Source organism: Argiope bruennichi, chromosome 5, assembly GCF_947563725.1.
Source record: "Argiope bruennichi chromosome 5, qqArgBrue1.1, whole genome shotgun sequence".
NCBI classification, from domain to species: domain Eukaryota; kingdom Metazoa; phylum Arthropoda; class Arachnida; order Araneae; family Araneidae; genus Argiope; species Argiope bruennichi.
In genome coordinates this window covers 101,055,053-101,199,231 of record NC_079155.1, presented here as the reverse complement: position 1 = coordinate 101,199,231, position 144,179 = coordinate 101,055,053, and the positions used below count along the sequence as shown (strand labels likewise).

Genomic DNA, 144,179 nt, shown 5'->3' with positions numbered 1-144,179 from the left:
CTTTTCGATTTTCTGTCAGAATGACTGCATCGAAAAAAATTACAGAATGCTTTTACGGTGATGCTGTATTACTTTATTTCGGAAACTAAAAAAAAATTGGAGGCAAATACGGCACTTCGCTAATTAGGTTTGAAGGCTGAGGAAATTTCAGTTTTCGAAATTTCACTTTCAAGATTCGGGCACATGTCCCTATAGACGAAACACCAAAGCTTTCTGGCTTAAAACTTATTTACCAGAGTAAGTTTTATTAAATTGTAAGGTGCTCGCGTGGCTTTTATAGAATGGATAAAACAATTTAGGGTAAAGCTACGGATCCATTTCTAGGTGATTCCACCACAGAAAAGCATTTTCATTGCAAAATTCAAACTAGCTTTTCTTTTAGTAACAAAACAGGCATTTTATTTTAAAACGTGAAACATTTGTTCATTTTGAAGTATTAATTCAGTAAAAATAATAATAAAAAGACACCGAGTAAGTATACAAATGTATGATAAAAAAATAGATTTTCCTTTGTTTATTAAAATGTTATATTTAGTTAGTGGAAAAATAATTGAAACAATGAATAAACATATGGTGTAATAATTTTAGAACAATGGAAAAACCTATATCAATGACATATTTTCAGTTTTTTTTTATTAGCATTTTTCTATCTGTTAAAGATTTTTTCATCCCATATTGACAGAACTTCTGGTACTTATTACTTATCAACATAAAATTGAGCTAAATGTTTTCTGACTGCACCATTATCATTTTTTTACCAGTCAAATAAAAAATATCAAAAAAGGAAGATTTGATGGTGTTAAGTACGGGCTTTTTGACGAATCAAAAAATCATTTTTCATCTCAATTCCAATTATTTTTTGAGAATTGGCAAAGATAAGTATGATTTTCCATTAGCATTGAAAAATGTGTTTTTTTTCAAATAATGTACTAATGTTTAAAAGATTTTTCTTTTCTTATTTTATCTAATTTAACTAATTTTCAATAAATAACACACACCGGAAGCAACTAAAATATACAATACCTTTACAATTCCACAAAATAATAGGAAAATCTTCTTGAAGAATTTCAACTTTCGATTTGGGTTGTTACATCACATTTTCTCCAGGATATTTTCAATTGAAATTATAGCAAACAATCTGCTTTTTATTTGTTTGAAAATGCAACAAATTTCAATACTTTGAAATATTAACTGCAGATCTGATAGGCTGACTACATTGAATTTCTTTCATTTAATGAGGAACTGAAAGACAACCAACATATTTAAAATTTACAGTTTTCTCAAATACCCAGTTGGAAAATTAATTGCTAGCCTATCTCTAATCTCATACACAGGATTAGTAAAAAAAAAAAAAAAAAAAAAAAAAAAAGTCTTACTTAAGACGACTACAGATAATTCAAATATAATTTAAATGATTATGCTGGTTTTGGCAGAATAATATTACCAGTAGCACTTTTTATTGGAATATAGGTAGAATGTGTAGAGTAGTAATTAATGGTAGTACAGAATAGGCCTTCGTTTTATCCAAAGATAATGTTAATAAGCATTCGCTGTAATGCAAATGATGTTCTACATTTTCAATGTATACAAATAAATACCATTGGTATCATAGCGCTACCTGTTGGTAAATTTTGGTATTAAAAGTTTTTAATTAATAAATGTCATGTGCATTATTTAAATTATCCGTAGTTTAAATTTTATCTCATCTAGATCAAAAGAATGCATTCCTAATCCTTCTGAAGTGAGAACACTTTTCCTTTATACTGTATTTAAATACTAGCCGCCTTTGACTATAATCTATAGTTTGCCTGGGTTAGTGATCACTAAAATTTTCAATTCAATGTTTTATCTAATTTGCATTTGATAACTGCCTCAGTGAAGCATTGGTAAAATCTGATAGATACATAACACGCTATTTTAAAAATCTTCCATCGTTTAATTCATTATGTGACGCATTTCTCAAAGTTTCTATCAGAAAAAAAATTAAAAAATGGAGATGTTTAAAACTAATACAGAAACATCATTGATCAAATATCACATTTGTATTTCAAATTTAAGTATAGAAAATAGAGTTTTTCAGCGTCAACGCTTTATGTTTAATACAGAATATTTTCCATAATTTGTATAATAGTTCAGAATATTATTTAATAAAAATTTCTCTGGTTCAAATAATAATATTAATAATAACAATAATAAGAGATTTTGAACTAAAAAGCAATTTTCAAACGATAAAAAAGAGGATTTTATGTATCTAATTTTATTGCTTTAAGGAATAGCACTGTTTGAAAATGCAAAATGATATGAACAAAATTTCGTCATTGCTTTCTTATGAAACTGAATCTTAATTGTAAGTATAACACATTTCAAAAAGTATATTAAAAGTATATTTTAAATTGAAACCTACTCATTATGGAAAAATGAACAGTAACTTATACGTTCATCTTCAATAATTCGAGAAACATTCTATTTTAAATATTAGTAGCAATAATGAAAACGATTGGAATTTTATTCACAACATTGAAAACATTATTGTAAAATAAAATCTTTTTCTATATCCTTTAAAATGAATTAAATCTAGACTAAAGAATTATATTAAAATTTAATTTTAGTAGGTGTAAGACAAACGGTCTGGCCTGTAAAGATCAATACACGCCCATTGCCAATCAAATTTCATTTACCTAAATTGTTACGTTTTTGAGTTATCATGTCTATATCTAACATCTTAAATGTTTATTTTTGCAACATTTAAGATTGATAAACGATCAATGTTCTGAAGGATTTTGTTCCAAATTCGATATATATGCATATTTTAGATGCTAAATATGTGCACCAAATGTTATACATCTAGCTCTCCTTGTTTTGTAGTTATCGTATTAACTTATATTTGAACAGCTGGGCACACAGACATATTTCGAATGAGACATTTTTTCTCTCGAATTTTCTTTCTTCTTTCTTTACAGCCTTCTTCCGAATTTACTAAGTTGTAGAAGAAACCATGTACCGAATTTCACTCGTCAAATTATTCAAAGCGTTTTTGGATTACCGTGTTCTCAGAGAGACAGACATAATTCAAACAGTGCATTTTTCGAACTCAGGGAGTTCTGAAACGAAGTGAAATATGAATCCAATTCTATGTGCACAGAAGAATATTTTTTTTTAAGAATATCCAATAAAAATTCCTCTGACTAAACACAAAAATTCAGTGTTCAAATTCAAATACAAGAAGAATTTAATTTTCAACTGTAATATATCTTTATATATCCAATTACATTACTTTAAAGAACAATAATCCCATTACTTACAAGTTTTTTTGCCTCATTGTTTTCTTGAGAAGTTAAACCACAATTGTAAGTACAAGAACTCTCAAAAGGTATGTATTAAAAGCACATTTTAAATGAAAGCCTACTCACTATGGAAAAATTAGCCATACTCGCTATGGAAAGCCTACTCACTAACAAAAATTATAACTTCATACTTTCATTAACAACAATGAAAAAAAAATTCCCGGAATGAAGTATTCCTAACAGTAATGAAAATGATTTGAATTTCTAATAGAGTGAAATGCATTCTTGTCAAATAAATATTTTCAAAAATATATTTTAAATAGAAAAAAAATATATAATAATAAAATCGGCATCACTGAAAAAGTCAATTTTTGAATTTTAAGAAATTGTATAGTTTTTTTAGCTGTTATATTTTAAAAAGCTATCCAGGAAATACTCCAAAATTTCGTTTAATTTTTAATTAATTATAATTATAATTAAAATTTTAGAAAAATTGCTCTGAAGTGTGTAATTCCATTTTCCTAATTTATATTTGTTAGTTCTAGATCTAACTTCTTGTCCTATAGAGCTCCAGCACACATTCACACATCTTTATTAATAGTAGCTAGCCGCCTTTGGTGATCAGCTGGTTCGTCGACTGTGGCTGAGTTTACTTTCAATTAACTATCTTATACATGAATTCCTATTTATTATTCCATCAATTAAAACTTTTTAAGCAACAAATTATCACTGACTTTTAAAAGTGGTAATTTAATAATCTTGCACCTGCTCTGCTCAACGTGTACGCAACTTATCTTAACGGAGTACGGCCTCTTAATGTCATAGTGATATGTTTATGTGCCAAATTTGGTAGTTCTAATCCAAACGGTCTGATCTATATAGCGCCAAAACAAATACTCACAAAAAGAGACGAACGGATCAACACATATTTATTCATTTTATCTTAAGTACAGAAACTAGAGGTTCTTTGTATACATGCATTTATATTGTATTTCATGTCTTGGTTCTAAGAAATCAATTAAAGTTTGAGCGCAAGGAAAAGTGTTATTAAATTTGAAAATGTTCAAATAAAAAAGAAATTACGAAGAAATATCTCTTTATTTTTGAAAGTTATTAGGTGCAGATATTTTGTAGAAATCCAATTAGTATCAAGAATATATCTGCATAAAATACAACTCAAATTTAACTAAAGAAGAAAATTCTGATATAGCGAATTAATATGTCAAATACAAAGTATATTAATTTTTGATTAAGAAAAAAAAGCATGATTTAGAGAAAAATATATTAATCCTATTCTATTTCGTTATAGAATTTTCTTTTTAAGTTGTTTTTAAAGTTTATATTATTTTCTTTATTTTATTTCCATAGGCTAGTTAAATATACTTAATTCGGAGTATGTTGTATATTTGAAATTTTTTATTTCCGCATTTTGAAAAATAAAGTCATGGGAGCGTATAAAATCACACTTCATAAAAGTATTTTTTAAAAAAATCATACATTTTGTAATTTTATGACAGTAAAACAGCACTTTAAAAAATGATGTATTCAAGTGTTACTATTTGCAAAATTGTATTATTATTCTACTTTTATTATTTGAGTTACTACAAGTATTTCATACGTGCAGGAGTTTGAAATGAACTGGCCTAATTTGACCAAACGTGTTGCATTTGGAAGCTTAAACTTTTTTGATTGACAGATAAGAACAACTGTTTTAATTTGTGATTAGTTCATATTTGTTTCCTTTAAACGTGATCGATGAACAAAAATATTAATCCATTTTAAAAATAATAAATCATTTAAAATGATTCATGCGCAAAAAGTAAAATCTAAAGTATTTCTGAATTAAGATCATACATAGAAAAAACTACGTTCCTGACCTAAAAATCTTATACTCAATAAATTTCTATTATTTGATTAAAGAATTTTCCCAAGAATATTCCTTAATGAAATAACAGAAATTGAAAAAAAAAAAAAAAAAAAAAAAAAAACGGAACTAACTTATTTCTTAAAGGATAGCTATTTTTATTCAATTAAACATCTATAAAGGGCAAACTTTCCTCATTAAATAAATTGGGTCAAAGGATTTTTGAAGTCATTATAGTTTCTTCGTTGCCGACTGTGTTTAGAATTTCGAATAAAAAATTTGGCTTTTAAATTAATTAACGTCTCTAAAGTTGATTTTTTCCAAGTCTTGAAACAAACAAATGCACAGAATTTTTAATGTTTTTCTTTTAATTTTTCCCAGTTTACAACATTGATTATCAAGAGGAGATCCGTTTGGAGGTGATTCATGCTGACGTGTTACACGTGAAATATTGTACGCCAATTTCATTTTGTAATCCATTACGCTTGCAAGAAAGATAAATGGAATGCCTTTCCAGTATAGATTAAGATTCTGTTTACATTGAAACACTCAATAAAAGAGAAGGCTATGAGACATAAAAAAGAACACAAAATTAGATGTAGTTTTAAATTAAATACAAAATGAAACGCATGTGTAGAACGGAAGGTGTAAAATGGAACGCGGAAAGTCATTGCCTTATCGACATTTTCATTGTATCAAAAGTCATGATATTTTGAAGGAAATCATGGATCATCTATCTAATATTTAGAATCAAATGTATTCATGTTTCCTTGTCTCTAAGGGGTAAAGAGATTATAAAACACATACTGTAAAACAAATGGAAGAAAGAAATGGATTTATTTGAGATATATTTACAAGAAGAGAGAGAGTTTGCATCAAAATCCGTCTATCAGAATATTCTTTTTCAAGCAGAAAACGTGCTGCCTTTGCAATGCTAATGACAGGCGTTGCCATTTCATTATATAAAAGTTTGGAAAATCTTATTACTGCACAACTGAGTTTTTTTTTTTAATTCCCATTAATTGTCGCAGTGCAAGCACAACTTAAGAGAGCATGTAGTTAGATAAAATGCACAACTACGTTTGTCATATGACTGCGTCCGTTTCAGTTAATTTCATTTGAAATCGAATGATTTCTTTGTTATTTTTATTATCTGGATATTTTTCAATAAATAAAAGTAAAATTTAAAGCAGTCGTTGATTGGTATTCTTTGGTTAATGCCTAGGTTTTCTGTACTAGATAGGTTGAAAGAGGAGCACAGCTTCATTGGGGGATGGGGAGAGGATAAATTTCTAGACAAGAACTTCTTCAACATTTTTGGATATATATATATATATATATATATATATATATATATATATATATATATATATATATATATATATATATATATATATATATATATATATATATATATATATATATATATATATATATATATATATATATATATATATATATATATATATACACGTGTGTGTGTGTCTTAATTTTATATAACAAAAACTTTAAAAAAAAGTTGAGTTTTAGAAAGAAACTCGAAATGCATAGAATTATAGAATTATAGTTGGGTTTTTATAATTGAATAACTACATCCAATTCCTTCCTCTAGTAGAAGTAAGGAAGAATTATTTAAATAAACAAGTAGTTAATTGGAAGTTATGAAAATAAATAAATAAATTCCTTTAAAAGAAATGTTCGAAATGTTTTTAATTTCCAAAAATGTTCTTTAACATTTTAATGGTTCATTAATCCTAGCAGACAACGTAGCCAGTAGCCGGAAATATTTTGAAGAATTAATTTATCCACACTTGTTGTTTACGTTCATCAATTATCACTTTGAGAGTGTAGTATCGGCCAATGACCTTCGGCGGTAACATCACACACATGAGTACAATTAAGAGTTTTTAATTTTACATTGTAACAGGATAATCTCTCAACTACGTTGGCGTTAAGAAAATTTGTCAAATAATTTGCAATTCTAATGACATTTTCTCATTCTGTAACTATAATTTATAATTTATAAAAATACTAATTTAAAATTGAGAAAAGAGTAAGTAAATTAATTGCTCTTTTCCGCATTTAACTCTTTTTTAATAAATTTTAAAAGTTGAAAAAGATAATTAAAAATGCTTAAAAATTTGAGTTGAACTCTGTTTGAACTTTCTAATTAATCGCTCTTTGATCTTTCTTCAGTTAAATATTCGATAAATTTGGAGCACCATTATAGATATTGTATGAATTCGTGAATAAGGTAAATGCTATTTGCTATCCATAAAGTTCATTAATAGGCAGTAAAAATGATGACATTACAATGTAAAATTTTAAAACTGAAATCCCAGTTATTTCTGAAATTCAAAAACTAAGAATAACATCTCGCGATAAATAATATTACCTAATAAGAAATTGTAGCATATATTTACTACAAATAATAAAAGAATGCAAAATAATCTAAATTTTCTGATTTTATCCTCAGGGGGAAAAAACTAGAGTTAAATCTCTATTTTTAAAAAACAGGGAAGAAAAATAATCATTTGTTGCTTAAGAGCTTTTTCACTTTTGTTAAAATATAGGCATAATTATTTCGGGATAAAATTGAAATAATTTTAATAAACTAGTATTATATTACATTTACAGATGTTTATATCGTAAGCATAATACCGTCATAATTTTTCAAAAACATTTATCGTTTTAAAATATTTAAAAACTCGAACTGTTTCTGCTGCCTTCCGATTTCATAATGATATCTAATGCTTCCAAGAATAATCTCGTGGTGAGTATTCTTGTAACTTGTGTTGGTGTTTATCCTTTATTCCATATAAGATTTATTTTCAAATTGGTTGTAGTGCTCATTAAATCTTATATTTATGTGTTAGCTATAAATAATTTCCATTTTTGCTAATACAATAACTTTTTATCCAATTCCACTTATTTTTTACCGAAAAAAATTTAGCAGAAGTATTTTCTCCACGACTTTTTCTATTTTCGGAAATGTAATAATTTATTTTCGGTTCTCCTTGTGAAACTCTACACTCTTTGAAAATATCATGGAAGTAAGGATGGGGACTGTTGAGTAAACTTCCCACGATCAAGGCAAGTTAGCAAAGTAGTTAAGCGAGCCCCCTCCCTCCCCCCCGCCAAGTGTCTTCCGCTTGCTGTAATTTCACATTATTACGAATATATAATATCGCTTTCATGCGCATGATGTCTCTTGACAAAAAAGATAATTTTACAGATATAGAATGTCTTTTGAAACAATACAAAGTCAATGACCCCTTGCTTTGATGACAAGATTTAAGATTTAAAACCATTTAGTAACTTGTCGACTTTTTCTACAAAAATGATGGATTCAGAATATTCAAGGATATTGACTGCAGCACCATTAGGATTCGAGCTTCGCGTATATTCTGGAACTTCCGATGTCTTGACACAGGAGCTATAAAAAGACATAATGAAATCAGCAATAGCATGGAGGGAGAAGTCGAGCTCAGATAAGTAGTGAAGCGAGTCTATCTGTTGATCTCCAACGAGCTCTCTTTAAGCATATTATGCGACTGCAGTTGTTTAATAGTGATTTACTTCTAGCGTATTACTTTCTGGGAATAATGTTTTGTGCCGCCAGTGCTTTGTTACTAGTTTCGTATTTTTGGGCAGAATAAAGCGCTGTTGTTCTTTATGAGGTCATTGGACTTTATATCTCAAAATCCTTGAGTGGAGTTTTGATTTTTCCATAATAATACATAGTTTATACAAGTTTTGTGTTTCATAATGTAATGAAAAAACCGAATACAGATTTTGGGTGATTTCTTTTCGAATAAATTTAAATTTTAAATTGGAATTGCAATTTTGGTCGCAAAACATTATACCAAATTTCATTTATAATGGACTCTGTGTTTTTCCTTTATCGTGTTTCATATGTCTACGGATGAACAAGCAAACAAATAATCAACGTTTTGAAGGTTTTGTTTCAAAAATTAATTCCTATTCACATTTCTTATTATAAAATTATGTACCAAATTTCCCACATCCTTTGTGTTTTTGTGTCATCATGTTCCACATGCACAGATAAATTTCCCTTCTATGGATTTCCTGCAAAATTTGATAGAAATTTACAAATGTGCTCAAATCATATACCAAATTTCACCCCTGTAGTCCAATGTACCTTTTGAATTATCATGTTCTTATATAAATAAGATAGACATTCCAAAAATGTGTTATTTAACCTCAGCTAATGATGATTAATCAAATTTTTGAGGTTGAATGTTTTTGATGTTTACAAAATCTTTTATATATATATAGTATAATTCTTTAACAAGAAATATAAAAAAGGTAATCTTTTGGTCTCCCCAAATTTACTCACATATTCTCCCTAAAAAAAAAAAAGAAGTATTTTCTAATTCTCCTCGCATAAAATTTTGGACGTTTGGGAATAACGTTTTTTCGTAACTCTCTAATCAATGAACTTTAATTAACAATTAACGCATTTTGAAAGGCGAATAATAGTTATGAAAGAGCCTAATTGCGAGCGATATTTGACGATTAATCATTGGGATACGGTTACAGTCCACAAGTACCAGGAACTGAATATGTACTTTGGGACGCACGCAAAATTTCATTAATTTTAAATCATTGAAATTTTGAATTACCACGTTACATGCATTACAGACAGACAGATGGTCTGTTTGTAAAACGGAGAATACAAATTTGGAATATAGTCATATACGAAATTTATTTGTACACTTAAAGCGTTTTTGAGTTATCATGTTCATGACTACATAGGCATAATGTAAAAAACGCGTTTTTAGAACTTAGGGAGGTCTAAAACTTGTAGATACGTCCAGATCTGGGGATGGAATATTTTGACGGTTAGAATACTTTCTTTCTGTGTATTTCGTATATGAGAAAATAAAAACGCAATTGAATTAGATGGATCAATTGTAATAAGTTGTCTTCTAACCAAAATTGTAGGTCAATGCCAAATTTTAATTGAAACTATATAAAAGGAAGAGATACTACTCTAAAATTGCATACTCGAAATTCTTCATTTTACGACGAAGCTAAAATGCAAAATGAACCATATTGTAGATGTATGCTAGAAAGTTGAAGGAAAGGCACAATGGCAGGACCAAATTATAACATGTGAATGATTTTTTGGAGAAATGCTGTTAAGTTGATTATTTACTTCCAAATCAAAATATATTTATGAGATGTTCCATTTATTATTTTAAGTAAAAACTCAGCAATTTGTTTCGTCCAGTTTTCCTTTCTAATGTTTCAGAGAAACTAAATATCTATATCTATTCTGAAAGGATATAAATAATTTTGAAATTCTAAACCTTTGAAAGCAGTTCCTTGTGTTCAACCTGAATGCTTAGCATGCGTTTGAAATAATTGGTGAAAGGTTAATGCATTATTCGTATATTGAAATTCAATGTGATGAATCATATCCTCTTTCGTATCATCAAAACTTTCACATAAAAAAGCCACTTTGTGTTATTAGAAGCTACAAAACAAAGTAATGAAGTTACTCCTCATTAATATCATTTTATGTCGCAAGTGGTGCCAGTAATAATATATTGCTAATTTATGTTATATCTGATACTTTGTTATTGCCGTTATGTTTCTAGAAGAGGGTAGAAAATTCTAGTTTTAGGTTTCTTCAAAACAGTTAAATTTTTTGTTATGTTTTTGAATAAGATTTCTGGTTACCTGAAGACCAAGAATTTTGTATAAGATTTTTATTTTGTCTTCTTTGAATGATCTTAATGTTGTTTTCGTTTTAAATGTTACTTTGCAGTTTGTGTTGCTATTTTTCACGATCAATTATTGTTTTAATTAGACGCAAGAAATGACGGAGGTAAACATCGGGCCATCTTTCATTCTAAATGAAAAAAATAGAAATATGGATTTAACTTTTTAAAAATAACTTATTTGAATAAAATTTTAGATAAATTTGAAACAATTTTTATTGCAGATTTATAATTACATTTCGATGTCCCAAGATCTAGATATTGTTAAATAATATATGTTTTGTTCAAAAACAAATGGACTCTTAAAACCATATTCAGAAGATACCATGTAACAAAAATTGAAATAAATGTAATTCCATATCTAAAAGACTCACTTAAACAAATCATGAAATAACAAATATAAAGCAAATGTGTCCAATATAAAGGAGAATCAACGCGACATCTCTTCGTGATATTCGATTAACAGATTAATTATCGATGGTCAGTTTTAAAGATTCAAGCAATTTAGTTACTACCTATAAGAATATGACTTCACAGCAAGCACAGTTGACCTGACTCGACTTGAAGAATGGGCAACAGGTCCTTTTCTTTCACTCTAATCAAAGCTTGCCTTCATTTTCTCAATGTTCTGATTTCCTTCTTTCTCTTTTTTTCTTTCAACGACTATTTTTGAATTTCGATTTTGCTTCGCCATCAGAAACATATTTAGTTTAGTGACTATTCATTTTCTTTTATTAGCGGGTGCTCTTCGAGAAAAAGACAAGTAAATAAATAATTTCCTAAAATGTTATTCAGATAATGAATTGTATTGATAGATTAATTGCTATTTATTATTGCATCTAAAAATACATGTTTGCAAATCTTCAAAAAATTATATTTGCAACTTCCACTAAGCGAAAAATTGAATATAAGAAATGTAGATCGCTGTATACTAAATTTGAAAGTTTTTCAACTGTCTTCAAACAGGAAAACCCTGCAGCAATTAAAATTCTAGAACAAAAATTATTTTGATTGGTTTCTATATGTCTATAATGAAAAAATGCATTATTATGTTTCCTGTATTTACCTTATAGTGGAGATGATGCAGGAATTATTTATGATATGGAAAATTTACATGATCTTTCTGAAAATATAAAAAAAGCCTCGAAAATTCTGAAAAAAAACCATTTAAGAAATGTAATGGATATAGCGATGCTTAGTAATAACAAATTTCACACCTGGTTTTAAAAATTTTTTTAAAAAAATTGGCTACTTATGGGAAAAATAATATTTTTTTAATTGCAAATTTTCTGATAAATATTTTTCTACATTGCTAATTTATGAGACGACAAGCTACCACTGTTTTCCAATCGGACTAAGATCCCACAACCTCATTTCAGATAGATCTTCCTTTTTCCTCTGATAGTTTCTATAGACTCTAAGACAACTGAAGGACAGCTACATCCTTGTCCCTATCACCGTCTCTAATTTAATAAATCATTTTTTCAAAGCGCAGGGAGTCCATTTGATTCCTCGTATCCATCCTGCATTATGAAAGAGGGATCAATTTGATTCCTTGTCTCCATTCTAAGCGTATGGATCTTGGTTCGGATTATTTAATTTATCGATTGCACTTTATTAGAAAAATAATGTAATGTATATTATAGAAAGTTTTGATTCTCTCTAAGAGAAATTTTGTCGAAAAAGAAAATGTATTCTTTACAATCTTTATAGATGTTATCTTGAGACTGAATCGTATGCTTGATTAATGACTGACAGAATTACACTAAATTTTAATAATTAATTTATTGAAATTTTTTCTTGACGATTGACTTGAATCAATAACTTTTTAATAGATAATCTTTCTATAGAAGCTTATATAATGTCTGTTTGTTCCCTTTTCTTTTTTTCTCTCTCTTAAACTACGAGTTTCTAAAAATAATTTTACAAAATTTAATATTTGAGCGTATCATTTTATTAAAAAAAATAGCTTTTTCTGAATCTAGAATATGTTCATTTTTTTAATTTGTAATATTGTGATTTTTTATAAAGTTTTGTACATGACCTTATTAAAGGATGGGGTACATTTTACACACTGGGAATTTTTTTTTTGTACGTGGTCCTTATAAAAATTTAAATTTTGTATTTTTTGAAGTTTAATGCCTTGAAAATTTTAATTGATTTCATAACATTTTGCACCCTTTTTTACACAAATTTGTAATTACAGTATATGTCTATGATCAATATTTAAGGAATAAAAGCCGCGGTTAAGGTTTTTGAGAACGCTGTATATTTGTTACTGTTTCTAAAGTGACTACTTCAGCAATCCGTGCTATATCTATTGTTTCATAACTGAACATGTCATTCTTTGAGATCTAGTAATTAAAAAAATTGCAATACACAATTAACCTCAAATTTCGAAAGGAATTCTGTAACATTTGATTGTATTTTAATGACTAACTGTACTTTTTGTTTAAATAAATACATGAACACTTCAAAAAAACTAATCTTAAATTAAGAGTCAAAATAATCCAATGTTTCCAATGAAATGCTCTACGAATGTTATTCTCATTCTATGATTAAGAATCGAATGTTAGTTACTAACGAACATTCCCATTATATCCCAGTTATGCTACTAAAATGACCCCGTTTTATTTTTATATGATAAACAAATTTACTTAATCTTCGAAATCTTATTTTTCTTAGCATGTTTAAGGAAAATAACCTTATCAAATTCATATGATATTTATATACTCTGACATGGCCATTTCATACAACATTTTTAGGTAAAATGTTTAATGGATGAAAATATTCTTAAACAAACATCTCTCAAATAATGTTGGAACAAAATTATATTAAATATTAAAGCTGTAAATATTGTCTGTATCTTTTTCGACATGTCCCTGTTAACCGAAGCATTGAAGCCTCTTTCAGACGATAATTTATATTTATACAAAGTTTTTACTCAGAAACATTTCGTTTGTCAAAAAAATAAGTAATTTAAAAAAATCTTGCCCATTGCAACAACTTACCGACTCGAATAAAACACACTTTAAAAGATTTATAAAACACTCAGTTCATTTTTAATACATAAATAAAAAATAAATAAAATAAAGGAGGATGGTAGCTTTTAAGCAAACTAGTAGTCATCGACCCACACAGATAAGAAGCACAAATCAATTTCGTGAGTGCTAAGATTAGACGATTTACGATAAGAGAATCAATTTTATTAAATAACGGGACATTTTTTGACAATATTTCAATAATAAATGATTTATTTCCCAATCGACTTTAAAATACTGCAATATGCTTTTCCATATTTATGATGCATAAAAAAAGATCTACGCTTCTTTCTGTAGAGCTTCAACTCCCTATTCTCAATATGCTACCAATGATTTTATTTTATAAACTTTGACACAAAACTATGATTTGGCGATATTTCAAGCAATGTGATTAAATTTGCTTCTGATTTTTTTTTTGAAATAAGCGATTAGACCATCAATTTCATGAGTTTTTGATCATTTCTTCATGTTAATCAACTATTGTACAAGTCACATTTCCGAGATGATGATGAAAATTCCTACCATTAGCACAATATGACACCTCGGTGTAAAAGAAAATCTATAAATTTGGTGAATCTTCTGCAGTGTTTTCATAGCAAAGTTATTTGTGGTCATTGTTATGACGTTTATGAAATCTCATAAAAAATATATAGCGGAAAATTTCTGAAAAAGCATACTAGTAAAAACGATAAAAAAATTTTAAGATTTCAGGTGTCAAATAAATTAAACTTAAAAAATACAAATTTTATGAATTATAAAATATTAGGACAATATTATAACGTTTATTGAATATAATTATGCAGGTTTCTAAATGCTTCACTATAAGCACTTAATTACTTGAATATTTATAAACAGGGAGCCTTTGCTTCAATCATACTGTGTACTGTCTAGAGACATAGTAAATAAATTAAATAACTACATTTCACAAAGTTAACAAAATAAATAAGGTCAAATCTTAAATTATTATTACGTAAAAAATAAGATGAAACGTGAAATTAAATTGTCCTATTTGATAAAAATGGGTCTTAGTAATATGACACTGCCTAGGGCCGCAAAGTACTTAACTCTGCCTCTATATAAAATGAAAACATCCTTTTTCATTTTGATTTTGAGTAGTATTTCTTATTTATAGATACACTAATCACTACATTAAAATAATTCATTAATAATCAGCGATGGATTATCGACTAAGCTCCTGTCTAAGGCCACTGGACTGAAGAAACTGTAGGCAAGATATAAATTATAAAAGAACAGGATTACACGCTGAATTATTGAATTCATTATTAATTTAATTAATGCATAATCAATTACATATGTTATATTGAAATATTAACTAATCATTTAACTGGTTACCACAAACTTCAAGTTAGCTACTCCTGCCTCAACACTCTACATACAGAACACTTGAATGATCTGAACATCTGACAACATTGGTCGGAATTATGGTTGAGTCATAAGGATCACCACCAGCCACGATACAACACATCCCGTAGGATACATATTCCATCATCGATAAAAGTTAGGCAATACAGCCTCATTACAATACCCACCATGACAGCGAAAACCAATCACTATACAAGAAGTTTTTGAGAAAATAGGTAGCGGTAGGATTCATTTAACTGGCTATGTTATATTCCACTTGATACGCTTTGTAAAATGATAATTTTTAATATTATATATGTTTGGAGTTTATTACTTCCTTATACTCATAAGAATCAAATACATTTATTTGCAAGTAAGAAAATCAGTGAATAATGATTATTCTTTATTTTTCGTAAATGTTATTTCTTATTATTTTTCCTGCTATATATATATATATATATATATATATATATATATATATATATATATATATATATATATATATATATATATATATATATATATATATATATATATATATATATGTGTGTGTGTGTGTGTGTGTGTGTGTGTGTGTGTGTGTGTGTGTGTGTGTGTATCATTTACTAAAACTCAAAAATTATATGTTAAAATAAGATATTAAATAAATTATAACACGTTGATTAAGTTAAAAATGTATTGAAATGTGAAATAAATTGATAAATTATTAAAAGAGGGGACTTCCTGGGACCACAAAAGGCCTAAATTCACTGCTTTCAATTATCATTATTATTTCTGAAAAGGTGCAGTGTTTACTTGGATTTAATAAATTTGAAATATTTCACAAAGAGGATTACATAAGAATCTACAAATAAGGATTAACAATCAAGCGACAAAATGTTTCTTAACAATCAAGAGATATTCACGACTTTTCTGTCGAGTATTTTCAAAGAGTGTTTGTATTCTCGTAAAAGGAATTATTCGCTGGAAAGACACCTGAGTTCCGGGTTAAGTTTTGAGTAAAAATAAAGAAGTTCACTGACTTTAAGGTTTATGTTTATGTTTATGTTTAAAACAACTATATTGATTCGACTTCTGTGCGTCACTTTCAATTCTATAAGATTCTTCTGCTAAAACTTTTCTGTCCGAATATAAATGAGTACGAAATAATCGGAATATAAATAAGTCAATAACAAAGCAATTAAAATTAAAACTATAAGAAAATCTGTAGAAAAATGATGAATCAAAATATTCATTTTAATCATAATTAATGTTGTATCATGTTAGAAATTAGGTGTTTTAAATTCCTATGTAAGTTCTTTTATTTTCAATTAATATAAAACAATTAATTATTTGCCAAATTAATGAAAATGTTTAAATAACAATGATATTAAGATTTAATTGCTAAATAGGATTTATTATTTATGGTTTTCTGTCATTCATCTTCTTTAAGATCATTAAAGCGTCTTAAATTTTGTTTTGAAAATTGTACTGGATATATAGATTATTTTATGTATTACTATTATTCTAATTTAACATAATTGCAATTCCATAATAGTTGTCAAAATAATAATCCATAATAGCTCAGAAGGATAATTCGCCACATTCAAACTGGAATTCAAGTTTAAAATGAATTCATTTTCGGGTACGTTTTTTTCTTAAGATAAGAAGATTCTTAAGATCTGAGAGATGTTTAAATGCAGTATTGTTATTTTAATTTTAAATTGATTTAAATCGAATTTAATAAATCTATATAATGAATTAATCAATTTAACTTTAATTAATTTATTTTTTTGATTTAATTGAACTTTTTTATTAGTCTTTGCAAAGAATATTTTATAAAAATGTGTACAACGCATTTGCATAAAACTAATATAATTTTCCTTAGATTGTGGGAAATTGTTTAAGTTATTAAAGCCTATTTGGAAAAGTTTTATCTTACTTTCAGCAGTATCAAATGAAATTATAAGTAAAAAAGGACTAAAAAAACATTAAAATTTATTTATTGATTATCTCTAAGTATTAATAATTATCAATATTAGTATAAACGAATTGGGAAACGTGATTTATTCTTAGTGAGATGTAATAAGAAGTTATAGACTGACTGCAACTTCAACATACAATAGATTCAATTAATGATAGAATACTAACTAACGCATTTTTTGCATTTTGCTTAAGATACATTTACGGGAAACAGATATATGAATAGGGAAATCGTTTTAGAATAAATAAGTAGATATTAAGATTATTTTCAAAGCTTTCTATTACTCCGTCAGATACTCGAAAGAAATCTAAACCTATTAGCGCATTTACGCGAAGTTGCAATTTGATATGAACCCTTAAGGGCTTCATCAAGATAGCCAGTTGAGAGTACGCACCAATGTTACTTGTTTTTTAAATCTTAATTATGGCTTCGAGTCACATTTTGGATATCAGGTATCTCGTTAAATCATTAAATGCTCTGATCTTTCTGGACTTTTCTAATGTGGTCAAATTTACCGCCTACTAAAAGCAGAAATGCAATTGAGAAAACAAATTACTTAAAGATGTGTGAAACAAAAGCATGGTGAAGAAATAATCTCGATGAATCTTAATTTGCACAAAGAATTCTGCTCTTTAAATTATTTGAAAATACATTTTTTTCAATGAGAATAAACACATCTCTGGATAACTAAGTAGTTCATCTTGATAAGTCTTTATAAATCACAAAAAATTTTAATTTGGAATATCATTCTATTATTGTGTAATATAATGATTTGACAGTAAATATTTTTTCATCCAATAACAACATTATAATTTCCCTTTTTCTCTAGTATAACTAACCTGGTTTATGAAATCAAGAGGAAAGTAGAACTAATGACAGATTTAGAACCATCATGAGATGTAGATTGCTTTATTAAAGGACTTTCAAGCAAACAATTTGCCCAATAGTCAGTCCACCCTTCGCAATATGAGATACCGCAAGCTTAACCTTAAAAAAAAACCGCTGACGAAGAATAAATCAGAAAGTACAATCAATAAACTTCATCCTCGTCATGCCGTTTCTTAATACATTTAGCCCTGGGAGTGCAATTTTTTTTTCATATATCAAAAATTAGCATAACACTCAAAATTTTAAATACAAGCCACTTTTGGCTATCTACAGTTGGCTCGAAGGACTCATGGGTGCGAAAGATTTCGATTTAATATTTTGTGTAATATTGTCTTGATTCCTTTCTCAACAAAATATTTTTAAACTTCAAATTTTGATAAATATATCTCAAACTATTTTAGAAGCTTTATACCATTCTGTTCATTTCACTATACATTTTCTTTAACAATATATTTATACATCGAATAATATCACAAGAAGATGCTGAAGTATTTGAGAAAAAGCACAGTTTAAAAGATTTTCACAGTTGTTTAATTTTGAAGTAAATAGATTAAATTCAGTTGAAAGAACAACAAAATTTCAAAAAGAAAATTATTAAAAGGATGCCTATATCAAAATTTACTCAACAACAACAATAAAATAAGTCGAATTCTATGTTATAATCAAGAATGGAAAAAAGTTCAAGACGCGACATTTATACCAACAGTGATAACGATTTGAGTTTTTCGTCAAATATGAAATATATTGTTGTAAAATACGCTTTAAATATTTTTGATAATTAATTAAAATCTGAAAATAAATAATATGGGAACAATTGGTATAATTGAAAAGATAATTTTTTGAATATTAAAAAAAATATAAAAATCATTTTTGTGTTGCAATATTTTCGAATAATAACTTGTATAATATTTCGAATATATTTTTGAAGTTATTTAAAATTCTGATTAAAGTAAAAAATAATCGTTCAATGGTCACATTAGAGCTCACCGAAGTATATATGCGACAAGTATGGTAGCTGTAATATGGAGCGTAAACACACACACACACACACACACACACACACACACACACACACACACACACACACACACACACACACACACACACACACACACACACACACACACACACACACACACACACACACACACACACACACTTGTTTACAAATTATTAGTAATTCATTGAAAAACGAAAAACGTAGTAATATAAGAAGACATGATCAGAACTGAAAATCTGAATTCGTATTAGATTTCAAGTTACTATTGGTGGAAATAATAATTAATGGCTGGAAAATAATACTATTCCTTCAGCAAACAATAACTTCTCTTGTTATGTTGCCATAAATACTTTTTTTTATCAAAAAATAACAGCAGGTGGGAGAAATAATCTTTTTTTCTCTTCCCATTTTCATCACCTAATTCTTAGAAGTATCTGTTTTTGACATTTCTCAACAGTCTTAAATTTTCTTTGGTAACAACAAAGTAATGAATAAAAATAAGTGAAAAAATTAGGCGGCCAGTTCAGAGAAAATTAATCTTTTCTGGAAAATAAAAACACATAATTAATATTTTAATTTCGAAATATCTGCATAATAAATTTCAATTTCAAATTTATAGTGTGATTTTTTGTGAATTTCCTTTTCCTGAATTATTTGAGATCAATATCAGGGGTTATTTTTGTAATTCTTGTTAAATTTCCTTATCAAGTTGCAAGAAATTTATATAACTATAGAATTTATTCTAATTTCGTGCCGGTTACGAAGCATGATTACTGTAATACCATATGTAATTTTATATTTAAATATACATTGTCTTTGACTATACTGGAAATTCTGTCTTCCTCTTGCACAAGTCGTTCCTTTTCGATTCCATATTAATATTGGAGCGGTGCATTCGACATTTCATGAGGATTTACATATCACGATTTTTACGGGTTTTTTTCATAATGAATATGATTTACATAATTTTTTCTATCACTATTACATATGAGTTAATTTATATCGGAAATTTCTTAGGAGTATGTCATACATAAGAACAAATATAATTAATTACCGAGTTTCGCGTTTCATAAAATAATTTCTAACTACCACTAAGTTTTAAAAAAATTATCATGCATCTTTTTTAATTATTTAAGGTTCGACCTACATTAGAAAATTTTAATATTAGCGAATAAACATAACAATTTATTTTTAAAAATTTATTTAAATTATTGTGTTTTTTTTTTAAATCTTAGGACGATTCTTTTTCATTTCTATAATAATTAGAAATGAAATTAGATAGTTTAACATCTGAAAATACAGCTGTAAACAGGACTATAAGTAAACATTTTTCATTATTTTGATTTAGTATATAAAAGTTATTGTCTTCTACCATTTCATCTACTTTATCGTATCCAAGCTATTACTTTGGAATAATATCAGAATGAAATCCTTTGTTTTTGATAGCATTAATGGAAATAATCATATAATTATTTTTATTTGTAAATAAAAAAAATGTCTTGATGCTTTGCTAAAGTATCGATTTTACATTAATGTTGTTATTTCAGGCGATAAGAGCATAAAAAGCAAGTAAATAAGCGTATGGGAAGCAATTAAATGTTATTTATGAAAAATATCAATTGATAACAAAATCTGAAGATTATTTAATCATTTAATATTAAAAATCTTATAATTTGCAAAGATATTGAGTTATTCCTAAACTTTTGCTTCAGTTTGTAGTCAATACATCTACGCTTATATATATTGTTACGAATTTGCAATGATATTTCTCATATAATTATTCTTTTGAAAAGAAAACACTTTTACATACAGTTTTTATAGATACTGGATGGATGCATGATCAATGACTTCAGTTTTGGTAACAAATTCGGCGACTTCACGTTGAATTAGCAATTTTGGTGGCGAAATGGAAGATTCTAAAATTAACAGGAATTTTGGAGGTAAGACCATTAGAAAGCGAATAATTTTGATCCTTTCTGAAGTTTCTGTGCCCTTTTTTGGAAACTATATATATATATGTATAAAAAAAAAACTAGGAAATCGTTCTGGAGTTGGTCAGTTGAGAGGAGTTCAAGTGATTAATCAGTTGCGAGTCGAATATCATGTCTTGTGCTGAATCCCGCATTTCTGAGGTAGCATTGAGTCTTGTATTGAGCAGTCAGGTATTTTTGAGCCTGGAATTGCGTTTGTAGCGAGTCGGCAAAAGAATATATCTTAAGTGAGTAGACAGTAGGGGATTGCAGACGTTAGAGGGATACGAATAATTTTGTGTAGTCTCTTATCCTGCAGAATTTTTTCTGAGTGCTTTATGCTGTTGTGGCTGTTTACATCCCATTTACTATTTGTAAGCAGCTATTTGCTGTAATTTGCTTTTGTATACCCTTTGTTATATATATATATATATATATATATATATATATATATATATATATATATATATATATATATATATATATATATATATATATATATATATATGGAGGCATGATTTATTTACAAGAGGCGCGGACAAGACACGTTCGTTCACAGTACGGCACAAAAGCAGAAGGTAAACAGTGAGAAATTAATTATCCCTGGTCTTACGTACTATGAGATTTTGATAGGGATTTCTCTACACGAGTCGAATTAGGTAAGGGAATCAAAGGGATCTTTTAGAAGAATTTGCTTAGCTGGACAGTTTTTATCCCTTCACTCGCAGTGTGGAAACATGTCTACTTTTAGCCAATTCAGCAATTTTAGAACTCGTTTTGAATTAATTAAATAGAAAAAGTGGAATGGTATCAAGAAATAAGAGAGTATTTTAGAATGAAATTGATATGGGCTAAATTAAACTGAAAATTAGGAAATTAATTAAGTTTAAATGAGATTTTAAAATATTATATATAATAAATAGTATAATAATATTAAAATATAATAATAATTAATATATAAAATATAATAGTAATTTAATATAATATTAAAATAATATATATTTGTGGAATTATTTCATATATCTGTCTATGAATATGATAAACCATAAACGATCCGACCAAGACGGTGGAAATTTGGTATATACACTGAACACCGTTTATGAATTTCTAATAAAGTTAAAACAAAATCTAATCAGAAGAAATCTGCCCGGTGTCTGATTATATATGAACACGCTGAATATAAAACATCAAGAGCTAGATAAATAAAATTTAGTACATAGGTTTAGCATCTAAAGTGCAAATTCTTACATAATTTTGAATCAATTCTGCCAAAATGATCGTTTGTGGATTGTTACTTTCGCATGCATGTAAGAACAATAACTCATAAACGCAAGGACTTAAATAAAGAAAATTTGGTATGTGATCTTGTGGCTGTAGAAATAGTATTATGTCTAATTTGGATTCAATTGGTGAAAAAAAAAAGGCTTCGAAGCTCATACATAATTTTCGGGTACATCCATAATAATGATGAATATCCATAATAATAATTTTGAAAGGCGGATAGAACACGCGGGAATTAAATGACACCCCAGAATTAGAAAAAGTATAAAATCATTCCTGAAACGTAGAGGATATTACAGTTTTACTGCATTTATGCAATGTATTGGGAAATAAAGAGCAATATTATCAGATTTTGTACGAGGAAAATATTTTTAAGAAGGGAAAATACAGTAGATCCAAGTGCAATTTATGAAAAAAGAATTAAATGTTCAATTTTCATTCTTGCTATGAAACATGATACATTCGTGTCAACAAGGAAAATAAATATAAATGCAATTCTAAGTTAATACATAGATTAATACATTATTATTTTGTATAAAAATTTATTTCTCTAAATTAAAGCATAAAGCAGGCAGAATGCAAAAAGATGCTCAAACAAAACTCTATATAAGACATAATTAAAATCAGCAGAAACAGTATACTCAAAACAGGAAAGACGACCAAAAATGATATTTTTCTGAGAAATAAGAAATTAATGAGAGATTTTCATATTCTTCGTTTTTGTTTGAATTTTTTGGTTTATTCTTGGCGTTATCTTGCACAAAATTTTGTTATCATGAATAATCTGTTGTATTCTGTATATTTTATATATTGAATTCCCGAAAGTAATTTGGATATTGTTTTTTAAATCTATTTTTAATTATTATCTTACTTTCTTAATTTTGTGCTTATCAATTTTCACCCACAAAATGCCTGCAAATTTGATGTTTTTTTCTTGATACATTTTATTTAGTTATAAAATTTATCAAAGATAAAGGTTTTCAACCTCTCATAATAAGTAATTTTTCAGAATAAAATTTTGATACAGTAGATTTGTACGAAATTACATTTAGAAAAAGTTACCCAGATTTGGATTTACTCTTTTTTGAAACTTTGTTAAATCATCCAACTTATCCATATTCTATCGAATATTTAAAATAAAATTAAACTACAAATCTACTTTAGACTACAATTTAAAATGATGTCAGAAATTAAATAAATTAAAAGTGAAGAAAACGTGAAAACAACTATCATGAAAATATTTTATGCCATCTCAAAAACACAAGAATCAAATCATTAGTAGATCTAAATAAATAAGTTTTTAATTTGAAAATAAAAGCATTTCTTAAGCAAATTATATCCCTTTAAATAAGACTGGTTTTCTTAACTTTTTTGAAAATGACAGTTTGCAGAAAAACAGAAGGAGGATAATTTTTTTGCCTCGAATCGTACTGCTTATCATATATTGAGATTTGTGTGAAATGCGATGTTTTTGAATAGTGCATCATTTCCGATGCCTGTTTCAAAATACATACATATGCAAATCAGAACAAATTGAAACCACCGTATTATTCTTAGGTCAATAACTAATCTTTTTAAAATAAACATCTGAATGTAATACATGACATAATATGTGACAGAAGACATCTGTTTTGGAGTCGAGAATCCAGAATTAAATAAAACAAGAAAGCACCCATTGATTAGAAAAAAATACCTCCCCAATATTATTAGAAGTATCAAATATGCATACAAATTGATTTTGTAAGTACAGATGTAAAAAAGGGGGATATCCTACAACAAATTTTTTTCTTTAAATGTAAAATTTTGCATTAAAAGTTTAGTTAAATTAATTTTACATCTTCATATTTTTTCGAAGTCATTGCTATGATATAAAATTGTAATTTGAATTGGAGAATTGACTTCTAAAATATATACAATTTATAACTCATTCGTGTAACTGTGTTTATTAGTTGGATATTGAAACTTTTTTAATATCGGGTATGAGATATTAAAAATATATATAAACTGATTTTTATTTGCTAAATTTTAATAAATACTGTTATCATACTATAAACTATTTTCCTGATTACAAAAAAATTATTGAAAAAAAAACTATTACAGAATATAATGGTTCTTTTATAGAATATAATTATCGCAAAGGAATCATTATAGAATAAAAAATATTGAATACAATACTGTAGCCCTTTTACTATGGTACTGACGTGTTGTTAATTTTTTAAAAATCAAATTGACAGCGCAACGCAGCGAATTTGCATTTACATTCGATTGTTATCGAAAAAACATCAAAGAATGATCAATTTATTATTCAGTTCCAAGATTTCAAATCTGTCATTATGTTCTATTTCAAATTTTAGAGTTATAAATAGAAAAAAGTGTTTGCAACACTAGTTGACGATACGATAAATGCAAAGTTAGGATCACAGAAACTATGTCTAGTGCGATAGCAGAAAAATTGGGAAAGGGAAAGATTTTGTGAACACCCAGTACTTTTTTAAACAGGTTGCCCACTCCAATTATTGTCCAATAGTTTATCTATAAAGTGTTAAAGATAGGCATATATGATACTTCCAACTGGAAAAAAATACGTTTAATGACGTATGATTAATGACGTAAGTGTCCTCTTTCAGTTATTTTTGGAATCATTTTTTTTTATAAAAAAGCAGAAGAATCCTATGCCAATCCAATCTAATCATATTTGTACAAACCGAAATCTTTTTCTAGCATTACTTTTTTAATCATGGATTTTTGAAGTTTGCACGAATTTATGCGCACCATACATTAATTCTGCTTCATACAATGGATTTTATTTACATAATTATTGTTTCCATAAAATTTTTTACAAAACTCTAAATTTGTATAAATTGTTTATAAATATCTATTTACAAAACCTGCAATTTTTTTTGTCCACTTGTACAAAATATTTTGAGAAACAATTCATGTTTTAAGGTTACGAGACTTTAATCAAAATAATAAGATTTGCATGAAGCAATTTATAATAAATTTATAATAAAGCAATTTATAATAAAGTCCTTTTTTCCGATTGAAAACAAAATGTATTGATGAATGAAACTGGATATTTAAATCTATTTTCGAAAAACATTTTGCTGGAATATAATTTTTATCTCTTCTAATAATTTTTTTTGCCTTCTGTTTTATATATCAAAATCAGCAAAATAACATTTCATTTAATTCTTCTTTTCAAAATTATTATTGTATTTCATTCAATAAAGTATTGCATTTCATTCAAGATCTAGAATATGTTTTAAATGATTGAAAACAAGAAAATATTGTATTTGATTATCATAAATAACATGAGAACAACATATTCTCTAGCTTGACAAATTTAATGGAAATAGTAAATGTTCGAATTTTTTAAGTACTAGTTATTTTTAATTAATTAAGTAGTGAATTTCAAATACTGCCTTGTAAATCTGAAATCACATACATATAGGAATAAGTTTTTCTTTTACATTATTTCTGTAACTGTTGCCACCAAAATAAAACAAAATTTGTTCGGGGAAGTAAAACCGATATAGTCAATTCAGGCTCAAGTGATGTCCATTAAGTGCTCTGAGACAATATAATTTTTGAATCCACTTTTCATATACCTGAAGTAAAAGGAATAGATTGCCACAGTGCAGCATAAGACAGCTGGCAATGAGTATTAGATGATATACACAATTACTTTTGTTATCTGATTGTGAAGTCACAGTAGTTCACCCCTATGGTTTGCATTCTCCACAATTTCTACCACAAAAAATCATTGCTGTAATTATGAAAGGGAGTACTTTTGTGAGGCTGCAATAATTTTCTGTCACATCTAACTCCAAAATTTGAGTATAATTTTGATATGGAAAGAGAATTATATTTCAATTACTTCAATAGGTTTTTTGCTTAAACGAAATCTGATTTTCCCCATTTATAATAAAGATAAATATGTGTCGCATTAACGCTCTACAGACCAATCCATTTGATCTAGAACTATCAAAGGGACATATGTATTATGGAGAATGAAATGTGCCCCCTAAGGAAGATTTTTTAAAATTTTAATTAAATAAAAGTAAAACTAGATTTTGACATTTTCCCTCGTTTACTTTCGAAAATATTACAGAACAAAAATCATTTTACACCATTGTAAATTTCAAAAAAATTATCTTTTCATGATATCATTTATTTGGCGATTGCACTTTTTACTTTTTTAAAATTATTTTTAAAAATATTTAAGAAGAATTTCTTATATAAATAAAAGTGAATCTGTACCACTATGTTACTCAAAATCTTCTATCAATATATACGCTGGGAAAAGTTCAAATTAAAAGATGCACTAACTCTCACTACAAACTAAAAAAAATTATAATTTTCAGCGCATGCCAGTATGAAATGAGATAAATATGAAACATGATATTTGCTAGAAAAATAAATGCAAATAAAATTTTTGGGTCCTTTCAAATAATCTATATTATTAATTAGATAAATATGATGTAGATGAAAATGATGTCGAGGAAAGAGATGACAAAATTACGATCATGGAGGAAGATGACTGGTATTTCTTGTGATCAGAGATCAATTTCAATGAGTATGTGAACTGTAATACCGATATTATGACTTCTGAATTACTCATATTTGATGAACTGATTGAAAATAAGTTATCTACTGCTAATTTAAGTGCAGATGTTGAAGAAAAATTTGAAGAATTTATTTTAATTTTTTTAAGGAAGCAATAAACTCCATGTAATTAGTTAATGAAAACATTAGTGAAAAACATCGAATGAAGTTAATTTTGCTTAAAATACTATAATTAAAACTCGCAGATAAATAAACTGTCGTACGAAATTATCTTTAAATATTAAAGAATTGCCGCCTTTAGCGAACAATTGCTTCACCGGGATTAATGATTATTTATTATTAAATTTCTCTTAAATATTTCTGCAATTTGATTTTAATGGATTCCTCAGAAAATATTTTTAAACTTATAGTTTTGATAGATATATAATTAATATTATTTTAGAAACCTTACATAGCTTCTAAAATAATATTAGTTGTGAATATTATTTTACAAGCAATAAGTTCAATGCGCAATGAATTTTTTTCAATTTTCTATCAATATCTTTATGTAACCAATTATATTCCAGGTAATAACAGCAGTGTTTAAAAATGGATGTACTTTAAAAAAAAATTTCACCAGTCCTTGAGTTTGAAGTTATCTTAATTGTAAATCCAACAAAATTTCTGGGTATTTATTAAAATGAAACCTTAAACTAAATATATTCCATATAGAAAAATATGCCTAACCTTCATAGCTTGATCAGCAATAATGGAAAAAAATTCAACGAAACCTTATTCTTCTCCGCAAGCTTTGAATTATTTGAAAAAAGGTGATATTAATAAAATAAACAATATTTAGGGTACAGCCAATTACATTATAGGAAAGAATAGTAAAGTTTGAAATGTTCAAACTGATTTTTTTATCATTGCTTGCATCTGAAGTTACATAAACGTAATCATCGCAAAATTAAATAAACGCTCAAAATTTTTTTAAAACATACTTTCAAAACGAAGCTTTCACAATATCTAAAAAATAGCCAAGCCTTTATGCCAAGTAATCCAAATCCAAGTAGTTCTCAAAAACGGAAGAAAACACTTAAGGAAACATTTTATAGCAACATTCAAAATGATTTGAGCTTTATAACAAAAATAAAAAAAATTACTGCTGTAAAATAAACTAAAAATTGTAAAAATTAGAAAAAGAAATATACTTTAATTAAATTGGTATTATTGAAAGAAAAATATTTCAAATTTTCAATTGGTGCAAAATTTATTTTTATGTAACAATATTTTTGAAAATTATCTTGGAAAAAAAATCTCTTTTTTATTATTTAAATTTTAAAAAACTTCAATATATAAATTTTATTATTTGCTTATTCCAAATTTGTTGGTTTTTCTTTCTATATTCTGCTCCGTAGAATGTCAACAAGTAGGCATTCAGAAGCATTCATTCACATTTGTCGTAGTAGAGAAAATGAAATCGATGTTTATCCTAGGAAAGATCGTCATGATCTTTAATACCGTGTCATTTAGTTTAATCGAGTTGTCATGAAAATTATCAAAACATGGAAAATGCCTATCAGCCATTTAATTGCTTTAAGTTGTTGGTTCGGCCATCTAAAACAGATCATTATATTTGCTTCCGGATATCGAACTGAAAAAGGGGGCAAGGAGAAATGAAAGAGGCAATTTAGATTTTTCATGTTTATATAAAAGGCTATGAATCTGAAAGCGAAGGTTTGCATAAGAAAATAATATGCATTGTAAATCTTATAAAATAAACCATTAAATGATAAGACAGGTAATGAGATAAGGCAGGTAAATGCTAATAAGACGGGTAATGAGTAAATTCTAGAAAAATAGTAATTTAGAAAAATATTTTTTTTGGAATAAATAAACTTTTTGAAACAGCATTACCCGTGATTATGTTGGTGAAAATTTTAAATGGAAAATTGCTTTCCTCTCTAAAATATTCAAGTTAAAAACTAATGTAAAGTCGAGTAACTAAAGTATTCAAGTAAGTAAAAACATTATCGAAAAATAAAAATTATAATATCATTGGAAATCACAGAATAGCAAGCATTTTAGGAAAAGAGCTTTTCTCCTCTCTTCCTGAATTCGGACAGATAGAAAAGTACTTACAGGTATTTTTGGATGACCTTGTTTTTCTCTAAGATGAAAATTAAAAAAAAAATAACGCAGACATTAATCTGAAATTTTTTACCAGATATTTCCTTTTATGTAACACATACTCGTTCCAATTCTAAAAATTTGAATAAATTAAAAAAAAAAATAAAATATTTTACAATTTTATTTACGATTTTTTTAAAAGTTACTCATGATCTAATGGATCTCTTTTCATTCGGTGGGTCATTTTAAGAGCGTTTTAAATATTTTTTATTTAAAATTTTTATCTCAGATTAATAACGTTTTATTTAAGAATTAGAAAGCAAAGTTTTATCTCCTACCTACTTATCCTACTCATTACATGTCTGTTTGTTTCTTATGGCACTTGCCACTGACAAGCCCACTGTTACGAAGACAGCGATTTAAGCCTGAGGGGGAACGTCTCTTATTTTTTATAGCAGCGCCAACTAGGGCCAAGAGTACGACTTTGCCACTCACGCATCACTCATTCGCTTGCACAACCCCTTTTTACAGGAGGACACATTCACACATCTCACAGATAGAACAACAGAAGAACAACCATGCCCAAACCGGGACTCGAACCCGGGACGCCCAGATCACGGGGAAGACGCGCTACCCCTATGCCAGGACGCCGGCATTACATGTCTTAGTTCTCTGTCTAATGATCTATGAGCTTTATAATGCATATTATTTTCCTATGCAAGCTTTCCTTCTTAAATTCATAACCTCTTTATATAAACGCACGAATTAAAGTCCTAACTCTCATTTTCTCATCTCCCCCCCCACCCACCTTTTCAGGGAGGAAATATAGTGAACTTTTTTGGATCATCAACTCAACAACATAAGGCTAATAAAATTATTACTATGCATTTTTTCCACGTCAAGATATAATTCAACTGTATTAATTTAAAAACCTCAGTGTTTAATATTTAGATCTTTATCATTTGGCAACAACAAGGATTTTCAAAAAGTTCCAATCTTATAGTTTTAAAAATTAGCTTTATCTCAAAAAAAAAAAAAAATTAAATAATGAATAGTTTTAAAAATTGCTTTATTCCAGTGTTCTTTTTTATTGATAAAATTATAGGAAATCAGAATATAATCCTTTAAACTAAAAAATCACTTTTACGGGAATATTTCGATGAATATCGAATTTTCCAAAATCCTTTGGATCTAAAAACGTTTTTAACACATGGTCATTAGGACTTGCACAAAAAAAAATTAATAGAAATTTCAAGGTCAACCTCAACTAAAATGTGCCATATTTACAAAGGTCTTTTTATTATGTACAATGCCATTTACAATGAATAAATGAATAAAAATATTAGATGTATTTTTAATTATTATATTTATTTATGTAAACGATGGCATCTACTTCCGTATCAAACTTTTACTTATTTAATTTATTAAAATTTGCGCAATAATTTTTATCAGCTGGAAACATTAAATGTATGAATAGCAAATAATTGTAAAAATTAAATACTGTGACTATAATTAATAATAAAATGTTAACTATTTGTGGAATCCACATTGAAATAACATAATACAACATCACTAAAAAGATCCTTGCTTTAATCATAACATGATTAAAACATCATTTTTTTCGAATAATATGTTTCAAAATCTATTCCAGTAAACCTCAAATTCATGGTATTAAAAAGAATGATGACAAAAATTCACCAAAATAATTCTTTTGGGTGTTTTTAAAGTGTTATATTGATCCTAATTGAGATAATTTGATTGCTTAATTCTTAGGTACGATATATATCAAGTGCTATAGGTGGAATTCTTATGTGTGAGTAGAAAAGAAATTCAAATGAAAAACAATCCCAATTTTAAAAAAAAATCAGATATGATTTAAAAGTTTTCAACCCACAAATAACAAATATACGCATGCGTCTTTGGTTGCTGACATTTTATTGGAAGAGAGTTTCCCCTGTCACCATTGAGAGCGGAGGTGAAAGCTAAATAAACTTCCGTTTACCTTCAATTACCGACATGGAACCAACCAGAAAGTTTTACTTGGCGAATCTTGTCGCTTTTTGCAGTTTAATAATTGTTTGTATTTGCAAGGAGGATAAATATCAAGTCAGTTTTGGCGAAAATTCATCTCAAATTTCACAGGTTAGTCAGATTCTACAGTTTTCACACACTTTATTTGAAACTCGATTGAATGGAAAATACAGTATACATTATATATTCTAACTTAATTGTTTTAATATTATATTTGTACTTTTTTATATATAGATAGTTCTATCTCATATTTAAAAATCATTGAATTTTTATTTCTTTATTCTAAGACAGAAATAATTATATTTTTTTGGATACTTATAAATATTAATCTGAATTTAATGTGAAATAGAAATAATAAAATTCTGCTTTCGCTTTTAATAAAATACTGTGCAAAATATAGGAATAATCAATATTTTACTTTTAACGCTCTATAATAGGAAGCATATATTTTAAATAAAGGAAATCATTTTTATTAGCCTGAAATTTTAAAAGATTGCAATCTCCGAAATATGATTTCAGAAAATTTAGTTTCAGCGATATAATTTTAACTAATTATCTATCGATTAATTGGTTGTATAAATGCATACACTTTAATTCTTCAAAATATTCTAGGTAATGAAGTAATTGTATGTATTGTAAACTCTTTGTGTATGAAGAAATTGGGCGACGTTTGCTAATTTTTTAATTAAAATTTATAGACTTTTTTTACTACTTATTTGTACGTGATTTATATAAAGAGAAAATATTTTAATTTCTAAAAGATACAATTTTAAGAATTTAATGAATCTCCATATTTCATTCTATCTCAATTCTAAAAGCACATTTTTGGAATCACATTTGTTTATCTGTCTGGCTTAAATGATTGAAAAGCACAAGTAAGAATTCTGTATGTAATAAAAGTAAGCATGGTATGAGCAAAATCCACTGGGATAAAATACTTTCCACTAATTGTAGCACTAAAACTTATAATCGGCTTAGAAATCGTTTTTCATCATCTAACCACGGTTCAATTTACAATTCGCCCCAAATTAACACTCTCAGTAAGTAAGTATGATTACACTAAACTAAACATTTGATCAAATAAAAAAGGTTGATTTACAGTATAATCTAATTTGAAATCTAATCTTTGTTAAGTTTATTAATCGATTTGAAAGACATTTACGCTTTTTACATTAGAGAAAAGAATTTAAAGAGCGTACAACAATGAATATGTCGAATATATATATATATATATATATATATATATATATATATATATATATATATATATATATATATTATAAATACACATATTAAGATTTCTTCCATTTTATTATTTAATTAAAAAAATTTATTTGTTAGTTTGGGTTTAAAAGTTTCCAGAGTATTTTAAGACTCTTTTTTTATAGATATTTTCCAGAACAATTTTTTAATGATTATTAAAAATTTCCTTCCTTAGAAATATCGAAACTAAGAAAAAGGATGACAATTTCCTATCCAAACTTTTATGACACACCAATTAGGAGATTGCATTTCGTTGACTGTATCAGCCGCATTTGGTTCGGAATAATTGCAAGTTTATTTACTGATCATAACTCATATTATTTTAGCTTTCTGACTTATGAAAATACAAATAAAAATTTTTTAGTCGTCAAAGAATTCGGCTTGGAGATTTTGATGATTCTCCATATTTTTTAATAAAAAAAAACCTTTGAAGTTATATCTCTCAGCTTATTTGTGAACATGATAGTTTAAAAACTAAAGGAGATGGAAAAAAATTTGGTATATAGCATTTAAACTACAAATATAGATGTCGATCAAAATTTCGATGAAAACCGTTGAAAGGAAGTCTTTTTGTCCGTTCATGTTCATGTACACACAATTAATCGAAAGTGTAACGAGTTAGATGGATGAAATTTGGCATATAGTTTTCCTGTTAGGATTTAGATAAATTTGGAACTAAAACCATCATTGAATGTCCGACGGTATGCATATTAATGAGTCTGTGAACGAGGTGGTTGGGTCCAAGTTGTTAAAAAGAAGTGCAAATTCGAAAACGCAACAGGTTAGATGCATAAATTTTTCATAAAACAGTATCACGCATTTTACAATACAACAGGTTTATAGTATTGTGAATAATAAAGATTGAATATAACAGGTCAGCTTGTTGTTTAGATAGTTACTCGATCCTCTTTTTTATACGAAGATACGAAACACAAAACGCGCTTTATTTTGTAAAAAGTTTACAAAATGGAAGGAAAAACATTGTTGCTAGTTCTTTTTTATAAAGTCTTGATTGACTTATCACCACTACAAAAACATAGACATCATAAGTGTATTGATTTGTAAATTTCGTGTGAATTTCTTATTGTTATTTTTGATTATATATTCAATCTTCGAAAAATACCTGTTTAGAGCATAAGATATTTCTGAAACAATTGTGCTTTTATAGACGATTCTATTCTATACTTAAGTTTCTTAAAAGTTCTTATAATCAAAGTTGTGTGAAAAATAGATCTCAATACTTTTTTATATCGATCGACTTATAGAAATAATTTTTAAATATTACATAGTTTTTTTATTAATTTCTTTTTTGATACAAAATATCAATCCTTTTTTGTGTGCAATAATCTATCAACATATCCTTTGTAATATGTTGATAGATTAAAGAATTCATATTTCTAGAATAGGTGACCTATTTCTGAATTTTCAGTCATATGGTAGTCAGTATGGTTTAATGTCAATATTTTTTAAAACAATCTCAGCGTTATCCGAAAACATAATATCCTTATTTTACAGCAGAATTTGAAGGTGAAATTTTCCAACTAATTAAAGTCGTAATTTTTATTCTATAATATTATGTTTAAAAACAAGAAAAATATTTTTAAGTTCTTAACTCCTACTTATAATTAGGATTTAGAAAGTGTATTTTACATGGTGCATCCGAATATTTTAAATAATATTACTAAACTTTCAAAATAATTGTTTATAGTAAAATAATTTTAATCTAAATATTTTTTTTAAAAAAATCGCTTTATGTTTCTTGTAACGATTTGAGAAATCTAATCGAAAAATGTTCTGAAAAACATAAAAATGCCCTATAAGAAAAATTATTTTGCAATAATTCTTTGTAGCGAAAAAAAAATTATTTTATGAGATATGAAAATATTGTTTATAAATAAAGATAATTACACTAAGTTAATTGCAAAATTTAGGCTAATTCGTAAAGTGATCATATTTTTCGTTTATTACTTGTTATACATTATTTTTTTTCTTACTGGTGTCAGTTGACTTTAGAATTTTATTTTTAACTCTAAATTCAACTAATATCAGTTAAAAAGTAAACTAATTTCATTTGAAGCTGTTATAGCTTCTGTATCATGCACACACGTTTTCTTATAAATGAATATATGATTAGTGAATATAAATACGAGCAAAATATGAATTTATAAATTCATATTTTGCTTTGAGTATCTTGATATCTTCAATTCAAACGCCTGATCCTCTTTGATTATAGTGACAGGCAGTTTTTCCCTTTTATTCTTACTTAAGTTTGTCCACTCTCAGAATATTTTGGTATATAAAAATAAACTTCGACATTGATGCTTGTGCACCTCACTTCCACAAATGAAAAATATACAAATAGAAAATCATAATAAAATGTTTGAATTTTTATAAATCTTCCAATTTTAGACTTTGTTGAATATAAAAAAATCATTTTTGGGCATATATACATGTCTGTTTGAATGTAAACATGATAACTCTAAAGAAAACAGACGAAGGAAATTTCTATCTACAACAAAATTGTAAATTTCTAACAAATTTTAAAAATAAATCTCATAGAGAAGATCTGTTTGTCCACACAATGGCACAAAAATGCAACGAAATAGAAGGATAAAATTTGGTATGCAAGTTTTTTTTAAATCTAAGATAGAGATCGTTACTAAATTTTGGACTATACTTGTTTCTGGAATGATTATCTGCCAATCAATCATATGCTTATAAACACCTTAACTAAAAAAAACAAAAAAAACAAAGATCTAGATAAATGAAATTTATTGCATGCACTCAACATTACAATTGTCGATCAATTCCTAATTTTAACTAAATAGATCGAAAAAAAAGATAAAAAAAGGCAAATTTGCTTTTATTCTCTATAACTACGAAACACTAAATATGCCTTTTTATACAAGTATACGAGAAAACCAAGAGAGGAATTCTCCCATTGGTCAAAGATAACTGTAAACAAACCTTTTCTCAATATTCTGACACCATGGTTTTCGAATAACTTGCTTCAAACGAATACAATAGTCCTGATAAAGCAAGTAAATTTTTTCAGTTCTGGTTTTTGTATGACTTTAACTTAAAAAGAACTACACATAGCAATATTGAAGAAAATTTGTATGTTTTTTTTTTTATTTGCTTCATTCTTCAATAATTAGACTGATTAATCTGTTGTATTGCAAATTAGAAAGGTTTTAAGAATTGCTGTTTTATAATTTTGTTACAATTTTTAAATCCTTTTCAAATTTTTATGAAATCTGACGCAGCCGATATCATTTATCAACGCATTTTTAATAAACAAAGGCAACAATATAATGATTTCATTTTAATATAAACATCAATGACTGAAAAACCAAATGATCATTTTCATTTCCTGTTATTTTTCCAGACAAAGGTTTTTCATTTAAACTTCATTCTTCACGAACAGTTTTCAGAGCAGGGATAACACTGTTTTTTATGCATTGGAAGATATTTCTAATTGCTTGTAAAAAGTTTGCCTTTTTTAAGAATTCATTAAGTCTTTGGAATAATTTTATATTCATTCTCATAACCGTCCTCTGATTTTAACTTTAATGAATGTAATTGTTTTAGATCTTTTAAATAGACCTTTGTTTCGTGGTTTTAATATTTTACTATGCTGAATACCAGCTCATGTTAAGAGAGTGGGCAGTGAGAAAGCGGACAAGTCCGTTAAATTGGCGACTGCTTAATTTTGATTGACTGACTTGAAAAAGTAAACAACATTCTTTGTTTTCAAAGTAGCAAAGTCAGTGAGGAATTGAAACGGAAAACGAACTACGTTCCATTAAATCTCATTTACAACCTTGGCCTTCTAAAACGAACAGAAAAAATAGGCTTTTAACTAAACTATGAGCTAGTCATACTAGGTACACACTTTGCTATCTCTGCTCGGAGAATAGGCACCAATCTGTAATTAGTGGGAAATGCGTCATATCAGTTTATCAAATTTTATCTGAATGCCCAAATTCTAACTTGAAACTTTTATAATGGTTTTTTTTAAAAAACTAACTTTGTCTCTGTGCCTATTTCAACTCTCCCACCAGAGGCTACATCAGACATGCGGAAGCTTCTGGTATGATAATTGTTCCTCTCCACCCTGATGGGTATAGATACAGTGTGGTGTCAATTACCTCCCTATCGATGATGGGACATGCCCCCTACGGATGGGTTGTACCGAGACCGGTGATTTCTCTTAGGACTCAAACTTTTTTCTTGCTAATGTGTCTGATCATTCAGATTTATCCGCATGCCTTTGAGTGAGTTGGAATTGCTGGCTGGTTATGCAGTTTAATTGGGAAAACACCATATCCTCATCTTTTTTGTTTTTTTGAAATCCATTTGTTTTTACTCATACATTTCAATAGTGTGTTTTAATTGGATTTTCTTAGCTTTTTAAAAATATTTTTCATTCTTTTAGAAGGTATTTCTTTAGAAGGTTTGGCGCAGCATGGTCAAATCTAAGGCTTTTGTACCAAGAAACCAAACCAAGAAAAAATTTTCTTAATTAATTAATTAATTAATATTTTTCTTTTACTTAATTAAATCCTGGTCATTTTTATCATTTCCTTTCCATACATTCCAATCCTTTCTATATTTATTAATTATTTAAGAATTTTTCACATAGATTTTTGTTTAAAAAGTTTTTTTTTAAAAAATGTGTTTGATTTTTAAGCTGATCAAAATTGTATACATTCGGAACATATTTTCAAGTAAGAAAAACAATAGTATTTCTCGAGAAAAAAAGGTAAAAACATAAAAGTGAAAAAAAATCTATCTAAAAGAGAGAATACTGCTTTTTTTATTCAATGAAATTTCTTTCCATCATTCAAATTATGATTATTTGAATTGTCTTCACAAATCAAAACAAATTACTAAACTCAAAAAACTTTTTTTCCCCACGATTTATAGCAGAAAAAATACATTGTTTGCTTTCATAAGAATTTCTTTTTCTTATTTTGAAACTACGAAATTGATGAAATAGAATTTTTGCATTTACTAAGATCCAATAACTTTATTTCTTGAAGTATTCCTTTATTATTTATACATCAAATATTTTTCAATGCATTTGAAATATATTTGTTTTCACATATAAAATGTGGAAATCTCACAATATGTTCTCAGAAAATTTTCAAATTATTAATAATTATTCTTTAAGAATTCAATTAAAATAATTATTGCATATTTTATTTTATTTTTAAAACTGTTTCTTTGCTCTTCCAGAAGAAAAATTAATGATTTAATGCTCTACTTTCTGCTGTGCAGTTAACATGATTTTATTATGTTTTATAGTTGACCTAATTATTAAATATTTTCAAATCATTCTTATGCGCATAACTGGTGAAAATTATATTTTCACGGATCATATGCCTTGATTCTAAATAATTATTACGTTAAAGAGAAAAAAATATTTCCATAACCTAATATAAATTGATCTACTTAATTTAGTGACTAATGATAACAATAATAGTCTTTTATGCAGCAATTATAATATTAACTCTAATTTTTTATATTTCCTTAAATATTAATTCTTACTATAAATTCTCCATCAATCAGAATTACGTGCATGAAAATGGAAAGTGACATATGATTTATCTTTTTTTGTGACCTATATAATTTGCATTTCAAATTTTAATTGGAGCTTTCATATAGGTAAGAATCAACTGCTTAAATTTATTATGGGTCTTTTAATAACACACACAATTATGAATTTTGTTTAAATACTGTTGCAAGAAATGAGTTTTAATATTTAAAGTTACCGAAGCTATAAAAAATATTATTGTTCTGTTTCACATATTCCGGTTGATAAATTCTGCATTATTTCGATAGTTAAATTACAATTTTAATTTATTTAAAAAAAATTCTACAACTTTCCCTTTTAGTTTATTTAAAAATATATGCCATATCAAGAGAAAAAATCATAATTTTCCCTTCTGCACATGATATTCGTAATTCATTGTTTATCTGCATTTTAAATTTTGGGTTTAAATTAAACTTAATCTTTTCATCAATTTTGCTTAAATGTTGCTGTTATTTTTAAATTTTTATTTGAGATTATTAATATCATTTTTTTGCTAATTTTATTTATTTATCATTTTTCCTATCGACATTTTCCTGTTACTCTGTACGTTACTTTGACTATCAGGATATAAAAAAATATAACGCATCAGAAATTTTTTATAAAAAAATTCTGCGCATTTCTGCTTAGTGACAGAGATATTCTTTTGCCCAGCATCTTTTATTTATTTCAAAAATAGAGACATAATATGTTACAAATACGCAACGATTCACCACATTTGAGTATGTAAAGTGTCTCTCAGCTTGAGAATTTTTCAATGTGCTTTCCTTTTTCAAGATCACACGGTAACTAAATAAAGCTCAATATGTATAAAATCTCTGTCTTTGAGACAACATTAGACCTTTTTAATGTGCCTTTCTTTGTGAGATTGCGCAAAACCTCAGTAAAATCTTTCTTGGTTGATATAACATCTTCTACTTTTTTTATTTTAGAGTGTAAATTGTGCTGATTGTAATCGCCAAAAAAAAAAAAAAATGCTATGCGATTTTGATATATTTCCACGTTTCAGATCACCCTGTATCCAAAATGAAGCAAATTCACCAAACAGAATACTTTTTTATCGAATCGGGTGTATATGTTCGATAAATAAAGAATACAAATATCCGGATTAAAAAAAATATTTGTCATGGGGGCCTTACGTCAAATTTGCAGATCTCTATCAAAGTTTGGATCAAATCTATAAAAGATTTAAGCTATCTGTCTGCTTGAGTGCAACTGAACACAGCTCAAAACTGCAAACATCAACACGAATAAAAAAATTCAAGTAGCATACTAATATCAAAATCGTAATTATGTTTCTAATTAAGTCGGCACAAAAGGAAGAAGCATTGCTCAAAATACCTATTCAATTTTCTTCATTTCAACGAAGATAGTAAATGCAAAGCAATATATATTTAAAGAAATAATAGTATTTAGAAAAGGAAAGATACCCCCCCTCTAAAGAAGGGGTGATCCTTTAATTTACACATTGATTCTATGACTTTTCCGCACAGGACATTTCCGTACCGTTCATAAACATGTCAATCAAAGGTCTTTTGAAAGCCGGATGAGTTACTGATAGGAATTACTTCAGGAAGAGGTTACAACCTTTTAAATATTATCTACAAGATTGAGATCTGGTGAAATTTGACCTGATTTTTAATACATTTTTGAATATTTAATGGCATGACTTTTAATAGAATCTGAATAATTTCCACATTGTATATTGTTACAGATGAATTGTTTTTCAATTAATTTATACAAAAATGTATTAAGAAAATCAAGAACGAATATTTCTTATCGTAAAATAACATAAAAATAATATACCTATGTTGAAACAATAATCATCGTATCATCTATATATTAGATAACTGACATTTCAACTATCAGTTAATTACTTTATTGAAATATAACAACTTTCATTAATCGAAAGCTATTGAATTTAATCAGTTTTCGTCATATATCTTCTTGACTCGTTCGCTTAATTCAATAACTTCGAGCACAAAAATATATTGTTTTTACTAAAGTCACTAAAAAAAATTAAGAATTGTTTCTTAAGCTTAAAATACAGTTAAGTGAGGTGAGTGGTGTTAAAATGACTTATATGAGAAGATAACTGCAAAAGGAATAGTTTTGAAATGTTATACATAACTTAAAGAAAACCCAAATTACGGAAATTATGCTTTTATCAGATGGCGTGCTATATCTCCTTCAAAACATCAATTTGAAAAATTTCAGTATTATAAAAAAATTACATCTTTCTGATTCTTTTTATAGGCATAATTTCAATGCTGTTGCATCTTTTCTTAATCTGCACTCTAATAGGGATAAATTATTTATTGCTTATATAACTTCTCGTTCTGTATAAACAAATAATATTCACAAAGGCATAACAATCTCCTTATTGGATAGATAAAATGCTGTATATGAATAAAATTTCATCTAATATTTTAAAAATGCACTATTTCCAAACGGATTATCATTACATAAATATATAGGTTTATTTTTTAGATAGTATTTTGATTGAAATATATGCCAAATTGTAGGTAGATTTTTAAATAAAATTTTAATTACCCATTTAAAAAATAAAAGTGTGTGAAAAAAAAACCATTTTAATAAAATAAGTTTTAAGTTTTTAATTGACGTTTCAAAATAAAAAAGATATTTCTCCAATGTTCTCCAGATTTCTATCTATCTTTTATTTTTTTCCAGATTTATTCAGTCTCTCTTTTTTAATTTTTAACTTCAGGAATATTTTTCTTTGTTGTTTACTTGACTAATCAATCTTCATTACGATTTGCTGTTCAATCGGCAACAATATATTTCTTCAGTCAACCAACTTGAACACCCATTTTAATTGACCTTATAGCAGTTGCATTATTTTATCTTCTCTTTTGGACAATAGATGGCGATGCCTGATTAGGTGCTCATCCCATAGTGCATTGCAATTGTAATAAGAATGAATTGATATGCGGTTCTGTTAAGCTGCGCTCATGAATATCTTGTCTTGTCTTTGTGTTTGTTTAGAGTGAAATGTGATTATTAAAGAAATTTTCCCAAAAACATACGTCCTGGTGCTTTTACTGCACGGATCTTAATAATCTATATTCCATCACAACCTGAATATACTTTCAACGATTGATACTTATCACAAGTATCCTTTATATTCTTTCCATTCATTTATTGTCAAAAAATATAGCATCAATGGAAAATTAAGACAATATGGGATTTCAAAATTATCTAAATTTGTAATAATATCGCGAAAGACAAAGAAAGTCATATGGAAAATATTCCAAATAATAGTCGATATTTTGCAAAAATTACAAAAGAAATAAGGATATAAGAAGGAAATAATAGGAAGGAAATAAGGATATAAGAAGGAATAAAGAAATAAGGAATAAATAAGGAAATAAGGATGATAAGAAGATCAGTAAAAATAAAGAAAATGCTTTTTAAAATTCTATTTTTAATTATTAGATTCTATTTAAATGCTTCGAATTTTAATTTCAATTATCGTAAAATAAAAGAAAAACAGTTTTTAGAACTAATATAATAATTTTTCAGGTAAAACACAAAAAGAAATGATTAAAATCAGACAGGAAACTTCATATTTTTCTCTTAAAATTACTGAGCTACTTTAAAAATGACAAAAAAAAAAAAGGGTTTATATGCGTTTTTTAGAAATTTTATCCGTTTTTTTTTTTTTTTTTTTTGCAAAATAGAAATTGATACGGCTTATGAGAAGGAAGCAAAATAACATTACCATGAATTTCATTAATATAAGTTTTTAAAAAGGCTGAACATAAATATTTGTTTTAAATTTTGAAGATAAATGTAATATTTTAATTCTTTGTAATTTTTAGTTTTAATTCTAAAATTCATTTTTATGAACATAATGGAATTTTAATATACATATACTTTTAAATTCATTCATGATGGTGCAATGTAAAGTCAAACTTTAATTTATTTAATCTATTTATTAATAAATTAAGTTTTGTAGATATGAAAATAATGTTTGAACTCAAGAATGCTTTAGGGCACAAAATTTCAAACTCTAGCACATCAGGAAATAAAAAAAAATTGATTATATAACTCCATCTTTCCAAACATAAAACAACTAAGATTATTAAGAGTGCTTAAAAAGAAAATGTTATAATGTATTTTAGTAAAAATAAATAATATAAAAATAATCTGATTCTGTATTGCTACACAATTTTGTGATGTGCATAAATTATCGTTTTTATAAGTAATCTCTACTTATGGCGTTTTTAAAATATTCTTAGAAGCGCTTAAAATAAAAAGAAATGAAAAACTCTTAATTATGTTGAAACCAAAGTTCTTTCAGATTTTTAGGAGATAAAGAAGAAAGAAAAATTACTAAAGCAACCTTTTTTTAAATTGTAGCTATATTTTTATTGTCAAAAACTTCAATCAATTAATTATATGAAAATAAACGGAAACGATGAGTAAAAAGAAATAATAATAATAAAAAGCTAAAGCCAAAGCAAAAAGATGCCATTGCTTATAGTAATATTATGATTAATTAATTAATTTTCTCAATATTTAATTTTAGATAATTGCGGATTTCCGATTAGGCACTGAAGGCAGCTACCTAGGATTGTTATCCTGAGAAGAATCTCAAGAACTTTATTTAACTTTCACGAACCAAATACATACGTTTGTTTGTTTGTTTCTTATGGCACTTGCCACTGACAAGCCCACTGTTACGAAGACAGCGATTTAAGCCTGAGGGGGAACGTCTCTTATTTTTTATAGCAGCGCCAACTAGGGCCAAGAGTACGACTTTGCCACTCACGCATCACTCATTCGCTTGCACAACCCCTTTTTACAGGAGGGCACATTCACACATCTCACAGATAGAACAACAGAAGAACAACCCAAACCGAGACTCGAACCCGGGACGCCCAGATCACGGGGAAGACGCGCTACACCTATGCCAGGACGCCGGCAAATACATACGTAAAAATATAAATTGTATAAATTATAAAATATTACTATAATAACAATGTTTTATCAAATATAATTGATTAGGTTCTTATATATTTCATTACGTTCAAACTGTTATTAAAATATTTATAAACATCGACAAATCTGTTTCAATAATATTGCATACAAAGGTGGATGCCGGAATCATGATTGGCAAATAAAAGTAAATATATTTTTACAAAGTTAATAAAAAATAATGTAACACAAAATATAAGACATTAAAGAAGCTTTGAAATGTAAAATCAAATTGGCAAGTTTATAAAATAAAAAAAATAACGTAACACAAAACATAACACATTAAAGAAGCGTTGAAATGTAAAATCAAATGGACAAGTTTATTAAACTAACTTCATTTTGTTGTGCACTTAGCACTTTATAGCACTTTCATGTCCGCTGACAGTTATCTGCCGGCGATTTAAGCCGAGTGAGCGTCTCTTGTTCTTGCAGCAATGCCAACTAGAGCCAAGAGTTCGACTTAGCTACTTCACGCGTCACATTCGATTGTACAACCCCTTTTTATAAGGAGCACATTCACACACAGAAGAAGAACAACCATGCCCGAAGTGGGACTTGAACCCTGGAAGCCCAGATTGCGAGGAAGACGTGCAACCCCTATACCAGGACCTCATAATGTGCACTACATACCACAATTTCTAAATCCGTCGCTAATTTTAAACAACTTTATTCCTCGTTTTTAAAGTTATTCTGGTGCTGTTTGATAGAAAAGTTCATAAATATGAAACGTGATAAGATGACGGAAATAATGCCCGAAAAAGCGACAGTAATATAAATTTTCTATGACCTTGTAGCGTTAGAACCGTTGATTGCGACATTTTTTTTGAGGTAGTGTACGCTGTAAGTTTTGGAGGGAATCGGAACTGGAACTCAGATATTTCTGTTTCAGAAATAAAGGCTCCACCGAGGTCAAGCACAGTTCAAAACCGAAATCAGAATCTTTTTTCCTAAATATCCACATCATAATGTAGCAATTAATTTGAATATCAATTTAATACTCAGTCCGAATATGCAGTAAACCACTGGTAAAATCATAGGGAAGGAGGCGGAAAACAGACGTTCACGGCAATTCAGAAGTACGAGTGTACCCCCTCTCTAATTTCTGCATGTAGTGACGCAATTAGGTTGTTTTATGCTTCATAATGGAATCAAGAAAATTGAGCATATATTTTGGATGCTTTCCTTGGCATTGACTGGGTCCAACAATTAACATAGATTTACAATTTCGGCCACCAGATTACAATCGAAATTTAATATATCTGTTGCTGTATTTTTGAATTACAATGTTCACATATATATCGACAAATGGTTAGGCTCTTTCGAAATTTGATCTAAAATTTAATTCAAATTTATATTGCTGATGATATATCTCTACATCTAATTCCATCCATATAGATCTATCCGTTTTTGAGATGTATTGATGTGTGCTGACGTATTTCCCTTAACGGATTTCATCTCAATTTCGACAGAAATCTACAAATTTAGTGTTCATATAGCATTCAAAATTTTATTATTTTACATCAATAGATTTTGAGCTATAATATTCACAAATAAGCATAATTAATTTTTGCTATTCAAGGAGGCAAAAAAAAACTACAAGTTCATCAAAATTTTGAGTTTGAATTTTTTTGACAATTACTGTATATCCTTTTTATATATTTCGAGTACGAGAAAGCAGAAACAATGTAGACTATATATTTTTTGGTTTTTACTAAGCTGAAACCGAGCAGCATGGTTAAATTTTTTTATTTGTATAGTAAATTTTTTTTTTATTTTAAGAGAGAAATTTTTTTTTTACTTTTTATTTTAATTTAACTTTCTTTTTTTAAACATCTTATCAAAATATTCGTAGAAATTCACTACTTTTTTTGGATATGTGCGCAGAATTCTGTTTTTTTCAGCAGACAGACAATTTTTACGGATATTTTTTATTAATAGTCATATAATGTTTTAATATAATGTAATAATTTAATAATCTTTTATAATTTTTTTTCAAAAATAGATTAAGAATATTTCTTTTTGGAAAGAAAGTAAATATAGTTTTCTCCCGATCGTTTGTTAATAACCGCTATTTTGCAATCAAGGAAACTTTATAGTAACTCATAATAATTTGAAGTCTGAACAAAAAATTATTATAAAAATAAAATTTATATAAATCAAAAGATATTTTTTTTATGTTCTATTAAAAACTTTCCAAAATTGTGTGAAAAGTCTCTGTATGCTTAATGTAAAGCCTCTTTCATATTTAGATAGCTGAAACGCAACAAGAAAACAAGCAAGAAAGGTTTTTTGTATTGATCAACAGGTTCAATCATTTCATTGAGCAACGACGCCTGCAACATGCCAATTAAAATTTATGGAATTGTATTGAAGTTTCTTTCTTTTTTACCATTATCCATCAATCATTTCCTCGCTCAAATTCTAGATAATCGTAGATCGATACAAAGGAATTCCAAGAAAATTCAATAAAACCGCGTAGATGCCAAATAAGATAAGTGATTATGACTATGATGCTCTCTTTTACTTTACAGCAAAACACTCGTTCATCACTGAACAAAAGCAGCAGGAACAATACATTCAGGCCTTCTGGTGTATAATCTTTATTTATTTATTTTTGTAATATCTGTTAAATTAAAAATAGAAAAGAGTTACATATGTAAAGATATGAATTAAAGTTTATGATGTTAGGTTTGTTTTGCATTGAAAAACTCCATAAAGAATAGAATCACATATATTGCTTTAAACGATTCAGTTAAACTCAAAATACATACTAATAATAGACAAACTGGACTAAAGTGAAAATGAGATTTTAAATATACAATATTTTTTTAAATTACATTGTCCACATGCATAAAGACATATATATATATATATATAGTCTTCAGTCTTATCGTATCTAAAAGCTCATTTCTAAACCTTTAGAAATAAACATATAATTCCAGCTGAAGAAATGCTTTAAACGATGAGAAGAACTATATTTTAGATAGTTTGAGTCAATAGTTGAGTACTTTAGAAAAAGTTATGCATTCTAACTTATTAGATCGCTCTCGGTCTTATTAGTCATATTTAATAAAAAAAATTTTGACATCCTAAAGAGATTTGATAAAAAAGTTCCCAGTATTTTATAACTAAAACCAATGGAGTTATATAGACATTTAAATTAAATAGGAATTGTAAGCAAATTTATTAAAAAAAACAATTTAAAAAATAGAATGTTTGAAGAAATTAAAAATATAATTATTTTTTACTAGTTTATATATTCAATAAAAAAAAGTATAGAATAAACATTCAATTTGTACATAAATAATAAGAGAAATGTAATTTGTTTACTTAGATAAAATAATATGGCAAAAAAAACTATACCATTTTTAAATATAGCAAAATAAAGCAATATTTAAAATTCAATTACAATTAATGTTTCTAAAAACTTGAAATAATTATCATTTCACCCCTACCCATTAAAAGTTACTAACATTCAAAACGATGTAAGTTGCCAAGTGTACAAACACACAGACAAAGTAAAGCAACAAAATTGTTACATCGCAGATGCCTTTTTAATTCCAAAGTAATCACTCAAATAGTAAATAGTTTTCCATATAAATAAAGATTTAAAAATAATATATTGTTATAAGAGCTGAAATTTTGCATTATAGAAGAAGGATTTAAATTTTCATTTGTCTGTTGACAACAGGTTTTCGATTTCTTAAACATAATTTTTTCCATTTAGAAATAGATATTTTCGTTTCTTTTCTTTCTTTTTTTTCTTTTGAGAGTAATTCCTTAATTTTCTTTCTTTTTTCCTTTTATGAGTAATTCCCTTATTTTCTTTCTCATATCAAACGTTTTATAATCTCAAACATAAAGTGTTTGTGAAATTTAGCATAAAAAGTATTTATAGTACTATGAAATGCAAATACTGCTAATTAGAAGTGGTTCTTTGAAATAAAACAGAGTCAAAAATGTGACTTAAAATAGTATTGAAGGACAGATTATTTAAAACAATTATAAATTAAGCAATATTTTCATATCTGTAATAATATTTTCTCCATGTAAGATATTCGAGAAAATCTAAGTTTATTCGTAATAATGCATTCTAAGTTTAAGTAACAATGTATAATTTCAGTTTACAAGCAATCGCTTAAGGTCTCTCTTGAGACCGTGAATTTAACTACAAAATTGTCTAAAATAGAAATTTTCAAAGCTTTATAATTGGATCATCAGTTTTAGATGCAGAATAATAGCTTTTTAAAAGGATTTTTTTGTTTTAGTTTACACTCGAAACATTTTACTAAATATAATTTTTATAATTAGAACCAGGAATTGTATAAAAAAATATAATTACGTAATATCTTGACGTATCCAATTGTTGATTGAAACAATATTAAAAACTTCCCGTCATTTAAAATTATTTTTTACAATTAGAACTATTTATCTTTCTCTCATTGTTTAGTAACTAGATACTGTGCCATGATAAGAATAGCCATCCACATGCTGCTATACTTAAAAGTAACTTATTAAAAATAATATAATGACAAGCGAATCGAGTCTAAAACTTTATCATGCTATGTGATATTTCAAACTAGATGTTAGAACTAACTTTAATTGTTTGATGAAGACTATTCTATAATGGTTATAAGATTTCATTGTGTTATTCTGTAAATTTTGCTAAAAAAACTGCTTACAAAAATGACTGGCAATCATAAAAATTTTTTGCACCGCATTTCATCCCCTCCTCTCTAAAAGTTAAAAAAATGAAAAAATAGAAAGGGTCAAGAATCTATTAAGTTGAAACTAGTTAGTCATTTTACATAAATTCGAAAGCTGAGAAATGTTTTAAAATACATTTTAGATGAAACAAAATACTTACAAATACATTTTACTTTATTTAATTTTTACTATGTCTTAACTTAGAAAAAGACAAGCTTAAATATAAATAAAAAAAAATTTCGAAACAATTAAAGTCCTAAATCCAATAATGGCAATAGTTTAACTATTTTAATTCTTTTTTTCTTATTACTTTAAGATTATTCATTTCTTTAACTTCATTTTAAATATGTTTTAGAACCATAGCTCTTTGCAAAAAGGAAATAAATTAACGTGGCACTACAGTCATATGAACACTGTCAAGTTATCTAGATATATGTATAGTGTGAAATTCCTTTTTTTCCACCAGCAAGATTTGCAGCAGTGGATTCGAAACTTGAAAATTGGCATAACAATTATAACATATATCAAGCGAGCAGGAATAACTTCATTTTCACAAAATATTCAACATTAAAACATAATGCATTTTCAAATATTTCATCTCATTTGCTTTGTATCCAAATGATTATTATTTCTTTTCTTTTTTTTATATCTAAAAGGAAATTGTGCCATTTCTATTTTTGCGTACTTCTTCAATAAGTATTCAAACATTTTTCTCAGAAACTATGCATTTTTACTGCCAGATAAACTGCTTTATAGTTGATCGATAAAAAAGAGTTGCCAAGAGTTAGAGCGCGAGCCCGTATCTGACATATACTCCGCCTTCATTCATTTAGTATATCGTGGTCTTCCATTGTAACGAACCTTTCAATGTAATGAATTATTCTCATATAATGAAGCTTACATTAATTTATTCCACGTATTTTGCATCTAAATAGAATTGTTATGTTCTTACTTTTGTGCTACACGTTTTTGTTTTTATTACAGTGTTGTATTTGTCAGTTCCAAGAAAAGAAATTGTTTTGAAGGTCGACATTATTCTATCATATCTACGAAATCACGTTGGCAAATAAGTTTCCTTTTAGTAACACTGAATATTATTCCAGTGTCAATTGGTAATTTCACCAAAACTTTCTCGCCCACGCCTTAATAAAGGTGATATCCCCCTCCCACCTCCCCCACATAAAGGTTCTGGACCTTTGTCAAGGCTGCAAAAGCCACAGTTGTTCAATATTTATTTTTCAGTATTCATTTATCTTTATTTACAGAAGCTCATAAATGTGAAATTCTCTGAGTTTGTGCATCGTAGTAAAGAAAACAAACTATGCATTTTGGGCGCTGTTTTTGATCAATTAAAACTAAATGCATAGCTACAATTTTTATAGTAAAATTGCATACCAAATTTTGTTCATCTAAATCACCGTAATTTTTAATTACTTGCACTTACATGCATGCAAATATATAGATCGACAGACAGTCAACTATTTGAAGGATTTGATTCAGAATTTGATATGGATCTACATTTTGGATACTAAAAGTATGTACCAAATGTTATACATTTAGTATTTTACTTTTTTTAGTCACCTTATTCACTTGTTCTCCGACAGACATGTTAACTGTGAATGTATTTCGTTGAAAATTTAAAGGAAATGTACCAATATGATGTTATAACTACATCCATAATTCATCCATAATAACATACCATATTTCATCAATCTAAATCAAAGCATTTATGAATTATCGTGTTCATAAATAAATTCCAAAAAACTGTTTTGGGGACTCAAGGAGGTTTGAATCGTAGAGAACATCAAAATCTCGAGATCGATTTTTTTCTTTTGATGATTGCAATACCTTTTTTTAATGCATGGTGCATCAGAAACTAAGAATCATGTTTATAACTTGGGTATAAAAAAAATTAGCATTTAATTTAGTTTACTAACACACTGTAGCAAAAATAAAAAAATACAAGAGAATTAGCAATTTAATTAAACTTTATATCTCAACAAAATCGCTAGAAACCAATTACTCAAAAATTTCATGAATCCTCAGTGGGTACTGAGAGCTTTCATACTGTATCAATTGTTCCAACTATAATATCTCTGTAGTGGGATATAAAAAATCTTTTACACAGTTATATAATATCAAATAAGCCTTTGTAATTCCCAAAATAATTTATCTTGAAGGAAAAAATAAGAAATTCGGAATAAAAATTAATTAACCGTGCAACACGTTAATGCTAAACTTTGACTAATTTCTTATATTTAATAAAATACAGAAACAGCTAACAATTCTGCCAAAAAATCTTCGTAAGCTAAATGTAATATCAGTGTCGTAAAATTATTAATGTTACTAAGAGTTTAAAAAAATCTATTAATATAGCATCATACCTTTAAAATTTTCTTCCTTGGCAGCGAATAGCTAATTCAGTTTTCTCAATAATTTCATTTATTTCTTACACACTTACTAAATCATTCGTTTCGAAATGCAGTTTTCACTTTTCAATATAAAAAAAAACATTTACCAATTACAGCATCACTATATAATAACAAGACAAAACTAAAAAAATTATCAAATTCATCAAACCCGAACAGAAAACTTCCACGATAAAAATTCCTACGTATAAATAAGATTTTGGCAAGAACATTTGTTATTAATTCTGAATTATTATAGGCAAAATATTTCGAGTTGAGAGGAAAATATCCTGATTCCAAAGATATTTAAAATAAGTAATATTTCGAATTAACAAGCAAACGATTTATTTATTTAGAAATTTTATACAATTCAGTAATTATTTGAGCAAACTGAGGAATTTTCAGTATCAAGGAATGAAACAATGCAAACGATTTGGATTTTAAATTATTATAGAGATTTTAAAAAATCTTGAGTGTAAAAAATGTAATGGAAAATCAGAAGTACTGAATATTTTAACTAGAATATCTTGAGAACTTTTCAACTGATATGATAGAATGCAGAAATGAAATAAAGAATTTTGTTGAAAAGTGATCAAAATACTAAGTTCCTGCTCAGATTGCGAAAATCAGATCATGACAGCCAAATAAAGAATGATCCGAAGAGAGTAAATTTTAATTAGTTAAAGCAACAGAAACTATGATTTGAAGATGGCGAACGAAAAAAATAAGCCTGTTACATTCTGGTAAAACTATTGCCAAAATGTATCATTTTCAAGGGTAAGGAAATATCTGAGAAAAAAAAACCTATGAGTTAAAACAAGAAATATCTATCTCTACTAATAATAAAGATGAATGCGTATGTGTTTCAGTGAGCATGTGTTTCTGCTGGCGATCTACGGATCAGACAGTTAGATAAGAGAACCATCAGACTTGCTATATACAGAGATTCTGTACACATATAATATTTAATACATACTGTTCTATTCATTACTAAAATTTAATATTCCAGAATGATAATTGTTTTATAATATCTATAACTGTTTTAGAGTAAAATTTCATTCAATATTTTAAGGATATGTGATTTTTTTTAAAGCAATAAGCAAACTATCTCAGAATAGTCTTCATATACTTAAAAATCTATAACTTTTATACTTGAAACCTATTTATTTGCTGTTTGAGAAATTAAGATAATATTAACCTTAACCGGCTGCTCTGACCCCCTTCTAAGGCACACGAATAAATCTGATTGACGGGACCACCTCGACAGCAACACTGACGGGAATTATGTTTGAGTCCTATGAGTCATTACTTTCCTCGGTACAACCCTATCGATAGTAGGTAGCCGACCCCCACCATTTCTGTACCTACCCGGGTGGCAAGAATCAAACACCACACCGAAAGCTTCTGACCCTCATCTCTGAGGGGCCTTCCAGTGAGAATAAAAAGTTAAGATAGATAAAGGTAATAATATAATATATGAATAGAAATTTAACCATAACATTACTTGTTGTTTGTTTTAAAACGCACATAAATAGGTAGATCTAGCAATTATTTAAATTGAAATGTGCCATGCGTTTTATACAATCATTTACATTATGTTAAATCTGTGAAAAAAGATTTTATCTCTGCTTGCTTACGGTAATGATTGTGACATAATTTTCTAATTATATAAAATTACCATTCTTCAATGCAAACAGAGATATTTACTTAACAGGCTACATTTTGACAAGTTATTTGGTCGAGAAACTAGCAGTTCGACGAGTGGTTGTCCTGACTGACTAGTTCATTAGACCGTTTGGAGCAATTTCATTGCCGCTTCAATTATTCTGAAATACTTAAAGGCAAAGCTTATAAGAGCAAAATGTAACAAATAATTATTAATCTATCTAGAATATTTTTAGTTATCTAAATTAGTTGTCTTAATGCAGTTACTTATCTTAAATGTAGTAGTTATTTTAGTTTATTTATCTTAAATGTAATATGCAATTAAATAAAAATTTACCATACATTAAGAAAAATGCAAACATCTATATCAAAGTCTTGTAATTATAACATTTCATGAAAATTTAATTTGAATAAAAAAAATATCTTTACAAGTCACAAACAGATGCAAAATTCATTTTAAATAACATTATCTATGTTTGTTGCGATTTGCAACATTTCGTCGTTTTTGTTAAAGAATTGAAAAGTATTTGAAACAGATGAAAAGCAATCTACCTTTCCTTCCAGCTTGTCAAGAGAAATTTAACAGACTTCGTAGCTTGTGTATCAAAAGTAATTAAATCCATATTTATTATTTATTATTTAGGGGATATACAATTATTAAAATTGGAACAAAACTGTTGTTTGATGTCTTATAACTTTAAAATAATACACATTAGAAATTCACATTTTTCTCCAGAAAACTATCTGTTTTTTATCTTATTGTACTCATATTTTCAAACCTTAATACTGATATATATTTATTTCAGAAAATAATAAATATGGGTAAAAATTTTTGAGAAATAGTGAATTAGTCACCTTGCGCGTAAGATTGCTGAAAAAATACCCGTCTAAACTCAATATTTCGAGTTTCTAAGTATTCTAAATAGTCAGTTTAAGAAACTGAACCACACATTATTTATATTTAAATTTAATTTCTATTTTACATACTAACTTAAATCAAAATGCTAAAATGAGTTAAAATTTGAACTTTTCAAAACCCCAATTTTTTTTCAAGAAAAAATATAAAGAGATTCAGGTTTAGGTTGTAGAGCATAGCATAATATATTTCTTTATAAATTTCGTGTGAAAATATTTAGTAATTTTTTTAAATATTGTGCGCTCAAAATCAAGAAAAAAAAATCCACATATTTTAATATAAAGTGCATTGAAATTATTTTTTACTATAAATTAAAATATTTTGAATTCTAACTGTTTTAAAGAGGCTCAGTTTAAATATAGTGACATAATACATATTTCATACATATTTTATTACATATTTAGATTAACAAGATTTAAATGTCACCAATAAATATTAACGCAACTAGATTATTTCATCAATCATCTTAAAAATCAAATAGCAGTTATTGCTAATCATATTAAAATTAAGAATTTTCACGAGTTCCCAGGCATAAAAATTCTTTATTTGAGTTTGAAAATTAGTAGATTTTAAAGATCTGTAAATCTTTCCCATGAAATGGTGATAATGAAAAAATTAAATATGGAAAAAAGTCATAGCCGACCAATCCTTATTATCTGGCTTGAAAATTCGAACTCATTTAAAAAAACATTTAAATGATTTTTATTCTAAATCTATCTTGCGAAATAAATTTCATTATCTAATGAAATTTAAATCCAGCGAATATTAATATAAAATAAAAACAATGAATACTGACCACAACTATTAATTTCATTTTAGAAATGAATCCATTTAATATATATTGCTACAGAAAGTAAAAGAAAGCTTTAGAAAGAAGAACGAATGATTCTGTTTTAAAAGACGAAATTCTTCATTTCTAATTCAATGGCCAACTAAGGAGACGAATGAAAATGCAGAGCAGTTTACGCATGCCCAGCAATTTGGCTACTTTATTGAAAGGGAGTTTATTCAGTTCGGCGGCAGTTGTCAGCGAAGGGCTGTTCTGACGTTGCGCTGCAAAAATGAAAATTCAGGCAAAAAAGTTGTGTTACTTGGTCGTCATTGTACTCTCATTTATGAACCTATGCTTTGCATTTCAAATAGAATTCGATGATGATGATTATGATTATAAAGATGATTATACTTTAAACAAATCCCAGGTAAATATTTTCTATTTATTCGTAAGTTTAAGAATAAAGGCTCAATCTAAATGATGTGCAAGTTTTGCTCTTTATTAAAATAATGTTACATTTTATTTTTATCTTCTCTCTTAAAAGAATGTTTCGCTTTTTTTAGCTATCGTTTGTATTTAAAATATTTTTATAAGGTGAATTTTCTTGTATTAATAGATTTCATATACTTAGATCGCAATTCAGATGAAAAAAGGATATTTATATAAACCTCTCATTCCACTTTTGGAAACAATCTGAAATTTAACAAAGCATTTCCTTGTATTTTTTCAACTTTTTTCTTTTCATATTGTTTTATTATTAATAAAAAATTGAATATATGAGATTGTAGTATATTCGTAATTTGCATTAAAATTCAACTTTTATCTATTTTTTAATGAAGTATAGAGATTTTATTTAGCAATGGCCATTCTAATTTTTTTAATGAAACTAATTCGCATCTGCAGTTGATTGTGTACTGAAGTGCCGGGTTAATCCTTCTGTTTGTCTTCAGTGGATTATTGATCATCGTTTACCGTAGTTAGTTTTGTTTTACTTGAAATGAGAGTTATTTTCCAAATGTTCTTATGCTAACGTTCTTCGGAGCAATTGTTTGTTTCATATTGATATTATAACATCATTGATATGCATATTCAAACAAAAAATAAATGCATAGTTTGAAAGAAAGCTAAATACTGTGGTTGTTATTCTGCGATGGAAGTCTCAGATCAAACACAGTTGAAGTGGCTTTTCCTTAATATTGTGCCTTTGAAATTCTTGTATCTTTTTCATTCTAACTCATGGATTAGTGAATTCGATTGTCAGATTATTTTTGATTCGAATTTTTACATTAATTAAATCGATATTTTTTGACAAATTTCAGCAATTTTCCCTATTTTTTTTTTACCTCTTTGATAGATGAGTGAAAAACTGTTATTGAATTGTTTTGAACAAAAAGGTATTTATTATATTTATTACCTATTTAACTTAATGTTCATTTAAATTTTCATGACCTTTATAGTTTAATTTATTGTTCACAAAATTTATTTGGGAATGTATTTTTATTGCTTATAAGTATACAAAAACCGCTGTTGTGATAAAATATATTTCATGAATCATTTAAAGCAGTCAAAATACATCAATTATTTAATAAAATAGATTAATAAAATGTTCCTGTTGTCATAATCTATCTTTTAGATTTTTCTTATAATGAGAAATTAAACTTAAAAAATATTATGAATAATAGTTCAATGCTTGGTTTCTATCTGACTATTAATATTTATTGTTAACAGCAGACAAATAGGAAAATTACAATGATTAAATTACATATATTGAAATAAAAGTTTTGAAAATTCTCCAAGTAATCCTTTCCATGAAATATGACCCCTTTATTCTTTCCATGAATTATGTCCCAGTAGTATTTCTGCATAGGAAATTGTATGCTAAAATACTTTCAATCAAAAATGAGTAAATTTTGCTATCACTTAGAAAATAATAAATGATTTTATGTATTATATTATAATTATTTCTAAGATAGGTCAAATATTTAAAACTTGAAATTTTCCTTTATAGATCCGTTCGCTTCGGAATCGAATGTTTCACAAATAGTTAAAAACAGTGTGGTTAATTGTTGACTGCAAGGTTCAAGAATTCTTAATTTTTTTCCACTTATTTATTATTGAAACGCTTTAACGTAGTGTCGTTAAAACATTTTTCAATGATTCACACTGCAAATATGCTTCTGGTTTTGATTTCAAATTCTTTGATAAAACTCACCACCCTTCCCCAATGGTTTTCAGCGCCAATATTTTCTATCAGTAAAATATGTTTCAATAAAATGCCCGAATTCTAGACTACAGACTTGACTGGTAGCAATAATGCTACTTTAAAAATTTGATTAGAGTCAATTTTATCTTTTTTTATGTGAATAATTCGTAGAAACTCTTAAAACAAGTATGAATGGTACTTGTAATATATCTTCAGTTCTGAATACGTAAGCAATATCAAGTAATCCAAATATAATTAGAACTTAACTTTGACAATCATTCAAAGATAAGACATTAGCTATTACCTTACAATTTCTATTTCATTTATATTCCTCATGAATCTGTCCTTTATAGAGCAATTTTTCTCTTATAAATTTTTACAACCTTATCATTATGAAAGGCCAAATCAAGATAAAAAAGAGATTTTATATAGTAATTCAATTTTTATAAAACTTTGTTTATAAACGCGCTAATGGATTTAATTGCATCAATTAATTTCTTTTTATTTTTAATACATTTTTATGTGCAGATGAGCTTCATTTCCATCCAAAATTAGCTTCATTTAGAAATTCTTAGATCTTCCAATAGTATAACTTTATTTAGCATCTGAAATTCTTTCGGTAATTGTATTTTAGATCAAGATTGGTTACGTTTTGTGAGTGCAATTTTTATTTTTATAAATTTCATTCAGAAATTACCAATAAATGTTTTGTTCCCACTTATTTAACTCTTCATTTTTATATGTTATTGCCATGCATCTTTGTGCAATCAAATTTGCTTATTTACTTTTGTGAACATCTTATTTTCAATCAGAAATAAAAAAAAATTACAAAGACACAAAAATTTAGTTTGTACATGTGTCTATTAAATTCTTTAAGTGAAATAAATAAAAAAAAATGTCAGTACAATTTAGAAAAATAATTGAAATTTATTGAATAATATACCCAATTCATAATTTATTTAAAATTATATGTAAGTAAGATAATAATAGTTAATTTTCATACTGTATACAAATTCTTCCATCAGCATCTTTAAAAAAAGTCGATTGAAAAATGGAACTTTTTTCTAGAGGCCTCGTGAAAAGAATTTTTTAAATGCATTAGTGCTCAAAGATTTTAAAACTCTAAATGTAATGTAATTTATTCCAAATGCTTTTTTTATTAATAATATTTTTTCAGTTGGAACAAAATTGAATACAACAAAATTTACATAATATAATATGATTTGAGCTTAAGAAGGGGCAGAGACTATAATACCTCTGATATGGTTTTTCCTTTTATTATATAAATAAAAATCTACGATTTAATTTTTATTTTAGCTATAGGCATCCTATATTTAACATTTATTTAATCTTTGTTTTAATTGCCAATACACAATAAGATAAAGGAAGTTAAATTTGAAAAGTTCAAAATTATAATTGCATGCGAAGTGATCCATAGTTGGATCATACTACTGTCTGTACGGTTGCTACTCTTGTTTCGTCATGATTACTGATACGATAAGAGGGTATGTCTCGTACCGTATGTTTTAATGTTTTACCTTCTACCGTATGTTTTTAAGGTTTTTACAGAAACAAAACGCCATCTTGTACCCCCGTATCCGTTACCAGTCTGATTACTAAACGGTTTGATGGGCATGTCACGGGAATTTTATTAAATATCACAGTATTTACAGAAGATAAAACAAAAATAAATATTTACAGAATTTACAAATATATAAGAAATGATAATAATATGAGACCGTTTGCTGTGGTTTTTTTACTTTGAAATATTATCGAAAAATTATCTGGAGTAATAATTTGCAGAATGATATTATGTGTATTAAAAAGCCCACATGAGTTCAGTGATTATTGCACTTGTTATCATAGTATAATAGATGAGGATGCAGTTAAAACATCTAATATAAAATAATTTAATTAAAGGTTACAAAAATAATCTCTTTTAGAAACATATTTATGAGTGCATATGAATGTGAAGAATCAGTGGTGCTTTTTTCCCCTTATCAAGATTTTTACAGCTGTGACCACTGATAAATTCGTCTTTTCCGTTTTTCTGTCGCATAATTTTGCAGTGTGTCTTGTCATAAATAATATCCATCATTCATGTTGATATGCTGTTTGAAAATAGCATATGAACATGCCTTCTTCCAATATATCGAATTTTATTATTGGTCACTCAAACTTATTAATTAGACACATAACTCTTTTCTTGGTCAGTCCGTAGTTTTTTTTTTTTTTTTTTGCCACTTTGTTTATACACTCTTCCAAACGAAGATCCACTTTTTCGAAAAGTGCATTTTTTTTAATGTTGTATCGAACATTATGTTTGAATTTTCTTTTCTTAAAAGCTTCTTAAAGCTATCAAAGACCGAGATAATGTAAATTTAATGTAAAGAAATCTTAATTGAAATTTTCTTTTAGGATACAATATACAACTCATAAAATGTTTTTCACATCTTCAGAATCAATATTTTCTTATTTTTCTCCACATTGTTCAGTAGCATTGTATTACATGTATTAAAACATGAAAAAGACCACTATAATTAATATCATCTATCTTGAATCAATTTTCTATAATACAGATTGCATTTGCGATCTATACAGATTCTATTAAGTACTGTTTGTAATGTAATACCGAGTGTAGAATTGGATGATGGATACTTTTCTTGGATTGATGTCAAGATCATTGTTAGTGATCCAAAATGTTCTATGTCCAAAGTACAATTGCCTCCCCAATTCTAAAAATCGTTGTAAATATGGGTTTATTTTAAGATTAATTTTTTTTGCACTTTGAATAATTAAATTAATTTGTTTTCTTTGATGCGTGTGAAACCTGATAAAATCGTTTGAAACCAAAATCGGAAGTGTGATAAAACTTTCGATATTCGAATTGAAAATCTTATAATTTTTTTAAAAAATTATTCTCGTATGAAGTAAATTCTTATAATCTTGAAAAATATTTTAAATCTGAAAATTTCGTAATTTTAATTAGAAAACTATCATCGTTTTGAAGCTAAAGAAATTCTGGACAGACAAAATTTTCTACTTTCAAAAGTTTCTAAATCCTTCTATTGAAACTTCTTTATGGAATAATCAGTAATCTTAATATATATATATATATATATATATATATATATATATATATATATATATATATATATATATATATATATATATATATATATATATATATACACCATTCCATATATTTAAAAATCAAGCTATCCGTCTGTTAAAGGTAGAGTATAGTTTTTAATACTCATTAGACTAAAATTGCATGATGTCCAAATGCTTTAACGTGAGAACGATCGATAGAGAATCATTGTCTTAATAATGAGAGTGCAGTCCATAATTTAGAAAGCTTTCGAAATACTAGATAGGTTCTATTAGCAAACCACAATGTTTAAAGCAACTCATGGTATCAAGAATTAGTATTGTATGACGGTCGAATATGCGATGCTCATTTTCAATAAACTGTACTTTTTTTCGGAAAAAATTGAGGTTGGCTGTAGCTATGATAGCTTGCACATTTTATTTCCATTAAAAACCAGCAATGATATTTATTCGTGGTTTTATTCAATACAAAATCACTCCATGATGTGACCTTTAATAGTTAGAATTCTATTTGAAAACTAAATTTTCTGTACTCAAAAATTTCGGTGAACATTATTGGTTACAGTGAAATTATTAGTGGCAACACTTACTTTCACGTAACCGCAATAGATTCTATTTTTTTTACCGTAATATCAGCATACATCGTCCATTTGAAAGAAATGTTTGAAAGTTTATCCACATTTATCTCATTTTGAATCACCAATGGGTACTGTTTCTTTTAAAGAAATATTGGATGTTTTGTTTCTATTCATTAAAATTATTTGGAGTTAGAAAATTTCCACTTCTTATTTAGCCTTGCAAATTTCATTCAGAATTTATTCGTGGAAGGGATAGTTTAAAGTTTAGAAAGAAATACAAAGCAAGAAAAAAGAATCTTCTCCAAAAATACGACATGATAGACGGACAAAATAAAAAAAAAATAAGATGAAACAAATTTATGCCTTCAAAATATTGAGCAATGAAATATCAATATGTTGAAATTTTTAAGATTTAATCTTGGTATGGTAAAAGCTAATAAAGTTGTTTGATTTTTTAAAAATTCTTTCTGTTTATGTGTCTGTAAGAAGTTTCTGTACATGTATGAGATTTATATTTTTAATGCACATGCGCATAATCTATCCCGTGGTTGCCAATAATGGCATATTCATGTCAAAATAAATAGACAGGAACCTGTCATTATTTGCAAGCAGAGGCAAACGTACAAAATGACCTACAGACAGCAATTGTAAAAAAAAAAAAAAAAAAAAAAAAAAAGGGCGTTAGTTTTTTTTTAAGTCGAAACTGCATGCAAAAACATAGAATATTTGTTTCATATTTTTGCTTTCAAATTTCGAATTCAACGTAATTTTCATTCACTGCATAAAAAGTAAAAGATCAAATTACGGAAAAGAAACTTATTCAGAAGAAATTATTGAAAATTTAACTTCAATATCAAAGCATGAAGTAAATCTTGGAATTGCAGATTAATTGGTGGAATCTAACAAGAATCAGATGCTGCCTTGCTGCGTTAAATATATGTTAAAAGTGAAAACTGATTATTAAAAATACCATGACATAGAAACAATTAAGCAAATTTTGTTTACAGTTTTGTTCAAGGAATAAAAGCATTCGCGAATCCATGACAATAGATAACATAAAATGAAAAAAAAAAGAGAAGTCCGCAATGATTGTTATTATTTTGTCCAGAGAATCATAACAAGAAGTTTTACAAATACCTACCTCATTAGAGTTAAAAAAAGTCACTTTATCGTAGCTTAGACATTTTTCTTTTACGCAAAAAGCGCCCACATTTTTTTAAGAGAACAAAAGAAGCTTCAAACTTTAAATATAAGTTTTTTATTTCTAAAATACATTTGTCCTTATCATAAAATGAATTCAAATTAAAATAAAATCGAACAATTACAAATATAAATAAGTAAATAAAAAACTTGTTTTAGAAAGAAATTTATCCTGTTTTTTTCATGCTCATATTTCGTTTTAATAATATACCAGTTCAATTAGGATTGTTTCTATTTAGAAGTAAAAGAAATCAGCATTGTTGTTTTCCATATCTTAAAAAGTTATTTACGAATAAAAGCCATTATTTTCGAACACACGTATTAATTTATATTATCTTCTTTAGTTTCTCATCTAATAATTAGGTAAATTTGTAGTTCTTTTCTCTGGAAATTATTTTATTAGGCAGATTATCTTTTGTACCAATAATAAAAATAATAATTTCAGATATTATTTTTTAATTTAGATTAAAAACAAAAACAAATTAAAAAATACTTGTTGTAAATATTTGTTTAATATGAATTAATATAGCTGAAGTTTCATGCTTCTCTATAAATTGTATTGAATTGTATTTATAATTCAACTGTTGCATGAATAGCAGTTTGTCTATAGTAACTATTTTGAGTAATATGGCTTATAATACATAGCACAATGATGTTTTGCTCCTTAATTTGATTTTTTTTCTTTCTGATTTCTTTTTGAATAATTTATACACGGAACATATTGGGATGCTACAATCACGTTCCACTCAATACGCAAGTCCCATTTTTGTCTTTGTCTTTAAAATAATATATCATAATATCAGAAGTATTTCAAAATCTGTATAGAAATTTCAAGAGGAAATAAAAGTATAAAGGAAAAAATCTTGTTAAAATTACGCTTCAAATAATGTTCTAAATAATAAGAAAATGATTTTTTAATCAAAATTATGGATGTACTAGAAATACTATTATTTTAATCACATTCATAATAGATTTTAAATTTAATTTTTAAATGTTTAAGAATGTTCGTTCTTATTATATTCCTTGCTGTTTGATTTTCTCATACTATTATTTTCAGAGACTCGTTCTAGATATTTGATTTTACTTTACTTTAAGTGTAGTAAATCGTTCATTACTCCTTTAGTGCATTAAAAAAATGTGTTACTTTTTAAAAAAGTGTCTCTATTTTTTGTACATTAATATATTTGTCTATATAATATTTATGGAATCTGTTAATCACTTTATTCCCAAATTCACCAATAGATGGCGCCATTTTTCTGGAATAGAAATTGGAATTTATTATGTTCTAAAAATATTATAGAAATATTAACAGAAATGTGCAAAATTTCAGAACTCCAGCATCTTAGGATAAGAGAGATAAATCGATAACTAATTTCCATTTCTATAAAAATGTAAGTTAAATAAAATCATGTTATAAATCTCATTCACTTACAGTCTGATGAACAGAAACAATATGCAAGTGTTTAGATCACAAAAAGCTTTTTTTTAATTACCTTAGAACTATTGTGGATGGAAATTCGTGATAAAGCTACAGTCAATTTGGAAGGACGGCGCTCGATCCAGCGTCCCACTTTGTGAGATTCCAATAAACCGTAATGGTTGATCCACAATAACAGATTTAGTGAATATGACTTACCTATAAATAAAGGATCTTATATGGTATGGAGTCACAAACATTCGACAATCTCTGTGTAAAAAAATGAATCTTCAAAGTATTGCTTCTCAACCATATCTTTCTTAATACGGACAACAAAAAATTAATTAATAGAATCAATATATGCACAGATAAACTGTTATTCAAAAAAGAGGTAAATTTGCATCAGTAACAGGAATTTCTATGCTTATTATTTAAAATCACAAAATCCTTTAAAAGAAAGCAAAATTCATCAGAAATGTTAAAAAAAGGAGAGTTAAAACCCATGAGGAAAATTGTATCAGAAAAGTTAAATTGTTGCGAACCAGTACTCTAGGGAAAATATTAACGGTGAAAAAATTTGTATCAGATCCACCAACGACCACGCAATACATTTAATGCTGATTAAATGACGTAATTATGGACGGATTAATGAGGTACAAGATACTGTTCTATTTTGAAATTGATCTTTTCGCATTAATCACTGTTAAGTTTAAATCGGTGATGGGCCGGATGTTCTCGAACATATTTGTTTATCAATGTTTCTCGGCCATCACGTAGGCATGACGTTAATGATAGTAACTTAAGCACCTTTGGTAAATAATAATGTTATTTTTCAGATTTAAATTAAAATTTTAAGTTACATTTACTTTTGCCTTATTGAAGTCAAGTTTCTCCTTGTATTTGATTAAAATTTAATCGAATAAATAGGTTTAAAACAATGGGAGTGGTCTTCAAGAAATCTTCTCGCCTACTCTCTGATAAATGTACTTATGTATTATTAACTGAATGACATTGGCGAACATTAGTTACGAAGCAGCCTATTTGCGATTTTAGGCGATATTTTTGATGATTCGTCGCTGAGATGCGGTTAATACAAAAGTAAGAGGAAACCTAATGCACATTTGGACTTTTTTTTAAAACCAAAACTTAACTTAAAGCCAAAATATCACATTGAATAACATTTGTTGTCAAAAAGTCCCAAACCAGATTTCATATATTTAAGACATTGCGGTTTTGAAAGATCAGGTTTGCAATCTTGTAAAAGTACAGACTAACAGACCATCAAGCTCTAGATGGACTTCATTCTAAATTAAATACCTCTCTACACTTCTTACAACTAAATTGAATATTTCTCTTTTAAATCTATAAATCAAATTTCATACATTTGGTTCTCTGCGTTCTCTAGTTATTGTTTTAATTTGTATTTGGTCAGCCGGGCAGACAGACAGGACTTGTAAACATCTTAAAAGAAAAAAAGAAAAATGAAAGTTTTAGTAATTGTTCTAAAACGGAAGTTGGAACGATTTTTAGTGATGTCTGACGATTATTTGTCTCTCATTTTATATTTGGTAAAAATTGGTATTTCATAGGGGGAGTATTTAAGGGATTAAAGTAATTTTGCTCTGTTGATTTTGTAAAATGCAAATTCATAATAATGCTTCAGATGCGTCACAACAATTTAATTTGAAGTCTAACGAAATTTTGAAATAGGAAGAAATAAATGATGCAATGCTACATTGTAGACAATATGGGGTTGAATATTTAATCTAATGCACAGTTGCGTTTACCATATAACTGCGACGTCATACTAATTGACTCCGCAGTGAACAGAACATGTATTTACACGTCATTTTCATTATAGAATATTAGCTACATTAGCAGTTAAATATATCTAAAAGCATTCGAGTAATCATATTTTATTTTTAAAAAACAATCGTTTGGGAAGGTATAAAATATTTGAAGAATGCAAAGAATACTATCTGTAATTTTATAGAATATATAGTTTATAGATTTCAATCTAATTTTATAAATTGTACAGATTTCAAATAGTATATAAATCTCATAATTTTGAGAATCCATTTATACAAAAATTTCTTTAATTAGATAGCTCATGTACTTTGCCTTATGGCAATGTACTATCTCGAAATTATCTTTGCTGCTGAAACTTGGCTATAAAATTAAACAATCAATTCCTTCTAGTTATCTAATATTGCATTGTTAATTTTTATGAATTGCCATTTTTAAGAATCATCACTTTTATTTATTTTACTTAATTGTATCAAAATAATAAAAAGAAATTCGATAATACCATATATTAATATATTCATAAGAACGAATTCAAAATATATTTTGACGACTGGAATTATTTGGAATAAAAATCTTGCAATAAGAGATGACAATTTAAAAAATATATAATGAAAATAAGCTAATATATTAGCTCGTTTAGCAGAGAATAGTTCTTAATGCGTTTGATCATTGTAGTACATCTCTTAGAAAGAAGCACTTTTTAATCTATTAAACAAATAATTAGCTTTTTTTGTTCCATTAAGCAAGATAATTAGTATAATTAAGCATAATTCCTTGCAATTAATTTTAAATATAGAATAAAAAATATAACGGCTGAAAAATATTTTAAGGATCTTATTGCTTCCGTAAGTACGCGAACTCAAACTATAAACTGATTCTGTTTACATATTCAACTATGCAGATAATGCAAAACTCAATAAATATTGAGAGAAATCACTTATTATGACATTAAATAAGAATTCATTCACGATAACGAAGTACAAAATATGTGCATCATAGAAAAAAAACAGTTTCTTAAAAAATTTCGTTTTTGTTAATCAGAATGTAGAATAGAATGTAGGAATAGAAAAATGTATATTGATTCTGATATTGCTCAAAATTTTATAATTGCAATGTTTGTATAATTAGGAAGGGTGTTCTAAAAAGTACACACATTTTGAACAATAAGTGGGAGTCAAGAATTAGTTGTAAAATGAAAATGACAAAGTTAATAAAATTGAACACAAGAATAGAGGAAAGGGTTAAAGAAAGAACCAAAAAAAGAAAACAAAGAGGAAAAAAACACATGAAGAACAAGAGTCTAAACTAGCATACAAATTTTGAAAAAATAAAATAAAATGGTTCTCCTTTAGCTTTTGGACACGCATACAGATAGATAGATAGATAGATAGAGAGAGAGAGAGAGAGAGAGGTGGATAGATAAATAGATATGGTGCTAAAAATCGATGAAATTATTGAATGCATTTTTTGGGACTATAACAAATGAATTGTTAAACTATAAAAAGAAGTAGTTACAATCAAGGTATTGCAAACACGTTTTAAAATCTAATTTTTCCAAAAATTGTTACAAATAGCAAAATAAACTTATATGTAGAGTCAATTTAAGAATTATAAGAAATTTCATGTTTCAAATGAATTAAAGTAATTACTTTTTGTTAACAATTTTAATACGATTTTTTACATTAAAAAGATCTATTAATAATATTTCATTAATAGTAACCCAATCCATCATCATAATCAGATCTGCATAGTAAATAATATTCGTGTTTGACAGCCAAAATAAAGAGAGACTTAACAAGTGTTTTATTTAGGGTAGTACATAAGTAATAAGATAAATATGAATTAATTGGTCTACCTTTTCTTTGGCTGATGGTATTAATCTGTGGAACGGCGATATTAAAATACATTGTGTTACGAATTGAAGTTTGAAAAAAAAAAGTACTTGTAGCACAATGCGATAGAACGATGAAATGCACTGCTATACGATGAGTCAATATTATTTTCGATAAATGAAATCCCATTTTGATAGAAATGCAATGAACATAAGGTTAAGAAATAGAATTTAATATCTTAACTGTCTGTTGGATCTCAACTTGACAATTTTTGTCTCATTAGAATACACATAACATGATGCATTAGCTCAAGTCCAGGTACAATCAGCAAGTTGAGTTGAGTTGTAAAATAGAATACCAGAAGTGCGAGCTTTTGAGAAATTTGCTATTAGGTTAATTGATTCTATCGGCAACATATAGATAATAACAGTCAACAATCCACTTACAAAATTCTATATTTGTTTAAATTAGTTTAAATTATTTAATTTAAATATGCATTATCAACTATATATGCAATAGTGATTCAAATGGTTTATGATATTTTGGGAAATCTTATATACTTACTTAAATCTTTATTGCTGCAATACGAAAATGGCCTTTCATAACCTTTTGAGAATTTTTTTTCAAACTCATAAAATTTTCAGTAATAATATTTCCCATAGAAAATTAATTATTAATAAAATTTTTAACGATGTACATTCATGCAATATTAAAAATTAAAAAAAATTTCGTCCAGAAAAAAATTATGGCCTGTCACTTTTCCATTTTGCGCTTAATTCAATTTGCTTTCAGTGGCTATTTTTGCAGCAACAAGTAATGACATTTGTCTGTTAAAAATGCGATATAAAATCCACTTTATTCATATTTTTTTATGAAATCGTCGGTAGACCATTGAATAAAATCCGGAAATACTTTTAATCATAGTTCTTTCAACACTTTTTTTCCACGACAGCTTATATTACTGTTATTGCAATTTAGCGTCTTTAAACAAAACAATTTTGTACGGAAGATGCGTCACGCGAAAAAAACTTGCTTACTTAAACGCTAATTAGAAGTTCTAATTGTCAGAATAAATAGAAAACATTCTCTGTAATGCGGTGCTGGAAATGAAGAAAAGAAATTTTAACAGACCATTTCTCATGGCATTTATTCTATTTTTTCTTGATTATTTATTTGAAAACTTGTTTTTGTATCTTTTCTAAAGGTTTACATTTTGTTATTCCGCTAATGAATTAATTTGATAAAAAAGGAAAAATCAAAGAAAAGTGTTATAGATAATCTTCTTATTCTTTTTCCAAGTGATAAATTTATTCTGTTTAAGACTTTTCGGAGTTTTAGAAAAGCAAATGGTCTCTTAAAGTGGTTTTTGAACGATTGTAATTACTTCCGATTTCCATCTTTTAATGTTTATTTTTAGTTGCAGTTTATTTTGAGTTGTTCGTTAAGATTGTAATTTTCATTAAGATTGTAAATAATTTACTCAACAAATGAAATTTTTTAGTCATTAGAGCAAGATTTCTGAGGCAAAATATAAATATGAACATTGTGTAAGTATAAATTAAATGCGCAGATTTGATAATTTTAAAAAGTAAGGATATATGTTGAAAATCATAATTTTATTTTACTTACGAGATATGATCTCCATATTTCATATAAATTATGTTATGCAACTAAAAATACTTTTCAGAAATGGCAATATAATAAATTAGCAAGCAATTTTTAAATATTTGCTATTGACTGTCACATTTTTTTTATCTCCCTTCCTTAGTATTATAATTATAGAAAATAAACTATTAAAAGCCTAATTAAATTTGAGCTTGAGATTTGAATAAATTCAATGGTTTTATATGAAACAAAATAATCTTAGAGTAATATTTTAGAGGCAATCTGTCCGTGCGTGTGTGGGAACACAACAATAACTCTTAGTCACAATGAGGCAGCAGGGAGAAATTCGGCGTCAAACAGTTCTTACAAAAAATTCTTACAGTCAAAATATAAGTTTGAATAAATCATTTATCAAAATCTTCAAAGAATAATGATAATTTTTCTTAGCTAAAAGATATAACATATATAAAAAAAAAACTTAATAATATACCATATATAAAGAAACATAAAATTATGTTATAATTAACATGTATAAAGAAATTTCTTAACAAATGTCAAAAAATAATATCAATATAGGTATACTATATAAAAAAGCAGGAATATTTATTGTTAAATTTTCCGTAACATTTTCTGATAAAAATATTATTTAGCTCAAACTTTAAAATAGTTTTTCTTGAGTTTGAGTTTCTTGAAAAAAATATACAATTTTCATTAAAATCGACTTTTTAATTAGTGTCTATTGGTTTTGATGCCGGGTTTATACTCGGCCAGATATAAGACTTCAAGTTGGCAGCGCATGCGTAGAAAGAGACTGATTTATGTTTGCCACAACTTCATAAGAAAGTTTCAGGCATTGCATGCTTAGCTATAAATTGTCATTTTAGCGTCCCCTTGAATTTTCCTTTTTCACTGCGTATCGTATTAAAAGTATGGATATTTACACAAAAAAGGATGGTAAACTAAAAAAAAAAAAGTCAACATACATAAATTAAAAAAAATAGAAAATAAATGGCAAATAAAATTTTTTAAAAATCGCATCAGAAAGAACAAAGAGCAAAAAATGGCGGAATTAATCTATGATTTCCATTTTTTCATGCCAAAAAACTTCGCCAAATTCAATAAACGCATGCGCAGTACGAAAAACTACAATACAGCGGCTTATAGTTGTCCCATCGGTACAATTACTTGCCATCGACCGACCAACATTTTTCAGCCTTTCTACGCACGCGCTGCTTACTTGCCGTCTTATAACTGGCCGAGTGTAAACCGTCATGACTCCCAAATTTTGATGATAATCTCTTTGAGAACTGTTATACTGAGAAAACGACTTTTATACCAATTTAAATTTCAGAAAATTGTGTACTTGATAATATCTGTTTGAATATTATTTTCTCTTGTTACTTCACCAGTTACAAAAAAAAAAAAAAAAAAAAAATAAATAAATAAATAAATAAATAAAAATTCTTGCAGATAATTAAGTGCATTTATTTTTATTGTGAGAAGGGAAAACCCACATTTCAATAATCGCAATAACTAAAGATATACTGAATATTTTCTTTGGTAGAAAGCACAGATGAGAGTACTTAGAATAAATACATAGATGAATAAATGAATTATTTAAAAATTAAAGAAATATCTACAAATAATAAAAGAGAATGTGTGTGATCTGGCGCTCTATGAATCAGACTATTTGGGCTAGAGTCACCAAATTCGGCATAGATATATTTTTGAGAGTGAGAATGTGCACTTCAGAGGGAATTTCTTGAAATTTTAATGAATTAAAAATTAAGCAAGATTTTGTCCGCAAACTATAACTGTACAAAACTGATTTTTATACCGATTTAAAATCTTAGAAACTGCCTTTTTGATTATACCGATTTGCCATTTGTCTTTACATTTTTTTGGGGTTTAGGCAATTTAAAAAAAAAAAATGTATGACTTTTAACAATTGATTTTATTATAATGATGAAATTCAAACTATTTTCATTATTTCATCAAATATTTCATATACTTTTTTCCATTATTGAAAGCTGAGGAAAAATAATTCTCTTAACCATTTCTGCAGTTTATAAGAGCAATCATGAGGAAAAATTACCTTATCTCAAAAGATAACGCGCAGTTTGAAATATCATAGAATACTCATGTTTTTTTTTTTGTTGTTGTTGCTGTGGTCTTATTGTTGAATGCTTTTAATAGCACGATAATATCATGGGACTTCATTAGAAAGATTTATAATAAAACGGTGACCAGGGTTAGTTCTAACAATTTTTGGAAATGTATTTGCTACTCCTTGATTATAACGGCTTTCTTTTATATCTTAATTATTCATTCTTGATATCATTCTTTATATTACACTTAATATTTTTTTTTAATTTGTCAGCTGTTTACAACTTATTTCGAATATGCGGCAAGTTGTAATAAATGGGAAGCAAGTTAAGACAATATTTAAAAAAATTATTTTCCCTTTTTTTTTACTCTTTTACCAAATGAAGAATATAAGGTGTTTGGTAGTTACTGTTATTTAGCTTAGTACTAATAAAAGATATCAAATGTTTTATGAAGAAATAGCAATAAAAATTATTTAAAATTAAAAAAGCAAATGATAGACTGCTTCCTATCTCAAATATTTTGTAACCACGTTTTGAAAATTAAGTATTGACGCATTCTTAATTGTGGACCGCCATAGCCTGTTTGTAATGTCTTGGTCTCGGTTGCAGAGTGTTTTCGCTTCAGACTTGTTTTCATTGAAAAACCACCCTGTAAGTAGATTTGATGAACGCTAAATCTGACAACGCTGAAAGAGACTTCCACCTGATGTAGCGAGATGCCAGTTCAGGATCTATCCTCGTCATCTGTCCAAAATTACCTGGTCTGTCCCAAAATGCCCTTAACCTTGGCGTTGTTTCATTACAAGATATCAATGTAACATATGATACTATAATATATCATCAGAATTGCTCAAAGCTTCTGCAGAATCAAAACCATTCTTCTTTTTTCAGAATCTGCATTTTAATTCAAATTCTTCCTCTTAACCTTTTTTTCACTTTGTTTTAATCTTTGTATTTTTTAAAAATTAAACTTTTCTCTTCCTTTTCTCTTTTCACTTTTTTTTATTTTTTCCATATATTATTAATTATGCCATTATCCTTTTTTATTACTTCTTTATCAGATAAGTGAGATAGGATTTTAATTTTTTTTTAAATTTTTATTCTTATTAAATGAGCCCTTTATGGATTATTTGAGAGGTATATCTTTAAGGAAAATCTGAACTTTGAGCATGTATGTTGATATTTAAAGCAGAATAAATTGAATCAGAAGTGAAAATAATTCTCGAAAATTGTAGAAAGATACAATTTGCCCCATTGCATTGTTCAGGACATTTTCGATGATTTAAAAAATATTGTGATTAGTAAAAAAATTTAAATAGACATCTTAAAACTTAATACATCAATACAGTAAATAAGTGAAATTAAAAAAAAACCAAATAACTTTTATTAAAATTCACGAAATATTTTTTCCTTCGTTTACAAACTGAAACAAAGCAGTGTTCATAACTTCTCACTATCCGTTTTGACTGGGCACTGATTGTGCTGACATGATAATCAGAATCGTATTTAGTGAAAATTCAAATTGAAAGTTTAAAAATCATTATATAATGTGCATGTTATAATTTAATCCTATTACAACTAGTTTCCTATAAAAAGCAAGAAACATTACGCTTAAAATATCAAGACTTTGATGTCTATTATAATTATATATTTAAAAACACTCAATTGAAAGAATTACTAACATCAAATAATATATAAGAGATTTAACTGAAAATAAACTTAACCAATATTCAGAAAACTTTTTGATCAATAATAAATTTCTAATATATGTTTGTCAGCCACTTTAAATTTATTATGAAATAGCCTCTAAAAGATGGATTAGTTATCAAATTCTAAACGTTGAGCCAATTCTATCCCACTTCTAGGAATTCAACTTACGAAAAACATCGATCACTTTCTTTCTGTTTTATACTAAGCTTAGGATTTCGAAAGTACACACAATAAAACAATTTTTTCTGGGAGTTTATGATACTTATAGAGAAATTTATAGGAAAATTCTAAGAACATCTGATTGTTTTATAAAGTTCTAAGAATTTAAAGGAAAATTCTAAGAATATTTCTGATTGTTTTATAATGTTTAGGTAAGTTTTTCGACTGGTTTAAATGTTGCATCAAAGAGACCAAGGAGTACGTTTTACTATTCTTGCGTTTACTTACTATTATTAAGGTTTTATAGACAGTTAAATTTGAGATTTGTATTTGATATTCTTTTTAGCCCTAGGATAATTTCTTTTAAACTCATCCAGTGTCTTACTTTGCGCAAATTTGTTCGTCTATATAAATTGTTTTTTCCATTTCAATGTACATTTTGTGAACTGTATTAGAATTAACGAGTACGTTTTGTGAACTACTCTTAGTAATGAATGTCAGTCTGATTTTTAATTAAATCTTTGATTTTGCATTCCCACTTGAGACACTGGAGAATTCTTCTTTATAATCCAATAAAGAATACAAAATAATATGTTCATAAGAAATAATTCTCAACAAAATATTATTTAAAATAGATAAGCAAAAAAAAAAAATACAAAGCAAGCAAATACAAATATAAGCAAAAAAATACAAAGCAAAAAAAAACAAAAACCCCGCAATATATTGCCATATATATTTTTATTTCTGTACAATAATTAAAGTGATTGTGTTCCTGTTCACGACCGGCCAGTTGTCGCTGTACAGGACGAACCGTGTGATCTCAGCTACCAAATTTTGCTTGGTTATATTTTGGAGAAGGAAAGAATGCGCACATCACGGTACTTTAGAAATTTTAACACAAATTTTATATCGTAAAAATTAAATTAAATTTAGCGTTTTTCAATAACTTATAAAAATATCATCACACAAAAATTATTCTTGCGTCATTTTAAAATTCAAAAAGATTATCTTTTTAATGACACTATTTTAATTGACTTAAAATATTTTTCTTAATTTAATATTTTCTTATTTTCGATAAGCGAAATTTGCAACTATAATTTTCATTATTGAAAAGAAATTCGAACCTTTTTCATCGTTTCAACAAATATTGATTCGCATATTTTTCTTCTGTTGAAAGGGGAAAATGGAAAGTGTTTTTTTTTCCTTCATATTGTTTGACACAGTCGATATGAATTATTATCGCATATATATATATATATATATATATATATATATATATATATATATATATATATATATATATATATATATATATATATATATATGCAAAGAGTGCAGAGGTGGTTGCTATCAGAGGAAATATAGATGAGCTTCTTTGTCAGCATTCAAGTTGATTTCTATTCCGGTTCTGGATACCATCAAGTATCAAAGATCTTACATAAATTCAGTTGAGATAAATCAAACTTTTTATTTGTGTTATTATTAAGATTAGAATCATGATCAAGACGATTTGTATATTGGATTTTGAGACATTTAATTAAACAACAGAGTCTCGTCTGTTTGTCCTTCAATGCAACCAAGGACAGTTCAATTTATTTATATTAACGTGCCGTTTTGAAGCTACACTAAGGCTAATTTGAGATAGATTTAGTAATTTTAAACCGTGGTCAGATGACGTGGACTACACCTGAGCCTGTACCTCCTTCTCCAAACGTCCACACCTCACCTGCGGAAGGACACTTGGACCCGACGGATATAATGTGCAACAGACGCGCTTATTCGACGACTCTTCAGTAGAAAAATGTCTCAAACCTGAAGCCCTCCGGATCCGAAACTGAGAAAGTACCACCTGGCCACCGTGACCTGCTCAACGCAACAAAGAAGCAATCAAAATTAGAGAATTCAATTCATATATTTTAGGGGATATAAGCAAAAAATATTTTTTAAGTTAGTATTCTTCTCCATAATGTAAATAAAATGTTCATTTTCTAACAGATTTCAAAAGTTATTTATCAAATTGTGCCAGTACTAGAACAACTCAAGTAGAAAAAAGAAAGGTGAGAAATGTGTAAGAGTATTTAGAATTTATAACTTTTTGAGAAGATGGTTTTATTGAAATTTAACTGAGCAAGCATTCATGTTAGCTATTTGGTTTTCAGTGATACTGTAGTTTCATATTGTACTTCTTCTTGCGTACAGCCGACAACCCCGCCACCACTGAACGTAGCAGTATCGACAGGATTTGTTGTGGCCGACTGCTATCTTGAGTATGGTCCATCCTTTCATTGACCGATTTGTCAAACTGACATTCTCCTCTAGGTAATTGGCCACAAAGTGGTCAATTATTGTCCTTCTGCCTTATCTACAAACTCTCAAATAGTTGGTAAAAAACTGACAATTTTTGACATCATGTCCTTCAGAGTTTTAAGATTACCTGGTACCATCAGTACTGTACTTAAGTCATTATTTATAATTTTCAGATTTTTTCTTAACTCCGAAATTTCAATACATTCCTTTAAATAGTGGTAAACAGTACCGATTCCTCCATAAATGCATTTATTGTCCAGCATTCTTCCAAATCTTTGGAAATATGCTGGAAATCTCCCATGTCCTGATATAATTTGAATTATCAGTGGATGGTATCTTCTTATTTTTATTTCTGGATTAGGAATAAAATCGAAAGTTACTTTTCCGGTTTTGGACATATACCATCTGTCAAACCATTGCAGCTTTATTTCTTCTCTTAATTCCCATTTTAAGACACCATTTGATTTGGGGACAACCATATCAACACCCTCTTTCTGTGCCGCCAACTTTGCATATTGATCCGCCTTTTCATTACCATAGATCCCAATATGGGCCTTAACCCAATTCAACTCTATCCACTTGTTAGTTTTTACACTTTTTATCTTTTCTTTTATCGTCCATATTTCCTTATTACAATTGTGAGAAGATTGTATGGCTTGTAGGACTGAGAGAGAATCTGAAAAAATTGAGCACTTCTGTCCGTCCTCCACCCTTTCACAAAATTCAATGGCCATCTTTAAAGCTTGCACTTCTGCCTGGAAACTTGTGGCATGGTTCGATAATTTCACAAGACTTTTATCGATCTCTTTCCCATAGTAGTATACTACTATTGCAGCTCCTACTTTATTTTCATCTTTTGAACCATCTGTAAAAATTTCTATTCCATCCATATCTGGGATTTTAATTTGAAAACCGTGAATAAACCATTCTGCAGGATGTTGTTCGAATTTGTCAAAATACATCTCATAATCATTTTTGCTGAAGCATTTGTTTCCTATTTTAACTTTATTACTAGAAGTTCTTATTTGAAATTTAGTGAAAATTTCCGTTGCTCTGAGGTCCATTGGCAAAATTCCCGTTATCACTTGAAGGGCTTCTGTAGAAATGGTTCTATAAGCCCCAGACATAATGATGAGAGGGCGCCGTTGGATTGAATTTAATGTTTCTCTGATTTTCTTTAGATTTAGCCGATGTCCCCATGCTCCGTGCCCGAAAAGAACAAATGGCTCAATGGCCCCAGTGTAGATTCTTCTTAGATGGTATTTCCTTTTTCCATAAAATTTATCCGCAACTGTCACTAGTTTATATGTTAATACATCCACTTTTTTCTTGACCTTATTGAAATGTGACGTAAATGTTAATTTACTGTCCTATGTAACTCCCAAGTACTTAATTTGATTTGACACATTTATGTTGTTATTGCCTATTTTTATGTTAGGCGGATCTGTTAATTTTAAACGTTCTCCAAATGTAATAGGCATTTGAATTGTTTTCCTTTCATTAAACTCAAGTTTATGAATTTTGCCCCATTTTACTAGCCTATGAATTATTTGTTTTCCTTTAATTTCCAGTTCATCTTTTGTTCTTCCCGAGATTATTAGTAGCACATCATCGGCATACGCCTGCATAAAGCAGTTCACTGGAAGATTGATTTTAAATGCAGAATTCATAACCAAGTTCCAGAATAACGGTCCGCTGCACGAGCCCTGTGGCACTCCTCTATCCATTATAAATTCCCAATTATTCTCTCCATCTTGGTAAATACATTTCCTTTCATTTAAGTAATCTTTAATCAATTCAAAAAGATTGCTCGGGCAATTCATTTTTATAAGGGCATATAAAATGCTTTTCCTCCATACGGAATCAAATGCTCCAGCTACATCCAAAGATATAACTGTTGTTTTTAGTTTTTGATTCATCGCACCTTTTATTTTACTCCACAGTGCATTTTGTGCTGTTTCACAAGAGTGGTTATATCTAAAACCATGTTGATCATGATGCAGTCTATTTTGTGTCGTTAATAAGTGCTGTACTCTTTGAGTTATCAGTTTATCCAAAATTTTACTTGCTGTGGTTAGCAAACAAATTGGTCTATAGGATTTAGGATCCTCTAAGTCTCTATTAGTTTTAGGAATTAAAATCAGTTTTGCTACCTTCCACTGATTAGGGAACGCACCTAATTCTAGGCACTTGTTGTATAACTGAAAGTATGAATGGATTCTTTCTGTTAATTTCAGCAAGCATCTCCATTGGGATGTTGTCTAATCCAGGTGTTTTCTTTTTGGCCATTTTATTAATCGTTGTTCTTATTTCATTTATTGTAAATATTTTATCTTTTTCTTTTGTTTTATATAACTCAATACTTTTCCTCATTTTCTTCTGCTTTTTACTTTCTTGTTGGGATTGTTCCTCTTTGAAAAGGCATCTCACAATAGTTTCTATAGTTTCTTTTGTATTATTGGTTTTTGTACCATCCTGTTTTTTGACACCGTGCAAAACTGTTTTCCTTTTCATTTTATCTGCCGCTAATTTATAAGGTAGCTCAAAAGGGTTCATTCTCGTTATTTCGCTACATAACTTTTCAAAGCATTCAATACTTTTCTTTCTTAACATCCCTCTGTATATTGATTCATTCTTTTTATAAATTTGTCTTCTCTTCATTCTCTCTTCAGTGTTTTTACATCGTTGGTATCTATGCCGCAAGGCTCTTGTCAGTTTTCTTTGTTTCTCCAGTTCAGTGTCCCACCAGGGGACCCTGAGATGATTTGTCTCTTTACTGTTCGATCTTTGGCTAATTCCTTGAATGAATTCTGTAAATTCTTCTACCCATACTTCTAAACCTTTTTTAGTCTTTATCCTTTGCATTGTTTCTCTTATATCAGCATATTTTTCAGCCACTTGAAAACTAATTTTTCGAATTTTCCACTTGCTTAATTTAAATCTTTCTGCTGAAACAACTTTGTCACCCATATTAATTTGAAAATCCAAAAAGCCATGGTCACTCAAAGTACTTTGGATTACCTTCCAGCCCATCACTTTGTCATGCAGGTCTTTAGTTGATAAGGTGACATCAATCCAGCTTCTTCCACGTGCAGATTGAAACGTTGGCAATGAGTTTGGATCATTCCAAATAACAAGGTTCTTCTTAAAAATGAATTCTATAAACGAGCCGGCTTCATCTTGTGGTCTATGATCGGGAATTTCATTTCCCCACAGTCGACTATGAAGATTGAAATCTCCTCCAATAAGTATGGATGATGTCCCCAACTGTTCAAACAGATTTCCAAGTTCTCTGCAGATTTCTTCTTTATTGTGAGTCGGTGGGAAGTATGCCGATACCATAGTAATTTCACTATTTCCCACTGATAAATTGGCTGCTATTATGTTTTCGCTAGTAAATCTTGTCAAAACAGAAATATCTTGGTTTCTTACTGCTATAATCGCCTTCCCGTAAGGGTGAGAAATTATTCTCCATCCTAGGGGAAGTCCTATTATTTTTCCTTTCATTGTATATGGTTCTTGTAACAAGTAAACATCTGGAATATTGTCCCCAAACAAATTTGGGAGTTCTTTTGTTGCATATTTACCCCGACCTATATTATGTTGAATAACACGCCAAGAGTAATCATTGAAAGGCATATTATACATAGTTCGTCTGTTTAATCAACTGATCTCTCTCCCTGATAAATACAGGGCAATGCTCCGATGTTGCAATATGATCCGTTCGAATCATAATTTTTGTTCTTTTGCGATATTCTTTACAGTTTCTGCATTCTGGATTTTGCTTTGTGCAATTTCTATAGTTATGCATTTCCAAGCACTTGGAGCAGCTATCTTCTTTTTGCATACATTTAGATCGAACATGCCCAAATTTGAGACATTTGAAACATCTAAGGGGTTCCACAAATTCTCTAAATCTATACGATCCGAAACCACACTGTAATCTTGCTTTATCTTTAATTATTCAGAACGCTTTGGGGTCCAAACTTATAACCCAGTGAGACGAGCTGCCTCTTCCTTTTTTCCTAAATAGAACCCGCATATTCCCTACTATGTCATTGCTTAGCTTGATTTGATTGAGAAAATCCAATTCCTCCTCCTCCCTGGGTCTCTCACTCTTTTCCACATCATATATAATTATTTGAGGCATTCTTATCTGTGGAGTAGTAGCCTTGCATACATTTTGCAAATTTGTATGACTGTTAATAGCATCTTTTAACTTTGTTACCATTTCCGGTGTTTCAACTTGAATCAGAACTCCATTTCCCATTGCTGGCTTCAAACCCATAATTTTAATTTCCATCCCCTTTGGGCTGATATTCGCTTCTAACGTCTTTCTCATTTTAATCGATGTGTCAATTTCCTCTGTAATTGGTCTAACCACCAGTGTAGGCAGGTTTGCTTTAGGTCTTAGCAATGGTGTTGTTTTATTATCGTTTTCATTCGCGTTAATTATTTGAATTGTTGAATTTGATTCCTTTCTTCCCCCAACAGCTTTTTAGATGCTTCGATCCTTCTAATAAACGTTAAACCTGGTTTTAATGGAATTTTTTTTTCCCGCTATACCATCACTGTTAAGATTTTTCACCACATTTGCGAATGTTGGTCCATGATTATCATCTGTTGAATTCATTTTGGTTGCTGAAGAATTTGACAAAACTTTCAAAAATAAGTCTCTCAATTCTTCAGCCGCGTTACCTTCAATCCTATATTTACTGATAATATTTTCAAATGTTTCCAATATTCCCAGTGGTCCAAAGGGTTGCTTATTTTTCTCTGGTATTTCGTTTTCACTTGCATCCACATTCTTTGCTTTTTTAGCATTTGCAATACCATCATTTCTTTCTTTCTCTTTGCCTTTACGAGGAATGCACGGTCTTTTATCTTTAGGGAGATTTTCCCCTGTTTTCATTTTTACATTTTTCTTTTTCCGTTTTGTGGCCATTTGCATTTTGCTGTCCGTCTGCATTGACGGTTCAATTATCTCATTTGAATCAGAATCCGATGATTTTTTAAAGTCTTTATATGTCAATCCTTTAAATCCTTTAATTGGAGTTGGTGTATCGGGGATTATCATTCCCGCTCCTTTTGGCGAGTAAAATAAATTCTCATCATCAGTTAGAATATCGCTATCATCAGCAAAGTGTTCCCTATCCGTCTTGTTTATGTCTGATTCCATTTTTTTCCCCACAAAGTCTAAATTTCTAGTGCAACAGAGAGTAAAGCTTAAGCAAGCTTTTAACGAAATGTTTGGAAAGCTTTCCCAATTTTAAATTTGAATTATTAGAAAATAATGTAAAAAAACTGTCCAAATAAAATCAATAATTTTTTTTTGCACCAAAAAACTATCAAAAGTGTAACAAGAATTTCTTCTAATTAGATGCACTAAAGAGAACTGATATTTTCCAAACAATTTTGTTGTCAACTAATAATCAACACATTTACTTTCCATAAATTGGAATTTAAAATGGGTAAAAAAAAATCACAAAATAAGAGTCTGCAAAATAAAGAAATCTTTCGATACAGAAGAACAATATCCGAGTCCTGCAAATAGTTCATGCACTGAACGGAGATATCGATAGCAGTTTCTAAAATGGTAAACAAACAACAAAATGGCTACCCAAACAAGTGGGCGTTTTTGCCATAACTACACTTCAGAAAGTCAAAAACTTCTAAGATGCTAAGGAATTTTGGAATAAAATTCAAAAACCTGTTACTCCAGGGTTTCAGCTACACTTGATCATCACATTCAACAGAAATTATCCATCATTTTTCATTTTATAGCCATATTTTGAAGAGCACAAGAAAATATCAACCACGCCGATCACTGCGGATCCGAATTCACGAGTTTCATATTGTACTGACTGTTAAATGTTACACAAATTAGACCTTGAGACGCATGATAAAGCTTGAATGCTCCTGCCACTCAAGAAAGTAAGAATTCAAGTGATTAGGAAATAATTAATTTTGAGAATGCGGATAATTTGAAATTCATTGCACACATATGATGGTATTCGATGGTTGGAGATGCAGAGTTAGTTTTATTGCAAATATTACATTTAAAGTAATAAAAGAAACTTAACGGTTTAAGTAATTAAGTGATCATTCTCATTAAAGTTATAATGTTTAGTTTCCGAAAGTTTCAGGAAAGACCAAAAGTCAACACGACTCAAAAGTTAGTGAAAATGTGTTTGCAGCTTCAAATTTAAGTAAAAGAATTAATCCAAAAATCACGGAAAAATCCTATTATAAATATATGATTTTGATTTAACTAAGTTTCTTTATTATTAGTATGGATTTTGAGTTACTTAAATCATTGGAATAAATATATGTTACATCTATTTTTTGTAGAGATTTTTCAATGCGCAATAAATCCAATGTAACAACATCTAATTTATAACTTTACAAATGTAACTTTTTTCCATTTTTAATTTAACATATTCTGCATAAAAAAAATGCACAAGAAGGCCTGAATGCATTGCTTCCACTGCTTTTGTTCAGTGATGAACGAAATATAATGAGTCATGTTTTGCTGTAAAGTAAAAGAGAGCATCGTAGACATAATCACTTATACTTAATCGGCATCTGCACAGTTTTATTGAATTTTCTTGGAATTCCTTCGTATCGATCTACGATTATCTAGACTTTGAGGGAGAAAATGATTGATGGATAATGGTAAAAAAGAAAGAAACTATTGATTCTACGAATTTTAATCGGCATGAGTAGGCGTTGTTGTTCGCTGTTGATCTATAAAAATTGTGTGTTTCTTGTTGTAATTCAGTTTTATAGCTCAAACGTGAGTGGTATTTTACACTGGGACTTTTCACACTTTTACTTTTTAATGGAACATACAAAGAGTATAAAGAAAACTTACTTGTAAAGTATGTTTGGTTTCTTCAGGTTTCCATATAATGGAAAATTTAAAACAAGGAGCGGAACATAAAAATATAATTTCCCCATATTATCAAAATAGCATTTTGCTGCCAACATTTAAGGAAAAAATATTCTCTTTTCTCAAATACCCAACGTGAGAAATCAAACAATTATACTTCTAAATTCACAATAAAATTCTAAGAATAAATGGAAAATGAAACAGTTTAAAATTCAAAATATTTTACAAAGATTCCTGTTAAATCACCAAATATGTATACTCATGGACATTTGAATAATGGGATTGCTGAAAAGAGTAATTAACAATTATATAAATCCAAAACTATAAGCTGATTGGGAAAAGATATACCAAAAACGATCTAATTCAACCTTTATCGATTCTATGTGAGAATTTGTTACAGAAATCCAAAGTTCTTGTTTAATTTTGATGAAATTTGCTACATGGAAGAGAAAAATGATTTTCAATTTTTAGAATTGCAAAATTTAACTATTACATGTTAGAGAAATAATATCTGTCAAAAATGCTTTTATACCATCCGATAATTTAAAAATAAATGAGGAATGTTTCCTACAATTTTAATACATTTCTCATGATGAATTTTATATATAATTAACAATGATATTTTTAATTGTAAAATATTTAGGCTAAATTCTTTGTTTCATCAAATCACTCAGTGACACGCTTTTGTCAATTTTTTTAACAAATTCGCTTCTTTTAAGCATTAACTGTAAAGTAGAAATTTAACTTCATAGTATACGCACTTTTTAATATGCAGCGGAAATTGCTCACTTTTAAGAACTCTTATTTTTGTAATACCAATTTTAATGAACTTAGTTGGTTTAAGTCCTTTTATACCCGTTTTTGAGCTGAAGCTCAAAGAATACAGTTTTATTTTGTTTGAAAAATTTTTTAATCCTTTTTTAATTGCACTATATTTTTCACCAACCTCTTCTAAGATATATTATTGTCTCTCTATCATTTTATTCTAACGAGAAGCTATAGGATTACTTTTTAATGTATAACTATCTATAACTTTGAATTACATATACTTATTCCAGTTGTAATGTTAAAAGTTTTTAATAAACATTGTCAGTATAAGTCTTTATATCGGTTTTTAAGCTAAAACTCATTGAGTACTATTTTATTTCGTCTGAAATTTTGTTTTAATCCCTTTTGAATTGTACTATATTTTCTCAAACCAGCTTCTAAGACATACTTTTAAAAATGGACGTTTCTTTCTATCTTTTCTATTCTAACGACATAATATAAGATTACTTTTTGATTTATAGCTATCTATAACGCTGAATTAAATATGCGTATTCTAATTATAATGCTAATAATTTCAAATATTCATCGTAATTTTTATATTTTTCTTAAAGAATTTAATTACATATTTAGCTTACGTTTTTTTAAAAATCAGTATAATAAAATTTGACGAATTTTTAACTTTAAAATAACTTCTGTTATGATTTAATCTGATAATAGTAAGTCATAGACTGACTACTCCGACCCACCCGAAGTCGCACAGAAAAACTTGAATGACCGGGTCGCAGCGACAGCAACTCTGGCGGGAACTGTGGTTGAGTCCCAAGGGCTATCACCAGCCACGGTACAACCCTTCCCTAAGGAAATTCACCGTAATGGCAAGTCAATCATCTGACTCTCCTACCCGCCACGAAGGCACATGGATTTAAACCAAAAAAAAAACCCAAAAAAAACTGAATGACCGGACCGCCGCAACAGCAACATTGACGGGAACTGTGGTTGAGTCCTAAGGGCCATCATGGGCCACGATACAACCCTCCCCGAAGGAAGTACGGGAAGTACGAAAGGAAGGATGGGAGGAGTCAGATCCCCCACCTATTTGTGTACCCTCCAGGGTGGCGAGATCCAACCACCATGCCGGAAGCATCTCATCCTCATTTCGAGGTGCCGACCCTTAAATAATTAAAAGTATAATTTAGGAGAGTAACTTATAACTAATAAACTGAAAAAAGAGAAGATAGATTTTACATGAATGTTTTTCGTGCTTTTATTCCTCCATCTTTACTATTAGCACACAGCAGTTTTTTGTGTTCTCTCATCTTTTATGCGAATGTTGGTCAGATAAAAAAATGTTCAAGTTAAAACATGTTTCATTGTAAATTAAAATTTTCTTATTTAATTACTTAAGAATTCGATATTTTTATTAGCTATTGTTTATTGGAGAAATTAAATTTTCTTGCTTTCGTATCCGTAAAAAAGAAAGTCTGTAATGTATTTGTCACTCCCTTAATGATGCACTAGAACTCACAAATTTTGCATTCTTGTATAGTGACTTTGATAATAAAATATTTTGATATTTTTAAAACTTTATTAACCAATTAATTCAAATAAAGTTAATTTCATCAGAATAACGCTATTTATTAGTGAATTTCAAAATTCTGTAATATTTATAATAATAAATTATAATTTAAAGACGAAAAATGTTAAATTATATAAAAAAAAAATTTAAAATTATTTTTTAGCACACTAATAAAAATTTGTCTTTTTATAAATCTTATTTTGTTAAATTTAGCTTACTTTCTAAATAAATTTCTGAATAATTAAAGAATGAATAATTCTAAATAATTAATTTTAATCTCAAAGTTAAAAACATTATAAAAATGAAAGGCTTCATTGATTTTTGTAGTTTCAATAAAATATATATTTAGTTTTTTTTTCTTTTTATATCATATATTATTATACAAATAAAATAACTTGTGGAATTTAATATTTTCCTCCTTTTAAAGTAAGTTTTCTGACAACCAAATCATTGAAATGCATTTGAATTTTTATAGCCCTCCAAGACTCTTACATCGGTTATTCGTGGCTCTAAATTTCATTTAAGATTCTTTTATGTAATTAAATTTATTACAGTTTTACGGACTACTGACTCACATTTTTATTCTGTGGCATTAAAAGTATTATTGTTTGTTTGTTTTTGCAATTTTAATCAGCTTTAGAATTTTTATAATTATTTTGTAATTTTAATCATAGTTAATTCTAAAAAATGCAGCAATTAATATTTTTTTAAATTCCAAAATTTTATTTTCTTTAAATTCTAAAAAAAAAAGTATTAAGATTTCAAAATGCCTACACAGCTGCTGGTTCCAATCTCATGGCTATGTTCATTTAATGTTTACATTTGCATATTATCTTCGTGTTGATCAAATTATTTTTCAAAAATTTGTCTACACTACAGCGACTCATTAGAATTTATAATAAAATTAACTAATTAGCATTACAGTTTATTCATAATGCAAGCTACAGGAAGTAATTATTTTGACTGTTAACGCTCCAATAAAGTTTCGAAGCAAATGACAGCAAATAGGCCTCTCTAATTAGACTTCATTTCTGATTATACGAAAATGTAAAATAAACCAAAATGCAAATAAACCTTGATAGATAGTGATGGAAATATTCATAAAAAAAGTCTTTTTTAAAAATTTAAAATTAAAGTTCTGGATTTTTGTTTGTTTGTTTAAATGCTAATATATGCTAAAAGTTTACACAGCGACATTTTTTTGGAAAGCCAATATTATTTCATGCATTTCTTTAAAAGCAGTTTTAAATAGCTTTTTATCATTATATCACTTCTAAATATATTTATTTAATAAAATAAAATATTTATCAAATATTTTCACATACAAAAACCAAATATATTTTTCATAAATTATTCTTTTCAATTTCGAACATATTTACTGTTATTTCTTAACAATCAAGAGCATATACTTTCGGGTTTACTATCTAATCATATATTTGTATGCTCATAATATACTCTTTTATTTTAAATAATTTTAATGAATTTCTTTAATTTAACTTATTATTTTGGAAGGATACATTTATATTAATAATTTTGCTTTGGAGCGAAACATAAAGGCATAACTGAAATGGCAATTCCCTAGATCCAATGAAAAAAAAAACCCTCAAAATTGTTCCGTATAAGTAGCTTGGTAAATTAAAAAAAAACTGAAGTGCATTAATTAGATTAAAAAGGATATCTGTTCTATCTTCTGAATAGAATCTTAACATACATTATTCAAAAGCTGATTCACCGATGAGCAAACACTTTAGCTGTATATTGTTCGCTGCAGTCGAGTTATCGAGATTTCTTTCCGTTTTTTTTTTTTTTTTTTTCCCCCAAGCGAAACGCAAAATAATTCCTTTACTATGAAAGTCCTGCAGGAAAGTAACCTCCTCCAAATTACATGAGTTGTCAAGAGTCCAACCGAAATTGTTTGGGCAAACATAAAATCTACATTTTTCTCCTTTCTGGAATTCTTGATTCGTGGACTTGATTAGATATGATACATCATGTAAGATTAGAATCAGCACTTGGTACGCAACATATTTCATCAAAATACCTCCAGAACAAATATTTTCAAATTCAAAGCACATTTATTTGCTTTGTGAAACCTATACTTATATATTTCCTTTCACTCTCTGTCCCTAAAATGAGCAAATCTTTTTAATAATAGCAAGATTTGCACTTAAAAAAAATCGAAAAAGATTTTTTCCACAATTTTTTGCTTTCTGCTTGAGTGGATGATTTTCGAGTTTTTACGGTTTTCCATTTTATGTCTTTTATTATGTATCATAACCAGATTTGATAACTTCCTTTTCTTATATTTTGAATACTAGATTCGTCATCATTATTCTAGTGGCTCATAAAATATGTTTTGGTATTCTTCATTCTTATTAATTTCCCATTTTATCTTTATATCCATGTGCTTTTTTACAATTTTTACTTTCTATTATATGAATATATAAAGAGAAACTATTGTAATTGTCAAAATATTCGAACTCGAGAATTGAATACTGTAAGGTTTTTTGAGAGCAGATATCTTATAGGAAGACTACTTGTTACAGTGGTTCTTATAATATGACTTCTTCACTGGCCATTTTCTATTGAATCTCAAAACAACCTTCGTTCAAAAGTTTATAAATATAATGCTTTACATATATTATATTGTTAACACGAATAGCTAGAGTAATTTGATAGGCTTTTTATTAGCTTCGAATATGTTATAAGGAATGTACAAATCTTGGATCAGTTGTTAGCTAATCATCTGGCACAAAGAGTGTGTAAATGGAGGATTTAAGGACATAATGAGGAATCTTCATTTCCTCATTATGTCCTGAAGAATGAAGATAGAAAAATTAAATTAAATTAGTCAAATTATCGTCTCATCAAAACAAATAACTTTTGTATAATTATTTTTCGGTACTTATTAATTAACGGTGAAGAATTGAAGATTTGCTGGCGATAATTTCGTTGGCAAAAACAAACAAGCAAACAAAATGCTTATTAGTTTGTTTGTTTTTTGTTAGTGTTTTGCGTTCATAAGTTTGTAATGCCAAATTGGTTTTGGTGCTTCGTTTGGCGAGTTTTAGTACTTTCACCGTTAATTAACAAGTATCTTTTTTTCAATAGTTGTGATTGCTTGGAAATTAGGGGCTAAAAGGAGATTTCAACTTGATTAATCTTACCAGTTTAAAAAGAATCTGCTATCCTTTTTCTCCTTTTTTTTACTTTGATATGGTTTAAATGCATTTGGAAATTAAGTTTAATTGTTTCAAGAAAACTAATTAAATAAAAAATAAAGCAATAGAAATGTTTAATCAGAAACTTTATGTAAAAATGAATAACATAAAAAATTCAGAAACAGTGCGTATTTTAGTTTTTTTTTATTTAAAATGTATTTTATAACAATCTTTATCTTTGAAATGGAAGTTTGGATGTGTGTGTTTTTTTCGTTTTCGATATATATAAAAGTGGAAATCTCCTTTACTATCAGGAAATCTATACCATTAAAGATTAATATTATCGTATTCAAAGAAAATGTGATAAAATTTAAGATTAGGATCTATTTTCTTGCCAAGTACGACAAAAATCGTACCAATCTTTCAAAAATTCGCCAAAAGCCTGAAATATTGAGAGGCCACAAGATAAAGTAATGGTTTTTAAAGTTGCAATGAAAAATTATCAAGACTTTAATTGGCAAAAGGACATTAATCTCAAGTCTAGTAAAAATTAGTTATCATAAACTGACTTTTATAGTGGTTAACAACCAATTTACTAAACACATCACAATCACTTTCTCAAGACATAAAATTAGCTACTGATCAGATTTTATATTTTGTAATATTTATTACACATATAGAGTAATTTTTTGATATAATTTTGTATGTTTTGTGCAATAACTCATTTATGTGATGACTCGTTTCCTAGCTCTTTCTAATACGTATAATATTATAAATTAAACTTTTCCTCTCAAATTAATCGCTTTTCATATAAACATGAAAAACTGATGTTTCAATCCCCCCCCCAAACCACCGCTTGAAATCCGAATATCCGGAACAAATGTAAAACGTTTTCGGCTAGCCAATGCAACAATTTAAAAAACACTAAACTAGCAGTTATGTATTTTTTAGAGTTCCAATGGAGATTATCAGTAAAGTTAAGAAAACCAGGTGTATGTTCAAGAAACGAATTAAAAGACTTGCTCACTTAAAATTGATAAAAATATTTTTCCAAAATACGAATAAAATCCCAAATTTTGATGCGGAGATAAATTTCTCAAGCGATACTCAGCAAAGCAAATACTACTGCCTTTACCGAAAATATTGTTGTATTATATTTAGATGTACAATTGTGAAGGAAAAAAATTTAATGCAAGTAATTTCGTATCAGGATCTCAGAACTATCAATTTTTGACGCCTGCTCTTCGCTAAGGAGTGAATAGATAACGGTTATTACGAAAGATAAACGGTTATTACGCTTCCTAATTCATCGAATAACTGAACACCCTATTTTTAAATGCAAACGTTTCCTCCATTCATCGTCCTTTCACCCCTTTATTAAAAATAAATATTTCCTGACGCATGCGCAAAAACGCGGAAGGTTTCAGAATCCGTGAATGAACAGTATTTGATTATCGGTTATCATACTACAAAAAAACAATTAACAATGCAAGATGTAGACAAATGTAGTTTTTGTGGAAAACCGAGTTTACATTAAAATAAATACAATGTGATTCCTGTATACGGAATCCCTTATAATGTGATTGTATAATAAGAAATTACATTATACGAGACGTACATTATTGAATTAATTTATGTATGGTCAGTCATGTCTGTGCTATGCAACTGACCATATTACACGTAAAATTACTTTTATATTATTATACTTTATGAAATTTTCATTTTCTTTATTCATAAACAAATTAATACTACTTTTTGTACAAGCTTATACTTATTTTTCCGAGAAACAAAGGAATATTAAAATATTACATTCCTTTTTGGTTTAATTTATTACTGTGTATGAGAACTAATCCCAATTTTTTCGAAGTGGCATACGAATTCATACAACCGGGAGAGCGTTATGCAAAATCCACCTTTACTTAAGAAATTTTCATTAAAAAAATTATTCCACAAATCTTCATTTCAAAATGAATACTTCAAATTAAAAGTGTTTCTCTACCTTACCTCTTTATTTCTTCTATTATTTGGCAAACCGCGAGCTTCTAAAAGGCCTGAAGTTTATTTAACTAGCAGAGTTTTAAAATAATAGAAATAGTTTAGAGAGATTTATTCAGTTCTGTTCTGTCGACGTAAGTACCGCAAAATCGCTCAGCAGTTAACAAATAAAAAAAAATTCTGAAAGATTAAAGAGCTGGTTTTTATATCATTGAAACACTTACCAAGGTGAACTAGCTTTTAGCAGCTACTTCAAACTTCGCACTTATAGTACTCACACACTCAGACGAGAAGAAAAATTAATTAAATATTGATTTTTATTTTAAAAGGGAGGATCACCTGCTACGACAGCAATTACATAGTCCACAAACATCAAATATAATCTATTTCAAAATAAGAGCATTTCAGTTTTCTTTCAACTAAAAGCTCCTAATTAATTCCTGAATCGATGCACTTTTTTCTTCTTTTGTAAGCTCAAGGACTGTTCCACTTTCTCCAATTACGCAGGATCTTCCTTTTCCTCGGGTCCAAGGCTCGAAAAAATTAGATTGTTTTTCTAATAATCATATCGTTTGAACTTAGCTGCCAAATCATCCTTCCAGTGGATAACTTGAAACCCACGCTTGAACCGGCAAATAATTTTTAATAAACTAGGTTAAATTAAAATTAACTTATATCTTGTTTCTTTCTTTGCAGAAGCTAAGAAATTGGTTTGAATATGATAGCAATTTAAAATTCTTATGGGATTTAGTCATTTCTGTAGTTTACATTTTGAAAAAAGTTTGTTTTAATTTTGCTAGTGATGTAATCTAGAAAGACCTTGTCAAAAGGTAATATTAATAATTTCACGTTAATTTTAGGCTTCAAAATTTATTCGATTTGATATTTAAAAGTCATACTCATATTATTTATCGTTAAAATTTATTATACAAATCAGGGGGCGTGATCTTCCCAAAACTGTCTAGCATACTCTTTAATAAATATATTTGCATATTATTAACCGCATGCCATTGGTAAAGAGTAGTTACGAAAAGGCGTGCCATCTTCTGCGATTTATCGGTTGTGTGGTTATAATATAGGGATACAGTTAATAGACAAGTACCAAAAACTCTAATATGTATTTCGTACATCTTTTTTCCTACCGATTGAAACCAATATGTCATAGAACTACAAAAGTAATCGCATGCCAAATTCCCTATATTTATGAAATTTGGCATGTGATTGGCAAAGGGTTGAACCATGTCTGTGTTTTTTTTAATTGCTATCTTTAGATGCATATGAAATTACAGAAAGACAAATAGATGGTCAACCCTTTGACAAATAGATGGTCAACATTTTGACATACATGGTTCAGAATTTGATAAAAATTTAAACTTTAAATGCTAAAAATGTGAACCAAATTTCATTTATTTAAATTATTACATTTTTTAGCTATCACATTTATATGTATTCAAAAAGAATAAACACATACATGGTTAACACATTGACGGATTTGGTTACAATTTGAAGAATATCTACACTTTAGATGTCAAATCTGTATACGAAATTCCATCTATCTAGCTCTCTTGGGTTTGTTTTATCGTGTTAACTTATATTCCAACTAACAGACTTCCTTTAAATAAATTTCGAATTTGATAGAAAATAAATTTAAATCAAATTCAAAATTTGACAGAAATCTACACATTTAGTGTGAAGACTATATACCAAATTTTATGCATATAGCACGAATTTTTTTTTCAGTGTTATCGTTTTAAACAAACGGACAGACAGATAGACAAAATCCCAAGCAACGGCAATGGTTTCTTATTATCTAGTATAAAGGTGACTTTGCAATGGCAAACAAAAGTTACGAAATATATATCTTTAGCACAAATGTATCATTTTTACTGAATATATCGTGAGTATACTTATTTTGGAAGCCATTTTTCAGACCGATTGAAACAAAAATTTCACACAGTATATAATACAGCAGTAGTCGCAGTATCCCATACCAAATTTTATTGATTTAAGTAACTTCTTAAGTCGTAGGACATACGCAAAATTTTATCAGTCTAAATCAATGCGTTTTACGAATTATCGTATTAAAAGGCAGATAGACAACAGAAGACAGACTTAGTATCAAGAAATGCGGTTTTTGGATTTAGGGCGTGGAACTTAGAGATTCCTCAAGTTTAGTTTAGTTATATTAGCGTTTTAAAGCAGCACTAGAGCTATTTTGGGATAGACCTCATAATCTTGAACATCGATCAGATGACGAAGACGACACTTGAGCTGGCACCCCCTTCTCCACACCAGTGGGAGAACGTTTGGCCCGGGTGGTTTAACGTACAACAGGCCCGCTTACACGACGGTTCTTCGGGGGAAACGGGTTTCGAACCTGAAACCCTCCAGTTCTAAAGCCGAGACCTTTCCACCGCAACCTCTGGAGATTCCTCAAAATCTAGAGCTAGAATATTTTTGATAAATCTATCGTGAGAAAAAGTATTTTGGAAACCGTTTTTCAGACCGATTGAAATGAAAATCTCACACATGAATGACAGTACATTAGTAGTCGCAGTATCCCATACCGAATTTTATTGATTTGAGTCACTGTTTAAGTCATAGGCCCTATACACATTTTTATCTGTCTATATCAACGCGTTTTATGAATTATCGTATTAAAAGACAGATAGATTAACAAAAGATAGACTTAATACAAAAAATGCGGCTTTCAGTATCAGGTAGAACTGAATCTTGGATATTCATTAAAATATCGAGTTAAATTTATTTATTTCTTTTTTGGCAATTACATTACTTTTTCTTTGCATACGAGAAAGAAAAAACAATTTTTTAGTATCTCATTTAACACCAAAAAAAATTACATGCAGTTATTTTTGTTGACAATTGTCAATCCATCAGCGATATTATTGTGAATGGGAAAAAAATACCGCATTAAAAGTCACAAATAAGGAAAATGTTTGGTACTATCAAACTTTAAACAGGCAAATATAGATGCGTAATGATAGTAAAGTGGATTGTTCTAATTTTTTGACTTGTTAAGCAAACACCAGTCCACATTGCATTTGATATACAGGGTGTTCATTAATTATTGTCGGGGTTTCCGTACCTCATAACTTTCGAATAAAAAATATTGCGCAAAAACCGATTACGTATTCGTAAATTACAACTCAAAGAATTTTATTAATGATATTAAAGTGTAAAGCTTGCACAATTTGCACTTTGTAGGCATTCAGCTGAAGGCGATTATGTATTCGTAAATTCGCTGAACAAATTTTGACTCGAATTGAGGATGATGAAAATTACTTTCAGAAATGGTTCTTCAGTGACGAATCCACTTTTCATGTGTCAGAAATAGTGATTAAACATAACTGTAGAATATGGGGCTCGGAGAACTCGCACGATTATCAAAAGTCAAAATTTGTTCAGCGAATTTACGAATACATAATCGCCTTCAGCTGAATGCCTACAAAGTGCAAATTGTGCAAGCTTTATACTTTAATATCATTAATAAAATTCTTTGAGTTGTAATTTACGAATACGTAATCGGTTTTTGCACAATATTTTTTATTCGAAAGTTATGAGGTATGGAAACCCCGACAATAATTAATGAACACCCTATATTTGCATTATATTCATATTGATTTTCATTATCAGCGAATCCATTTATTTTGTTTAGTTTTATCATGAAAAAAAAATCTAGAAATCTTAATAGATTTTTCCCAGTCGACAAAATGGGTAGAGATTTTGTAGATTTGAAGAAATTTTAATGAAATTACGAATGACATTTTACTTATATAGACAGTTATTTTTATTTACCGAGTTTAAATTAAGCGTAAGTAGACAATTCACCAAACAGTGAACGTTTTAACGTATTTAATCCAAAATTTGATTCAAATTTATAATTTTAGTAATGAAAACATATGTTGCTTTTCTTCTGTCTGAGTTGTTCTGTTTTTGAGTTACCATGTTCAGATGCACACTGCAGCAACAATTGTTCGCACATTGTTAAACATCGGGTTATAGTAATGATCTTTCTTTATGAAAACAGCCTACATCTTGATGTTAATCTTCTAAATTTACTTTGCTTAAAACTTAAATTTTAGAATAAGTTGAGAGTTTATAGAGTCTCTGATATTCAAAAAGTAAAAGGAAGATAACATATTTTTTTTATATGAAAGTTGACATTTTCGAAATATCTAATATATTGAGACTGCTCTTATCTAACCTAAAATCTCAGCTGCGTCAGTTTGAAATAAACTTTTGAGAAAACCCTTATGAATAATACTGATGCACCATTTTTTTTCTGCCTAGAAACCCAAGCTACTGAATAGATTTTCTTGAAACTGTAAAGGAAAGGAAGATTTTAATTAAGGTTTCGTGAAAATTAATTAAATAATTGATTTTTCATTTCTTGGAAACAATTCTCCATTGCTCCAGAAAACAATATGATGTCATATAAAATCTTAGTAACAAATTTAATTTAAAACAATAAAAGCTTGTTATAACTTTCTTTAAAAAAAGGTTTTAAATAAAGCTTTAAATAAAGTTTCTCTACTTAATTCATATCAAAAAATGCCTCTTTAACTGGAAAATTGTTTTTAGATTTCCGGTTACTTAAAATCTCATTCAAAATTTTAGAAGAAATTTCCTATTCAAAAAGCTGCCTTTATATTTAATTCTAGAAACACCTATTTAGATTGCCATTCACAATGTTTAATTACATTTTATACTATTCTTTGAAAATTATTAATAATTTAAGGATAAAGCATCCCGTAATTGTTTTTAAATCGTTTGAAATTATTATCCGTAATTTTTTGAGAAACAATGGGACTTTAAAATTCTTGGTGCAATATTGATTGTTTCATTTCAATCAAGAGTAAAAATTCATGGAGTTATATATAATAATAATTGATATAAAGAAGTCATTAATACTAAAAATATTGTATTTATTTTTACAAATCTGTGATATAGCTTTCTCGCATTATTAGTATTATCGCTGAAAAGAAAGGTTTATAGATAGTCTTAATAAATGCTGAATGAATACCAAATCAATGACCTGGACTTTACCATTTGGTGACTTTTCTACGAATTTAGTAATAAAAATGGGGTCTCATAGAGATATCGTCATAGTTCTTGTATTTTACAGAGACAAGAATTATAACGATTATAATTCTTGTATTTTAAGTCTTGCTGTATTCCGAGAACTATTCCTGTTTTTTTTTGTGTGTGTGTTTATTTTCTACATATGCTGTTCTTTGTGTATAATTGTAGTGTGTTTGTAAGTGCGTATATAAAATATGTTGTGAGTTTCTTGTGTAAAACTTTTGCACCAACATTGCATCCAACAATTGATTTTATATATGACAATATTCAACTTTTGCTATTAATACTTTTTATATTATAAGTACTTTAAATTTTGCTCATAAATACTGAAATTTTATAAAATGTTTTGTGACAATTAATTAAAAAAATAATTTTTTATTAGTAGATATCCAAAAAGTACATATATATGCAACGCTGGATATATCAGTTGATACCAAAGATTTCCTTTTTATATTCTGACATTTTGACATAGAAGAAACACATCATCCCAAATTATCTTTTCATGAGAATTGTTGCCATTTTTCCTGCAGTAATAAAGAGCACAAAAGAGAATGGTCAAGCAGAAAACACAGGGTGTTGTCTAGAAAATATTTCACAATATTTCTAACGCGAACTCTAATTTTAAACTATTTACAAAGAATTAAGAAGGGCTAAAGAAAATATATCCTCTTGAAGTTACTTCACGTTATCGGAAATCCGTATCATAGAAAATTTGACGACTCAACCATTTTATTTGATAAAAACTTCTTTTGAGTACAATTCTATAAATAAAGAGAATCAGAAGCAATCTTTCATTGCAGTTCTCAAAAAGAAACAGGTAAAAAAATAAGGTGGATGTAAATTTTTTTTAGACATTGAATTATTTTTTATTTCAATATTTTTTCTATTATTCATTTCTTATTAAAAAAAATTCGGTATTTCGACAGTAACCCAAAAAAAATCTGTTTAGAATGTTTCACAAATTGCAATCTTTTCATTTTCAAGAATTTTTAAAATTAGCATCTTATTCTTTTTTTTTCTCTTTTAAATGAACCTTAAATACATCGTCATTGCAGCGGAAACCTCTTGATCTATTTCGGTCAAATCTGTTACGATCCCCCCCCCTCTTTTAGTCTTTAAATCTTTGTCTTAAAAGCCTAGTTTTTATTATTTTTCTGTTTAATTCGTCGTAAAAGTATTTTCAAGAGGCAACGTTCCTTTTCAGAAATATTTAAGCATTTGCTATCGATAAATATACAAAGGTAAATAATTTTGCTTAAATTAAAATCAATTTAGATGACAAAGTGCATTTCATGATCTCTATTACATTGTTGTACTACTAATCTGTTGAGAAAAAATTGCGATGATTTTCACACTTTTTATTATTTGTTAAAAATTACTGAAAAAAATTAATAAAATTATTTTATTAAAAGATGGATAAGCATACAAATTATTCAAATGAAATTTAAAATTCCAGGATTCCATTGAATTGAAAAAACTTTTAATTGCTTTTAATTTTAAAGTATTTTTTACAGAACCTATGAGAAAGGAACCTTTATTTAAGCAAAAAAATTGTTTAATAAAAAAGCTCCAAAAAATCTAAATAAGCTAAAACAGCTGCTTCATTGTCGAACTATCATTTATACAAAATTAATGATAGATGGCAATTTACTTTACAAAGAAATGAATAAAAACTCTCTTTGGAAAGGAATGTTTCCTTTCAAAAATAATGAAGCGTTTGTTTCGATAAATTTACAAAGGTAAATAATTTTGTTTGAATTAAAATTAATTTTGGATGAGAAGGTATAACATTTTTCATAGACAAGTTGTATTTTATGGTCTATTCCATTGCTATCAAATGCGGAAATCATTGAAATGACATTTAGGATTTTTTCTGTTGTCTTAAAAATTACTAAAAAAATTATAAAACTTATATCAACAAATTGTTGACATTACAATTACACAATTAAAATTTAAAAACCCAAGATTACCTTAAATTGGAAAGCTTTAAATGGTTTTTAATTCAAAAGTTTTTTTTTCAAAACCTATAAGAAATTAACTTGTATTCAAACATAAGACGGCAAAACGCCCCTTTCATTAAATAGTTGCTTCATGATCAAATTATCATTTAAATATAATTAATGACAGATAAAATTTATTTCACAATAGAATGGATTTTGTTTTCGAAACAAGTTGATTCTTTGGGTATATATATATATATATATATATATATATATATATTCATTTATGATATTCTGCTTTGTGATTGTTTTACAGAAGTATTTTTGGTCCTGAAAATGTATTCATTTGAATATTAAGCATTTAATTGTAAGGATAACGTCATTGCTAATATAATCTATTATCTCTCTATAGCTCAGAAGGATATATTTCAAAGAAAATTTTGCAAAAGCATTTTTTAAAAATCCTTTGTATTAAAAATTCAAAAAAGGATATATCCTGAAAGGGAACTTAATTGATTGTAAAGTATTTAATATCTGAAGGACAGTCCCAAGTACTAAAGTAATTCCTTAAACTATTTTATTGTTTAATTAATCAATGCGTAGGATTGCTTTTTAATCACTTAAACTAATTGGATACTTCTGTTAAATAAAAAAAAAGTACCGATTTTCTTTTATATTTTCTTACACGCCTACATTTTTTTGTCTGTAATTATAAAATTTTTATTATTAATACTACTTGATAGAAGCAGTTAAGTAATGCAGCATTATGAAGCAATAATATTTTAAATTTTAGCTACCTTTTTATATACTTATCTTCCTTTTTAAAATTATGAATTGTAAATTAGAGATTTACCTTAATTAACTGCTATTAATTTTATAGTGCTCTGTAAAACCCTAAAGTCTAATTTTAGAATAATTTTGCACGTTACAGATCACTTAAAAGTAGCCTTTCATTTAGAGTATAATTGATTGTTTTAATAAAACAACAATTTGAAAAAAAATGCACCAAATAAAATAAAATCCAACTTAATAAAATAAGAAGGGAGAATTATGGAGTTTCAACAGAATTAAATGCGTTAGGAAATATTAAGATTTAAAGCAAGGAAAATAATTCATATAATTAAAAAAATGTAAGAAATTTTTTTTGAATCTTATCTAAAGTTTTAAAAAATAGTACAAATCTCAATTTAAGTTTCATTATCTCTTTCATAATCTTATCTGGGTTAAGAAACTTAAATAAAGACTACAAATTCTTAGAGGTTTCTTGAACTAAATTGTTGAATTTTTTTTACGACAGGGTATCTATCTATCTTCAGTTTAACAAATAACGACTTGATTTTAGTCACAGATGATAATTTTTTAAAATTTATTTGAATCTCAACCAGTTTAATGTCAGCTGTGGATAGTTGAATCATAGCTTTTTTCTTTCGCACGGCAAAAATTTAAGAATTATTTTCTTTCTTTTAGAATAATTTTTATTACATGTATATTTTAAGTTTGATTAGAATAATATATTTGTTCTTTACTTAAAATAAAGATGAAAATTTATACTGCTTGTCAGTTGGCACTCTACAAGCTAGACCATTTCATCTATAGCTATCAAGCTTATACGCTATGAAAGTAGGAAAAAAGTGCACATCGGGGCAAATTTTTCAAAATTTTAATTAATTAAAAATAAGCACATTTTCGGGGATTGTCTATAAAATATGATAAAACAAAAATAATTTTTACATCATCTTAAAATTCAAAAGATTATCTTTCCAATGATATCAATGTTTTTTACCATATATTTTTTTTCTATTTTTGATCAATTTTTTTAAATACTTTAAGCATATTTTCCAACAATATATTTCAGCTTTACATATAAAATTAGAAATTTATTATTTTGTTTACTTTTCTTCATGTTTGAAACTTGTAAATTCCATACCCCTTGACGGATTTAAATGAAATTTATTACACATAAAGCTTAGCACCTAAAAGGATTTACTGCGCTATTAAAAAGTTTCTACGATCTTATAACAGGAATTAAATGAGATTTGAAGTTTTTACACCTTTCCGTGGTAATTTCTGAACAAATCATTGCACAAAAACTATTTTAATACTATCTTAAAATTTAAAAATATAACTTTCTAGTTGCAAAAAGATCATTTCTAAACAGATATTTCATTGATTTTAATCATTTTAAATTAATTTAAACGCATTTTATAATAAGGTGTTGTGTTTTTTCCCATTGAAATACTTATTTAAAGTAGCTGACTACGTTGAAAATTCATTTTTTTTTCTTCAAAATATCAAATATATATATCAAAAATTTCTACTCAATATTCGAAAGTCTAAACAATTTTCTTCATAAAAATTTTTGAATTGCACTTTTAAGCTTATTCTTTGGGAAGGTACATTAATTTTTCATGTTTGCATAATTTTTGCTTTAGAGCTATTTTACATTTTGAAATGCGATTTATTCATATTTTAAATTTTGATAGAATTTTCTTAGGGGAAACATCGCAAATTAAAATCTAATACATATTCCTTTTCAAACTTATAATAACTTCTTAATATATCCTGCATTTTTGAACTAGGTAATACCCAATCAGATCATTTAAAACATTCTATAATTGTTTTGATGATTAAAAACGCGGAATTTTTTAAAATTAAACCAGAGGAAATGGTTTCACCGAAACTTTCTTGTATATTCTCTAATAAAGTTGTTCGCCCCGATTCTGCATAAAAGTGTGGACTATAAGTAAGGTATTGCCTTGCGTGGTATTGGTGAACAATAGTAACGAAATATCGATCTTCCCCTAAATTAAATATTTTTACTGAATCTATCAAGTAATCTTTGGCGATTAATCTCTGGTAATTAGCAATAGGAACCTGAAAATCAGATTTGTGTTTTAGACGCGCTGTGGCCAAATGATTGAAACCAAAATTTGGCACAAAACTGCAATTATAAATACAAATTAAATTTCATATATTTAAATTATTGTGTTTATAAGTAATCGCGTTTACATGTTTGTGAAAGTACAAACTGACGCAAAGTCAACTCACTGTCAGATCTATTTCAAAATTTGATAGGTATCTCTATTTTAAATGTTAAATCTATACACCAAATTTTATCCATATAGCTCTCTTCATTTTGTTATCTTATTTCAGTCGTCCGCTGAATGTATTTCGCCTAAAATGTATTAGAAATCTATAAATTTGGTATAAAGACCATTTACCAAATTTCACAAGTCTAGTTCCAAGCGTTTTTCTGTTATTTTTGTTTTAAACAAATTGACAGACAGACAGATACAATCCCAAAAACATATTTTTCGAACTCGAGAAGATCAGGAACGAGGTGATATGTGAAAATTTCGAGTTCTAATTTTTAGACGATTGCAACACTTTCTCTGTACTTAGTATATGAAAAAATAAAATTTAATTTAATTCTTACTGTCAAGTAAACCTAGAAAATTATAATTTTTATCGTGTGTCTATATAAAATGACATAAACATGAAACATAATATTTTCTGAAAAAACAAGTTTGAGAAAAAAACTTATTGTGAGCGTTTAAAATATCTATATTATGAATATTCAGTAATTCTATAGCATTTAAGGCTAACATAGTTTATACATATAAGATGACATACAAAATTTATGCCTACTAATGAGATCATGACAGCTAATTTCTAAATAATTAATATTAAACATAAATATTTAATAGAAAAGAAACTGTCTAAAAGAAGTAAATCATAAAACTTCACACAGTTTGTGTCAATAAATGCTTGATTATAAATTTTAAATTTTTATTGAGACCTTTTGTCCTATGAGACATATTTAATAAAATTTTCCTGAGGCACTAATGTTTTAAATAAAAAAAAATTCCAAATTTTTTCTGATTAAAACTAACTGAGTTATAAGAAGTTTTATATTAATATTTTATAAAAACTCCATTTAGATCACTTCATTGACCGTCTTAAAGAAAATATGTCAATCAACGATGTAGTTTCCTTAGGGCTGATTGTACAAAAACAATGAAATTATTGATTGCCCTAATTATTCTTCACAACTCAGCACAATTTGCTCGCAGATGACTAAAAAGTTTTTTTTTAGAGTGTCAAGAATATTTTACTAAATATTATTCACAGAACTGAAGCACACTATAAAATTTAAACTTCATAATTTTTTCAGAAGTGCATTCATTGATTAAAATAAAACATTATTACTTACGTCATCTAAATCCTTTTGAAAATAAAACTGAAAACTGAATTTTATGATGAATCAAAGAAAATTTTACTAAACATTTCTTTGAGATATTGTATAAATTAGGAAAGATATTCTGTAGTGCACTTTAGATTTCAATGCTGAACGACTCTATTTTCCGTACTTGCATTTAAAAAAAAAAACGTATTTGATATTAATACAAATACAAAGATAATACAGACAAGTTCTGGTGGTGGTCAAAATTTAATCACTTGCTCTTCAAATTAAAGAATAAACTTTAACGAAGATGACAAAAAAATATTATGCGTAGTAAAATGAACAGAACGGTTTAAGTTTCTAAATTAATATGAATTATTTATTTATCAAAGTTTGGAACTTAAAAATATTTTTGCTGCAGAAGCTATCAAGATCAATTTACATTAATTTTGCAATTAATTACAACGAATTATGAGGATTTCTTTGTTCAAATTTTCAAAATACACCATCTTAGAAATGACGAGGCTTCAGTCCCATATTTATTCTAAATTTGAACAATTGAATAAAAAAGTAACCAGTTTCAACTCTATATTCCGATTATTAAATTTCATAGCATTCGTCTTTCTCAATTCTAACAATGTTATTAAACAATTGCTTTAAAAAATTAATTAAGATTCTTACCTTTTTCAAACTTTTTTTATCAGCTTGAGGTTTGTATTTAGCTTTATCCTAATGTAAAAAGCTAACACTTATTCAATGTATTTTAAGCATTTTTAATGTTTCACAACTTAATATGTAATGTAAAATGTAATGTTGGTTTTTCTGTACCAATATAGTTTTCTCTAAAAGATTCTTTTGTTTTTGCAAAGGTTCAATGTCATCAAGTGTAGTTTGTTCCTTCGTGCTAGGTGGGGTTGCACTTCGGCTGCCCCATCAAATTTCCCGCATTGCCTCTGACTAGGTAAGGGTATCGCACAGTATCAGCTTGAGGTTTATAGTCAGCCCACTTTATTGTTATGATCTTATTAAAAATACTGACATTCTTCAATAACTTTGTTCTAGAAATTCTTACCTACCAATGAAAGCTGCATTTCGCAGATTGTCTTCATATATATCCCTGGTCAACTTCCCGCTACAACTCATTCTTTTAAAAAAACGGACGGGGCTCAAATTTAACCTTTAGGGATATATGTTTTCGTTGCTCTTTTCCTGAGTGTACTAACTCTAGAATGCAGCTTTAAAATTAATGCAATTTGCAAGCACAACTATGTTCTTGTAGTTCTAATTTCTAGGTCTGACGCAAATCGTCTGAGAAATCGAAATGAATCATTTACAACTTCTCTTCGGTAAAAAAAAAAAAAAAAAAAAAAAAATGAAGCAGAGAATAAATTAGCAAAGATCTCTGAATATGTTTTCATCAAGCCTGTTCCTATCTTACCTAACAAATTTCTGAGTGCTTTTTTCACTCCCTTCTCCCCGGGCAGGATGAATAAGAGAGTATTATGATTCGTAAACATCCCATTGTGGTCGCATTTTATTTTTTATTTTTGTTATTCCTTACCGAAAATATTTGTAAGAAATTGTAAACATATGCTTTAATAAAAAACATATTTTAGAAAGCAGCGATCTCTGAGAATGAAGTAAGAGATATTTTTTGAGAGAAGATTGAATATTCCTGCAATATTTAACTGAAAACTTCTTGCTCCAATACAATAAGTGAAATGTTCGATTTGTTCAGACCATTTACATAATATTTTTTAAAAATGAAAAGAATAAATCTATGTAAATTAATACACGCAAACTGCATTATTCCAATAGAATAAGAGATCTTTTTATTATTATGTGTGCCGATTTCGAATAAAATATACCCAATATTCCTGTTTTTTACTTTTAAATAAGTAATTCTTAGTAAAAAAGTATAAAAATGATAAATTCTAAAAAAGTTTTTTTAATTTTTTATTATGTACATAATATGAGTATAATTGCAAACAACGGAAGTGAATTATTGCAAATTATCTTGGTTTTCATGTACAGATTTTCATTAAATTCTTCGGCTTTAAAGGATATTTTATTAAAATTTACCTATTTATGTTACATGAGTATTTATTTTAGTTATTTTATTATTTTATCTATATCTATACTTATAATAAAGCACATTTTACAGAATCTTAATTGGCACACAATTTTCATTATTTGCAATTCACATTGATCCAGAAAATGAACTGAAATAGCTCATTAGACGAATTTTTCAAAAATTTGTCACCGTAGGTAGACAGCACCTTAAAAGAGAAGTCTTATAATCTGAACTGCATTAATACTTAATATCTGAACTGTCTAATATCTAAAAATACTTAAATCCGCCATTGGTTTGAAGCACCCACGATGTTATCCTGTTTTCGTGCAAAACTGAGTGATATTTCCTGGTTTATGTACATTTCAAATCCCCTTCAAAAACATCTCATGAAGCGCACTTCTATTTAAGTATATTTTTAGGAATGTCCGAAATACTGCAGTTTTCGCTGTTCGTATTATTTTCTTTCTCGAAAATCCTAATATCTGATGTCATAGATTTCAACAATTTGAAAAGCAAGCTCAGCTATTTTCTTTTCATATTTAAAAGGATAAACCACAAATTCTGTTTGAAAATGGTATCGTTCTTGTGATGTGTTGAACTGAGTGTCAAAAATGAAACGTAGTAAATAAAAGTTGTGTACGACTCATAAGGACTGATAGTTTTTCTGAATCTTTCTTTAAATAATCACTTTTGAAAACAAAATATTTCATGATAAAATATCCATTTTTCATAAGGGAGGAAACAATAATAAACGTTTGCTTATCTTAATAATTTGCTTAATGTTGCTACTTATTAAATGAAAATTTACGTTACCGTTTTCTTTCTAAAATTGCACTATCTATGTGCAACTTTTTTGTATATATAGTATAGATGTACCGTAGTGTCAAAAATCTCGAATTCGAGATTTTGATTAATCTTATTAGTTAAAGAGCACACTGAATTTGTAAACAGCCTCTTTCGAATTGCCTTTTATTTGTTAGCGAACACGGCAGCGAAAGCTGAACAAAAAAAGAGGAATGAGTTTCAACATGTGGTTTTTAATCCGAAATTGCACATTTCTAATAAATTTTTTAAAAAATTGTTTGCTTTTAAGGCATCTCACTGCAAAGAAATGAGTGTATTCGGCTGAATATGGATAAAAAAAAAATTTCAGGAAAAAAATTTTTTATAATAAGTTGTTCTCAAAAGAAGACATTTCACTTTTTCTGTAATTTAATTATCATTTAATGAGAAAAAAGAAGTGATATCATATGGGAAAGCGTATTTAAAGTACTGTGTATTTAACTTGCATTATAAGTGCAGTTTTCATTTATAAACAGCTAGCATTGTTTTATCTTTTTCTTATCTTAATCTTTTAGGAGTAATCAAATGGATCACATTTAAGTGAAAAAAAAAGTATTGTTAATCCATACATATAAAATAATTACAAAACCAAATAATCAGCCCCTAGCCCCAACCACTGTTCTTGTTGCATCAATTCGTATTTCATATAAAAATTCATTATCTTTATATGAAATAAATAATTGATATAAAAAACTGCAGTTTGTCTTTCTCCTTCATTTTCGAGAGAAATCGCAGAAATGCTACGTCACCATACAATCTATTTGGGAGAATAATTAGGACAAATTTCCCCAGCCTCAATCAAAGAATGATTTCGCCAGTTTTTATTTCATGTGAAAGCTCATGGCCCTTAGATATGTCATTAATGATCGCCTACTCTTTCTAATCTCTTTTTCTAGATATAAGAGGTAATCATTAATACAGGTAAATAAGTCTCTATACTTAATTAATATCTTGAAATTAAAATTATGATAGAATATCTAAAAAGAACAAATAAATTCTGCCCAACGTTTTGACTTTGAATGCCGTGCTTTCAGTTATTAGTGAACTATAATTTTGAGCTCAAGCTTTATTTCCATTTATTTCCTTATGCTGAGTCACATGATATTACAATGGTGCTCTTCTTAAGCAGGCACATTTTCATTTTCTAACGAGTATTTAACCTTTTTAATTACAATAAGCTTATCCCCCGGAAGAGGGATATCACGAGTAAATGGATAAGAAATCAAAGGTAATTAAGATAATTTTCGTTTCCCTTAGGATATAGTAATGGTTTGGGATCTAGTTATCTCCATTCTGAAGATGGGACTTCTCCATGCTGGAGGAGTTGGGCAATGGATGGGATTGCCTCTAGAACTCCACTCTTACTTCCAATGCAATTATGATGATAACAATAATTTTGCTGAATTCCATATGCATTGGCAAGGTGAATGTAACTATTTTACGATAACAATGAGTCTAAAAGATATCGATAAAGAACTCCACAATTTTCGATTGGCTGATGTAGTACTCATCCTACTCGAAAGGGAAGAGATAGTGGGTTAGTTATTACCTTGAGTTTTTGTTGATTCTATTTCATCATATTTCTAGTTTAATAAAGCACAATCGGGAATGGTAATTGATCTATTTATTACTTGTATTTAAAAGACTTACTACTGCATTCCCTGTTAGAAGAGAGACTGATTTTTCTTTAAATTATTTTTATTAGTAAAACTTGACTTTTCTTTTTTGATACGTTATCCAGCACCTAATTATTTAATTCGTGAATTATTTTTTTTAACTAAATCATAATTTGCAATTTCTTGGATAAATGATGTCTTCTAAAGATTCCTGGATCATCTATTCAGAAAGGAAATTAAGTATTTCTGAGCATTATTAAATTTTAAAATATTAGTTATTTTAATACTAATATTAATTATACATATTATACTTTTGTTTCACCTTTTGCATATTAATTGTTAGTGATATACATAAAAGAGTAAAATGCCATCATGGAGGATTTTAACTGGTATCTTATTGAATTTTCTCACCTTTTTCTCACGAGTTTAAAGGTTATGGTGACTATTTTTAAAAAAATCAGCGACAAATTTAATTAAAAGTGAATAAAAAACAACAAATCACCATATCACATAAATTAAGTGTTTCGTATTTCTAAATACCATAAAAATGCAATGTTAAGGTCTCAAGGATTACTGTAGCAGTTATAGTTAACAATACCATTTAATGGTATTCTAAATTCTGTTTGTTGCAAGAATTCAATTATGAGGAGCTGTAACCTCTGACGTATTTCGTATGACCTTCAATGATCTATCAAATTTCCGTTGCTGAAAAAAAGGAATCAGCATAAGATAAAGAAAAGAATCCATAATTCAGACAAGGACCATGGGAATATAGAGTAAACAAGAAATTAAAATAGTAATTCAGTTCTAACGAATTCAAACTTATTTTAAAGGTTAATGGATTGAAGTTTGGATCTATCTACTTTTTAATTAGGATGTCTTCATCAGCTCATGGTAAATGCTTTTGTTTAAGTGTTTATTTTACCTAGCCAGTGGCAATAAGCATATAATTTTTGTCCGTTTTTATACAATGGATAATAAGTGTTTTGTGCACATGAAAACACAGATAATCTGGAAATACTTGACTCTGTAATAATACTTGGACATTGACAGGAATTGCTGGAATCTTTGTTAGATCTTCAAGAATTGTAGCTATAATTCAAGGACCATGGCCTAAAGATATTGCCACAGATAAAATTCGATATCCATTGGCGATTAAGAGCAGATTTTAGATAATTTCATACTTGCAGATTGATACTTTCTTATAAGGTATATAGGCGATGATGAATTGATTTAGATTCATTGTTAACAATCCCGTAGATTTTAATTAAACCCACAATCCATTTCAACATTTCACCTTCCCTTGCAGGGCTCAGATGAACACAGAATACAGAAAAGGCCGACAGTGCTCTTAAACAGATTGATGTATGCGCTTCAAAATGCTATTCAATCCCCCGAGGAAATGATAAATAGGCAACACCAAGAGCTACAACGGAGAGGATATCCAAAGCATTACTGGAACTGCTACTTCAACGCTGTATCTTGCTTCAAACGGAAACGACAGGTGAGCATTATTTATTTTAATGGCTAAGCTTTGATATACAGTCATTTGGCGCCTTGCGAGGATGACAATTTTTCGGTGGCGCTTTTGCGACAGTTACTCTATTGTTGCCGTTCGCGCCAAATTCGGTTATTTCGCTAAAATTTTGAGATAAACTTTTTTTTTTTTTACTGGCAAAAATGTGTATATATTAAAGCTGTTCCATTTTAAAAGCAGATGAGTATTAACTTTTTTTCTATTTTACGGATCAAATAATTCAAAGTTTAGAATGCTAGCCGTTTTCGGTGATCAGCTTGCGTCAAGAATATCGGTTGAACTTCCAATAATTAACCTCTTATATAGCTTTTGTATATTCTTCGAGTTTTTTTATTATTATTTAGTTAGTTAGTTTGAAGAAGATAATAAAATATTTCAAATTCCAAAGGGATATTTAAAAACTGTATAATATTTCACATATATTCTGTGAAATAAATTTCCTTTATTATGAAATTCTACGGATTTTATAGTTACTCTCCAAAAGAAATCATTTTTAGTTTAGTTATTGTAACTGTAACTGCAGCAGTTGCATTACTCTATCTTCTCTTGGATAATAGATGATGATGCCTGATTAAGAATGCATCCCATAGTGCATTGCGGTTGTAATTATAATGAGATGATATGCTGTTCTGTTTAGATGTGAGCGTTAATGTCTCGTCTTTCGTGTTTGTGTTTGTTTTGTGTGAAATGTGATAATTAAAGAAATGTTCCCGAAAACATGGATTCTCTTGCTTCCACTGTACGATCATAATGATCATTCCACCACATAACAATGAAAAGATATGGTTGAATGATTTGATTGAACAATGGAATATATTTGAATTTCAAATAGCATAATCTTACTATTATATACAAAAAATTTATGTAAACATTGCATTTTAGTCGCTTTGTGATTGGTCAATAACAGGTCACCTAATCTATGACATTTAAGGTTTGTTTTATCAGTACTATTTGAAATAATGAAAATTATTATTACATTGTAGATGGTATTGACATTGCACTTATTTATATTATTTGTAAAGTTTTGTAATAAATCGAGCACAAGTAAACTTGATTTTATAGGAAAGTTTATTTTTTGAAATTTAAGAGGATGTAAAAAATTTCTTTCGTGTAAAAATATAATTCGAAATCACTGCGGAAAATTTTAAAATTTGTGTTGATTTCTAATAAAATACAATTTTAATTAAAATTTTAAAAATATCTCTCTTAAGTAGATAATTATCCTCCAAAATGTATCAATATTAACTATTTTTGAATTAATAGTTGTAAGTCCAACGGTCTTCTCTGTAGAAAGTCAATTGACGTGTATTTGACACGTATATTTAAAATAATAAGGAAAACCAACGAATCAATTGCCCATCCAAAACTACTGGACCGATTTTGTTAATTTTTGTTTCATAAAAAAACTCATGATTTCTATATATGTCAATGCTTTTCTCTTACCTCCATTTTTTAGAGAAATCAAAATTACTGAACTTCTTAATACATTCCGCATGTGAAAAATCTTACGACAGCCAAAATCACTGAACCGGTTTCATTAACTTTGATTTCATATGAAAGCTCATGTCTGCTCTCAAGCATCCCCTGGGTTCGACCATCTTTCATTTTCAGAAATACTCGAAGGAACAAAGATATCATAGTATGTTCTCTGGAGCAAATTCTACGATACAGTTTTTCAGTTCCAATCACTGAATGATTTCAAAATATTTTACATCACATAAATGTTTACAACTGTTGTTGTTGTTTCTAATGACATTTGTTATAGACATGCCCGCTGACAAAGTCAGCGATTTTAAGACGAGAGAGCGTCTCTTGTCTTACAGTAGCGCAATCTAATGCCAAGAGTAGCTACTCACGCGTCATAATCCTTTTTACGGGACGGACTTCATTCACTCATCCACAGATCGAAATTTAGACCTGAATCAAAGAACGATCACCTCCGAACCAGTACCTCAGTGGTATTACTTTCGACATGGAGGTCTTTTGTTTGAAAGATTTATACATGCGCCAACCACCACACACACGGAGAGTCTTCGGTCGGCGGGGTTCTAACTCTCAATCAAAGGGTTGCGAATCCAATGCCCTACCAACCGGCTATCCCTGCCCTATGTTTACAACTAATCGGTACATGAATAATGGTCATCTAAACCCTTTCTTACCATTTCGGAAGATTTTTTTAACTTTTTTTTCTTCATTGAAATGATCAATAATCTGGTTAATTATGAGTCGGCTTTAACAGCATAATCTTTAATTAAAAAATTATTAATTTTATGTTTCAAAAATATTTATTTTTCCAAGACTCGCTTGTCCAAAACCATCAAAAATTTAATAAAAACATTTATATTCTATGTTAATTCAATATAATTTCAGGAATTTATCAATTTGGTTAAGAAAAGATGGCGGAATATTATTATACAAACGCAGACGGTGAAATAAAAAAAAATGCCGATTAAAATAATACTGATCTTAGTAGTATTTTTTCCCTGTAAATTGCATGATAGGAAAATCGTTGCAAATAGCATACAACACCAATTGCAATCAAGCTAAACAAAGAAAAGACAGATCAATCAAAAGAGAATTTTGCTTTTAGTTTTGGTAAGCAAATAAGAGAATCGAATACAAAATTTGATCCTCTGTCTTCAGATGGGGTCAAAATTTTATACAGATTTATAATTATGGGTTCAAAACCATAATGTATATGTTATATTTATGAGTTATTTATGCATGCAATATATATAAAGTTATATACACAATTATATGTTATATTATGTTATAAACACAAATAGATAGACCAAAAGCCAATCAATCATTTTCCTGATTTAGTTCGAAAATTTGAGGCACATCGAAAATTCTTGTGATAAAATCATCTGCTAAATTTCATCCATCTATATTTTTTCCCTTACCATGTTCACTGGGTTTGTTGTCAGACAGGAAGATTTCTTGTGGACGGATTTCATCCAAAATTGGATGCAATTCTTCAATTTAGTTTTTAAAAAGTCACATTTAAAGTTTCATTCGTCTATTTTGTTCCGTTTATGAATTATCGTCCGTCCTCAAAAACAAACGTCAATGCAATATAGTTAGAATTTTTATGCATTAATTATGGAATTTTATGTAAGAAAAATTACTTTAAAGTCTCTTCAAATAACGTATATATTAATTTTCATTATTAAAACACCATATATGATATAAAGTTTCTTATAAAGCTCTTCGTATTAAAATTTTCTTGAATCAGCATAAGAATGTTTGCCTTTTAAAATAGGGCGCAATTCAATCACCAAACACTGTTTTGAATGAGTTTGGTGATCTTAAAATCAGACATATATCAAATGTAAGATACATGAAATCAGATATTAGCTATATTTTTTATGTTGCATCGTATTCTCCCAAAACAAAGTATCACAAGTATGTGAAAGAGAAGTTGCAGCATTAATAAATGCATTATCCCTTCTCTTGGAGATATAGAAATGGCTTGAGGTCGAATTACCTCCAGTCCAACATAAAAGTTTCTCCTACTGAAGGGGTTGGGTTGAAGTCGGTGATGGCTCTTAATCCCCATCCTCAATTCCCTTGCTATTATTGTTAAGAATTAATCTTCATATAACTCCGGATGCTTAGGAAAAGAGGGATTCGTTCCAATATAATTTATCTCCTGTCAGGAATAACAATTTATATATATATATATATATATATATATATATATATATATATATATATATATATATATATATATATATATATATATATATATATATATATATATATATATATATATATATATATATATATATATATATATATATTTCCATCTTCTTGAATCATAGGAGATGATTCAAAGTGGAGAGTAAGAACGAGTTAAATGGATAGATAATTTTATTCGTGAACCTAAGATATTATCTTTTCTTTTTAACATAATAACTAAAGTAATTTTGATTGGATTTTAACTGACATGGGTTATTTTGCAAAGAGAGTAAAAATGCTCATATCAATTCGTAGGTAGGTGATACTTATTTCACCTATGGTATTTATTTCAAAGATAGCGAATGTAAATGTTAACTTGATTATAAAGCAATACTTTTGTGCTGCTATTTTTCTTTTTTCAAATACCATGTTCATTTTTTCCACATATTTTTCGGTTTATTTATATGGAATATAAGCGATATCTGATATTTGTGTCGATGTTCCAGTAAACAGCAGATGTTGATTAATAACATGTGGATGCGGTTTCATTTTCAATTTAGTCAACGATGGTAAATAGGCGCGTGTCGTATGCTCTGCGATCAGGTAGTAAATAAAAAATAAAACTAAACAGTTTGTTTATCACTGATATTCCCCCCCCCCCTTAATCTGAAAGAAAATTTTAAGATGAAAAAAAATGTATCCTTTTCCCCATAAATCAATAAGTTTTTTAATTGATTTTTTATATCTCAAAAGAATATCTCTACGGAAGAAAACATCCCTAGCATTAATATCATAATTAAAAAATGAAATTTTTTTATATACTTTTCGTAGAAGACATTTACATTGAGAAAATATTCTTTAGAGGGAGAATGCTATTGTTGTTGTTGTTTCAATATACACCCACATAGTAAATCACCCTGAAGACAACTTAACATATTTTTTTAAGAAAACAAAGGGGAAAAAATCCAGTTACCAATTGTTTACAAAGTGAAGAATTACTTAAGATTTCCTTAAAGTGGTTAGAATTTTAAAATCTAAATTGTAATCAGTGCAATTATTTTGCAAAACACTTTGTAATGATATTTTAACTTGTAACTATTAATAATAATATTGCTTTAATTTGATACTGTTGATAAAGTTTGCAGTTAAAACAAAATAAGTCACGTATCTCTAAATTTGTTATGTTGTTATTTCTTACAAGTTTGTGTGTTGTTTCACAGACAAGCCCACTGACTAAGTCAGCGGTTTTAAGCCGAGAGATCGTCTCTTGTTTTCAGTAACGCCATTTACGGCAAAGAGTACGTCTTAACTACTCATGTGTCACAACCCTTTTAACAGGGCGGACTTCATTCATGCATTTCATACACCCACCCTCAGATCGTAACACACACATTCGCTTGCACAACCCCTTTCTGTAGGGGGGGGGTTCATTCGCCCACCTCACAGATAGAACACAGGGTATAGAATAACCACAGCCGAACCAGGACTCGAACACGGGACTTTATAATTTTTTAAAGATTAATTCCGATATTTTTTGCTCTTTGTTCCTTCTGATGCCAGGTTGTGTTTTTTCTTTTATTTTATTTACCATTTTTTTCTATAGTTTTCCAAATTTAGATATGTTGATCTTTTTATTTTTATTTTACCATGTTCTTTGTGTAAATATCCATCATTTTAATATGATAAGCGGTAAAAAAGAAAAAAAAAATTCAAGGACTCCAAAACTGCAATTTCGAGCCAAGCATGGAATGCCTGAATGTATCTTATGAAATTGTGGCAAACATAAATCAATCTCTTTCTGCGCATGTGCTGCCTGCTGCCCATCTTATAACTGACCGAGTGTAAACCCGGTATAACTAGAAGTTTGTCATCCTGTATGGTTTCAAAAAACGATAACAAATACTTTTTAGAGTTGTAGCACAAATTGTCACAATTGCCACAATTAGAGAAAAGTTGAAAAAAAAAACATGTTTGGTGAGTGGATATCATTTATAAGTCGAGTCTATTTTTTAACATCATTTTAACTATATATATTTATTTGTAATGTTACAGTGCTTTAATGACGCAGTTATTATCTACTGAACAACTTGCTGAGCAATGTTTTTTTTTTTGTTTCTTTATAGGCTTCTTTTTCAGTAAATTCTTAACTCGGGAGCTGATAACGACCACAGGATAAGGAAACTGCAAGTTCGATTTCATTCTTTTCTGTCCCCGTCATAATGGAACTTTCTTGTTAAAAACCTTTTTAAACTTCATTCTTAATTAATAAACATTATTGGATTAATGTATTTTAATTTATTTTATCCTGTTTATATTTCAAATATTATTGAACTATTAGAAGCAAGATTAATATTTTTTAATTGAACTATCAATGTTAAAAATAATAAAAAGAGTTTTTATGTATTGTGTCAATTTTTATAAAATAATTATTTTAGTTTGCAATTCACATTATTTTTATTATTATTGATTTGTGATAACGTTGTGATATTTTGATTTTGTGTGCATCTCTTATTCTTTGATGAAAAATATCCTTTTGTATTATCTTAAAACAAATTTAAAAGAAATAAACATTCTTGGTTTTCAATTGATTTCCCTACTTAAGACAAATAACACATCTTATTTTACAATAATATATAATATTGTTGAAATTTGAATTTTGGATTTTGGATTCACATAAAATCTATAATCATAAAGTAGAAAATATTAATAATTGCTTATATAGAGAACGCCTCCGAAATGGCGAACAATAAAGATATGAAACTTTCGCATGCTATTCTAGGGTCTATTTTAAGGTCTGTTGGGCTATTTTAGTTTTCAAAATGAATTATTTCTTTAAATGTTTAATTTAATAACAAAAAGTAAGACGAACTTCATCATTTTTTGCTCAGTTTTTCGTTAGCAAATTTTTAAATATTTACAGTACGAAAATTATTTATGTATTATTTTAAACAATATTTAATTAGCATTATAATAATATTAGTTTAGTTCTGTAAAATGTTCCATTAAAATTTCACATATTTTTTTATGATTGTGATTGGAATGTAAGGTTATTATGGAATCAAGGATCTATTGTTATTAAAAAGATCACTTGTGGAGAAAAGGCAAAAAAATTATGTGCTATTTTTTCTAGTTAGATACACAAACACACACACACACACAAAAAAAAAATCCGTATTAAAGAACTTCTGTTTCTGTATGGCAGCGATAGAACAAATTATTTTACTTTATTTTGATATTTATTAGTTTTCGAGCTGGCTATCTCAATATTAATCAAATTTTCTATGATTTTTTAAAAAATAATTAATTTTATAGTTTTTAAAACATTTGATGCATCTAAAAAACGTCTGATGCAGCTGATATTCACATTTTAATAAAAATTAAAGAAGCAGACAATAAAAGAATTTTATTTATCATAAGATTTTATATAAAAGTATTTAATACATAAAAAATAATATATATATATATATATATATATTTAAATAAATAAACATGATAATATTTCCATTCTCAATAATGTTAGTTATATCAGTTGAATTTGAAATTTTATTTATAGTTCAGAAAAAGAAAGCAGCATTATATTTTTAAGATTTAGATTCAAAAACACATTTAATAACAAAACTAAACGTTCATTTACTTTTCTTTATCAAATTTTTCACTTGGCTTAAATGTTATAGATTCTTGAGTATGTATCCCAACTAAAAAAATATTCTCGCTATTAAAATGAAGAATAATTTATATTGCTGAAAAGGGCTAAAAAGAAGAAACAGCTACATATCAAATCAGCTATAGATTTTTCAAAAATTAAAAACTTTCGATTTAGATTCCTTTACCTTAGACCTACCTTTACTTATGAGTCAGATTCATTTATCAGTGAATAATGTGATAAACTTAAATAAGGTTTTATAAAATTTTTCTTTTCTCTAAAAGTATTTTAATAAATTTCGTTATCACATTTACAGTTATGTGTGTTTATTTTTAAAATGTATTTGTTCATACTGTACAGTGTATATGGTTTTATGTCTTCTGTAATAAAGTTAAATATTATAAAATATATCTTAGAATGTGTGCAATAATTTTATTCTTGGATTTCTTTTTCATAATGAAGTTTTAAAATACATATACAGTACATTAAAGTATACAACAAACATTTACTAAATACTGGACTACAATACGAAATCAGACAATGCTTTTATCAGAGGTAATTTTCGTTTTTAAAAAGTATACTTCACAGGGCGTGAGCGGTGTAAAAAAAAGAGTATTCCGAGAAAATTCGATCTAATGGATATTTTTGTTATTCATTCTACCCTTGATTACATTAGACCGGATAATTAAATGTCTATTGTAAACTAGTCGTCTTTGGTGACCCGTTTCTTGGCCAGAATTAATTGTTATTAAAATTTTTAATTCATTATTTTCAGTAACTTGATATCAACGACTGATTCAAGAAAATATTTTTTAACCAAATTTTTATAAATGTAGAGCTTATACTTTTAGCCTTTCATTATTTTGTTCATTGTTTATGTATTTCCCCAAAAGCTAATTCTATTTCTATGCATTTAAAGTCTATATCTTAAAACATCAAATTATATAACTGGAAAGAGCAGCTGTGCTTAAAAATAGGCAAATTCACCTTTACTTGGTTTTGAAGGTAAGCCTTAATTGTAAGCAAAACAAAATTTTAAAAAAATATTAAAAGCATACCTTATACGTAAATCAACATGGAAAAATATGACGAATCTCCATAAGTTGGAGGAAAAAAGTCAGTATGAAACGTTTTACGTCCTGAGAATTAATTAATTAATTTACGTCCTGAGAATTTATAGACCGTTCTTTTCTATTCCATTTGAGTTATTCTTGAATATTATCTAAATATTGAGTCAAGCGAATTATCTCTTAACCTTTATAACGAGATGCTTTGATTTAATAAAATCTACTCTGTTGTTAAATTGTTCTGCAATTTTTTGAAATTTTTGCAGCAATATCCATTATTATGAATATAAAAGTAAAGGAATGAAATCATTTCAAGAAATAATACCAATAGAAATGTGGTATTTATGGTATATTTCTCAGTGCTTGGTTACATTTAAATTTACCCCATCTCTTTAGAAGCACCATGTATATACCATTGATATAAACACTCTCTGTAAATAGAAATTTTAATCACATTTTTAATATGTTTTAATTTGTGATTAATGTTCAAAATTTCTTTCATTGACATTTGTTGGTGTCTAAATTCATTGATCTTATTGTTTTCAAGGCCTCAAGCTTTTACGATTTTGGTTTTGACCTTTATGTTTTTAATTAAAATTGGGTTGTATATTATTTACATATGCAAGAAATCTTTGTTCATTTCGACAAAGCTTTCGTTTTTATTATTTTCTACCTTTTTATTCTATATTACATTTCAAAATTTATTGCTATAATTAATACGGTGGCTTTCAAACAATGTTATTTTCAAATTCGCTGCCAGAAATTACCTCTTACATTCAATCAAATCTATATGAAATTTAGGGATTTATTGACAGTTAAAGTTTGTAAATATAGGAAAACTTCTTTAACATTGAAAACATGTAACAATACAAAATATCAGAAATCTAGCATACTAGGAAATGAATGAAAACTCAATAACAAAATTCTATACTTACCGACACAAAACAAAACAGTTTAAAGAAAAATCTGAAATAAACAAGCAACTACGCATAACAATTCTATGAAAGGCGAAATAAGACACGTGTACTTTTCAGATTTTAGAATATTGTAAACAACAACAACAACAAAAAAAAAAGAATCGTAAATGATCCATATAATTCATTGTCGGTAATTGAATTTTGTCGCTAATGGTGAAGCACGGGTATTAATCGAATCTTAAATAAAACAAACCATGGCTAAAGTTTTTAATTAAAAAGGTAACAAATATATGTTTACTAATTAATTAATGGCAAAATTTAGAAATCAAATACTTTTCACATGTATTTTTAGAAAAATTCTATGGAAAAATATACATTTAATTACTTTATGATTAGAAGCCAACCAAATAGAGTGAAACTTGATATTTTTCAATAAAAGGAAAAATCCGCATAACACGAGACAAAATAATTAATATTTTAGCCTTATATTTCACAGAAAGCTTTCCATTTGCTGTTTACGAATAATCTTGTGTTATCCTTTTACTTCAAAATTCAATTAGTTTTTTTTTTAAAGTCTTGTCATAGTAACTGAACAATAAACACTTAAATTCATTTCATTTTTATAAATCGACATGCGTAGGCTGTGATGTGTAAAATGCTTATGCTTTCTTGGAATCGTATGCTTTATGCTTTCTTGGAATCGTATTTGAATTAAAAGCCACAAATAAAATATAATATTACTAAGATTATTTACGTTTCCATTAGCATTATCAGTTGTATATCTGATGTGATGTATTGTTTAATTAGTATCAATCTGCTTATTTTAGAGCTAACAAAAAAAAACCCATTTGTGATAGAAAGTCAATCAAAATTTTAAGCAATTAATTTAATTATTTTGTCGGATTTCAAAATCAAATATATAAATTTAATTCATGATGAATGGAATTCAAAGAAGGTTATGACAGATTCTTTTTTATATTTATTTTTCGAAAATGCAATTTAAACCTGAGGATTTCTTTGTAAACTTCTCTAAACAGTGGAAGTATTCTCCCCACGACTTTCTCGTATAGACAATATAGCAAATTCTTTTCGGTTCTGCTTATAAAAATCTGCATACCATGAATGTATTGAAGAATGAAGAGCAAACTTTTCAAGGTCATGACAAGTCCGCACTGTGAACCCCACAACTTCCACATGCTGTGAATCAACATATAATATTTTGTATTTCATAATAAAATGAAAACAACTGAATTTAAATTCTGGAAGCCTATATTCAATCAAATTACCTGGCCGATTGAATTCAAATTTTAATATACATATATATCTAAATTTCTGTTACAAAACTGCATGCCAAATTTCATTTATTTAGTTGTTGTGTTTTTGAACCATCGCATTCACATACATACAGATAAACAAACAAACAAATATTGAACCTATTTACGGATTCAGTCTAAAATTTAATAAACATCTATCTATATTTCTCATGATTAAGTTATTCAATATACGTAGCACTTTGAGTTTCCGCGTCATCATGTTATCATGTGTATAGAAATATAGATTTTCCTTTGTCCAAATTCTGATAGAAATCTACAAATTCGGTATTAGTACAACATACCAAATTTCACATATCTTACTCAATATACTGTTGAATTATCGTGTTCAAAACAGGTAGATAGGTACAAAAAACAGATATAATATATTTTTTTATTATTATTCATGGAGTTCTAAAGCGTGAAGTTAAAATTTAACTAAGCATTTACTTTAGCCGTACGATTTATATTTGAGGTCGCAGCGTAATGTTAAACAACAAAAGAAATTAAACCTGAGAAGCATAGGAAAAGCAGAACGTCTCGCAACTCAGAAGTTAAAGTGAAGTTGGAATTCAAGTGGTCAGAAAATAGTTAACTTTAAGAATGCGAGTAGTTTAAATTTATTTTACACGCATGTAATAAAGTCAAACTATTAGTATTTTTCGAATTAATTGTCTCTTCAGCCGTTAAACTAAAAAAACAACAACAAAAAAACCCGTTTAAAAGCTTAATCTCAAAATAAATAAATAAAAACCATTTTAAGCTTCGAATCGCACAGATTTTGTTCGCCTTTCGGGATCTAATAGTTGTTTTCATTTCCGAAATGGGAAATTCTCTTTTATTGAAAATTGCAAACTTTCTCTTTCTCTCTCTACAGCAAACAGTAGCCCAAAAATAGTAGTCGGTAGTATTAAACAACCAAAGCACACAAAGCGACCAGACAGAATTCAACAGGATGAGGGAATCTTCATAGCCACAATCTACGGTCTCTTCAAAAGCATGCAATTCGCCGCTGTCTCCTCGCTTTAGCTGTATCCAACTGCTGACTCACTACTACATGACTGGCTACTCCACACACGAACTCGATGCTGCTTCTGCAATAAACACCAGGACTCGACACACACCTCAATTCTGCAAACACTTGATCTCCACACAACACTTGCGGACTAATCCAACTATTCCGCCGTCTCTTTCCACTACTCAATACACGACTCACTTCGGCTTGAGACTGCCGAGGCAGAGAAGGTTCTAGAACAATCAGGCATATCTCGGTTCTTATTGACTCTATCATCAGAATTCTGGAAGATTCCAGTATTATCTTGTTTCCAAATTCGTCGCCAAGACGCCAAAAGATCTCCACGTTCAACATCCTACAGAGCTGATAGTAAAACGGTCTTTCCAGGGATTGAACTAACCGAACTAACTAACTCTATATATATATATATATATATATATATATATATATATATATATATATATATATATATATATATATATATTATAAAGTTGAAAACTGAAGAAAGTGAGCTGCTGTTGAAGGAGTCCCTGGAAGGAGGAATTTTTGAGGCTATTCAAAAAGAATATTTTTTTATTTTCTTTAAAATATATTTATTTTTAATTAAGAATTAGTTTAAAGATTAATAAGATTCAATCAGTATAATATTAAAAACCTCATAAAAATGGAAATATTTGAATTCTAGGAAATTAAAAAAGTACCGATTATGACAAAATAACGTGTATTCTGTCTAATACGCAAGCAATTCATTTGTAAAACAAGAATATTTTATTTATAAAATCTGCCGTCCTTATTCCTAAAAAATAGGGATCACATAAGAAAAATTACAGCATATGTTTCCGAGAAAATACGTTAGCTCTTCCCTCTCTGCTTCAGGTCTTTAAATTTCTGATATATCATTTCGAATAATTGAAAAATTAATTGAATTTTTAAATTAATTTAACCATAAACCTTTCTTGATTTCAATCAAAATAAAGTGAGGTGAAACTGAAATATTATGATAGTAATACTAATAAATGCAAATGATTTCTTTTTGTTTGGATGTTTCTTCGTAAAGAGGAAGAAATACACAGCCGTGAAATTCTGAATATATTTTACTTTTTCAGGAAAAAGCATTTTGAAATGTAATTGATATAGTACTCAACTCGGAAAAGCTACTGAATCAGAAAATTTATTTTTTATTTGATTTGCAATTCTATTTCATTCCACAATCACTGTAAAGTTTTTATTTCTCGCGCAAGTCGTGAATTATAAGTTTAAAAAAAATTTCAAGCTATTAAATAATTTTTACTTAATTTCAACTGAATTTTTTTTTCGGTATTTGATCGTGCTCATTTTACGTTTGGAGAAAGTTTCTTGGATAAATAAAAATTATATTTAAAATTCAATCGATTTTAATTTCCCATTTGGGGGGGGGATTAGAATTTCTGCGAATTCCAGCAATTTCTCCGAACTCATTTTTTTTAATTTCAAAACGCTTTACTTTTTCAATTTTTCAAGCATTTTTGATTAATCATTTATTGTTGTTCTCTGAGCATTAAAATAACAATGTCATTGATACAGTTAAAGTTACAGCATTAGTTATAAAAGTAGGCGGACAAATTTATAAGGGTCTTTTTCATTATGAAATATTTTCCTAAATGATTAACAAATATTTCAGAATACCTTTTCATAAATTCAATTTCATCTTTTTTCATCCTATTTCAAAAACGAATGGAATTATGATTAATTTTAATGGATTTTCCGAGAAGTAACCAACAACAATAACTACACAAATGGAATGGTTACCTAAAGAATATTCTATGAAATTATTTCATCTACTATCAGAAAAAAAAGGTTTTATTTTTCAAATTAATACCACATTTTTGATGTTATTAATATTTTGTCAACCTTACAGTAAAGTTTAACATAAATACTTAATTTCAGTATGGGGAAAATGAAAATTTATATATTTGAAAATGGTTTTCACTTACATCAAATAATGCAAGTGAACTATTTAGTTACTGGTCCTTCTGTTATAATAGACAGCATACAAACTAAAAGGAATAAGAAATATATATTTGCAATTTTGAATTGAAAAACAATTATTTTATAAATGTACACATGATAATGTTTAAATATTGACCTACTCTATGTAAATTGCAATTTTATTAAAAGATCATGCCGAATTCTTCATAAGGCAAATTATTAGAACTAAAACCAACAATTTTTTCAGGCAGTTACTTCTTGGATAATAGATGCTCTCTAAAAAAGTTTTTTTTTTTGAAAAAAAAAATTTTGATTAGATTTTAAATTAAAAATAAATCGACACTTTAGCGTTTTTCCTCAATAGCCTGGAACCATACCACTGCACATGAAAAATTTTTACATCACATTAAAATTGAAAGAAATAGCTATTTAGTAATATTACTTTTATTTATGTAGACTTTTGTTTTCTAATTTTAATAAATTTTGAAAAACATTTTTAAGTATATTTTACAGCAATACTTTTCATTTTTTTAGCAACTGCGTTTGAATTCAACGTTGCAATAATATAATACATTTTTGGGCCATGTTAACGTTGCCATAAATTAAGAGTAATTTTTTTTTTAAAAAAATAATATAAAGACTGACGAATCAATCATAAAACATTGTTGCAATATTTTGGAAAAGAGGTTCAAATCACTTTTAGTTTTTTAATGAATTTATTGAACCGAAAGGATATAGTGCTCGTTACGAGTATTTGTATAAACCAGAGGGATTCAAATCTTCTTTCCATCAGACGATCTTTATATTTTAATGCATCAGATGCTGTCGATTAATTGGTACTTATATATTTGTTCATTTATTAGGAATTTCATTGAGCATTAAGTAGATTTCGATACACTTCCCAAATAATCAATTGAGACATTTTTTTTTATTATTTTTTTTTTTTTTTTTTGCAACTCGTGAGTATTTACTATCACATCATAAAAATGATATACATGAAAATAAGCCGAAGATATAGATTTCTAGATAATGATAGATAATAAACTGTTATATTTTTTTGTTCCATTATACATGTTACATTTTTTTCTGGATTGTTTTTGTATCGTAAAACTAGTCGAAAAAATATTTTTTTTTTAATGAATTTCGAATAAATTTTTTAAAGAATAATAGGAATTTCTAAAATAGATCTGTGAGTAATAGAATAGCTTTATTAACTTTTAACGAAACAAAATCTTTACGTTCACAGAAAGAATGTAATATTAATACAAAATTATGAAATAAACGTTTAATAAAAATAATTTGACGTTTTTCTCAAATTTTTAAATATAATTTTCATAAAAATAATGGAGGTATATTATATAGCAAAATTTTTTTAAACAAATATAAATGAAATAATAAAATGTTAAAATCAAAAAAGTAAAGAAAATGAGTATATCTATAATTTGCAAAAATTTTTTAAATCCGCTAAATAGACCGATAACACGACGTATTTAATAGACAATATATTAACCCTTTGACTGCAGATTTTTTTATTAGAAATCTTTTTTCTCTGTGACGAAGATATTAAATAAATCTGTTCTATTTTTTTTTTTTTTTCAAATGCTCCTAAGGTTCTGTGACTGAGATATAATGATCAAACACAACCCACCAAAAAAACTACTTTTACTCAGAATTATTTTAACTAATTTTAAAAGGCTAGTGAGATGTATATGTCCCTTAGTAGTCAAAGGGTTAAAGTTTTACTTGCAATCATCTTTCATCTGAAGGTGAACGTGGGTTTCAACGATCATCATAAATTAGAAGAGGATAAATATTTATGTTCATTATTATATTAGACGGTTCTCATATATAATATATATATTTTCTTTTAGATAATGTTAAACATTTTGATATAGATTATCTTTTAAAATACTGAACGCATAAATTTTTGTTATCCATAATTGCATTAATCCTTTAATAAACTAAGTTTAAAAGAACCAACACTTTGGGAAAGAGAGCTATTTAAATAAGATTTAATTTATTTCGTTGAATAAACTTCAGTCTTTCTTTTATCTTAAAAATTTATAGCATTACTTTAATTCTTGCAATTGTACCTCTCCTGTTTCTCCTGCACGCGCATTATGTTTTTGATGAATTTATCCATTTTCAGATAATTTTCATTTTAATCTCAAATACTTAAACTGAATTTTTTTTTTGCGTTTTATTATACGTTGGTTTTTTGAATAAAGTTTACTATGTTTTTTTATTGCATTTTAAATTTTTTTAAGATCTCCTTATACTTTTTTTTTTCAATTTTTGTCTACTTCGTTTCAGTTACATGGATATAAGAATATAAATTAAGAAATTCAAATTTTTAAATTATATTTCATAAAGAGAATAGATAAGCATAATACATTATATTCAAATTTTGGAATAAATAATTATTACTGCTATTATTTGTTATTGAACCTAATGATTATTTTGATTAATTTTATAACAAATACCATTCGCTATATTTTCGACCAAATCTTTGAGACAGACATCTACATACATCAGCAATTTATAAATAAATTTTATACTCCTATACAATTATAAATACCATGACTAATTTTTTATATCACATAAAGTTCTTATTTACATCATTTTTCAGGCGATTTTTATAAAATAGATTTTTTTTTTTCAGCTCAGCATTTATAGAAAATCAGGTGACAACTTGGACCAAAACCAATTACATCATGCATATTTGCCAAGATTTTTCAAAAAAATCTGTTTAGCTTCCATTTGCTTTTCTTCTATTAAAATCTACAGAACTTGTAAATTGATGGCTTTATGTCTATCGATTTTCTGCCTTTCATCGATTTTAGCGCCTCGCATTACAATCATTACGTATGTTTTGAATAGGCTTGAATTAAGTGGGGCAAAGATGATTATGAAACTGGATTCTTCAAGACGATCAATTTTCGATAGTCTTTCGCCTTATTAGAGTGTCAAAATTATGGATTTTATTGATAATTTAAAATACTTCCCCAAATTTTCAGTTTTTGTTCACAGGTAATATTACTCACATATGCATAAAACACGTTTTCATACATGCGCCATCAATATTGCAAGTGCATTTTGTTTTAAAAAAATACTGAATTCTGAATTCTTACTAACCATACAGAGTGTAAGCATAAAATGTTGGAAATAGATTCTTTCCTTTACATTAAATTCAGTCGACAGCCGATAATACCAAAAAACTGACACTTTCAAAAATATAAATTTATTTCCGAAATTTTCATATATATATATATATATATATATAATTAAATGCTAACTAATGAAACTAACAACTATTTTTTAAATATATTAAAACTAAAAAGAATTGTATTAAAATAAAATGCATTGAAAATCTAATTTTTTGAACTTTAAAATGATTTAAAAATAGTTTTTATACGATTATATGCTTTAAAACTGCTAAAGGACAAGTTAAAATTTTAATTAACATTTTTAAAACCCCATCCTTTGTAAGCACCTACAATTCAAGAAACAAATATGTGTGAAATTTAGTAGCATTTATTAGAGCGTTTTAACTTATTGCTTAGCAATCTATCGCAATTTACTGAGAACATGCATTACAAAAAAAAAAGAGAAGAGGCTTAAATGAACGTTGACAATTCAGTTTCCATCACTCTTTCTTGATAGGCAGGGCCTGAATTCAGTCTTCCATATGCCCTTAGGCAATACATGTTTCGGGCCCTCTTCACTCAAATTTCCAAAAATTGATTTTATTTCAATCTGTATACAAGTAATTTTTGAGCAATAAATATTGTAGCTAATTGCGAAAACAAAACATTTAATTGCGATCACCTTCAACATAACTGGATTCTGTAACACACGTAGAAAAAAAATTAATTAAAAAATTATCTAAAAATGCAAGATTTTTAAAAATGTAATCCAACTACTTTAATGCAAAATTTGTCAGAGCTATAAACATGAGAGTCAGTCAGTAATGGCTGAAAAGACTAGGTTAGATTAATCTGCAGGTGAATTTAAAAGCATGTAAAAAAAATCTATAAGAATAACGTTGTGAAATGTAAGCCTTTCTTTAATTTAATTTGAATAAGTGCTAGTGCATGACTGTTGCAAATCAAATAAAACTATAAAAGGAGATTACTCTATTCCCAATTAAAAACAAATTGAAGCAGCGTAGCCCTTCAAAGTCGCGGGGTCAATAGTTGCCAACTTTGTCTATTATAATCCAGCACTGTTGATCACAACAAAATAATAGAGAATGTGCTGGGAAAGGACAAAGATGACGAGGAGGCGGGACGGGATGAAGATGCTGAATACAAGAAAATTGAACTGGAAAGAAAAAAAGGATTATAGAATGTCACACAATTGCCAAACCTTGTCCAGTAATGTCAGCACATGATGTTAAGAAGCTTTATTGCAGACACAATAAATTTTTAAAACTTCACCGAAACCTTTAAAAAATGCCAGATAGAATTAAAATAATATTAGATAAGTTTTAATTTTAAATCATCTGAATGATTTTCAATATCATTTATTTTATTGTGGTCAATGGATCGAAAAACATGATCAATGGGCTTTGAATGCTGCAATTCTTACAAATATCATCAAGAAACATAACTAGATACATTCGAGAAAATGTTAAATATTTAAAATTTAATTAAAATTTTAGGACTTTTCCGATATAATTTTTAAAATATTATAATAGAAGTTCTATATTTATAACATCTTAAATTTTTTAAAAAATTGTCTTTTTAATGATAAAAATGTACAACCCAGATTAATTGTTATGAAAATTATCAAAATGAATAGAAATAATTAACATCACTTTAAGTTGTTGGATTCACTATCCAAAACAGGCCTGTACTTTGCTCTTAGATATCAGATTGGATAAAGGAGGGAGAGGGGAATTTTAGACATCGGTTATCCGTGTTTAAACAAAATGCTATTAATCTGAGAGAAAATGCTAAAATTAAAAAGTAATAGATGCTATAAAGACATATCAAACGAGTCGTTTTAATGTTAAGATAGTCCTATCCAGTAGATTTAAACCCCTACTAAAATGTCCCATGGATTAAGTATAATCCTCAAGTACCTAGATCTAAAATTTTATAGTCATTTTCGAAAGAAAGTTTTTTTTTAAATATGTTTTAAAGTTTTTTTTTAAATTTACATTTAATCAATCTATACTAATTAGTAAAAGTAACTGTATATCCAAACTTGATTAAATTCTTTAAAATTCTCAAACAGTTTTTAAGCAGCGTTATGGTGTAAAAATACTGAACTCCAATATCTTGCGGAAAATCTACGGGCTGTTTTATGCAAATATCTTACATTAAGATCCAGATTTGGCATTTTTGTGAAATGCGGTTCAAAACTTCATAAAAATATATTACAACTGTTTTTATTGTTTAAAGATTTCTTAAAAGATTATTGAAAAAATGGAGCTTTGAAAAAAAATGAGACTAATCTGTAACAAATAATGTACAGTACTTTTGTACGACCTAATGTACATTTTTTGATTATTAGTGACCATATGTGAACATATTTCCAATATATCATTGAACGGACGAATTAAAAGTATGAATGTGATGCAACAAGTTTTAATGCCCATAAAGGTTCACCTTTAAATAATTGTTCTTGAACTAATAAGTTCGAAATTGGCTTATTTTCAACATCAAATTTGACGTTCTCGGACTTGATGTGTCATATTCTCTAATATTCCTTTTAGATAGAATGCCCAATATCAATGATGACATTTTGAAACTGGCAAATAATTTGGTGTATTTTCTTCTTTTGGCATGATTATCAAGGGTCTATTTTACCAAATTACTTAAGTTTATTATCTTCTTTCAAAACTAGTTGTACGCAGCAAACGGATTTTGTGGAACTTCTCTAACCCGTTGACCAAAGCTAGGATGGATATTTTTATCCGTCTAATCCGTGTTAAATATGGATTTTGAGTAGCACGTTGTTTAAAAAAAATCCCTAATCTATTCCCAATTAGCTCACAATTTCTCAAATAATAAATAAACCATTCAATAAATTCACATGTAAGCGACTATACACCATTGCGATGCTTCCGCAGATTGAATGTTACTATTCCCGTCAAAGAAATTTATTCTGTTATTTCACGTGGTTACATCACTGCCGCCATGCTCATTGGCTGCTATCCGGGAATCTCATGGAAAAAGAACATCTGCCTCTCAAGTCAAAATTGAACTGATCTGAAGAGAAAAAAAGGAGAGTAGTCGAGAGATTTTGATGGGGAATTTGAAAATTATCTATTTTTAGACGATTTTTAAGTTTCCTATATTTTCCCAGTGCTGTGGCAATTCTGTTGATGGAATCGAACATGGAACACATATCCCATCGAATCTCAATGTCCCTAAAACGTAAATGAAAATCCTGGCCAAATACAAAGTATTCAGAGTTTAAACTTTTCTATCCTTTTAAATAAATATCTTTCGCCCAAACAATTGTTTAAGACAACAAAAATCTCATATATAAATACAGATCTTATTTACAAGATTTTTTTTAAAAGATGAAGAAAATAAAGAAATTAAAAAATAGCTTGAAAATAAATAGGAATTCAATAGGAAATTTATTACTTATTATTTATTAAAAACATCTCAGAAGTCGTATATTCCAGGGTGGGGGGAAGATATCTATACGGCATAAAAGAGGGTTATAATTCAGTCGAAAACACACATACATTACTGTGCATCACTTAGTGATGCGGAGTAATGTATTTTGTTTGTAATATATATATATATACACACCCAGATTGTTTATACAGGGTGTCCTGAAATAGACTGACGAATTTTAAAAATGCATAACAGGAAAACGGTTAAGATTAAAAAAATAATTCTTGTAACAAATTCATATGGCAGGAAATAATTTTTTCCTCCAATAGTTTTTGGTTTTAGTTCTAAAAGTTGTCGACAGATGGCGCCTTTAAAAAATCATACTTCCTGCATGCAAAACATCGAAATTTGCAGCCTCAGAAACGGACTACTTTTCCGACTTCAAAAAGCGTGTTCAGCAACTTGGAATTTCTCTGAGAGTTTCTTCTTATTGCAGTAAAACTCTCCAACAATCGTTGGAATTCCAAGAAAAATCCTTTCCTCCAACGAATGCGTCATTTTTAAAACTTTTCTATAGAATCTGCTGTTCAGCTCTCTAATGCTTGTCCAGTCACTGAACGCTGATTTTAAAGTCGAAACAGTAACCTCTTAGGCGGTGAATTTTAATATTTTGCATACGGGAAGAATGATAAAATGGCCTTCCTTAGTGAACTAAAACCAAACAATTGTAGGAGGAAAAATTTATGTCCTGTCACATGAAATTCCTGCAAGAATTATTTTTTTTTTTAAACCTTAACCGTTTCCCGTTATTTCTTTTTGAAAATCGTCAGTGTATTTCAGGACACCCTGTATGTAGTTTGTGCACAGAAAATGACACTTTGGGAAAAATAGAGCTTTAAGACATTTCTTTTACCACACCATTTCAAAAACGATCTTTATTAATTTGTGGCGAAAGCTTATAAGCCAGTTAACAGCTACGCTACACGAGCAATTGCTTTTGTATTGTGGTCATGTCACTGGGCTGTGAACAAGGTCCCAGGTTCTATCCTAGCTTATCACAATCTGCCACAAATTACTAGTGTTAAATTTAAAACATTAGCAAAAAAAAAAAAAAAAAAGATGGTTAAACATTGTTTTCAGATAATAAGTACTAGGAAATAAATGCATATATTAAATCATTGCCGAACATGAGCTGCTTATGATTGTATAATCATTCACATTTCTTTGATATTATATAACTACTTTTTATGCTCATATCTATATTATTTCAGTCTAAAAGTTGATTCTAGCAAAGAAAATTATTCATGCAATTTATTCACTTTCACAAAATAGTTTCTCATTGGCAGCACTGTGTTTCATTTTAAATTAGAGATAGTTTATTGCTTCAGTTTACCTTTATCTATACTGAAAACCACTCTACATGCTTGTTCAATGAAATTGTGGTGGGCACCCGAGACGCCTGGATATCGCTGTGAAATTCCTTCCTTCTTTTCGTGTGATTAACTGAACTGAATGCCTGAGGCATGTGCTTTGTTTCTTAGAGACACTTGTTCATATGATGGGTCTGAGGGACAGAGATTTTCTGAGAACACTCAAACAATGTCAGAGTATATATTTATATATATGCTTAATAGTTATCAGCTAATACGGATCTTCTTTTTTATACCAACCTCTTAAGGGCATGATTTGTCATTTTGATTTTTGAAGAGTAAGTAAATTCTCTTTAGGGGAGTAGGTGGAAAAGGAATTTCAGTATTCTGAGGTTATTGATTTGAAACAATCTTTGGAATGAAAGGATTAAAAAGTGTTTATATGTTTTGGTTCCCTTCCTACCCCACACAACTTTTTTTTTCTCTGCAAAGTCAGTATTTTGATGGACAATGCTGGCTTTGAAATTTCACTGCATGAATTCCTCTCCTCAACATTTTAACTTATAATAGGTATTTTAAACTTTTAAGAAAACTTATTTTTAAGTTAGATGACATTTGAATTCTGATTCATATTTGAATTAAGAGAGCATTATGAGTCATTAAATATGATTTAGTAATTTTCAATCAAAATAAGATTTGCGATGATATCTATGCCACTTAAACACGGACTTCTAAAACATCTGGATTAGTAAGCAGGAAATTGAAATCTCATGAAAGCAGTTTCCTCAGACTTTTTAATGCAAAAATAATAATAAAAACAACTTTTATTGTTATATTATTATTATTTTTGAAAAGTTCAAAATAATTCACATAAAAATTCAAATTTTGCACATTTTTATATAATTAATGTTTAATTAAATATTCTTCATTCTTACTTTGGGAGAGGTCAATCTTTTTTCCTTCTTTCTTTATGCTGAGATAACATAGCAAAGTTTTTTTATAATTAAAATAATAATAATAAAGACTTTTACATTTAAGTTTCAAAAAAGCAATTTGATTAAACTAATTATGATAGTAATTCTCAACAAAATATATATGCATAAATTCTAAATTTAGGTGAACATTTGCAATACCTTTCTGGCCAAACTTTTCTGAATAAAATTGTTATAACTTTAATCTCCTTAATTTGATTGTCCTTCCTAACTCAGCTTCACGAGATTCATTAAAATGCAGAGAAAGACATTTATTTATTGCAGTCCTAATTATGGGCATTCCTTCCTTTAGTATTATGAAAAGTCCCAACACCAATTTGATACTTTTCTCATATGATTTTGTATTCAACTTATAAGCACATTCTTGCATACAATATTATAAAACGGATATAGACGGATTGGAATCCTTTGAAATTTTATTAAAATAACTAATCTGATCATAAAATTAGAGTTTAACTTTTCCATCGTCATTCACTAATTAAAAATAATCTAAGGCAACAAATTAGAATTTTGAATGCATTTTTTTGGAATGTCTGCATTCTATACAATAAATTACAATACCAATTACATCTTATATTAAATACAGAGAAAATTTTCATTGTTCTAAAAACATAAATATCATTTATTATATTCTTATATCATACAAAAAATATGGAGAAAATTTCAACTTAAAAAAAAAAACATATATAGCATTTTAACATTCTTTATCAAGAATTCAATGGCATAAATGTTGCATATGTAAGATATCCAGTATGGCCAGGTGTTTGAAGTGGTGGTACTGCTGCCCAATGAGTCACTGTTTCACATTCTTTTGATGTATTAGAAGCAGAACAAGCAGAACCATTTTTACTTGATGATTGCTGGTGTTCAGAATCATCAAAATCGTCTTCCATTGATTTATCTAATGATGAACTGTCATCACATTTCATATTCTAAAATAAAATAGACAAATAAACATTTTATTAAACATTGCTTTTCAAAAAAAGAACAAAATGTGAAGCTCATCTTTAATTCATAATTAATAATCATTCTTTTAAATTCCAATTTCTATCATTTATCTTAAAAATAAAAATCGATCGTAAAAAGTTTCTACTGTGAATACTTATATGAAAGGAAATCTAAAAATCTAGAGTTAAACATTTTAAACCTTCAATAGACAAATAGCTATTGAAGATTAAAAACAATTATTTAACAATAACTTCACAATCAGAAAATTGAAATATAATTCAAGATTAATACTTACATCAAAAGTCACAATTGTTTGAGTAATTCTTTTCACATCATATACCCTTTGTAAACATTCAACAGTCACTATATCTCGAAATCCATATTCTTGTAATGCTAGACAAGAGCGTTGCACTTGTTCAATACATGGAGAGAAGGTACATATTCTTCCACCTAAAATAAGCAAATATTCATAGAAATGTCTGGTTAAAAGTATAATGAATATAAACAAATTTTTTATAAAAAAAAAATATTTAAGAAAAAGAGATAATGTTTTCAATGTATACTTTATAAATAGCTAAGTGGAGTTGTAAACATGTAGTTTAAATAAAAAAGCATAAATTATTCGCCACATTTAAAACAATCACCACATGAGGCTTGATTATAAATATCAAAGCTATTTAGTAAATTCTAATTTAATTTTCAAAGTACACTTATGTTATAACACAATTTTATTTCCTGTTTTATAAATCATATATATTTCTGAGCTTTTAAAATGCTAATCAAATAGTAAATAAATTTTAGATGTGGCTGAAGTCATCAAAATTATTATTTTTAATCCTCACATTTATATATATAAAATCAAAAATAAAAAAGAACTCAGCAAAGGAAAAGGAAACAATGAAATCTTACTACCAAAGGAAAATAAAACCTTTAGGTAATACATTTTTTTGTATCATGATATTTGAAAAATAAAATAAAACAGAATTTAAAACTTTTTTAGTATTAAGATTTATATTAACAATATAAAAATCATTTTTAATACTTTAATTTAAAAAAAATATCATTCTAATTATATTTAATCCAGCTGTATCTTTATAACTATAAATTCTTGCAATTTCCGAAAGAGGACTTTCTGAGATTAGTATTAAAATATATATTTTACTCAATATTAGTGATGATCAAAAATATAATCAAACTAGAAAACATTGATAACCAGAAAACATTAAATCTGAACATTATAATGTTTCTTATAAACATTATAATTTATTTATAAGAAATGAAAATTCTTTTATGAGAAATGGTTAATTTTTATGAAAATACACATAAAATATTACAATTTTGTACTTTATTGAAGCAAGAAATGTGAGATGATATGAGATGAAAATTGCATTTCTATTGGGGTAAAACAATCAATAATAAAGTCAGCATGCTCAGACAAGAAAACTATCATATCTTAACGTTAAAAATATAACTTTGAAACCATGACAAAAAAAAAAAAAAAAAAAAAAAAAAAAAAGCTAATTAAACTAAAGGATGAAAGCTTACAAATTTTTAAAGGGGGGGGGGGGAATGAAGTTTGTGGAATATTGCAAATTGATACAGATAAAGCATTTGAAATCATCTAGAAGGAATCAAAAATAATAATAATAATAATAAACACTTATCAGAATTTAAAACAAAGATATAGATCAATTGTGTAAGAGCTTGCTCTTCAAGAAACAAATGCAGATGTGCAATCTCATCAATCAAACATATAAGCATATTACAGCAATATTACATTTTGTATTAATGAAAGGTCGTTCTTATATAATGGGCTTGCTTGCATGAGATTTACTTTGTAAGATTTGGTAAACTTTAAAAAAAAAAGCCATTTGTTTGAATTAAAAAAAATTGATCTCAAAAAAAGGAAGATGGAGGCAGGAGGAATTTTGAGAAATTTCTTACATTTTTTTATAACCGAATGAAGGTGTAATTTGAGTGTTCTAAAAATTCTTCCTTTATTTTTTAGTATAATTAATATTATGAATGGTCTTATTGATTACAATTATAAATTACTTATACAAGGCATTCATTTCAGTAGTTATGCCATATAGAGTGAAATCCTGATAAAGAAAAATATTTAAAGTTATAATTTTTTTTTTCGAAATAAATATTATTGGGCGAGGGGGGGGGGGCGCTAAAGAAAACTAATAAAATGATAATTAGACAAATTTTCAAAATTCTATAAATTTTAAATTACTTTTTTTTAAAATATAGTATTTAATTTTTATAAACTATACAAAGAATGTAAAAATATAAAAATAAGGTTATATTTTACATTCTTTTCAATTAAATAGAATATGACATTTTTGAAACATAGTAAAATTTAATTACACAATAATTTTTTTTAATCAGAAGAGCCCCAAACAAAAATAAATTAACAAAATTTAGTGAATTCTAATGATAACCAATTTAGCAATGCATGTTTTAAATAGTTTGGTACCAACATATATATGATGATGAGAAGAGTTCCTACTAATATGAAGTAAAAAAATAATATATATTAAATTCTAAATCATTGAAAATTACCAGTTGCTTTAAATGCCTTTACTGTGAAAGGAATCGCATCCCAAGGATTTGGGAGGTCAAGAAATACAGCATCTGCAACTTGATCAACACCAAATCCATCTGAACAAACGTCTCTTTTTTGAACTTTCACATGAGAACTCAATCCATGAGCTTTAAATTCATTCTGTACAACTTCTACTCTCTGCTCATGGAAATCAAAAGTATATAGAAAGCCATTTGGTGCAATAGCTCTTATTAAAGCATGTGATAAAGAGCCACTGCCAGTTCCTATAAATAATAAATAATGTTAAAAACTAAATTTTAAGTTAAATAATAAATATGTATTCTTTCCATAATAAAATGCCAAAGGACTTTAAAAAATAATTGTTAATAGTTCCTATATACTTCATTTTTTTAATGTATTAAATGGTTTCATTCTCAAATGATAATGTTTAATACATTTCCTTCCAAATATTTGTTTTAAATTAAATACTACTTAATTACATTTTACTTGTAGTTGTTAAGTGTCTATTAAGAGTTTAATTTGAAAATGTATTCATGAATTAAGTAATGTACATGAGTTAAAATATGAGCACATTACTTGCTCAAAAATGTTATTCCCAATAGATTTTACAGCAGGCACTAATTTCTATGTCAAAAAATATTTAAAATTTCAGTAAAAAAATCCATTTTCTTGGCAGTTTCATTACAATACTAACATCGACAGACTTCAATATAATAATAGCCTAATCAGAAGCCTTGCCTTCAAAATAAATCAATAATCTCTAATATTAATGAAGACAGAAGTCTGAATCTCAATGATCTACAGAACAGAATGTTGAATCTAAAGCTACCAAATTTAGCATAACTATACTTTTGATAATAAAGGTATATACCTCAGAAACATTTTTTTTAACAATTTTCAGTATTTAAAAATTAAAACACATTTCAACATTTATGAGCAATAAATTCTAAAAGAGTCAGAGTAAAAAAATGAATTTTATATCATTTTAAAATACAAATGTATTTTTCCAACGTCATTAGTTTCAGTATAGCACAATGTTTAACCTAATTTTTTTTAATTATCACTATCTATGGTCAAGGTCACTCATGGAAACTATATCATATGCCTCCTGATCAGAAGGGGGGGGGGAGAAAAAAAAATGGAGAGGTTACAGATGGGTTACATACTATTTATTGGTTGTAAGGTTCAAGGAGGGAAAATTATGTAGCTCACTACTCAAATGTTCCTTTTTCTTTTTTTTTAGAAGACGAAGCTTTTCAAAGTTTTATTAAATTATATTACACAAACTGATTTTTTTTAATTTCAAATATTTTTATGCATTTTATAATTTTATATGTAAAACAATTTTCATGAATTTTAATGGGGGAAACTAATTTATTAATATCAGCATAAAATTTTGTTTTTGGCAAGATTTTATCAAATCTTCAGCTTTAATTCAAACTACAATTAGAATACTACATATCAAATGGAACAATAATTTAAGAAGTATTTAAATGGTTTTTGCCGAGATTAATGATTTCTAATTGCATATAATTATCTTTTAAATGTTCTTTAATATTGATTCAATCCATAAAGATTCATATCTAAAAATATTATATACTCATAATTGTTTAATTTCAAAAAATGCCTCTAATTTTAAACCATATTTACTTGAAACTGTCTCAATAATAAGACAGAAGGTTCAACCAATATTTGAGAAGAGGCAGCAAATAACCGCATTCAAGAGTTTGTCAACATTAGATTTAATTTACCTAATGACTTTGAACTCAGCAACTAAAGATTACATACTTTTATTATCTGATTCTGTATGCATCTGAACTTCACCTTCAATTTGAAAACTAATAACTTTATCAAAAAATAAATAAAAAATTAGACATTACTTGGTTTGTACAAATCATTTTTTTTTTTTTATTATGAGGCTAAGGTTTTATATATAATCCTTTAAAAGTAACATTTAATTAAGCTAAGAAACCTCAAACAGAAATTATTTCATCAAAAAGTTTTAAATACAAATCATTAATATAGAATACTAAATTACAAGTTTTTATAACTTGCAAATTTGAACTTTCATTGATATAGATGAATCATTATCACTAATAAATTAAACAAACTAGCTGGTTATTGAATGCAGTTAGTCAGCAATATAATCTTTAAAATTTATTTGGATTATAAAGAGAGAAATGGAAAACTTTATCTGTTAATAACTATGAAGGATATAAAATAAATTAACAAAATATTACTATTGAAATTCAGTCTAAATCAAGCAACTAATAATTCATATACTGTACATTTTTGAAAAGGTGTTACGAAAACTTATATTTAAAATAATCAATAAAATTGCTATTTCAAAACATTTTAATCCAAAATGGACTTTTACAAACATATTTCAACTTAAGAAAATGATTAAATTTGTAATGCATTTTTTAGAAACATAAAGAGATAATATTTGCTTTAGAGAATTATTTAATCATCTAATACGAGATCGATTTACTAAGAAATAAACATATTTGCTTAAGATAATTTTCAAATTGTTATTCAAATATCTTAAGCTAAAATATTGAGTTTTACACATAAAAAAAGCAATTCTCCACACTTCATTGAAGTTTCAGGGATGAAAATATGTCATCAATGAATGTAATTTTGTATCAATAATAATTCTTAAATGGCATTTCAAATAATATTGTACTATTTAAATAAAAATCTTTGTAAAAAATTTTAAACTTGTATTTGTAGATTTCATTGTAGTATGTATTAAACAAATTGTATGGTGATGACAAATCTAAGTAAAATTTTATTAAATTTCTTGTTACTATTTGGATTTTGAAGAGTTTACCTGCTTCGCATACAACAGATCCTGGTTTTAGATCTAACTCAACAATAATTAAACTAATGTCCGCAGCATATAAAATTTGTGTTCGGTGAGGTAACGTCACAGTCCATAACTCCGGTGTTGGAAAGAGTACATAAACCCATCCACGTGTGCAAGATATCACACTTCCGAACTTTTTGCCAATACAGTCATTATGTTTAAGGGCACCATATTTGCTTTGAAACACTTCATCTTTTTTAATAGTCACTGGATATAAATGGCGTACATCTAAATACACAATTACTAAATCACCTTCTTCAATAAAATCTTTATATTTTAGCATATTCATTTTTGAGATTATCGTAAATAATCCTAATATATGTTTCGAAATTATGCAATTAATTTATAGATTTTGCACAATATTTTAAACTTTTTTTTCTCTTTAATTTTTCTAAATGCATGGATAAGATATCTTTTGAGGCTTCTGTTGATGTCTATTACATACAAACCGCTAATAATATTCAGCACGTGTAATAGGGTCCGGTGTATGGTGCACAAGTAAATAAAACGTTTCATTGGATAATTCAACTGTGGCCAAATACAATATTCAGTTACATACATTTTTTTTAACTTCTAATTATAATTTCTTAAATTAATAACCAAACATATATTTCTGAAATAAAAGTTATCTACAGAAGAATTTTTAAAAATTTTAAATAGAAATTAGAAAAAAATGGTATATTTCGCTTTTATTTTATATACACAGTCATTCAAAGGGAGTACGTTTAGCTTCCAATGAAAATGTTTGATCGATAAATGACCGATGATCGAATGTTTGATCGATGATGATATATATATATATATATATATATATATATATATATATATATATATATATATATATATATATAAATAGGGGTCCTTGGTAAAAACTTCTTTGGAAGCACGGTTCTTCACTTCTGAAGTAAAGTAGTAGTACTGAAGCACAGTGCATAGAACTTGTCTATGGTATTGTGGCGGATTGAATTGAGCGAGGATACAACCTGGGACCTTGTGGTTTGCAGCAGAGTAACAAGACCACAAGACGAAAGCAATTGCCCGTGTAGCATAGCTGTTAACCATGACCTCCGTGGCCGTGTGTTAACTGGCTTATAAGCTTTCACCACAGACTCTCCCTCCAGTGAGTCGGAGGTGAGACGAACGAAATGGCTGTTGAGTGGTGATATATTAGCTGTCGAGTCTAATGCGCCTGTACCCATTTGAACATTTGAGTAGCACCAAGTGTTATGGCAAGCGTGTGTGGGTGAGTGGTTGCTGCTGCTGTTGCGCCAAGTGAGTCTGACGGCTTTGTGTTGTTGCTGCATCAGATGAATTTTGACGACTTTGGTTTGCTGTGGGTAAAGGGTAAATGGCGCCACAACAGCTCTACGAAGGTTGAAGATTCATCGTCCGAGGCCACCAATGTAGCGAATTAGGATGAGCGGGGATAGAACCTAGGACCTTGTCGTTCGCAGCCCAGTAACATGACCACAATGCAAAAGCAATTGCCCGTGTAGCGTAGCTGGTTACTGGCTTATAGCTTTCATTACAGTATTTTCATAAGGAATGTAAAATAAACTTCCTATTTGATTTAGGGCCCCCACTGATGTGGGGGCCCTGAGCAACTGCCCCTGCCTTAGTCAAACAATATATATATATATAAACATTTTTTTTTTTTTTTTTTTTTTACTTTACTGTGTTTAAAAAAATTAAATACAGCTATATACAATTTTACTTCTTTATGGGAATATCAACGAAAATATTCCCCACTATTCTGGGAAAAAACTTTTATTCTTTTAAATTTGTAATATTTTGCCAAGAATCTAAGAAAATTTATACATCGCCATAAAAAAAGCGGGACTTACGATTCCATCCTTCCTGAAGAACAAGAGAGCCTCGCCATCTCATTCATGCTTAAAGTTTACTACATTGACTTGATTCTAGATAAAATTTGCTGGCAAAAGACTAATGTAAAATTCTGCCCCTTTATTTTATTTTCTCTTTCTTTCGAAATATTAGTTATAATCAGTTTACTGTTCCCTGGAAAATATTCCAATAAAGCACTGCCACCTGACAAATAATCTCAATGCCATGTTAATACCCATATCACTCACCTGTTCAGTTAGGAGCTAAGAAACTTGTGTTCAAGAATTTCGTGTCACATCCCTCAAGTCAAAGCTCATTATAATAAAATGCATATTATATATATATATATATATATATATATCAACGCTATTTATCATAGAAAATTTAAAATGTTACAAGCACATAACATTTCTTTTTTACTTCAGAAGAAATTTAGATCTTGATTGTGGCAAGTACAATTTAATTTTATCGATCACTAATTCGCATTTGTGTACAGAAAATAAAAATTGCAAATTTAAAACTTGCTGAGTGATTCAAAACTGTTGCCTTAAGCACAAAACTTTTAAACCATATTTAAAGACTACACGTTGATCAATTTGAACACATTTATTCCAGATTTAAAAGGCGCAGTACAAACAGTAAAATCAAGTTTCAAGCCCTTAATGTGCGAGGTAAACAATCTTGACTATTGGCAAGGCAGTTAATCTCATAACGAAATAGAAAAAAGCAAACTAAAAAGCTTATACTATCAGGATTTTTTTTTAAATGAAAATAAGTTTATACTTATATATCGCACTAAAACCGATTTAAAGCTCCTCTTTTATATTATATAAGAAAGGAGACTAAGTGGAACATACAGGTAAAATAAAATAAATTTATGCTCGTCATATGAGGGTTATTACGTGATCGACTCAATCGAAACTAGTCGCTATGGTTCTTTTAACAAAATCTTCTCTTAGTATTGCTTCAATTCTATGATTTATTATATTTATTCTTTTGGTTTAAAACTTTGGAAACACAATTATGGATTGAACTCCATGAGTGTGTCAATGTTCTACAACTGTAAATGGACTAAAACTTCTTTTTTGTTGTGATTTTTTTAAAATTTTTATTTAATAAATATATCTTCGTGAATTTACTCAATTTCTACATCTGAAGACAGGGGATAGCAGCTATTATTGCTGTACACATCCCAACTTCATACTTTCAAGTTATTGACGAAACTACTCAATAAAGTTGCGCCGACATTAAATTAATAACTTTTATCCCAATATAACATTTCTTCTTCCTAAGCTTTCATCAAAGGCGATAGGAAATCTTTCTTTAAGCAAAGAGTATTACTAAGTCTTACTAAAGAGAAATTCTTGCATGCTGCTGCCAGTCATGTAGCGAACAAAGAGCAGAAACCGGTGTCCAAGAGCGTTGTGAATAAAAATAACACATTGTCTTCAATAATAATTTTCATTAGGGACATTGCATAGTGAATTTAATGCATCATATTTTGAGAAGCTTTAACCTTTAAACATAAGCCATACTGCCTACACTTCAGAAAACCAGTTTATTTTTTAGTAACTTTTCATCTCAAAACTAAAGCAAAAAGGTATTGTTTCTTTTAAAAGCATTTTTCTTTTATAGAAATGGAAGCATCTTCATTCGTTCACAGAACGCATAAAGGGAATAGCGTTGATGATGCATTTGCTCTCCGAATTCTTCAGTAAGAAAGTAGACATTACATTTCAACTGCTGGAGGAAAATGTATACCGTCGTTAAGACAGAATAAAATTTAATGCACGGACAACAATAAATTTTTATTGCAACCTAAATTAAGAATTTCTTATGTCAGTAAATAAAAATTTACAAAAGGCAAGGGTCCTGTTTAGCAAGGACTTTATGAAAGATCCATAGATAAGTAATGCCAAAGTAAGAACAATTACTGGACAATTTTAAACAGTCCTTTTTGTTAACATTCTTCATACATATGATAACACCAGATTTGAGTTACGATTACAAATGGTTTTCAGTTTTATTTTTTCTAATGGTTTCTACTTTTTACCAAAAGGACGGGATTCCTTGGACCAGTCTTTTTTCCTGTTGATGATTAATTTGAAAATTTACTTAAATTGCGGGGGAGGGGGGGGGGAAAGGAGGATTTTCTGTTTGAGATATTTGATATTCAATACCAATATTTTCTTTAAGAATTTTTATATGTTATATAAATACATAGCCAATCGAATTCTTCATGAACAGAAATTTACAAACATTATAAGCATTGGTCAGAAATGTCCTTCAGTGAATAAAATATTTTAAGATTATCTCTTCAAAGTTTCAATATCTATAATTAAGCATAGTTATAGTAGATAACTAATACACAAACATGTAACTCACCAGTTTCAACACCAACTACTTTAATTATTTATTTTATTTTTACAAAATTTAATTCAATTCTCACCTTTTGCTTGTTCTAAACACAAATGAAAATTTCAGATGCTGGGGGAAAAAGTATTACCCATTTTTGTTAACAATACAGTATAACTAAATATATATATTTTTTAATATTAAAGACAAATCCTGATGAATTTTGAAAATCCACAGTGTCTCTAGTCATGATGCAATACACAAAAATATTCAATATCAGAAATTATTTATATTTGCTCTTACATTGCTAAATAGTACTTTTTTATATAATCAAGTATGATTAATGGAAAAGAAAAAGTATTTAGTACAAATTAAGATTTAAATGTACCAGTGAAAGTAAATAAAAGCTTGGTTTTCAAATGGAAATTCATTCAGCAACTTATTGACATATTCCCTTATTCTTCACCTGAACTAACAGTCTCTATAATGGGGGCAGAGAAAGATGAAAAGGAATCGAATTGGAATTTAGTTTGATTAATGTATGGTAAACTTAAAGTTAAATTAACCATACTAAATAAGTTTTAAAGACACACTAAAATAACATTTCAAAGAAGACATGTTTCATATTCTTCATTCATTTAGTTAACATTGTATGAGTTGAATAACAGAAAATACTTTACAATCAGATAGAATTCAATTAATATGAAATATTCATCAGTTCAATTAAAAATGTTCAAGACTGAAATAGCACAATGAAGCTCAATAAACACCAACCATTTATTGCATTTAAATTTACAATCAAATTTACAGCTGCCTTTAAATGGAACATTCAGTAACATTTTTATGGAATAACGAATATATATATAGTTTTGAATTTTACATAAATTTGAGATATATATATGAAAATTTTAGTTATAAATTTACTTTGTTAATAGGATTTTCGAAATATTTCCATCAATTTTTTTCACATCATAAAAATATATATGCATATTTACATACTTGAGGGGAATTTTTAAAATTTGATTTTTCAACAGTATCACAAAATAGTCACAACATTTAAGATACAAGAATTCTATGCTATTTACAGAGATATCAAATTACACAATAAAGTTCAATATTATTGAATATAGAAGCATTATAATCACATTGAAAATTGGAAAAAAAAAAGAGACATCTAGAGAAAAATGTACATTAATATAAACACACCAATAGATGCTCAAAGCTATTGATACAAAGTTCTTTTCTCTAGGACTTATTTTCATCAGGAAATACAGATTTAAGACTTCTAATATCCTATTCAAATATAGATTATAAATTTAAAGAAATTACAGCATATTTGTATATTTTACTATGTCACATTTTAGTAAATATCTCTAAAGGTAGTAGTATCCATAAATATAACTTTTCTAAAAGATTATATAAGTAAATTGTGACCTTTCTTACTATTTCACATGCAGTACTAAACTATATCACAATTTTGTAATATTTTTTTCAGAAGAGATCCAAAGTTTAAGGTAAGTCAAACACAATTTTATAATTCATAACAGAAAGAACATATATAAAATTTATTTAAATTACTTTATAACAAAATAACTCATAAATCTTTGCAACAAAATAAAACAATACACAAAATGCTCTTCTATTTTTGACTATTTTCATTTCTAATATTTAAAAGGGATAGTAAAACATAAAAAATTGAATTTTTTTTTTAATGTATAAAAATCATTTTATCAATCTAAAAATGTTTTGTAACATTAAAAAAACAACAACAATAGCTTTATTTCCTCAAATATCTGTTTCATAAATCTGAGTGAAATAACTAGAAAATTATACTATTTATGAAAAGAACTGAAGATTTTAAACATATTTTCGCAACAAGACAAATATTTTTTAACATACTCTTAAACAATAGACAGGATTTATAGAAAGTAATTTAAAAAAGGGAGAGAAAACACTACAAAACAAAAGGTCAATACTAGTTTAAAATAAATATGAAATAAAACTATTTTTAAATAATAAAAAATATTACTAATTAATGTATAAAATCGTGTATAATAAAATTTGATGAACAGAGTTACTTAAAGGCATAAATATTTCAAAAATGTAATACCTGCTTCTGAAGCAAATACTGTTAATAGTTACCATTAACAAGAAAATAAAAACATTGACAAAACAGAAATACACGTATTAAGAAACTTCCTTATTCCTTGCATAGACAGTTTGAAATATTACCAAGCACAAAGGAAAACAATATTTCAGTTTGCAAGACATGATATACATGCCATAATACACACTTTAGACTAGATAAAAATAACCAAAATATTCATGTTTCAATTCAAAGCATGGACATTTAGTACAATAAAAGAAAGTGCTGAGCTGCAAAAAGTTATATATATATTATATGAGATACCAAAAACAAACAAAAGACTCAACATAAAATTACTAGCTAACAATGCATTATTTGTTTTAAATCTGAATTAAATTCATTAGCTTTTAATTAATATTAACACTCATGTTAAAGAAAACCTTCCATATCCATCCCAGATAACAAACTCACTAACCTTATTATTGTTTCCATTATTTAAAAAAGTGTAACAATAAATAAACAAACAGGCATTATACAAGTCATAAATACAACAACTTTGGAAAGAGAGTATTAAGTTCATAATAAATTTTAGATGCCAACTAAAATGAATTAACATTTAATAAATTTTATTGCAATTTATGAACACTTATATATCTGTAGTTTGCACAGTAAATAATAATAAAAACCTAACTATAAAAAAAATCAGTTTGCATCCATATCATGCACAGTTTAAAACTATGGAATCTACGCTCTTTTACTTTTAAGCATGCAAAATTGAGCTAATAATTATTCTTGAATAGCATATTTGTAGATATGTTTAGATTGCACATGCTATTCAAAGAATATAATATAATTCTAAAACATTCTTTAATATCAGTAACAGATTCAATCCATTTTTAAATATTAAACCTAACAAATATTGAAACATGAATTTCCTAGAAAAAATTTCTAATTCAGATTTTTCAATATAAAATCAAAAGTTAAATCAGATATAAAGTGCATGTACACTTTTAAATACACAATATTTGAAAATGCTTCAAACATAATGCTAAAAAAAGTTCGTTTTATAACATCAACATGCATACTGTACATATACATAATAGCAATAATAATTGCAAAGCATGAAATATGCTATTACATGACAAATGTGCAATAGTAATGCTAGCTAAAATTATAATATTTCATTAGTTAGCACAACATTTAAACACAGTTATAAACAATGAGATCTTTATAAAGCATTGGAAATGTGTGTTTGGAAGGGAAAAAAATAATGAAAGACAAAAACTTTAAAATTAATATTAAAAATGATAAACATCATGCTAATGCTTTAAATAAAGGAATTTTTAATTGATTATTAACATTATATTAAAAAATCATACAAAATTTCAACATATTTTGAAAATTAACATCTAAATAACAATCATGACACATAATAAAAAATATTCAAAGTTATAGTTATACAGAAGATAAGCACAAGCATAATAATAATGATACATCCATATTAAATTATTTGTTATGTATAAGAATAAAGCAGCAAAATATTAAATAAAAAATTGTTTTACATAAATATGTTAGTTTAACAAAAGCAATGTTATGATATCCCAAACTTGTACTCATTTTCTTAAAAATATTCAATTTCATTAATAATAAATTATTGAAAGAAGTTAAGCAAAGTTATTCAAAAGTGATTTTTTTTTTGCTGAATAAAAAAACTTTCTTGTATAAAAACTTTAAACAAAACAATAATTTCAGAATTGTAATTTTTAAAGAGCTATATAAAATCTTTTAAAAACCATATCAAATTTTAAGAGTCTAGTAATAATTTTTTTTTTTGGAATCATAGATTATCAAAACTTTTCCTATACATATTAATTGTATTCAAATGTTGAAAAGCACACATTACTCAAATATAATACATTCTTTTAAAAAGGTATCACTTAAATATAATTTTTGATACTTACACTTCAAATGATTTTTGAAAATGAAAATACATAATATATACCATTTTCTTTGGTTAATTGTATATTGGGAATGAAAGTAAAACCATAAATGGGTAAAAAACATAGAAACCAGTACAACCAAACTTTCACATTTAAGCTCTGAAGGACCTTTTTAATTATCAAAGGAATTTATATATTATTAGGAAGTATAAAAAAATATTTTTGACTTGTTTTATTAGATAAAGTTAAACAGAATTAATCCAATAATGAAAAGGAAAATATTACTTTTTGTACAATAGCTATTCAGTCCTTGAAAGGAGAATCATGGACATGTATTTTCAGATAAAATGAACTTTTCATGGGGTGGGGGATTCAGTATAAAAGTAATTTAGGAATGAATATATACAGACAAATAAGGGTTGTAAGGCATTAAATCTGAACCTGCAAAAAATTTCAAATTAAAAGACTAGCATTTTACATTGTAGGGAATTATCCCAAAACATTCAGATAAAAATAGAGAAAAATGATTTCATCATTTTAATCATATATACCTAGTTTTATTGAACAGTTCAAGAGAATTGTATTTAACACAAAACACTGCTACCTTTAGGCTAGGATGAGAAAAAAAGAAAGGAAACTTAGCATAAAATTCTTTTAAGCATTTTATAAAATTTTCTTTATAAACATAATGGTAAATGCACAGAAACTTCTAAAATGTCTCTTCTCCAACAGCAGTTTCAGTGTTACAGAGATATGTCGATATAATGTGTTAACAATATATTTCTGGAAAAAGGGGAAAATTGTGACAAGGTTTAATTTTTTCACCTAAGTTGTACCACAATAATTGATAAGTACACACATAATTTACCCAAATGAAAGTGATACTTTCCTTTTAGCATCAAAACATGCAAAACATAATGATTTGGTCAATAACTACATTGTTTATCAAAAATCAACATGCTCCAATTCAGTAATAAGTACATTCCATATGTGATGAAATAAACTGATTATATGTACGCAGTGTGGTTCAAAAGTTTTGAAACTCAATACTCAATTTTAACACAAAACTTTATTAAAAAAGTAAAAATATAATTTTAATAATAATTAATAGGATTTGTCATAAGGAATGGTATGCAATCACACTAAGTTATTTCAACTGTGTGTAGATATTTGCAAATGGATTTCAAAAAGTTGCCAATCTCTTTGAATGAAGAAATAACAAGCCTCATATTGTGGAAGAAACGAGGATCAAAATAAGTGAATAGAAGAAAACAGGATAATTACTGAATTTTAATAAAAAATATTTGCAAATCTAATTTATAAATAAAAAAATCCTGTAACCAAAGCCAAATCTTCCGGCAAAGCAAAAATATTTGAAATCATGCTTCAGTAATTTTAATTCTAATAATAAACAATTTTAGTGAAGTAGAAATTTGATATCTGAAAAATATTAATTTTTGCTATCTTCCCAAAAATTTTCCTAGGCTATGAAGGGAATTTCAAAGGCAATTAATAAAAATGGAAGACACACCAGTCCAATTCAAGTGTACTCGACACTATTTTAACCGCCTGCTATAACATCAGTAGCATTATCATTACTATATAAACCAATTCATCAATAAGCTCTAAATATCTCCCAAAATCAATTTCGTATCTAATCACAGATAATTTCAGTCCACCATCTAGAAATGATTTACTGTACAACTAAATTAAAGAATGAAAATATACTGGGGTTATATAACTAATAGAACAGTGTTACTAATAATCAAGTACATATTTTTCAAGTAGAAGAGTTACTAGGACAGTTCACTTTTATTTGGGCAATTTCCTGCACATAAATTTCAAAAGAGCACAATTATTTA

The 144,179-nt window shown here is 27.7% G+C and overlaps 2 protein-coding genes across 2 annotated transcripts; one reads left to right on the top strand and one right to left on the bottom strand.

Annotated features, from left to right (window-relative positions):
- The first annotated feature begins 53,733 nt into the window (after positions 1-53,733).
- Positions 53,734-111,137, top strand: LOC129969312 (uncharacterized). The gene is made up of 3 exons (XM_056083828.1): positions 53,734-53,864; positions 104,934-105,128; positions 110,966-111,137. Exons 1-3 carry the CDS (start codon positions 53,781-53,783, stop codon positions 110,987-110,989), a joined length of 303 nt encoding a protein of 100 aa, XP_055939803.1. The 5' UTR covers positions 53,734-53,780; the 3' UTR covers positions 110,990-111,137.
- Positions 111,138-128,330: 17,193 nt separating this feature from the next.
- On the bottom strand, positions 128,331-134,604 carry LOC129969070 (tRNA (adenine(58)-N(1))-methyltransferase catalytic subunit TRMT61A-like). The gene is made up of 4 exons (XM_056083479.1): positions 134,056-134,604; positions 131,219-131,485; positions 128,946-129,100; positions 128,331-128,634 (listed from the first exon to the last, which is right to left on the bottom strand). The coding sequence occupies exons 1-4, from the start codon at positions 134,378-134,380 to the stop codon at positions 128,410-128,412; spliced, it is 972 nt and encodes a 323-aa protein (XP_055939454.1). The 5' UTR covers positions 134,381-134,604; the 3' UTR covers positions 128,331-128,409.
- Positions 134,605-144,179: the final 9,575 nt, after the last annotated feature.

What these genes read in the sequence shown, in the direction of transcription:
- LOC129969312 (XM_056083828.1), top strand. Translation starts at nt 53,781, where the DNA reads ATGAACCTATGCTTTGCATTTCAAATAGAATTCGATGATGATGATTAT. An exon ending in ATACTTTAAACAAATCCCAG is followed by an intron (nt 53,865 to 104,933) that starts GTAAATATTTTC and finishes CTTCCCTTGCAG; the next exon opens with GGCTCAGATGAACACAGAAT. An exon ending in GCTTCAAACGGAAACGACAG is followed by an intron (nt 105,129 to 110,965) that starts GTGAGCATTATT and finishes GTTTCTTTATAG; the next exon opens with GCTTCTTTTTCAGTAAATTC.
- LOC129969070 (XM_056083479.1), bottom strand. Translation starts at nt 134,380, where the DNA reads ATGAATATGCTAAAATATAAAGATTTTATTGAAGAAGGTGATTTAGTA. An exon ending in AAAGGCATTTAAAGCAACTG is followed by an intron (nt 129,101 to 131,218) that starts GTAATTTTCAAT and finishes TGCTTATTTTAG; the next exon opens with GTGGAAGAATATGTACCTTC. An exon ending in AAACAATTGTGACTTTTGAT is followed by an intron (nt 128,635 to 128,945) that starts GTAAGTATTAAT and finishes ATTTTATTTTAG; the next exon opens with AATATGAAATGTGATGACAG.